This window comes from Sinohyriopsis cumingii, chromosome 7 (assembly GCF_028554795.1).
Source record: "Sinohyriopsis cumingii isolate HCF-2022 chromosome 7, ASM2855479v2, whole genome shotgun sequence".
NCBI classification, from domain to species: Eukaryota; Metazoa; Mollusca; class Bivalvia; order Unionida; family Unionidae; genus Sinohyriopsis; species Sinohyriopsis cumingii.
The window spans coordinates 66,627,108-66,771,286 of NC_142967.1; the positions used below are offsets into that span (position 1 = coordinate 66,627,108).

Sequence of the window (144,179 nt, forward strand, 5' to 3'; positions counted from 1 at the left end):
GGTCCCGACACTATAGGGACAAAAGGTATTTTAACATGGGAGAGACTGTACATGGACAAGGGAAATTTAGCATAGCAACAATGGATTGGGTCTGTCTAGGGACAAGAGGAATTTAATGTGGGTGACGTCACTGTACGGGACACTGGGGAAACAATGGTAAAAATGTTGCAAGGGGCTGACCTCAATCGGGAAAAATAGAGATATAGACATAGAGACGTGGTTAGAGACAGGGTTAGAAATATTGACATACATAGATTGATCGACATAAATCTATTACAGAAACAACTATACAGCCGACTTTAACAAATTAGGCAAAAGAACATATGCATCTTTTCTAGACGATGGAGGGGCTCTGTAAAGGGTTTATTTGGCTTTTCTTTGTTAACACCATTCAGTTAACATAGAGTGCATAGAACGTATCTTCTCTTCCTCAAGCTTTGTCTGACATCTGGACCGTAGATTAAGACTTGCTCCAGACAGCCTTGTCTCTCCACATAGATCTTTCGTTTCCAAAAGGCCGCCTATGTGATCTTGGTAATTGCCCATGATGATTTGACACATACGGGATAGCCCGGGTTAAACAGTATCGACGATAGGAGGTTAGACGATTCTACGTTAGTCCACATCTTGTGACGAGAATAGGTGAATGGAATGAGGCGAACCGTGGTTATTTATAGTGGAAGAGCGTATCGAAACGGATTGATGTACGTGTGTGAGTGCGTGAGTGTAGGTTCTTATTATGATTATGGAAATCAAAACCAATAGACAATTCCGTTTTTCTTTCTGGTATTTGCTCTGGTACAATTTACACCCCAATTTCACAACACAACACTTTAAAAAGTTCATAGATTTCTTCTTGTCGTTAGACTCTCTCCTTTTTTTTATAAATTTTTCACTGTCACAGGTATTTCCTCTTCTTCCTCGCTCTCTTCTCGTCTTCTTTTCATTTCTTTCTGAACATGCACCAGTTGTTCCTTTCCGGATGGTACCTCATCTTCCTGTTCGGAATCCCTTTCGTCATCCAGCCCTTGTTGTTTCTTAAGGCAGTCTGAAGACCAATGTTCTCGCTCTTGATAACAATGTTAGCTCGTATCTTGACCTTTGCCTCTTTTTACGCTTGTCTTGCTTTGACGTTGTGGACACTGTGGCCCAGTGTCCTTTCTTCTGACATATATAGCAAGTATCTTGACTTTTATCTCGAAAGGACAGGGAGTAGTAGTTCGTCGGCTTCTCTGAAGAAAACCTTCGTATTATGCCTGTGTTGGTTCTTCCATCTTTCTGGTCGGATTGAAAGTGAATGAATACTTTGAGGGAACACACGTACCCTTTATAAAGGGAAGACACTGACCATACATTGATACAAAGGGGACCATGACGTTTAAAATCTAGTAATTTGACCTTTCGCAATCAAGACGAAACGATCGCACCATTTCGTGAAGAACGGAGAAGAAAGTAAGAGGCAGAAACGTGACCTATCGCCTCACAAAGTAGCTAAAGTCTTGGCTCAAATCAATGCCAGCGATTTTGAAGATGACATGAGTGAACCAGAATCCAGGCCCAGAGAGTCAACGCCAAACCAATGCCCACCACCAGTAACACATGAAAACTACAACTACATTCGAGAAACGGTTAAACGCTCCTCTAGAAAATGTAAAACTACGGCCTACATGTACACGGTGAAATTGAAAGATTTTATGTCAGACGCAGCTCTGGAAAAAACAGAGGGGTTCATCACCGATTTGTGTGATTCTTTGTTAATCACACTGAAACGGCAATGTCGAGCCAACGAAGACGATCGCTTGACACTTTCCATTAATCACGACAGTCTGATGTCCCCCGTTTGGATCGAATTTGGCAGGCCATCAGAATTGACACCTTCTAAAGGCATCGACAAGATTCAAAATGTACAGCAGTCAAACGACAAGTTTCACATCACCGATGGTAAAGCGACACTGTACAAAGGAACCGGACAAGGCAGAAAAGTGTTATGGGTGGACAATCGTCGCAGCACCGAACAAAGTCTCGTCTAAATTAACAACCCTCAAGACAAGATGTGTTTAGCCCACACCATCGTTGTAGGACTAGCGTATGCCGACAAGAACGAACGGCATAATGGAAAAGAACCTGGGCCAACTTTCGAAAATCGAACCAAGCCAAACAACGAGGAGAAGCAGAATTCCTGTTATATGAAGCGGGGCTATCTAAAGACACACCGTGTGGCATTCCTGAAATACAAAATCTGCAAAACGTCTTGGCTTCACGCTACACCTTGAAAGTGAACCCACAGGAAGTGCGCAGACCTCTGTTGTTTCGAGGCAACACTTTCAAAGACGGAACCTACATTCACGTCTATCACCACGATGAACATTTCGAAGCATTATAAGTATCACCTCATTCATGGGATACGGTTATTATTATGTGAAATATAACAAGGGGTATAACAATTGAGACCAACACAAGCATTGTGAATCGAACTGAGGGGGATCTTTGGCCTCTCAACCCTGTCCTGGCGATGAACAAAAGCGTGTGCATTGCACATCTTTTCAGTGACGTTTTGTCAGCCCTACCTGTTACTAACAACATCTGAAGACGCATGGTTCACAGCAGAAACGTGCTAGTCAACTACTGACTGTGCCTTACTTATGGAAATCGCATACGTACCAATAGTACCAAGGCGCACGTGTGTTCAGGAAAGAAACGATGTCATATTTGTCATCAAATCGTGGACTTGGAACAGGAGTGCTACATTAAAAAATACCAACTCCAACAGGAGGAAGAAGAAGATGATCACAAGAAGAAAGGCAATGTCATCTTTTTCGATTTCGAATGCATGCAAGAGACTGGGATCAACATTCCTAATTTCTGTGTAGATCATCTAGCGTGCGAGAAGTGCATCCAAGAACCTATTTATATTGCTCCCACTGTAGCAAGATTCCTGGAGGACGTGAAAAAATATATATGGTACAGAACACGCTGGCCGATTTTTCCGAATGGATCTTAGACCCTATCGACGAGATATGGAGTCAAGAAGATATCAAACGCTACGGAGATTGCCATCACTATGCCACGGTGATGACTCACTATTTCTCGGGATACGATGGACAATTTCTTCTCAGATACTATACGTAACAAAGTACTGAACGTCATAAAATGACTTTGAACAGAGCCAAAATCATTTTCCATGCAAGTGGGACAAGTGCAGTTTAAAGATTCGATGAGTTACTTGAACATTCCTTTGAAATGGTCGAAAGATATTCAGCACTTTTTCAATACTGAAGCCAACCAACACGCCGTTCTACCCCATTTACCCGATGACCACCAATACGAACCCGACAACATGTGCACCGAACAACAAGAAGCTTTTTACGCTTGGTACCAAACTCATGCTTCGGACTACTTCGACTCCCAGGAAGAAATGTAAAAGTATTGTCGATACTACGTGGACAATTTACGGCGATGCTGTGGAAGATTTCGAGAATTGTTCATGGAGTTCGGAGGGATTGATCCTTTGAAAAAAGCCTGCACCAATTGTCAAAGCATGTTCTTTAGTGTACCGTAAACAATGCATGCCCGAGAACACACTGGCTATCATATGTCCTCAAACGACAAATTTTCTCAAACGTCACTGCTTGGTTAAATCTCTACGCTGGTTGCATTACTTGGGCGACAAGGAAGACAAATGGAACCAACATGCGGAAAACGGAGGAGGCGAAAAGAGCATCGGAATGTATTCAGTGGATGGCCGAGACTTAGAAAACCCTAAGATCGCGTACGAGTTTAACAGTTGCTTATTTCACGGATGTCCCATCTGCAACCCTCAACGGTACGCTCAAAATCAGTTTGTAATACCTACCATGGAAGACTTGTACGAGGCCACATGTCAGCGACGCTTAAAGTTAGAACAATAAGGATATCAAATCGTGAAAATGTGGGAACATGAGTACGATCACCGTTTGAAAACCGATCCCGAATTTAAGCGTATCTCGGAAAGTTAAAAGTTACTGGACCTTCTGAACCCGCGAGACAGTTTGTATGGAAAACGGATGAATGCCACCTGATTTCTGTATCACGCTGACGAGGAGAAAAGAGAAGAAATCAGATACTTGGACGTGTGTTCACTGTATCCTTATGTGCACAAATATTGTCACTTTTCCGCATGACACCCACAATTACTGACAAAACACATCAACGTGCAAAACATTCGACAACATGCAGGAATGATCAAATATAAAGTATTGCCTCCCACCGACTTGTACCATCCCGTTTTACCTCACCATTGCCAAGGAAAATTGATGTTTCCCTTGTGCCATACTTGTGCCCAAACTTGCAACCAAGACTAACCTTGTCAGCACACCCAGGAAGAAAGCATCTTGACAGGAACATGGGTCAACGTAGAATTGTTCAAAGCTCTGGACCTGGGATACCAGTTGTTAGACATGTACGAAAGTTACAACTTTCCCAAGACAGAATACTACCACAAGTGCGACTAGATTCAGAAAGGCATTTTCGCAGACTAAGTGGGTGATTTTTTTAAACTGAAACGAGAAGCCAGCGGTTATCTTTCCTGGTGTCACACTCCCAAAGACCAAAAATATTCAAAGAGAAATACTTTGAGCTGGAAGCCAACACTTTAGATCACATCGAGAAAAACCCAGGAAGGCGATCGTTTGCAAAAGTGATATTAAATTGTTTGTTGGGCAAAATGGCACAACGTCCTGTTTACCCAAGACGGAGTATTTGACAGAACCTTTCCGCTACTACCAGATGATTCACGACAAAACCAAATGCATGAAACACTTGGACGTCGTTCATGAAGACCTGATCCTGGTCAATCACGAAGAACTAGACTTTGTACAGGCCGACGAATTTGGAAATGCCATTATTGCAGCCTACGTGACAGCCCATGCTCGCTTAAATTGTACGATACTTTAGAACTGTTAGGAGATCATGTGCTGTATTTTGACACGGACAGTTGCATCTATATCGATTACCTAGTTCACCGGAACCATGCCATCGAGGGAGACCGTTTAGGATCCTGGACGGACGAGCTGCCTGACGACAAGATTCTAAGTTTTGCTAGTGACAGTCCCAACAATTACGGCTACGAATACCGGGACCGACAAGGAGAAGTGCACACAGAGTGAAAGTGAAAGGATTGACTCTAAATTATCGCACCAGTCAAGCTGGTATTGAAAGAAGTCTTGCAGTCTGGAAATGCTCAATATTTTAATGTGACCACCTACGAGCCACACAATATTATACGTTTAGCCACACACCAAATCGTCAGTCGACCTTTGAAAAAACTGTATCAAATCGTGTACCAGAAGTGAGTGCGGCTTCCCAACCTCTTCACTTTACCGTACGGACACCTCGATATTGGGCAGCATATAACAAGTGAAAACGTTCAAGACCGATAGTTCATTGTGACTACAATTGCCAAGCAATAAAGATGAATACTTTGAAACAGACAAAATTCAAGCTCGGTGATTTTCAAGTGGAATGTGATGCTGTGCCTTGCGATTGCAGGGATGCCGTACGCTGTGACCTCATCGATTCAACAGGACATCATTTGAACTTTGTTATGACTACTACTACCACTACCACTACCATGGAACGTGATGCGAAAGCGATGCCACTCGTTATCGTGGACTCTTTACTGGCTTTTATCCTCAACGTTAAACCATGCAACTTCCACCCTACGGATGTCATCCATGCCTGAGCAATCTACTTCAGGTTTCACCGTACCCTCATAAAAGCGAGCCTGTGAAAAAAGTATATTCGTTCCCTGTGCGTTTGTCTGAATACTGCGACTTTGAAAAGTCGGTTCCAAACCTTCAAAGGAAAGTGGCTTATATATCTGGGAGGATCTATCCCCGAAGAATGAGCCAGGGCCGGATTTATCTACTCGCGGGAAGGTGATAAAGTCAAGTGCTTCAGCTGCAGTGTGTCACTTCACGAGTGGGAGCATAAAGATTCCTTAAATACCTAGAACATACTCGATGGTCTCCGCACTGTCACTACCTACAATTAGGGGGACAAACTCAGTAATCTCTTCATGGACACGTTACAAGGGTACATTCGTGGCTTGTCTGTAGAGTTGAGAGAATGCAATTACCAAGAGATTTTCAAAATACAAGTCAAACGCAAAGAACAATTGCCTCCTTTACATCACCGATGTTGGAACCACTTGTACCTGAATGGTATCAGATGATTAATTAACTTAAAAGTGTTCCAATGGTCAGACATTGATGAATAAAGTGAGATCGTAAAGTTTTGGATGCCACTTATTCTATATACAAGGTGGCCATAGTACACCGAATTCAAAAGGACGATTTAGCTGATTTCCGATATCTTTTACACGAACAAATCTTGGTTCAAGAGGAAATTTATGTGCGGAGTGCGGTATGTCAGTTAGCGACTAAACAATTTGTGTACGGTACAGAAATAAAACCGCTTCTATTCAAAAAGTACATTTATTACCTTCAGCAAAAGAGAGTATAAAACTTGCTACCATGCTACAACCTTTATCAGTCGTGATACGACAGATTCCGTGGAAGGAAGTCAATGGCACGTTTCAGACTGTGGAGGATTACCAACTTATTAGGAAAACTGTGTCCACTGAATTATGATCGTCATGTGGTGTGTTTTTTAATGACTTCCTTTCTGAGATTTCGTTTACCAGCCGATTCCTTATAAGACTCTTTACAAATAGTACCTACCACCAAAAACATGAGGGTGGTACCTTTAAATGTACGCGAGAGACTCTTTCTGTTAAAAGCCTTGTGCTTTCATCTCCATTCTTCTCTACCTCTACGGGAGAAACAGATTCGTAAACTTTTAGTCACTGAAGATGTTTACGAAGATGTGTGTGGAGCTTGTGATTTACATCCTCACTGGCAAGATGTACGTGACTGGAAGAGTCCTGGTTTCGAGGTTCCGACAAAAGAAGTGGCAAACTATGCCAAAGATCTATGATCATAACTTCCATCGTCCAGTGTAAAAGGAACCTTTTAACATGTGTTAACCGCACTAACTTTTATGTATTATTTTTGTTCAATTCTAAAAATAATTTAATAAACGAAGCCTGAAAAAGTATCAAACTCTTGTATTGTCTGTGTTCGTCGCAAAAGTGACATCCCCTTCAATATGGCTACCTCTGCTGTCTCTGTTCTCTCTTCCTCCACTTTCAAAGTCATCGACTAAATGTTAAATCGTGCTAGTTGGGAAGCCTTGTATCATCGCCATCCTTTTAACATGTTCATTGCTGGACTGAGCGTTTCAGACAGAACCGAATTTGTCAAACGTTTGAACGAACACAACAATCATTTCATCGATCGTCCACCTCAAGGTATCGTGTAGTGTTACAAAGAGTGGTGATCGGCGTACGTCTCCTGAGAGAATTTCAAAGAGAGTCCATCGTTTTTTGTGGAAGGCATTCCTGGCGAAGACATAGGGATCATGTCTGACCCCTGTCAGACTTATCTGGACTTCGTCGACGACATTTTAGGAGAAGACGAAGAAGAAACTAAACTGTGGTTTACGCTCAAACGGTGTCATCGTAATGCCAGTGTCATTTGCATCACCCAAGTATTTTTAAACAAAGTAAAGCCTATCGCACCATCAGTTTCAATGCTCACTTCGTGGTCTTTTCTAAAAGCCCTAGAGATAAATTGCAAGTGCAAGTGTTAGCCAAACAGTTAAGAACTCCTTGGCTGACTCATGCGTACGACGATGCCACTTAAAGCCCTTACGCCTATTTACTCGTGGGTTTAAAACCCACTACCCCCGATGATTTGCGATTTAGTACCCATTTGTTTCACCACTGGTGCCAAGACGGAGAGCTTGTCGTGTACACGTCCCCATCGACTTTGAAAATCTATAAAATCCTCGGACACTTTTGGTCTGTCTCACAAATTGTCAACATGACATCCCTTCAGTCTAATCTTCCCATCGAATTGATTCGTGTCTTTTTGAGCGACGCAAAGTAGCCTTGACGCAACTGGCAGATCTCCGCATAGACACTGAAACCAAAAGGCGCATACCTGGACGGAGTCCTTATATATTCTCAAATTCCAGAAAATCTCTGGGAGAATTTCGGTTGTAGGAAAATTATAATAACGCTGATTTCACTATATATTAACCTTTCCTTTTGAACAATAACATTAACCCCCTCTTGGCCCAAAACACCTTAAACAGGTATTAGGAATCATACTAGTGTAAAAACTGGACAGAATCGTAGCACATTCGCATGCTCTAAAAAACCTCTTCATAGATATTTTGTTATAGGAGAATAACACCAATATAATAACAATACTTAAATAAAGTAACATCCTGTCTTTTTAAACCATATCTAGTAACTGACTCAATTACTATAACTTAAAATAAAGAAAACACTTATGCATAAATTAACTAGATCAATCACAATAAACAGTTTTCTATTGGTGCAATATATCTATCTAAAATAAAAGTAATTTAGACAATTAAATAGCTTAAGACTAAAATGCCCATAGTAAAAAAAACCCAACAAAATGGCGCTTAAAGCTATAAAGCATAATGTCAGGAAATTCAACACCATCAAAAATGGCCTCCTAAAAGCAATCCATAAATTCCCAACCAAACTCTAGTAATTCACCATTGCGCTTTGGACAATTGGACACAAGCGCTAATCTAACAGTCAGACAAATAAACCAAACCAAACTATCCTTCACAGCCAGCTCACTATCAAGTTTGATAAAAGCAGAAACCAAAAATCTAAGCGCAGAATCACCAATTACTTTCAAAGATCCCAACAAGACCTATAAGTATGAAGAACTAGATGACGCCATTCCTAAACTCTATGCGGATAACATGCTAACAAGCTCCCCCCAGAGGGAAAAAAAACGTAAAACACAAAACCACCCACCTACCAACATTCCAATTACTAGAACTAACCCAAACAAAACGCTTGATTGGTCATTAAAAAAACGAACAAAAGGGATACTAACTCAACCCCAGCACAAATAGAACCAGATCAAGACCAAATTAATAACACAACAACCAAAGCCAAAGAAACATTGCAGCCAAACCAAATCCCTGCCATCCACCTACCATCTAATTTAACAAAGACCAATCAATCAGAAGCAAAGGAGAGCCCAATCAAACGACAAAAAGCAACATACCACAACAATCAAATTCCTGGCCTCTCGCGGAACACATCAGGGGCATCTTACAACATTCACAAAAAGATAAAACCATAAAACCACAATCTCCCACAAGTATTGATAGACACAAAGAAAGCACCACCTACATTGGTAAAGGAAAACTCCCAATGAAAACAAAATAAAAGTAAAATAAACAGCATAGGGAATAACAACCTTCAGAGTAAAAGCCATGCAAATAAACCAAATTACTACTCCCAAGATCACACCCTTTATATTAGCAGCACAAACAGCCAGCTGCTTAATCTAAGCCACAACAACATTGCAGGGGCCCTGTCCAGAGTACACCAAGAGCAATTCAAACTCATTAGGCCCAATACAAATTACAAAATCATTCAATGCAGCACGCTAAGTCAGGTATAAAAATTCCTACAAATGGAATCCATACGGGATATCAAAATAAAATAGAAAATATTACAAAGTCCTCATGAAAACAAAAATTCTTACCACTGAATAGTCCAGACACCCTAAACCACCAACTGCAACTAAAAGCGGTACCCTTAAAAAACGCACCCAACCCCCACTAACTACAAAATTCAAAGCAGTTTTAACGCTAAAGGGACATAACAAGGATATGGACAATCAAACTCTCACACAAAAAAAACTAATTGAAAATGGGACCAAGCAGAGAATGTTTACAGAACCAGATATTACAAAGGGCAACTAACAACAAAGGCTGTAATCGAAACAACAGAACCACTCTCATCCCAAATTAGGTTAGGCCCATATGGAGCATACGACAAATTAGAGAAGTTCATTAAAAACCTTAGTTCTGTACAAAATGTCAACATTGGGGGCACTATGCACTCAAATGTCGATTCAAACCAAGATGTGAACACTATGGAGGGAAACATAGGGGGCCTTTCAACAATCAAACTTGGAAATGGCCTAACTGCCGAGAACCAAACCACCCTATGGCAGCCGAATGCCCCTACATAATTAAAAAAATAATAATCGTAGAGCTCATGAACTCCAAAAAAACTGCCTACATAGAAACCAAAAACACAATAAACAAAACTAAACAAAAATCCAGCATTCCATAAATAGAAAACCTCAACAACTCAAACGCCACCAAGGAAGCTAAGGATACAAATAAACCTCCCCCAAAACCACAGCCACATTAATGAACTTAAAACCAAACTCAAGCCAACAACCGGCAAAACTCAAACTAAACAATCAGTACCTTGGTGGAAAGACCAATGTAAAAAAGCTCATAAGGATAAGAAAAAAGCCCTCAATAAGTTTAAACATACATGAAACTCTGAAGACATTAAAGATTATGAAGATAAGGAAAAGACACTAAACCAAACCATTAAAAAGCAAAATAACAATCCTGGCAATATTTCTGTACTAAATTAAACATAAAATTAAATTCCGAACAAGTATGGAATAAAATCAAATCAATCCGGCGAAAAACAATTAACCAAACCCCAAAACTAAGATGTGCAAAACATAACCTTGAAAAAGCCAATATGCTCACAAGTCACTTTTCTGACATGAGCAGCAATTTATATCACGCCAAGAACTTTCAGGAACACCGTAGAAAAGTAGAAATTACCCTTAATCATCTCTTTTAAGACCTAGGAACCAACGTATCAAATTTAAATAGTGAAATCTCCTTCTATGAATGGGAATTAACATTAGGATCGAAAAAAGAAACTTCCCCAAGTAAAGATCAAATTGGCTACATAATATATAAAAACCTCAAAAACAACTTTACAACAACAATTATTAAACTTCTCAAAAATATCTGGAATAGTGGAGACTGGAAACAAGCCATTGTTATTCAGATCCCTAAAGCAAACAAAGACCATAATAATATAAACTGGTACAATCCCATCTCCTTCACTAAAACCATCTGCAGACGTATGGAAACAATCTTGGTCAATAGATTAAAACACCATCTCGAAAGCTACTACCTAATGTCGGAAAATCAATGTTGCTTCCGAAACAAGCGATCCACTACCGACCAGCTATTACGATTAGAAGCGGATATAAAGCTAGCATTCAGCTCAAAAAGGAAATCAGATAGAAACCTTATAGTTGTTTTCCTCGACCTAGAAAAGGCATTTGACATTGTCTGGACTGAAGGATTGATTACCAAACTAAACCACTTTGGGATTACTGGACGCATGTTCAATTGGATTGATAACTTTCTCACAGGTTGAAAAATTATTACAAGAGTAGGGAACACACTGTCGGAAGAATACCCCCTTGAAAACGGTACCACAAGAGAGCGTACTCAGACCCACACTCTTCAATGTCATAATAAACGAACTGGGGAAAAACCTCACCTCCAAAAAGGTAAACATCTCACAATTCGCCGATGATAGCGGCATCTGGAGGTCAGGAAACCCGGCTAGCAATCAAGTAACCACATATATCCAGCATAACTTAGACAATATAGGGAGTTGGGCAGATAAATGGGGGTTAAGATCTCACCTGGAAAAAAAACAGTTGCAATCATCTTCACCCCATAACAGACAAATCTAGTTATCTACCCTGAACTAGACATACAAACTCAAATCATTAACTATTTAAAGGTGGTAAAGCCCCTAGGCATGTATTTTGACGCCCACGTTACCTGGAAACACCACATCGATCATCTAAGCCAAAATTGCAATAAAGATATAACCCTCTTAAGAAATCTCAAAGGAATCACATGGGGATCCAAGCAAGAAAAGATGCTAGTTATATATAGAGCACTTGTAAGATCGAAACTAGATTATGGTTGTCAAGTTTACAATTCATCAAAACAACTATTCCTGAAAAAAACTGGATGCTATCCAAAGAAACGTACTGTTTGTCTGCACTGGCACCCTACCCTCAATCTCGCTGGACGAACTCCAAGTCCTCACTGGAGAGCTACCATTGAGTCTGAGGCAACAAGAAACGTTTCTCAGACATTCGGCTAAATAACCACCCCAATACGCATCCCACAAAATTCACCATTAACAAATCAACAAAATATTTAGTCGCAAACTAGTTTCAAACACACCAGGTGGTAAACAAATCTTAGAAGTAAGGAAAAATCAAACAAATCTTAGACCGACATGAGGAACACATAAAACCCCCTTATCAAGCCCCTTGGATAAACTCTAAACTAAGTATTAACACCAAAGCCATCGAATATGGAAAAGACACCTACTTTGGTTTCGTTAAAATATATACTGATGGATCCAAAACACCTGAACCACCCAGAAAAGCAGCTGCAGTAGTAATTCCAGAATATAACATACAAATGGGAACCAGATTACCAGGTCAGTGCTCTATATTCACAACAGTATTCTGGGCTATTATTGAGGTATTGAACTGGATTAAAGATAATAACATCCAAAAATCAGTACTTATCAGCGACTCTCCTAGTGCAATTACATCAATAAAGATCCATAACACTAAATCAAGAGAAAGTTTCCTTACTAAGACCTATGACATGCTAAAAGAATTATCCAACTAGGAACCGGATAATTGAAGCTATGTGGGTCCCATCGCACATAGGAATCATGGGTAACGAACTAGCTGATAAAGTTGCCAAAGGCAAACTGGGAGAGACAAACCATGCCACGCTTAAGCATGGCATCTCTGAAGCCCAACGTTTAGCTAGACAGTACATCAACCAAAAATGGCAGGGAAACTGGAATGCTACTCCTAAATGCAGGAAGCCATATTCCAACCTAAAGGAAGTTAACAGGTCCATACAATAACCTAAAGTAAACAGTGTGGACCGAAAAATCATTAATCGTATTATGACAGGCAAAACAAAATTAGCTGGCAGTTTTGGTAAAGATCTAGGACCTAAACCCACAAACATAAACTGCTACAATTGCCTTACCATAGAAGACCTCCATCATATATTCAATAGCTGCAGTAAATATCAGACGGAAAAAACCAAATACCAAAAGGCACAAAAAAGATTGGAAACCCTATCACATTCCCGGAAATCATCGGTAATAACAACCCCAATATAAACGTAACTTAGCAAAATATCTTAAATTTCCTACACGAAACCGGGCTCAAAGAAAAAATATAACATTCACCCACCCCCAGGCATTAGCCAAAAAAGCCAAAATAAATAATCTAGCTGAGGAACTGGTATCTTTGATGAGTCTTTAATGACCTGTTAACACAGCAAAGATACCCACCTCTTAAATAAGGAAACTGCCAAACATAATCAATGATAGGGCTTAAATAAACTGAATTCCCTCACCAAACAAGCCAAATAAGGAACCAAATAAGACTCGATGTCTTTGAATGTCCTATGATACTCGAAGAGTCGCAAAGACATATGTCATATCAAATATAATTAATGACAGGGACCTAAATAAACTGAATTCCGTGACCAAATAAACCAAATAGTACTCGATGTCTTTGATATGCCCCAGGGGACTCGAACACTCTAAAATACATCTGTCTTATCAAATAGCTGTGTTGAGAGGTACTTAAATAGATCAAATCTAAAAATATGAATACTAACCAACACAATTAGTAGAATTAAAATTATTATTCAGTTATTAAAAAATAAAATAATAAACAGAAACAATACCAATGGAGAGGGAGATGGGGGGAAGGCTTCGGTTTACAACCCAAGTACGGGTCTGTACCACCAGTACGCGGGCTGGAACTTCATCTCTTACTCCAGACAATAACCACTATCTGTCCTGTACAAAAACCAACCCAACACACATAAAAGGGGGGCCTACGTTAATCTCATTTGTTTTAAAATTAATTTTAAAAAATTCTACTTCTCCACTCATCACTATCTTATCCAAAATCTGTCAAGTAACCTACTAACTAATCCTCTTGAAAATACTCGATACTAACAGCCCTCACACCTGACGACTTGGTGACTGGATAAATGTGCATATTGGTCGAGATTGTTGGAAATGGTGTAAGTATATTTTAACTCTAACTGGTATGGTGCGGACCCCCAGGGTCCGTTTTTCCGGTGTGGCCGTACCGGCAATAAATGCCTTAAAGGCAATGCGTATCTGACCGTACCAGTTGACTTACACCATCGGTCGTAGGTTTGGGCGAAAAAGTCTTGATTGTGACCTGACTTTAATGCTTCTTTCAAAGTTCACATTTGAATAAAATGATAGTTTAGTGTCAGTCCTTTCACCTTTACCTTTGGTATGGAGATTACCTTCTTAATCTCATTACTGGTAGCCGTCACTTTAAGTCAGACACTAGCGAAATTCAAAATAGTATTTTCGGGGAATTCATCAGTTGTCGCTCTTACAAGTGCATCTACAATGTGAGGGTGATATCATCTAGATCGATCGGTGTCAAAGTAAACAACGTGGTCTCCTAACGTTTCCAACATCGAGTCTTAAAAGATCAATGGATCTATAAATCATTGCTCAAAGAAATAATGGTCGAATTGCAGCACCAACGTTATATAATATCGACATCGGATCAACAACAGTCATTTTTTCTTCTCAGACCGCTCCGGTGGCCGAAATGGTTAGAGCATCTGCATCGGATGCAGGACGTCGCGGGTTTGAACCCCAGCCGAGTAATACCAAAGACTTTTAAAAAATGGTACTAGCAGCTGCCTCGTTAGATGCTTGGCATGGAGAGGTTAGTGTTTGGTCTGGTGGGTCTGGTGTCAGGATAATGTTACTGGGTGGGACATGATGCTACATGTCAGCGTCATGATGCTCCAGTGCTAGACATCACCATAAACTGTCACACTGCAAACATCATAGCGAAATTACTACAAAATTGTTATGGCTACGTTAAAAATACAAATCACGCACACACAGACTTCTTCTTCTGAAAAACAACAACAACAACATCATCATCATCAACAACAACAACAACAACAACAATAATAATAATAATAATAATAATAATAATAATATAGATCTTCTGCTGTAGCAGAGATATATAAATACTTAAACCAAGTCAGCTGTTCATTTTGAAGCCCGAGTTACGCATTTGATCTCTTCCAATGCCAGTACGAATCTGACAGGCAGTCAACAAACAAGCCATCCCATTTTCATGACTAACCCAAAGTAAATGTAAACCAAATTACAGATTAATTTTATGTGTGAATTATAATCACAAGGTTTATGCTTGTTAGACTCATGTTATCTAATGTAAAATCAAGATGATTTAGGGATGACGAATTGAAAGCCAATACTAGTGACCTTTAATCATACATAAGGTCAATGCTGATTGTTTATTCCTCCTTGTCACAGGAAAATAGTGAAAATTGCTCTTTAAGAAGAGGGGATGTGGTGATGTTGGTTCAGTGTAAAATCCCTTAGTTGTACAATGAATTACCTTGAATATGTTACTTACAATTTGACAAGCATGCTTTTCCATTAGTTGTACAAGGAATTCACTTGAATATGTTAATTACAATTTGACAAGCATACTTTCCATTAGCTGTCCAAGGAATTAACCCAAACATCTTGATTATAATTCGACAAGCATGTTTTCCGAATAAATCATTGGTTAGTATATTTTTATCGTTATGTATAATTGTTTTCATTTTTCTGCCATCCGTCTTATCCGGAATAAAATTCACAAAAACTGTCTCCAAAAACAACTGTTTAAGGAGATCTGAACAGACAGTTCAGACAGTATGCTAACTTGTATCCGTGTTCAACATACGACTGTGCCTATTAAATGATAATGCTTCTCGTTAAACTTTACCACATAAAATAAACAGTGGAACCTTTGAGTAGAGTCTGGCAACTGGGGTCTGTATTCTGGGGTCAGGGTCTAGTGGGAGCACTTGTGGGTATGCTAGTTTTACACGTGTTTAACTGTTATGTATATTTTGATTAATTGATATTTGATTTAACTTAATTGTTTGTAAGTTTTAAAATCATTTATTGTTAATTTTAGTATATGTCTAAATAATGTAGTTTTGTTTACAAGAAACTTGATTTCTTTTCAGAAAATAGTTTGACCTTGACTCTTCAGTTATAAACATCTAAAGCTAACCTAGTTCTCGACCGTGATTTCAGAAATAACTGAGACAAATAAACAACTTCATTTTATATGTTATTCTTAGAGTAAAATGATTGGCTATTGTCAAGGTCATACTGGCACTACGTGGTTTTATATGTAAATACTTCTCGAAGGTTCTGGAAAGTTGACCCTCATCCTGCAATCTGTTTTGCATTTCAAGTTACTATATAATCTTTATTTATAGAGATATAGAGTCAGTCAGGCTTAAAAACAGTGGGACGTAAATGTATTCATTTGTTGTGTCAGTTTGGAGTAATTTTAATTTTTATTCAAATTATTTGGATTCAAAAGGATTAACTCTTTTTTCTTGGAAATATATGAGTATTCATACAGAATTCTTGGACAAAGAAGTTTCATTAAATTTTATTGGGAAATTCAAACATAGGATTGTAGTTTGCGAATAACACAAAACTGTAGATACAACAATACAATAATAGCTACGGTATACGTCATTGCATTCCATCTTGGATTATTCGTCGGGACTCGAACTTGAACTCATTAGAACATTTCATTATTAGGACATCTAAAATTTAAATCGTGGATTATTCTTGGATTATTTTTTGGATTTGTTTTTTGAAACCGTACATTTTTATTTTTTCATTTTAACAGTATGTTTAAAAGGAAATACATTATTTGTTAAATTTTTAAAAGCTTGTTATTTTCACTTTTTCTTTTGTTACTGTTTTTTCGAGCCTTAACACGTAGCATAAGATAACATACACACACACAAACACATACAGAGTTTAATTGATATTGATTGATGATTCACTATATACTCACCTGTACGTAAGTCCAAATGAGCTAGCGCTGTATTTGGCGTGCATCGACTGGCATCGATGGTGAATTGTCTGTCATTATTTGCAACTTTAAGCTTTGTTCTCAAATACAACTTTAAAAATTTCAATCATTTATCAGAAAGCACACTGGTATAGAGGCTCAACAGTCTTTGACTGTAAATGCCAGGAAGCACCCTGGGTAAGATTCCTCTCTTCTGCTTGGGACTTTGAATAAAGTTTGGTTTTTATAGAAAGAAAATAATTTCCAGGTTTTCATCACTGGTTATCCTGGTTGTTTAAAACAAAGCTTGTATATCTTAGGCATTGTTAAACTAATTTTTAATTTTCTTTATTTTGGTGTATGATTGATGAGTGTAATATTTTTGGTAGATAGTTTGGCCTTACCTTAGATGTGTATCTTTCAAATGACTGCTAGCTCCGCTTGGTCATTTTGAACTTCCTAGGCTTCAGGGGTAAATTGGAAAAAAATACAAACCGAGAACCATTTTCACTTTTAATATAGTTTATATATAATTCATTCATTGCACGTTTAGATGCCTGTATTTTCTAATATGGAAAAGCGTATTTGTACTTTTTTAATAACTGTTAATGTTGGTGTTGGTGTCGTTTGGATTAGATAAGGCTCGTTTTTCGAGCGCACGTGAGCAGTCATTGTATCAGTTGTCTTCTTCAGATAGTGCATAGTTTCCATGATTGCCACATGCAAAGAAATTTCAGTCACAGTACATGAAAATAGCATATAGGTATACCAACATTCTCTCTACTCTGCATGATGCCAACGCAAGCAATTTCACCTTATGCCGGTCCCTGTCTCCGAAGCACACAATAACTGTGGAGCGGTATCTAAATTAATTCAATTCATTGTCAGTGTCAAATATAAAATAAAATTTGTTCTGGCAGATAAGTACAGCTCGAAGAAAGAAGCCAGTTTAAAAATAAAACCGTAGCTAATAATACAGAAGAAATCAAATTTAATCCGAGTGCTTATGAGACGGGCAGTTATTTTCACTTTTAAGAAACGAAGTCAACATAAACTCTGAACCTGAATACGAAAATATAGATTGCCGGGCCAGTTACGGCATACATCTGAATGTGTACGGTGCAGGGCCAGTTACGGCATAAATCGGAATGTATACAGTGCAGGGCCAGTTACGGCATAAATTGGAATGTATACAGTGCAGGCCAGTTACGGCATAAATCTGAATGCATACAGTGCAGGGCCAGTTACGGCATAAATCGGAATGTATACAGTGCAGGGCCAGTTACGGCATATATCTGAACGTATACAGTGGTGCAGGGCCAGTTACGGCATAAATTTGAATGTGTACAGTGCAGTGCCAGGTACGGCATAAAACTGAATGTATACAGTGCAGGGCCAGGTACGGCATAAATCTGAATGTATACAGTGCAGGGCCAGTTATGGCATAAATCTGAATGTATACAGTCAGTGCCAGTTACGGCATGAATCTGAATGTATACAGTGCAGGGCCAGTTACGGCATAAATCTGAATGTGTACAGTGCAGGGCCAGTTACGGCATAAATCTGAATGTATACAGTGCAGGGCCAGTTACGGCATAAATCTGAATGTATACAGTGCAGGGCCAGTTACGGCATAACATTTCACCGGAAGAGAGAGCCGCTACAAGTTTGGTTGAATTATTCAAGAGCTGTCTTAAATCCCTCCACTGTTTGTGCGCACACAACACCGTCTCCAAGATGACTCCAGTCCACAATTAATTGTACGAAGAAATAATTTCTGATTATTCTGTTCTGCATTGCTCAAATGCTAAACATCTAATTTATTTGTTACTTGTTTTTCTACTTTGTTTATAGTTTAAAGATTAGGAAAAGGTTTGGCTTTAATTTGGCGTTTTTGTCTTAATGGTTTTAAAAATATATTTGGTGAGAGAGCCGACATTGGCCCCCCCTCAACTAGTCAAGAGGTAGGTAAGACAGATCTTGCTACGCCGTTCTTGGAGTGTTAGTAGACCCAGGTCAGATATTTTGACATTTCCATTTTATTTTATTTGTTTAGTTTTGTTTTGCAACATTGCAAATATATATGCCTATCTGACTGTGTTAAGATCGAGTTTAGAATCAATATTTATTTCTAGATGTTTCACTCATTCTTCAGAGAATGATTTTCATTTTAAAAACGTTATCTTACAATAATAGAAAAGTTCATAATAACTTTTCTCTTTTTGGCGTTTATTTATCACTGATGAAAGTTACTTACTTGAAAGGGTATCAAGTGCTCTAGAATGGTTCTCCGCTTTTGTTTTGGAACACCAGCATTCACAGTCAGGTACATATTTAATTTCTCTAATCGCATGCTCTCAACAATGGATGCAGTTTTGCAGTCGGTGACACGCCTAGCATTGGAAAAATTTCCCCGAAAATTAGACAAGTTCATTCAATATGGAACCACTGGATTCAGAACTAGGTGAGACATTTGATCTTCTATGTTTTCCTATACGTGTCAGTGTTTTGGTGAAATTGTAAGGGCTATGAAAATACAGGTCAATACATCCGTACTCTACGTTACAAGTTTTCGAGGAGGTACACAATGCATCGAAAACGTTTTCTATTCGAAATGTAACTAATATATACAAAAATTTGTTTTGTACATGACTGATATCAACATCGTTTCTGTGTGCATACCGTGTAACTCGCGATGCTGAGCTGAACAAACTATAGTTTTGACGAGCGATCACTCCCACCCCTTTGACATTCGTGTGTGCGACTGGCCTTCCACTCGAAGTTTCAATTTCTCTTAAGATATTAAACGTGTAGGTCAATCTGTATCGTGCCACTTTTGGTAATTATAAACCGAACAAAGGAAGAAGCATTTCTTCCATGTGCAGAACATTAAATTTTCAATCTTACACCCTCTATTTCAGTGAATATAGTCTCCATCAGGCATCAAAATTGTATATAGTACTAACATCAATTATATTAGTACCCCTACTTCGTGGACGGTGGTATTAAAAGTAAATGTTCCTGTATGTATCACTTGAACAGTCATGTGAGTTATATCATGCATTTTTCAGCATATTGTTAGAAAGCTTGAAGATACTCAATAAATACCCTTAAACAAATCATGTAGTTTTATTATTGTTGAATTTCACTGTAAAAACATGATTAAAATAACCTTTGTATTCATGATAAAAAAATTCTTTTGGGATTGCCCGGCCATATTTGTTTAATAACTGCTTTCATTTTCAGCCTTGATTTTTATGTGTGCCGTATACAGAAATTTTATCCTTTGGAAACATAACAGATAGTAGTAAAGATGGCTCACATTGAATAACTTATCTTATTATATGCTCATTTTTTTCCCCGTTAACTTTACATTGACAGAATCGTTCAGTATTCCCCGATACTGAACGCGCGCGATAATACACATATAGCATTCACGTGAATAAAAGAACTACTTTCTTTTGTAAATAAACAATGGACTCAGACGCCAGCACTTTTGATTTGTAAACAAACCATGTACACTCGCAAAAGAGGCTCTTTAAGTTGTGGTTGTTTATTTGTTTCTGAATGAACTTAAACATGTTTCGTGGACTGCAAAAAACCCAGCTGTCTTGACATTTTGCGTTGATACAATGTTACCGATTTTGGCTAGCTACCTTGTATAAATGACGGATTAGGTCCTTACAAATAACGATGCATATACTGTTTTCTTTAGCTGGTGATAAGAATGGCAAAATAAAATATACTTACAGTTTTACATCCTGAATTTCCTCAAATGTTTTTTCTTAATTCTGCAAATCCGAATTACATGAGCCATGTCATAGGTTTTCAATCTGGATTACACATTTCGAAAGTGTGCTGTAATTTCGATGATAAGTACAATTGCATCCTCCTTACTGCACTCAAAATGAAATACACATTAAATTCCATAGCGTCTTTTTGAAAATTGCAATTGAAAGACTTCATATTTTCCCCACGTTATGATTTCAAACATTCAGTGACAGAAACAGAAACACATTTGCAGACATAAACACGCTTCTCCCGCGCCACTTCAATCCGATGTGTTTCATGTATAATTTGCACAGATGAATCCAGTCCAAAATCACAAACTTTCGTCGAATCGAAACAAAACACCAAAATATATTCACTCCAGATCAAATGGAAAAGTCGTTGCAATGCCCAGTCATTCACAATATGACTGCAAATTTCAATTTTAACTAGACACGCCATTTTCTTTTCGAAAGTTATGTTGACCGCATGACTAAGTTCAAATTTATCTGGGCGGAGCTATGTGCGCATTAATAATGATGTCATTTTGTAATGTCAAATCTGCGCTTGTGTATTTAGTTTGGATTACAGCATTCATTCATTTACGTTGTTTCTCGTAGTGTATTTTGTTTATATAATTAAACCTTAGGTTGAATAAAAAAATGAGCATATAATAAAAAGGTTACTGCATTTGTATGGGAAAATAGGAACTCGTTTTGTCGGAAGGATATACTGCACTCACAAGTTCATGCAGTATTCATTCAGAAAACTCGTTCCTATTTTCCCATACAAATGCAGTAACCTATAAATACAGTATCCAAATATGGTAAAGCAAGCCTTATTTGGAAAGTGAATTACTCTGAGAATCACGATGTTCAAACTATGATTAGTGTAAACATACCAATATAATTACTTAACTAGGCATAATAAGTTTATCATAGGTATAAAAACTTTCAGACAAACATACTCTACTTAATAAATTTTAAATCATGTCATCTTTTTTTCTTGGCAATCTTTTATTTGCTCCATTTCAATGTGTAGGATCATTATGTAGCCTTTGCTGTGTCAAAGCTTTGACATTGAAGCTAAATTATATGTGTTATAGACAGCACCCCAACTTATCATAATTTGAAAGAATGCAAACAAGGTTTATATATTTTTGGTTGTCTGAAAGGTACATGTCATTAAGAGACCTTAAAAAAATAATTATAATTCTACACAATCATATTTTGTACATTATTTTTCTAATTGAAGATTACACCTGCACCCACTTTGTACCAGAAAAGGATAATCTTAAAGTGGAAAATGAAATCTAATGTTTGACAATACTTGATGTTATCTTAAAGAATGAATCATTTCTTTTATTTCAAAATAAATTTTAAAAATTTAGCTTTAAACTATCATTGTCCTGTATTTAAATGATACACCTGGGCAAAGTTAATTATATCTTTGATTCATATTAATTATATCTTTAATTTAGATTATTAATATTTTTGATTCAGATTAATAATATCAAGACCATCTGCAATCTAGGTTGAACAAAATAAGTTGGTTGATCATACTGTGTGCCAGCTTAATCATGTATCTACAATTTAGTGCTGATTGTCAAATGTATGCATTTGAAACTGTGGTCACAGGGAACATTATAAATCATTGTCTTAAGGGTTATCCTAACACTTTGATCATTACACAATATATTTTGGCCATATGATTTGGCTTGCATTTGGCAAAATCTATAGTCTAATGAATTTTAACTGCTGGCAAATAAAATAATTAATGAACTTCCATTTCAATAAAAACAGCTCACTCACTGTTTCGGTATTTTTCATTTGTTGCCTAATACATGTTTTAATTTTTGTAATTATTTGGTAGAAAGTATGGGCAATCAGGTACAGAGATAATTACATGGATAATCTTGTCAAATGCCCACACTTTGTGTTTCATGCCTTCCCCAACTCTGACCCTGTGGAACATAAATAAGGATTATAACCCAAAGTGTTTCATATACTATTTGCTTCTCCTACTGTTACTTGTACTGGTACAAAGTTTGGTGAAAAGCAGTGTCACTCTAATTGCAAGTATTTAAATATATATCCATTGCACCCTTCCTTATCCCCTCCCCCACCCCCCAATCAAGGCACCTATGGGCAGAAGCCCAGAAAAGTTCATATCTTTCAGATGAGCAGCTTGTATCTTGAACAACAGGTAGGACCCCAGTGGAAATAAGTCCCATAAATGCTGTATGGGTAATCCTAATCAACATATTTTATATATATTATTGTAATAATTATGTATTATATGTTGGTCTTATTGAATAATCCATGGGTCAATCACTCCATTGGCCTAAATGGTTAGAGCATCTGCCTCAGATGCAAGAGGTTGCAGGTTCAAATCCTGGCTAAGTAATATCAAAGACTTATAAAAAATGGTACTAGGAGATGCCTTGCTTGGCATATGGTACCTGGTTGGGATCAGAACTGCCACACTGCAGGCAATATAGCAATATGACTAAAATTGTTAAAAGTTATGTTAAAAGCCAGCAAATGCACAGAAATACACATGACATCCATGTGTCAGTTGTTTGATTTCGTGAGATGCCACTTTTTCATTGCAAAAGGGACTTAGCTTCCATTTTCTCATCATTTAGCCAACAGAGTGCTGAAAATGCCATTAAAACTTACCAACCAACCAGCAAAGAAACAAAATACTGTTACTGCTACAGATGGAGGGTATTGCAATGTTTCCTTGCTAAAGCATAGGGACAAACTTAATTTATTCAGAATTAACTGCCAGAAGATTCACATGGTTTTTATGTGAAGGGAACAAGAGAAGTCAGATTGAACCACTGAATTTGGATGGGTCATCATATACCACTGCACATGTGAGAACCTGGGATCAAACCTATGACTACAGAGGTGCAAAGCTGGCATGTTACTCTTGTGTTGTATATAGAAATGTTGAACTGCTTACATATTTCTCAAATTTATCATTTTTCAGTGGGACTACACAATGACCAAAACCAGATCTGGTCTAAAACAGAAAATTATGATGTGGGACCAAGTGGATATGACATAAGCTTTTTTACCCACCCACCCCCCTTTCAGGAAAACATACTTCAGCATGTTGATTTAGGGCAAAATTAAAGGGGACGGGGATGAATTAAATATTTTATAGCCAGGAGGGGGTGGGCGGACTAACTACCGCAGCCATTTTTGACCCATTAAACATATGTATTCAGGAAAAATGATGAGTCTGTTTTCAGGTTTTCTGGGTCAAGTGGAAAATGCAGATGAGAAATATGAGGTTGTTTCAGCAGGCTAGAAGTCACATTAAAGATATATAAGTATTCAGTGTATCTGATCTGCCTGAGAGGGACATTTCATCCCACCAAATGAAGAAATTACATCACAATCTTTTGGTGCACTAGCATTTAAAAAACAAAAAACATAAACAGTGTTTTCTCTCATTTCCCAGAATGAATCTTCTTTATTTTGATTGTAATAAACTCTAATTAACAATTTTACTAAGCCTTTATTCTAGGTATTTGACTGGTTCAGATCACATCTTGTGACAGAGACAACTAGAAGGGTGGGTATGTGACAAAGCTTGCCAGTAGCTTCTTGTGGGTCGGTGGTTCTTTCCAGGGTTTTCCCTGGTTCTTCCTCCACCATTAATACTGGCTGCCATGTATAGCCTATCGTGTGCTGAAAAATGGCGTTAAACCCAACAACAACAACAACTAGAAGGTATTAGTTCATAGCATCAGAAATGAACTACTTGTGTATTCATGTACCATTCTTGCATATTTAGATAATATTTATAAACAATGGTTGTGGGTATATGAGAAAGCTTGCCAGTAGATTCTCGTGGGTCGGTGGTTCTTCCGGGGTTTTCCCTGGTTCTTCCTCCACCATTAAAACTGGTTGCCATGCATAGCCTGTTATGTGCTGAAAAATGGCATTAAACCCCACAACAGCATAAACAATGGTTCAAATAAAATTTTGTTTTTATTTCTTGAGTTTGATTATTTTTATAATTTAACAACATAATTTACTGGATTTCTAAAGTCATGAAGCTTGAAAATCAACTACACGTTCTGCATGACTGTCCTTTGCCATTCAAGTCATAAGTATACTCTAAAATTTGAAGTTTGTTCTTGAATATATCTCGTTTTCTAAATTAGTTGATGACACTGCAGATACCCTTTTACAGATCTTGAAATTACATTCTTTATTATGAACGAAAGCTTCTAGAGAGTGGGCTGGTTTTCAATTCCCATCAAGAACTGACAAAAGAGAATATATTTAAAGGAGTAACAAATTTAACTTTTGAAAAAATCTTTCTCTGATTTATTGGGGGAAAAAACAATTATATCCATTATCTTAGCTGGAACAGAATTCTGGCAGGAAAAAAAATAATTTCTTGAATTATAAAAAAAGTATCTCAGGCCAGTTCTGAAAACCTCAGAAATTAAATGGTAACTCCCTAAGCACATACTGATCCAAGCTATCATCAAATTTAAAAGTTGTCTACATAAAAAATACAATGAAATTTATTATTGATAGCCAGCAGGCAAAATATTATGTCCACACAAACTGGAAACTGGCCATTTTGGATACATTTTAAGTATTAAAATGGACAAACTGATGTCTGCATGGAATGGAAGAACTTCTTGATATATGTACTCCTGACTTAATGCTGTCCTTGAGTAGTGTCATCCTTTTGCACACAATATTTTATTGCAAAATAATAACTGGTAATCAGTAATGTTTACATAGATTTCATTCAGTAATTTGATTGTAGACATATTAGCCATACAAAACAATCTGGCTATAGCATATTCTAAAATTTCCATTTTCTTTTCCTTTTCAAGGGGAGTTGATCTGCCTCATGTCATATACAGAATGGGAATTTTGGCTGTCCTCCGATCCAAGGTCAAGAAAGGTATTCATTTCTATGTTTTCTTTGGCTTAAATGCATATACTCATATCTAAGATCAAGCAAGGTATTCCTTTCTAGCCATGTTTTTTTTTTGCTTAAATGCATATACTCATATCTAAGATCAAGCAAGGTATTCATTTCTAATTATGTTTCATTTGGCTTAAATACATATACTCAGACCTAAGATCAAGCAACATATTCATTTCTGGCTATGGTTTCTTTGCCTTAAATGCATGCATTCATATCTTAGATCAATCAAGGTATTCATTCCTAGCTATGTTTTATTTGGCTTAAATACATATACTCATATCTAAGATCAAGCAAGGTATTCATTTCTAGCTATGTTTTCTTTGGCTTAAATGCATATTTTCATATCTAAGATAAAGCAAAGTATTCATTCCTATATTTTGTTTGGCTTAAATACATATATTTAGTTTTAAGATCAAGTAAAGTATTTATTCATACGTTTGGTTAGATGCATGCATTCATATCTAAGATCAAGTAAGGTATTAATTTCTGGCTATGTTTTCTTTGGCTTAAATACATATACTCGTATCTAAGATAAAGCAAAGTGTTTATTCCTATGTTTTCTTTTGCTTAAATGCATGCGTTCATATCTGAGATCAAGTAAGGTATTAATTCCTATGTTTTCTTTGGCTTAAATACATATAAGTAAGTGTAAGATCAAGCAAATTATTTATTCCTATGTTTTGTTTGGCTTAAATGCATATTTTCAGATATAAGATCAGACAAGGTATTCATTCCTAGCTATGTTTTCTTTGGCTTATTTGCTTATTTCCAGACTTAAGGTCATGCAAGTTATTCGTTCCTAGCTGTTTTGTTTGGCTTATTTGCTTTTATTCTGACCTAAGATCAGACAAAGTATTCATTCCCAGGTATGTTTCTTTGGCTTAAGTGCATATACAGTATTTTCTGGCTCACAAGTCAGTTTGGAGAATAGGATGAAGCCACACCTTGGCTTTATCTGTTTTGTTTGTAACTTCAGGGCCCTGAGTGGTCTAAAGCGCTCTCCGTTGCAGATCACTGCCATCTCACCTCTGTCTGTGTGGGTTCGAGTCTCAGATTCAGCCTATGTGGGTATGTGAGAAAGCTTGCCAGTAGCTTCTTGTGGGTCGGTGGTTCTTTCTGGGGTTTTCCTGGGTTCTTCCTCCACCATTAATACTGGCCACCATGTATAGCCTATCGTGTGCTGAAAAGTGGCATTAAACCCTACAACAACAACAAAAAAAGTTTGTTTGTAACTTGCAGTTTCATGAATATTAGTGGTATCACTATGTTATTCCAGATTAAATGGGAAACTGCAGTCACCAATGCTAATGTTTGTTTCTGTTTTGTTTTGGAGAGAGAGAGAGGAGGGAGTTTTTATTGCGATTGTTATCTGTATTGTTGAACTACTTGACAATTGTGATCTTCCTCATGTACAAGGTCACTAGTTTATTCTGGTATTGCATCAGAATATTGCAGATCAAAACACCGAGTATCATAATATTGACAGAAAATAATATTGTGTGTTAATATATTGCATAATTGTCGTAGAAGACCAAGGATAAGATGTAATATATATGATAATAACAGAAATCTCTGTTTATTTATAGAAAGACAAGCAACTAGTAGCCCGTAGTTACATGTAGGTAAATAGTAGTAAAATCTTTTAGTTCTGTAAAGATTAATTAATGAGTACTACAGTACTCCAAATGTAACCATAAAAAGTAAGTTATTATTTGAATCTGCTCATTTTTCATAATGAAATGTTTATTGCTAGTTCAGATGTAAACTTAAAATTATTATTCTAGAATGGAAATTTAATTTTGATATTAAATTAGAACTAGCCATCCTAAACTTAAAGGTTCAAATTATGTTCCACCCAATGCAGACAATCTGTCAGAGGATGTTGACCATAATTGCTGACAGTCACCTTGATTGGTACAGCAGAATAGACTTTGTTCATTTTACAATCCCTTGATGAACTTCTAGATGGAAGGATGGTTTGCAGTCAGGAGTTGACTGAATGCATGATGCCGACGTTTGACTGAGTTGTTGGTTTTTGGTTGATCAAGTAGTGTGGCTTCATAACAATTTCACATGTCCACAGCATCTTTCAAACTTCGCAATATTTTGATGCATGATGTTATTTACTGTCAATGTTTTTTGATGCAAGATATTTTGACTAAAATTTTTTGACAGTAAACCCTATATTTTATGATGACAGTTGACACTGCTGAATAAACAGTTCATTCTTGTTTTAAGTACGATATCCATGTCACACGAACCACATGGCTATGCAGTGTTATTTACATGTTGATTTAATACACATAAACCACATGGCTACGCAGTGTTATTTACATGTTGATTTAATACACATGAACCACATGGCTTATGCAGTGTTATTTACATGTTGATTTAATACACATGAACCACATGGCTATGCAGTGTTATTTACATGTTGATTTAATACACATGAACCACATGGCTATGCAGTGTTATTTACATGTTAATTTAATACACATGGAGCTTTGGCCAGGTTATCCAGTTGACATCTGTTTGAAAACAAAACTGGACTGAGGAGAACAAATTACTGAGGCTATTAACAGAGAAAATTAGGTTACCATGTGTTAATGAGAAATGTAAGGATATGATCAGTGGACCTATGCCTAAAATGTGACCGGAAGAATGAGGTATGGTTAAAAAAAGAGATTCAAAAGCGAAATCTGTTCTTAATTTTTTTTGGGGGGGCGACTAATGATATGTTTTGCACAGGTACAGTACACTATTGGTTATTGACCGTATGTGTGCTACACAACTCATGAATTCAAACTCTACTTGTGTTCTTTTATTTCATGTTGAAGAAATCAGAAAATGCATGCACATGCAAATGCATACAAAATAATGATTAAAAAAAATCATGATATCAAACCATTTTAAAGGTTTATAATAAAATACTGACATGGTACTGTAATTTAAAAAAAAATGTGTACAGCTAAGTGACCCATTTTTGATTCTGTAAATTACATATTGTAATAACAGTATATTACTGGTGCTTAAAGCAATTTCGATGACACAATGTTTGTACAAGTTGATTTGGGCATAAGACAAAGCCTTGACTACCAGGTCAAGATGTATCGACTTATAGCCCAGAAAATAAGGTACTCAGATTTAAAGTCAAGGAAAGCATTAATCCCTTGCTATGTATTGTCTTTTTTGAATGCATAGCACCAGATCTAAAGTAAATGAAGGCATTAATCACTAGCTATGTTTTGTCTTGTTTAAATGCAATACCTCAGATCTCAAGTCGAGAAAGGCATTAGTCCCTAGCTATGTTTTGTCTTGTTTACATGCATAGCCTCAAATCCGAAGTCAAGAAAGGTATTGATCCCTATCTATCTTTTCTCTAGCGTAAACTGATATTGTTTTCTGTAAATGAATAAAAGACTAATGAACATTTTATGCATCTTATACAGTCTAACATATAATGGTTACCTCCCTGCTGCTGTTACCTCTCATACTGAGGCACATACTTTCAACTCTCCAATTACTTTCTCATAATATTTCACTTTTTTTACCAGCCATCTCTCTTACAGCAGAACACTCCGGTGGCCTAGTGGTTAGAGTGTCGGCCCCGGATGCGGGAGGTCGTGAGTTCAAACTCCGGCCAAGTCATACCAAAGTCTTCTAAAAATGGGACTAACAGTTTCCTCGCTAGGTGCTTAGCATTAAGAGGTTAGTGTTAGGACTGGTCGGCCTGGTGTCAGAATAATGTAACTCGGAGGGACATCATGCTACATGTCTGCAGCATGATGCCCCAATGCAAGACATCACTTTAAACTGCCACACTGCAGACATCGTAACGATATGGCTGGAAAGTTGTTACAGCTATGTTAAAAATCTAAATCACACATACTCACTCTTATAGCAAAAATTTTTATTTTGTACTGATAGCTAGGAAAGATTGCTGGTTACTATTATTGTCACCATTAAGGTGGTGGTACCGGGTGTGTCAGTTGTTCATGATGCCACATAAGAATACTGATGATCAGAATTTATTTATTACTTGATGCCATGTAATACTTGTGATTAAAATGTATTAATTGGTTTATGCAATATAAGAATAACCATGATCAAGGTTTATTAATTGATGCCATATAAAAATAGTCATCATGATTAATTGCTTGATGCCATATAAGAACACTCATGGTCAAGATTTTGTAATTGATGCCATATAAATATACTCATGATCATGGTTATTTGCTTGATGCCATATAAAAATACTCATGATCATGGTTATTTGCTTGATGCCACATAAATATACTCATGATCATGGTTATTTGCTTGTTGCCATATAAAAATAATCATCATGATTAATTGCTTGATGCCATATAAATATACTCATGATTATGGTTATTTGCTTGATGCTGTGTAAGAATAATCATCATGATTAATTGCTTGATGCCATATAAATATACTCATGATTATGGTTATTTGCTTGATGCTGTATAAGAATAATCATGATTAATTGCTTGATGCCATATAAATATACTCATGATTATGGTTATTTGCTTGATGCCATATAAATATACTCATGATTATGGTTATTTGCTTGATGCTATATAAAAATACTCATCATGATTAATTGCTTGATGCCATATAAAAATACTCATAATACACTGACAAAACTTTGTCTATGCAGTTTATTAGAAGTAATCAATAGAACAAACAACTTATTTAGTGACTGCAGTCATTTGGTGATTGCAGATCAGTGTTTGTCTTGTTTGCAGTTGGACTTGATTTATAAGCAAGTACAGATGGTACATGCAGACTCTGGAACAGAGGTGGGCAAACTTTCCAGTGCAAGTGCCGCATACACAAATTTACACCTTGTCGCGGGCCGCATAGTTCATTAAGTAAAATAATTAATATTTAAAATAGCAAAAACAAAAGGTTTTTCTAAATAACATGTAATTAATTTTCAGTTGTTAATATGTTGTTAATATTTGAAAACTTAAACTTAAACTTCAAAAGAAGCACATTTATTTGATAAACAGAGTCAGTGCAATTGATGACTTGTTCCTAGGCTGCATGAAAACCCTTGGCGGGCCGCAAGTGGCCTGTGGGCTGTAATTTGCCCACCCCTGCTCTAGAAAGTGAGCATAAGTTGATTATTGTTATTTATTGCATAGTTATTATATGGTAGATAGGCTGATATGATTATGATTGTCTATTAATTGGCTATAGGCCTTTAATACTTGAGTAATTACATGTATATGTCTGGTACTTTTGTCTTATTGTATTTGACATTGATACATGTTTTTGAGTCACATGGTGAAATAGGCCAAATTGTCTGGCTAATTTGCCTCTGTATGCATCAAGATAATTGCACAATACATGCAAGTACATGTACATATGTACGGCACTCAGTTTTAATTTAATTTGTTGTATAGAATTATTATCACTGTGTATTTTTTTGCAGCAACTATTGGTGTGATGATAACAGCATCACACAATCCTGAGGCTGACAATGGGGTCAAGTTGATTGATCCAATGGGAGAAATGCTAGAAGCATTGTGGGAAGATATAGCAACCAGATTAGCCAATGTTCCGTGAGTATTAAGTCCTGAACAGTTTTGATTATTGGTGAACTGGTTAGCGGCCAGTTATAGTGATTGTCTGCATATGAATTATTTTGCAGAGACAACCACTAGAAGATAGTCGGTAGTTGCACCTTTGCATTGGGTATCACTTATATCAGAGGTGAGCAAACTTTCCAGTGCAAGTGCCGCATGCGGCCCGTGGGCCGTAGTTAGCCCACCCCTGACTTATATGAATGCAGCTTTAATATGAAATCTCCAGACTCAACTTAAGAACTTAATTAGCACCAAGCCAGGCCGTGGGAGCTGACTTAACATCTTTGCATGGAATGTTGGTGTCTACTGCATGTGAAAATCTTAATCTGATGATAGATTTGATATGATCTCTAATTTCTAGTTGGAATTCCAAATCAAAGTAAACTAAATGCGAACAACAGAGTTCTGCCTTTAGAATTTTAGCCACAATTTGTCATCTTTACACAATATTTGTATTTAGTTCCCAGAAACCACACATCATTGCCTTTACCTTGATGGGTCGTCCGTGTACATCTCACAAGGAATATGTTGAATTGTTTTGGCAAAATTCATCTGCTATTGTCCATGTAATAGCTTTGCACCAACTTTATGTTCAAGAGACAGGTGCAGAGCGACAGCATATGTTCTGCTCTATTTGTCTCACATATTAGACCATGGACAAAGTGCAGAAACTCATGACTAAGGACAAAGAAACTAGAAGCCTAGTTGCTGACATTTCCTCAGTGCAGGATGTTTGGCAGTTAGGGGAGATAAATAAAAAAAGAGTTCTCCAGTTACAAAATGCAGGAAATCTACACAATTAGAGACAACCCTGGCACCTATGTCACCAACACCTTATTGCTGGTTATACATTTAAGCCTTGCTTCCTCAGGGTTACGCTCTACAGTTCTTGATGATAAACAATGTGCCAACAAATAAAATAGTACCCTTTTGCTCCACCGATATACATACCAGTCATGTGGATCAAAAATCCTGTAACCCATCCCAACATTATGACTTGGATGACATCCTTCCTACAAACTTGGCTTATTTCCATTTCAGCTGGCCTAGGCATAGCTGACAAATGTTCTGTTTTTTCCGTATTTGTCCTGTATTTTGAACCAGAATATGGATGTATGTTTTTCGTGCTAAGACTATGTTTTAAATTAAATAAATAAAAACTTCTTTGTGATTTTTTGTTAGAATGTGCACTCAGTTCCATTCTGATAGAAATGTATTGCATGTATATAGGAATAGAGTGCTAAAATATAATTGGTTAATTCAGAAACGAGGGTACCATGCCATTTTTAACTGCCATATTGGAAGATGTCATTATCACTGTATCTCATCATCAAAATTCACTTTATTAAATTTCTTTTAGAAATTAACCTTCCTCTTTTAGTTACAATAGTGTTGCTGGCGATTTATTTTGCATACGTTTTCCGGACAGTAAAATCGCAAAGGATTACTTGTGTGCTAGAACAAAAACAGTTAAGTAAGAAAATCACACAGAATTGAGGTCATCAGTGAAAGATGGTACATTGGAATTGATGATGACTGGAAAGAAAGGTGTAGAAAAGATTCCTATAAACAATCTTTGTCTGAGTGTGTTGCACTCTTGCACCTTCTAAATGGGCAGCCAAACAGAACAGGGTGCCAGTTTAAAAGGTGCAAGAGTGCAACACATGCATCTTTAACAATGAAAAAATGAAGTATGGTACTATATTACTTTACTGATGGTTGTAGATGTTGAAAATAGTTAAATGTGCATTAAAATTTTATAAATCAGTTTTTGTTGCTGAAAATCATTATTTTTTCATAAGCAGTCAGTATTTTTGTACTCAGGGGTTGGTAACTATGCCTAGGCCTAGTACAAGTGATCTTCAGCATCATAGCTCAGCACAATAAGTTCCCAGAAATCAATGTCATCTAGTCTGTTGAACCCAGTGTACACAGTCAGTTATGGAGATGAGTCTAACCCACAATGGCCTCCCTGCATTCTCCATTTATGATGCCAAGCTATTTACCTCAGCTTCTGACAGATGCCACCTCATTCTCTTAACCCTTGGTTAGTTGAAATAACTCTTTAAAACAAAAACAAAAATTGGTGACTGATTGGAAATCACCATTTCTACTTTATTGTGCTCCATGAATTTTTTCAGCAGCAGGCCTAACACTGTTCACCTGCTTCATCTCAGGCAACTCAAGAAACATCTGCCTCACCGCATGCAAACAGAGACAACAAAGCTTGCTCTCATGTTCCTTCTTCACTTCTTGATTTCACTATGTCATGGGAAGACTCAGCCTTCAGAGCTTCCATTGAAGAAGTGTTCTGCCTTTTACTGCCTGAGTTTTTCCCTGCTCCTTTGACCTTATCAACCACCTGAACTAGGGCTCCAGCATATGTTGATCTTCTCATGAAAACAGAGGAATCCAACTTCAACTTACTTCCACAGCCTGGCAGAATTACAGACATTTTGAAGTGTTTACCTCATCAATTACAAGACTCCTGCATCAATCTTATCTTTTTCTCCCAAAAATGCCTTCTATTAACTTGTCATCAGCATTTATACTCTTGCCATACACCAATTTTTCATTTGGGAACCCCAAGAGTTGACCAAGACATTGCAGCTTTGGGGATGACAAAACCATACTCTATTTGTTAGGATTGAACATCTTTTAGTGACACTTAACAATTGGTCCGCAATGTGGTGGCTGCGGGCCACATGTTGGACTAGGCATTGATGGCTATCTTCCAACAGGCAGAATGGAGTGCCAAATTCCATGGTACATGCATATGAGTTGGTCTCCAGAATATCCTGGATTTTGAACAGAGCTGCTCAACATACTTTAGCCAATGCTGTCACAGCAGCTGCAAATTTACAGTTGGCGGAATGAGATGCACTGCTGTCTATGTCCACCTTCCTTAAGGATCAGAATAAGACCAAGCTGCAGTCACAACCATTATTCTCTAATCTACTTTTTAACGGCCAGATCAACAAAGTACACAAACAAGCCACTAAGGAGACAGATTTTCCCACCCCTAACCACAACACCATTATGGGGATGTCTCAGGAAACCAACAAAAGGATTCAAGGGACACAACCCAAACACAAACCTCTTACAAGTTGTTCTATTGTAGTTCTCCAAATCGAAAACCATGTATATCATGAATCCAAGTGGACAAATAACTGAGAAGTAGCGATTTTTTACAACAAAATTTTCTCTACATGACCTCATCCACTTCTAAAAATATGACATCATCTCCACATTGCTCATCCCACGGATCCCGGTAGGAGGAAGGCTTCAGTTCTTTGCTGCCACGACAATCACTGGACCTCACAAGTGGTTTCCTTGGGACTTAGCATCACTTTCGAAACAACTCATCTGTCCAGAGTCCCATCAGCTACAAACATTCCAACAGACCCATTCAAAGCAACCACCTTGCAGCTAAGAGAACCTTCATAAGAAAAGGGCCGTATAAATTGTTTGAAATATAAATTCCCTGGGATTTTACTCCAGACTTTTCTAGGTCCCATAGGCAAACAGCTCTCCATGCTTTGTCATTGACCTAAGTACCCTCAATCAGTTCATTCACACTTCTTGCTTCTTGATGGAAACACCATGGTGCATTTGTAAAGCCATTCAAGAGGGCGACCTTGCAGTCAGTTTGGATTTGAAAGACACATATCTTCACATCCCAGTTCACAAGGCTTCCAAGAAGTTCCTCCATTTCACCTACAACAAAATCATTTATCAATTTCGAGTACTCCTATTTGGACCCAACATCAGCCTCTGGGTCTTCTCTCACTTGTCTAATGAAACATGTTATGGCTCATGTCCGGACCATCTGCAAGGCTGCGACATCAAGTTACCTCGATAACATCCTGCAAAAACATCAGGTGGCTTATGTGTTAAAACAGAATATGATAACTCTTGTTAAACTGCTTACATATCTGGGGTTCCTCATCAACAAGGACAAATATGACCTAGTGCCATCTCAACAATTTGTTCGTCTAGGTATGGAAATCAACACACAGGTGAATAGAGTACAACTCCCTCAGGAATGGGAATTGAAAATCAGGACCATGGTGGCTCCATTGCCCTTGAGGTGTTCTCTAACTGCATGGGAATTCCTACACCTTCTCATCTTGCTCAACACAGTAGTGGACCTCATCATCCAAGGTCACCTTTATATGTACCCATTACAAATGATTCTCTTATCCCAATGAAGGCCAAAAGTTTGCCCACTTGACCAACCTCCCCCTGTTTGCATAAATATGAGCTACCATCTTCAGACTTGAAGCAATCTAACTTGGCTCACAGTTGGTATACCTCTGCAAGTACAGATGCCAGAGATCACAGTCTGTATAAATGCAAGCACACATTGCTGGGGGGCACACCTACTTCCATCTTTTCAGGAAGCCAGTGGAGTGTGATCTCCCCAGGAATGGCATCTACATATCAATATTCTCAAGATGAAGGCATTTTGAAAGCCTTTAACTGGTGGCATGAATATCTAACTGGAAAGGGAGTCCTCATTTTTCCGACTGCTATGGTGATGACTTATCTCAAAAGGCAAGGCGGAACCAAGTCACCAGACCTTTGCTTATTCTAAAGTGATGTCCTCAGCAACAAATCCACATCTAGTTTGTCATTCCTGAATGTCTAAACATAATAGCAGATTCTTTGTCACAGAACAATCAGCTGACACAGATGCAATGGTCTCATCATCTGTTTTCACTCAGATATGCACCAAATAGGACCAACCATTGTTTAACCTGTTTGTGACAAGGTGGAGTACCAAGCTCCCAACCTTTGTCTCACCAGTTGAAGATCCCAAAAACTGTGAGGTCAGTGCACTATCCCTAGATGCATATCCTCCAACACCTCTAATTCTGAAGGTGATGTCAAGAACAAGATGGGAGAAATCGTGGATCAACAACCTTCTCAGTCTCACAATGAAATTCCACAGAAGATAGTGAATGTCCCTCATCTACTCAAACATGATGTCAATTGTTTCACCACAAGCCCAGAGCTATTGAACCTGCTCATCTGGATCATGTTAAACAAGCCCTCAGAAATAAATAATTCTTACAAACAGTCATGGAGAGAACAGCTGAAGCAAGAAGGCCCTTCACTCTGAATGCAAACGAAGGCAAATGGAAAATTTATACACAGTGGCGTACACAAGAACACATTCTACCTCTGCAGGCATCTATACTTGAAATAGCTAACTTCCTCCTCGAGAAAAAGTTAGGACCATGCACAAAAGGTATGACTCAAGGATCACTGAGAGGATTTAGGACAAAGCAAAGACTTATCCGACTTCCTCTTCAACTTTGATTATACATGGCCAAAATGTTGGCTCTGTGCCCAATATGGAACCTGTCGTGGGTACTAACCTGATTGAACAAACACCATTTGAACTGCTTTCAATGGCGTCCTTGACTCCCCTTTCATACTAGACCTGCTTTCCTATGACATTTACGATGGAGGCAGAATCAGCAAAATACATGCCCTATCAGGTGAGCCGAATTACATGCAGTCCCGACAAGTCGTGTCAGTTTCAGTTTTGAGGGTTTCTTTTTTTATTGCCAAGAACAGGCTTACCTCCATGGATAACCAGACCTTTGTACTGAAATCATTGTCAACTCTGGACACTTCCACTCAAGGCCACCTTCAGAATCTAATATGAGCCTTGAAGTGGTATTTTTAAAAGACAGAGCTGTTGCATTAATTGACCACTCAAACAGGGACAGGTTGATATAATAGCACAGATCCTTTTGTCCTGGATTAAGTGGGTTATTTGCTCTGGATATCAAGAACTCTAACTCAGATGAATTTGTTATGCATTTCGCTCATGAGGTTAGAGCAGTTGCCACAGGCATTGTCTTTGACCGGAATCGTTCTTTAACTGATATTGTCCATGCCAATGGTTGGAGATCCACATTCTCCAGCTTTTACCTCGGAGATCTTTCATCCCAAATGGCTCAACTCAATCTGGTAGGGCTTATAGCTGTGGTGCAACAGTTTACCTTTTCAGATTGTTTGACAGCTTTATAGGATGTGGCTTCATGATATCTGGATTTGCAGGAGGAAACATTTTCCCTTTCGAAGCAATTCCCTGACAGATGGAGTCTACTCAATTCGAGTTAACTAGAAGCTGTCTCACATACTTTAGGGGACTAGAGATCACATCTCCATGGTAAGGGGATATAACTCTCTCCACCTCTTGCCAATTCTCCAAAGGTATTATGATTGGGTAACATTTCTAGAGAAGAAATACTTTTTTCTAGTAAAATTTGTTTCTTTATGAATACTTATGCAATCATAATACAATACACTCTCCCCGCCTCCCCACAGTTACATCCATATAGAGAGCATGCCTTATGCTCCAGCAGTAACTGAGATAATCATAAGTTTTGCCACCAATCCCTATATCCCTCTGCCTGACTGACACCTAGGTGGGTAGATAACCTTTAGCTCTTTGTGCTAAACCTTTTATCTGGAAAGGCTGGATTGGTGAAGTAGTAATAGTTCTTCCTAGGTATTGTTTGAGCAAGTATTTGTGAAGAAACATAATTTACTAGAAAAAAATATTTTTTTACCTGGTGGACTCTGTATTATACTTATTGAGTAATTCATGATCTATCCTGTCAAAAATTCATGATAACTGGATGCCTGCCAGTATATATTCCATGCTGAATGCTGAATCATGGTAACTTCTTTTGTTTTACAGGGATACAAATCTTGCTTGCTTTTCACTGAAATGTCTATCATTATGAAAATAAAAAATGTGCATGAAACTTAAATATGTGCAGCTTGAATCAGTTTAACTGGCTAGAGATTTATCTTATCCTTTTCATTAAGTATGACACTGGATATAAAACTGAATATCAAAACTTTTCAGTAGTTTCAACTGTTTCTTTTATCCATTAGTTTCAACTGTTATCTACAGTCTTTTGTCTCACCTGCTTTAGCAAAGTGTGGTGTAGGTGTGTTATGTATATTTGATTTAATTATATCTGATCTAATATATATATATATTTATTTCAATTTAATTGTTTGTTTTTCAGTTTTTAAAAAAATTATTTTTCATTACATGCTATTGTAATGTAAATTTATTCACTAGAGATGATATTTTTTCAGAAAATAGTTTGACCATGACTGTTCATTTTGTAAGCACCCGGTTTTGATCTAGATCCTGACCTTGGTTTAAAATTAGTAGCAACCACGTAAATAAGTTCTTTTTTTTATATATGTTTTATTTCTTAGAGTAAAATGATTGGGTTTTGTCAGGACCACACTGGGTGTATGTAGTCTTTAACAAGTACATAATTTTGATGAGGTTCTGGAACATGATCATGTGACCCCCTTTTTACAGTTTAGAATACGATGAAACCTTTGTTTTGGAGAGATATTCTCAGTAGTTGCTGGGCTTTTTCTTTACACTGGAAGGTGTACATTGTGCTGTTTTTGGAGTTATTTCAAATTACCTGGATTCAAAAGGATTAATTCTTTTTTCCTGGAAAATATGTGTGCTCAGGTTACAGCATACATCATCATCTTCCATCTTAGATTCTTCGTTGGGAATCGAACTTGAAATCATTTGAACAATTTGTTATTAGGACTTCAAAACTTTTGTTCATCGATTATTCTTGGATTATTTTTGGATTTGATTCTTAAAACTGTTAGTTCATATTTTTCATTTTTACAGAATATTTCCAGAGAAATAAATTATTAAATTGTTCAAAGCTTGTTGTTTTCACTCTTTCTTGTGTTACTTTTTATTCGATCCTAAACACGTAACATGAGAGGTGTCACATTTATTCTGGCTGTGACAATACTGTCATTATCAACTTTGTTCACATTTTGTGTTAAAGTATTTCAAGATGTGCAAATTTGGGATATATCAGCATATGAACACAGGTGAGACTGGGGTCTGTGGAACACATGTTTTGCTTGTAATTTTTGTTTGTTTTGTTTTTTTGTAGAGATGCTCAGTTGGCAGAAACATTATCATCTTTGATTGAAGAAGAGAAGATTGATATGGGGCAAATTGCAAGTGTCAGTTTCGCACGAGATACAAGGTAGGTGTAAAATGAAGCAGTCACAATAGCATTTGTGACACACTGTGAAGTAATTTAAAGCAAGAAATACATTACAAATTGATTTTTTTGTCACCAATTTCTAAATATTATTCTATTTTTATCTTTAGTGAGCTAAAATGCCTTACATAAATGATAGTTTGCAGAGATGCAAATTTAGGCAGAAGTTGCCATACTTCCTTTATTATTAAATTTGTTTTACTGATATTAAATTAAATATATATTAGTGTCATCTCTTGCAGACTGCAAATGACATAAGCTCCAGTTTTAAGTTTTGTTGACTATTTTAGAATATTATGCCATTTTTTAAACATTCAATACTCTTGTTTTAAGACATCAAATTGTGTTCCATAGATTCCTGATTATTTATTTAAGGAGTATTTTCATTTAAGTGTATATCCAGAGTGGTCATTAGTCATCTTTCTTTTGCCATGTTTTTTTTTTCTTTATTAAATGCCAGAGGAGTTTGGGGTGCAGCCTATGGGTGAGTTTTTTAAGGTTAATGACAGACCAAAGAAAAAACTGGCAGCCAGATTGGGTAGTTGTTGTTGTTGTTGTGGGGTTTAATGCCATTTTTCAGCACACTATAGGCTATGCATGGCGGCCAGTATCAGTGGTGGAGGAAGAACCCGGGAAAACCCCGGAAAGAACCACCAACCCACGAGAAGCTACTGGCATGCTTTCTCACATACTCACATTGGCCGAATCCGAGACTCGAACCCATGCAGACAGAGGTGAGATGGCAGTGACCTGTAACGGAGATCGCTTTAGACCACTCGGCCACTCGGGGCCCGCCAGATTGGTAGAGAAATTCACTTGACAAAGAAAGACTTTTAGATGTAAATGCTGTTTGTTTTTCATGTGCGGGGTGCAGAAAGGAAACTCTTTCATTAATGGAAATACTGATTTGCAGTTTTCTGCATTTACATGACATGTGACAAATCTGGATCATTTACAGGGGTTGGGACTTGAAGGATTTTCATTGGGTCTGCCCATATGTCTTGTTTATTGGTCATTCCATTACCTTCAGTGTTTATGTTAGTGCTATATTTTATTTAAATCCTTTTTCCAGACAATCATAATACCAGATTTTGTTCTTAAGATATTGAATGCAAAGATGTTCACTTCAACAGGGACCCGCAACAGAACCATTTTTTAAGCTGTAAAGAGTAAGAATAAATAAACATAAAATTACTGTACGTTTCAGGCCTAGCAGTGTGCCTCTGGCCCAAGCATTACAGGCTGGCATTGAAGTCATGCAGGGAATGTTCCAAGACTATGGTAAGACATATTTACATGCAGTGACTCTTTCCAATGCTTATAGCACAAAGATTTCATTTTATCAAAAGTCCATTTAAACATTCATAACTTTTTCAGATCATGATGTTTAAAAACAAGACCCATTTTCTTGAGCCTAAATTCATGGAGAATTTGTATTTTCTTACCGTACTTATAGATTGATATAATCCATTGTATTTTCTTACCGTGCTTATACAAGATAGATTGATATAATCAATGATATGCATACTGTGAGATAGAGAAATACCACACAAGGGGTGGGAATTTGTGAGATAAAGAAATACTACACAAGCGGTGGGAATTTTTTGTGAGATAGAGAGATACTACCCAAGGAGTCTGAATTTGTGAGATAGAGTTAGGCTTTCTGAGTTCCAGCCCACAAATGTTTATGTCAGTGGTAGGATTTCTCTACTGCACACCAGACCATATAATGAATTATTTTTCTCTCATTTATATATTTAACTTGCAACAATTTGAGTAATATTTGGCTTTATGTTAATAAAACCAATAGGAAAATTGCAGGCATTATTTTGGCATAAGCTTATTGGTGTCATCTAGAGGGTCATTGAATGTTCTTGTGTGGGACAGGCACATCATGCATGGCTTGCTCACATGTGCAAACTGTATCAAACATATTTAGAAATGAGGGAAATAAGTATCACTTTTCCAGCAGCCATGCTGTTTTGTCAGAGTTGTGTGTAAAAGGTTTTTGCAAGTTAGGTAAATTGTGATAGTTCATAGTAAGCAAGACACTTCATTCTGTTGAACACGAAATTTTTGCTATGTAAATTACAGTAGCTGGATTACAACCTTGATTAAGGTGCAGAATAGGGTCATAAAACATAGCAGTTAGGTATTTTGATTTTGCTTATTCAAAATGTATTTAAAAAATTATTTTCTATGTCAGGTCTCCTTACCACCCCTCAGCTGCACTACATGGTGCGATGTAAAAACTCAGCAGGAGGATATGGAAAACCAACTGAAGAGGGGTACTATGAGAAACTCACATCTGCATTCCTAAAGCTGCATGCACAAGTAAGACTTAAAGCTTTCACATGGTAGACTGAGTAAAAGGAAGAACATATAACATACATTTGGTCCATGATAACTGAATGGAAGATAAAGATATTAGGAAATAGACACAGAGAAAAAACAAAAAGATAGATTGAATGATACGTGTCTGTATAAATTTCATTTCTCTTGCAGGTTACATACACAGGGAGATATGTTGGGTCTCTACACCTGGATGCTGCTAATGGTGTTGGAGCCATGAAGATCAGAGAGGTTGAGAAATACATAGAGGAAGCTCTCACCATATCACTCTACAATGATGGATCTCAGGGAAAACTTAATGACAGGGTATTCATGGAGATTTGACAGATTTAAAACCAGAAATTATAAATTAAATTACTAGCAAACAGAACTACAAACAAATCATCTTGCACATATGTTGAATATAAATGTTCCTGGCTGTGTTTTTTGGTTTTGTTTGAACTGTAACCCACTAATACACACATATATTTTGCAGTACATGTCTTACAGTTAATGAAAACTGTAAACAAAAGGGGCTGTTGTATAAAATGTATTCCAGCGTGTATCAGAGACTCTTGGTCCGATTTTAATGTGCTTTGCCGTTTGTTTTATGAATAATGGTTCTTAAGATTGGCAGGTTTAGTGTTCACAACCTGATCCTATTTATCTTCTATAATATTTGTGGTTGAATAGAGCAGTCATAATAATGAAAACATAAATATTTATGGAAGCTTACTTTGTACATACTATTTATTAGGTCCCTGTTAAACTAAGTTGGCAGACTCCTGCAGTTGCCTACCTTTTGCATGCTGTTTGTTAGGTCCCTGTTAAACTAAGTTGGCAGAGTCCTGTAGTTGCCTATTTTTTGCATGCTGTTTATTAGTGCGAAGGTAGACTAAGTTGGCAGAGTCCTGTAGTTGCCTATTTTTTGAATGCTGTTTATTAGTGTGATGGTAGACTAAGTTGGCAGAGTCCTGCAGTTGCCTACTTTTTGCATGCTGTTTATTAGTGCAATGGTAGACTAAGTTGGTGAATTCCTATAGTACTCATGTCCATCTTATTTGTCTTTCTCTGTCGCTTCATCTTTCCATTCATTAATAATTTGCTGGACTTTACCAAATTTGTTTTGCAGCTTTGCAGTGTCATCAGATAGTGGAGTTTATGGACCCAGATTGGTTATTCCTTGTAACTTTTGTTTCTGCAGCCTAACGTTCTGAAGAGTTGTCAAACCTTTATAAAATTTAGCATGCAGTTCTATATTGATGTGAATTGAGTTAACAGCATTGAAGAGGTTATGCCCCCCGATGGCCGATAGTGGGGTTGACAGCATATAAAGAGGTTATGTCCCCTGATTGTCTGTTGTGCTAAATTGTGTTCCCATAGCAGAACTGTTCCGAGGTGTGTTGAATTTGAATCAAATTTCTTTTACAGCTTCATGATGATGAGACCTTGAATGAATTCATTTTCTGGCATTCCACATCATTTACTGGATTTATGCCCCTCATTTCCTATTCTCCTGACTTTGGTTTTTATTGCATAATTTTCCAAGGGTTTACCAAACTTTAACCTGAATTTACTATGGAATGTTATATTGATGATACCTGAGAAAGAGTTTGATTTCCATGAAATCAACACAATAGTTAAGCCCCACCCCCACCCCACTTCCATTAGTATGTCTTTCTTTAGTTTTTACAGCTGATCTTTACCCAGGTTGATTGGATTTCCACCAAATTTGATATAGGACTTGATATTAATCCGCCCTTGAAAGATTCAGTTATTTATTAAAAATACATTTCCCAATCACATTAATATTAGAGATTATAAGCCTGCTTCCTCGTGAATCCAGCCCAACTAAAGATGAAAATGATCTTTTCCTGTCTATCTTATATAGACAAAGGTGTCATTAGTTTTTAAGCTTCACTACTGTACTGATAATGTAGATTAGTTTTAAAACTGGACCATCACACTTTAAATTTGGATCTATTGTATTGGACAATCATCTTTCTACAGGTTGTATAAATTATTTTTAAAATAATTTCCAAATGACTATGTCATTTTTATGGTCTTCTATTTATGTCCATGTTACAACACCCTATCATTTGAATTCATATTGTCATTTACATGTTAATGCAACACTATTTTGCCTACTCCATTAGCAACAGGTGTGGTATTGGCAAGTTACTAACATGCAGCATTACTAGCTTATGCTTTGTTTTTTCTCTTCTTGTGGGGGGGCCCCAAGTGGCCGAGTGGTCTAAAGCGCTATTTACGGATCACTGCCATCTCACCTCTGTCTGTGTAGGTTCTAGTCTCGGATTTGGCCAATGTGGGTATGTGAGAAAGCTTGTCAGTAGCTTCTTGTGGGTTGGTGGTTCTTTCCGGTGTTTTCCCGGGTTCTTCCTCCACCAGTAATACTAGCCGCCATGTATAGCATATCGTGTGCTAAACAAATGGCGTTAAACCCTACAACAACTCTTATTGTGTCATTTAAGCAGAATGTCACCCAATGCATGAAATGCAAAGTTTAGATCAAAGGGAGACAATCATGACTCTTGTATTTATGTACTAAGTGTACATTGTCTTTGTTGTGCAGCTTTTGTAATACATTGACAGAGGAAATCTGGGCTACTGTAGTCCAAATGGCAGCAAAAGCAAAGGTAAGATGGATTAAACTGAGGAGAAATAACATCAACGTCTTCAGTATACATCCATAATCAGCCTCCATTGCAAGTCTTGTGGGGTACGCTGGGTCCATCCCACCCCCACCCCCAGCAACCACCAGCCACAGTAACATCAGCAGCAGGGGAGGAGGATAATGTCAAGAGAGTAGAACCATCCACCTTCAAATAGATGCATCATCCGGTCCAGGAAATGATGATACAATTATTGACATCAGGCCATATATTACCTACTTTTCCTCGCTTGTTTCTGAGCCTTTTTCCAACTCATTGGAGGATTGGCCCCCACTCCAATTTTAGGCTGCCCAAAATGGTATAAGTTCCCCTGCATATCCAGGTATGGCCTTTGGGTTAAGTCCGGATGCATGGGCTTTGTACTGGATCCGTTGGATCCAGTTCCAGCCTTGCCATCACTGGCCATCCAACTGTCCCAGCATGTGAACCTTTTTGATAAAATGGTCTGGCCAACTAATATTTATTGGCATCTTAGTGACAGATCTGTCCACTTAGCCATACTGTTGGCAACATACTCTTACTCAGATGGAGATTTCAGGGAGAAAGCCATATGTCCAGCCAGGTCCTTGGAGTGGTCAGTATGAGTAATAGCAGAACTGTTTTCTATACTACCAGCATCCAGGCCAACAGTGCACCTGGTCGTTCTGTCAGTGCCAGACTATCATACATTCACTTTAATCCACATGGGAGAGTTAGTGACATTTTCAGAGAGGACAGAATCGATTCATTGATGCCACCTGGTATGACTTATCTAGAGCTGCAAGTGGAACCAGGTCAGGACTCAACACACAGTGTCTGATGAAGCTCCTTCGAAATCAACCATACTCAGATCCAACCATGAATGGACTAAATTTAGCTCCAAGGCCACAGTTGAGGAAATTTGTGGGGTGTTGGCAACTTCAGAATGCCCTCCACCTCCTACTGCTGTCCTTTTGGCTTCTTCCTCATTTGGCATTTATTAAAGAAATCAATGACTGGATTTCATGTAGAATTGGTGCCCTGGGGAATTATATGATTTTTTTTCAGAAAGCCCAGTTCCAGCAATATTCTCATCTTGCTGATACAAAACTCACTCACATGCTTTCAGTACCTATCTCCCAGTCCTTGACAAAAATCTAGCAGCAATTCATATGTCCACTCCACTGTTTTATTCAGTGGAGACAAATGTGTTCCATGCCTCATCAAAGCTAGCCCAGAGCACATAGTCACTACATCTTCAGTGTTAGATTTGGCCTCATTGACAGTTGTCTTACTCACAGGGAAATTCAACAATAACCACACTTAGGAGGTTATGCCCAGAATTGCAGTTGGATTTGCCAGTTTGTAGGTAAGAAGATTTCAATAATATATGTTCTTAACCATATGGAAAGGTCAGAGATCAAGTGACCCTAATCTGTGTTGCTTATGTAATTAGGAGAACATGTTATCATTTGCAAGGGGAATCCAGCCATCATTCCCTAGAAGGATACCCAAGGTAGAGGTCAGATGCTCAGCATTCCCTCCTGTTATCTATTCTCGTAATCTTAATGTGATTGGGGAATGTATTCGAAGGAGAAAGCAAATTTTTAAGTAAATTGTGTTTCTCCAAGAATGCTTACCATTTCACATTGCTTAAAATCCCTCTCAACCATGTGGCCATGCAAGCATCCTCATTAGTATATCACTAAAATTAAAAACTAGACACCTGGATTTGGCATGGGGAGATAATAGGTAAAAGTTATTGCCCTTTATATGAAATAGAAAATATGATTTTCATCTTTTAGTAGGGCGGGATTCATGAGGTAGCAGGCTTATGTCCCAAATGTTAATATGATTGGTTAAGTATTCTTGGAGAAGCACAACATACTTAAAAATTTGCTTTCTTATTTTTGTGGGTAAACATAATTTTGCTTTTAAAATTTGAAAATTTTAGTCCTTGTCTAAATTCCTGAATTAAGGAAGTGGCTAAATTTTCACTACATGAAGATCATTGTTCATGTGGTCTTATAATATTTTTGTAGCAGTCATGAAATTAGCAAAAATGAGTGTACCAACTAAAACATTATACAGTTGTTTACAGTAATCAAAACAAATTATAAAGAGATGTGTACATGTATCTTTATTTGGTTCCAGTGTGGTGCAGATTATGTGAAGACTAGTCAGTGCGCACCAAATGGTATGTAACTTTCCATCATCCTTATAACAGTATTCACTGAAGCCAGAATTGTTACTCATGTTATTAAGTGAGGTCTACACATGCCAAAATATGCTTCACCACAGCTGTGTGGAAATGGGGAACAGAAAAGGAATATTAGTTAATATAAAATTACATTATAGCTTGTTCTCACACAGTGCATAAACTAAAATAAACATGAAATTAATTAAATACACTGACAGAATAAAAATTCACATTGATGCTAAAGTCAAAATATGACAACAAAGAGGACATCTTTTAAAATATATTTAATATTCATTAATAGTGCAGACACATTTTAATTTATTTTCAGTACAGTATGTCTAATTTAATCTTTAGAAAGCACATTTGCACATGCAACAGAAAATCAGTTATTAATGTTGGTAATAAATGTAAATTTTAATTAATTTTTAATAAAATTGTATGAATTTTCTAGACAACTAGATGAGAAAAATTTCCAGAGTTGATAATACTTACTTTAAAGAAGAATGGCTAACAAGAATCAAGTTACATAAATCCAGCCCATCAGGTATGATCCTGAGATTTTGTTGAACTCTGAATTTTATTTAAATCCTTTAAATTTTTATCTTAAATGAAATTAAAAGTTTCTAAATGTCTAAAATTTTCTAAATGATCTAGCAAATTTGTTGCATCAGCTTCTCCATCCTTTTACTTCATAATTTCACAAATATGCCATTACTCTGTCTTTAAGAGATGATTAGAATATTTTAAAAAATTGGTTAATCTGTTGCATGATATAATCAGAACTTGTTATATACAAGCTATTTCCCCCCAGTTTCTTTAAACATAAAAACTTGGACTCTCTAATAGAACTTATTGGAATTTTCCCTGTCATATAAAAATGTTCTCTTTATTTTTAATTTTGTTTCTTGATGTAATTTATAACCTTTATTTCTCAATGTAAGGTCACATAAATCAATTAAGTCTATAACCATATATGTGTTGTAAGAAAGGTAGCAGTGTAGTTAGGGGTTTTATTGTGAGGTACCACTATATATCTGTACAGTCAGTATTGAGGGCTGTTCCAGTCAAATATATACCCCCACAAGGGGGAAGGCACTTTTAAATTCAATCATCCCACAACAGAAGCAAATTTAAAAAATTGTGATCCACTGTCAGATATGTTTTAATAGAAAAACACTGCCCCCTACAGAAGCATATGCACACTTCTACTCATTATTGTTTTTATTATACTTCTCCATTCCAGTCTGTTCTTCTGATCCTGTCCCCACCTACATACTGTTTGTCTTGTTTATGATATGTATCTAAATTTATCAATTATATTTCCTACTACTATACTAAATGTTAGTGAATATGCATATCACTGTGAAATGCAATGGGGAGACTAAATCCAAGATTGAAAACCTCTACATTTCTGTATGTATTCTGCTTGGATTCCATGTTTCTGTACAAAACTCAAGAATTTAGGACTTGCTATATTAATTCAGTTCCCACTGAAACCTGTGCAAACACCATGATATTAAAATTCAATAACTTAAAATTTTGAGTGCTTATGATCAAATTTGTATCAGGATAGACACATCTATGATGACAGCTTTTGTGAAAAGAAAACCATAACAGCTGCAACATTTTCTGGACCTACACAAATTTGAAATGTGTGCTTTCAATACTGCACCAAAGAGTCAGCTGCTGATTTCAGTAACGAGTCTTCCAAACTCAGGTCTGTAAAGGGACGGAAATTATGTTAATAAAACAATGTCCCTCACATTTTCAGTAGGACAAGCTCTCAAAAGATTTTTTTTACTAAAATCTTACTTTTATTTTCAACCAATCAGGGACAGTCAAAACCCATATTTACTCTATTTTATCTTCACTGATTTATAGTATGGTTCTCGTTCTTTCATATCTGTAGTAATGCGAGTCCTTCAACAACTCTCAATGGTTGTAAGCCTTTTTCAACCATGCTGACTGACACACTGTAAAGTAATGTTCAAGTAACAGAAATACCATGGGATAACGAGAGACCAATAAAAACAAATAAAAGTCAAGTTATCTCCCCTGCAGGGATGCTGCCAAGATTTCAGGAAGTTTTGTGTGTGTGTGTGTGTGATCTCCATTGAGGAACTGGTGGCAGGAGGAATAGCCAATGTTAAATATCTCCCTAACACTTAAATATCTGTCACTCTTTCTTACTGTTCCACTCTGTTAAGGCTCTACTGAAATCAAAATACTCAAAGAGATGTCATCCCGAGTTGTATAGCGAATATTACTGTGATGTAATTGGCATGGTCATGTGGTTGTGGTGGGATCTTGGTTGGGATGGCAGAAAGACCAGAGGCTTACTCCTTATTTGACAGCTAATTACAATGTTATCAAAAGAATTAAAACATTTCTAACAATTTAGTCGGACTCGGATTATATACTTGATTCATAGTCAATGAACAGGTTCTAAAATTGATGTGTTTATTTTGGAGCCATGTTCCTCCATCACATTCAAGATTTGAATATGCCAAAGGTGAAATTAGTACATTTGCATCCTAAATTACTATCATGGCTACTTCAAATGTTATTTAATGTGAGACTTTATTGCCAGAACTTGTAGCTTCAGTGATTTTTTAGTTTAAAAAATGAATTTCTTCTCAAACAACTCAATTTGGTGCAGATTAAATTGTTTTTTAATGATACTGTGAGAATTCTTGATGTGTAAAAATTGCACAAGAATGAACAACATCAGATCAGAAAATTAATACCACTGGGAAAATACTGATAGGAATGTGCAGAAATAATAATGATATTATTTAAATGGAAGATGTGGTGACAATATGAGTGCTGGTTCTACAACTTTGCAAAATACATCTTGTACAACTGTTCTCTTGTTACTTACACTGTAATATGGCAATAATGTCTGTACACATGAAGTTGGCCCACTTTTTACTTTAGTCCCTTGCTAATTAACAGTTTTAGATTTTACAACAAAACTATGTACATTTTACCATTTGATAATAATACATAATTACAAATATTTAGATTGCAAGAAAATAGAAGTTACAATTTTATTAAAAGTACTGGTACCAGTAAAACTAAAGGAGATAGTAAAAAAAGAATCAGGATGAACAGATTAGTAGTGTAGTAAAGAATCCATGTATCAGAATGACATCAAGTATTTTTTCGTCAATTTCATCATTAATGACACTGCTTCAAAATGTTGTGTACTGGAAAATAGTAATCCAATTTTAATACAAATACCAAATGATGGCTTGGAACTAAGTGCCAAAAGGTCTGCAGAAAATATCACCATCATCAAAATATACATAGGAAGAAGTTACAACCGAATACAAACAGGACAAATTGTATCCATCTTGCTTTGAGTTTACACAGATCAGTCAGTCTCTTATGTTTAATGTCATTTAATTTTTGCACATAGAGAGCATGTACTTCATTTGGCAATACATCTGCATGATATAAAAGTTTGTCATGTTATTCTTTTGTTGCCATAAGGGTTCTGCCAACTAGAGATCTACACATACGTAATTATGTTGTATAGGGTACCATACATGGGATTCTCTGATGTTCCCTATGAGCATTAATCTGTTCAATGTTTCTGAATTTAATACGATCCTCCTCCTTTGTGTATGAATATTATTCTGTGCTGAGAACTCCTTTCATTGCCTTTTGTCTGAAACACATATGCATAACTAGCTTGAACAAGCTACTGTTCTTTATGGTTGTGCAATTTTCAACATGGCCCCATGGGTATTCTCTCTTGGATATCTCTGTTCCAAAACGAAAAGTTTTCCAGAGATCTTGCTTGGATTTTAAAACTAGGAGTCTAGGACTCCCATTTTGGTAAAAATGGGAGTCCTCCTTGCAAAAGTTGCAGTCCCCTCTCAGAAAACTATGCAAATTATAAGAACTATTGGTTGCCACAGAGTTCAATTTCTGCATTCTTTATAACATTGACATAGCTCTTATTTGTCCATCAGAGTGAGTCTGAATTTTGTCAATCCATGGAAGGTCTTATTCAAAGCACTTAGCTAGGCATCACACACTTTCTAACACTTGGCTACTGTCCCATCCAAAGTATTAGTTCTAGCAACTTTAGCACTCTCCTGAATCTCATTACAATCTTCGTCAGTTTGCTGTTGAACCCCAAAATACTGATTCAAGTCTAAGTCTCAACTTGTCATGATTCCGAGGTCATGTGCACTGCTTATTCCGCTACACTCAGAAATGAACACAGTAATTAAAGCTAAAGTTGTTTATTTAATGTACTGTTATAAATGACCACATGTACATCTCTGTGTCTTTCTGCCTCTGAATTCAAGCACTTTAAATATCAGTAGATTTTCCCACCCAGCTGCCAGTCAAAGCCTTTGATCTTGCCACCCAGCTATTGCAGCATGTTCATTTGATGTACTCATATTGGTGACGTACGGGGGTGGGGGGAGCCTTTCAGACACTAAATTCTGTCATTGTAAATATCAGCACAGCTAACTGATCTACACATTTTCCCACTAAGCAGGTTGCTGAAGCAGGACTGGCAAAGTTTGAATTTTGCCACCCACCTATTACATGTATATGGAGGACTCTTGCCTAAGTGATTTTCTGCGTCCCCAATAAAAAATTGGCATCCAAATACACATGATTGAGCATTTCTGAGGCCTCTGCAGTTTTTACTAACATGAACTCTGCCAAAGATACACTTTTTTGTATCAGTGCTTTGCTACCTCTTATGCCAGATTTTTTCTCTTCCATAATGCTGTATTAGGGTTTTAAGTCCAACATTCCCATAGTCTGCTTCTTCAGACATAGGTATCTTGAATAAATATGATCGGCATAATGTCCATCCAACACATACATTGGACTCGTACTCAACATCAATTTTTGGCTCAAAATCACACACTGGTATTTCCAGTGACATTTTCCCTATGTCCAACAGACTGAAAATGTCATCTGAAAACAAAGTTGTGATTCAGCCATTTTGGTTTCTTGTGTGGCCCTTATTCGAAACACATATTGATAAAACTTCTATGATGAAAATATGGTTAAAACTTCCATAAAATACTAGTTCCAGGGCCCAGTGAACTGATCAACATTAGTTTAACAGCCATTCATGTCGAACCATAAGTGCTGCAAGACCGCTACTGTCAGCACGAATTAAATCGCAAAATACACTTTTAAAGTTAAAAGTTTATAAAAAATTGCATACTGCGCAAAGCACAGGTTTTTGTATCTGCGAGGTTGACGTAATTTGCAGAATGCATATCACTGCTTTAAAAGTATGCAAATTCGTACAAATTACATGTACTGGCATTATTTTCTGACCCAATGTTTTATTCATGTTTGACCACTAGGAGAGAGTCAGTTGTGATTTTAAATATATATTTGTTGTTTCCTTCTGAAAACCCACCAGCGATTTCTCATTTTGTTAACACAACCCACAGAAGTGATTTTCATAACCAACCTTCCGCTGTCAGAATCAAAATAGTTTGAAACACAACCTCCTACAGATGTTTTTTTTAAGTGCCATCCTGGTCGGGGGATATATGTTTTATTGGAACAGTCCTGAGCAGATCCATGCCTGATATTGTACATGTAAATATTTTCACATTAATTTTTACAAATTCCTCATTTTGCAAGCGAGGGGGGGGGGGATTTGCAATTTTCCAGATATTTTGTTATATTTTAAAGAGATTGGTTTTTTCATAATTTGTGACCAAGTCCAATTCTACTATCATACATTTGCAAGTTATATTTAGATTTAAAATATTTGAATGGTCAGTTTTGAATTTTACTTAAATTTCAGCCAACCAGGTTGCAGAATTCTAGACTTAAGTTTAAGACCAGATTGATATATTTGGCAAAACCCATGCAAAGTCTTGAAAGTCATGTTAAAATGAATACACTCAAAGATTTCTTTTGTTAGATAAGTGTGATTCATATTGGATAGATTTTGCTTATTTCATTAATGACTATTCTTAGTAATGCCTCTTATTACACAGATTCCATTTAAACATAAAGTAAACATGTCTAAAAGTGATAAATGTCAAAAGAAGATGATCTGATATTGAACTCACAGATAATTCATAGAGTACGTTCATGGTACCTGCCTCTACTTTTGTCCTTCCAGTTTCGTGAGATATAATACTTAGATAATGCAATGTAGTCAGATTCAGAATTATTAAGTTGGGATTAATTGATGATTATAGTCAAAGAAAAAAGTCAAGGAGAAATTATGTTGTTTCTTTCAGGAATGTAAGTTTTATAGCAGTTCACATATAAATATGGAAATTTTATTTCACATTTCACAATCGACTTTCTTTATATTTTCAGCAGTTTAACACTAGCATTTTCGGAGGAATTAGCTGCATCTAAACCATACTGACACTGACAATATCTTGATGATGATGATGCCTTTTCTGAAACTATCCTAACTAGTACAGAAGTCCTTACCTTTCTGAATAAATTCTTGTCATCCACCTTTAAGGTGCTGTAATGTGTTTATTTGAGTGGTTTGGTTTACTGCAATGAATGTATTTCGTTTTACAACTTTATACATAATTGCATGGTGGTGGTATTCTTTTGAAAATGCACTGTTCATCTAGACAGTATCTCGCAACTCATTGTGGTCAGCTTGAAAAATTTATCATATCTGCTTCTCCTAAATGGATGGCTGTGGGAACATAGGATTATCATGAAAAGACTTCTTATCATATCTAGTTGGTCATAATTGAAAACGTTGGTGGTCTGACATTCAGTCCAGCTACAATAGTGTATGTCTTGAAAAACTTTTTTCTTCTTCTGAATGGATTGTCTTGTTGACATGGTGATTTTACAAAAAGACATTATGATATTTAGTCAGTTCTAAATTTTAAAAAAGGCATTCTGATGAAAGATTAAATTTATTTTCATATTTGGTGTGAGGTTGTATTTGTAATTTCTCTTTTTTGAAAGGGGGGTGGATTTTCCTTTCCGAGATATACAGTAATTGTGGTAATCACTTATAATCAAATGAATGATACATAGTTTCCATTTAGACTCTATTGTCTTGTAATATTTCAGGAATTCCTGTGAAGGCAGGTATGAAATGTGCATCTTTTGATGGTGATGCAGACAGAATAGTCTACTTTTATAAGGATGATGGTAAGAGTTTGTCTACCATTGTGGATGACAATTTTGAATACATTGAATCAGATTGTTTCACTTGAAAAAAAATTCTCTTGAAATGGTCTTTTTTAAAATGTAATTATTTTGAGAATTGAGAATTTATTTTCTTGCTTCCAAATTGACCCTTTATTTTATTTTAATATATGAACTTTGAAATTTACATGTAACTGCATCAGAAAACTGTACTCCACAAAATGTTATGTCTTTATCATTATTATTATTAGTAGTAGTAGTAGTAGTTTCACTTTAGCCCTAACACATATTCTACTAAATAAAATGTTTGTCTACATTGATTATTAAAGTTCAATAACTATGTCATTCTTGATAGCAGAGTGTCAAGGGTTATTGGTGTTGTTTCAAAATTAACTCTTCCTTTTATTGGAATTGAGAGTATGTTACTGTATGTACTCACTTATAAGTAGAGTCCAACTGCAAACAACATAGACCATGATCTGGTGTCACATAATATGCTGACAGATCAGGGTCGATGTTGTTTGTTGTATTGATTACTATTAACAAATCGCATAGACCCAGATATGCTGGCAAATTATGTAGTGCTGGATCTGGGTCTTGTAGTGTGCAGCTGGACTTTTAATCAGGTATATATTGTATTTTATATTAACATAGTCATGAATTTAATGCTAGAATTAAATTTTCTTTTCTTTACAGATGGCTCTTTTCATCTCTTAGATGGGGACAGAATGGCCACTTTGGTAGATAATTGTTTTTCCAGTTCATTCTTAAAAGACTTTGTTATACAAACCTTTTTTCTTACTTGGAATGAATATGGTTGCTAGTGCCATGATAAATTAAAAAATGTGTGTTTAACTTAACAAATATGTTTTGTTGGTATCATATATACTCCTTTATAAGTTGAGTCATAAATGCAGACTAGACAGACCCAGATTTGCCATTGCATAATGCACTGGCGGATATGAGTCTTTGTGGTTTGTTATGAGTAATCCATACATAGATCCTGATGTACAAGCACATTATCCCATAGCAGATCATAGCCTATGTTGTTTGCAGTTAGACTTGACTTAGGGGGCCCCGAGTGGCCGAGTGGTCTAAAGCGCTCTCCGTTACGGATCACTGCCATCTCACCTCTGTCTGCATGGGTTCGAGGCTCGGATTCGGCCAATGTGGATATGTGAGAAAGCTTGCCAGTAGCTTCTCGAGGGTCGGTGGTTCTTTCCGGGGATTTCCCGGGTTCTTCCTCCACCATTAATACTGGCCGCCATGTGCTGAAAAATGGCATTAAACCCTACAACAACAACAACAACAACAAGACTTGACTTAGAAGCAAGTGTTTATGGTTTAAATGCTAGAAAATCTTTAAGGCTACACAAATTTATGATGAATTTTGTTACGTGCTGATATTGTATCACAGCTGGCATTGCATGCTTACTGCATTATATTGCTGCAAATATTTTATATTGACCCATGCGGTGTGCTTAGTGCAATCTGTTGCTACAAATATTTCATTAGCCCTTGCAGATGTTCTGCATGTGACATTATACCACATGTCATAATATGGGCACACCTTTTTTTGGTGACAGCTTGTATAAACAAATCCATAAGTGCATGTGTTTTGATTTCAGCATGTCTTAGGGAAAAGGAAGTGGTTTTTTAAACTTGCCTACAACATAACTGTGTTTTATTGTGTTTCATTTACTGATACCATATTTGGATCAATCCCAGGCCGAGTCATACCAAAGACTTACAAAAATAGAACTCACAGCTGCCTTGCTTGGCTCTCAGCATTAGGAGGTTAGTGTTAGGACTGGTCGGCCTGGTGTCAGGATAATGTGACTGGGTGGGACATCATGATACATGTCTGCAGCATGATGCCTCAGTGCTAGACATCACTATACACTGTCACACTGCAGACATCGTAGCAATATGACTGAAAAATTGTTAAAGCTACGTTAAAAATCCAAATAAAAACACACACCATATATGCACTTCTAAATTTGAAGGCTTTTAGCAAAGACAAAGGGAGCTAACTCATAAGGGATGTACATACAGGGAATGAGGACATTGCTTATATATTCATTGGCCATGTACATTATTATGATGTGTTATTATGATGTGCTTTAATTTTAAAAAAATTACTGAAATATAATTTTTTTGTGCTCAGACCATATATTTTCTTGAATATTGTAATTTTGTCTACATGACAAATTTAAAACCATCTTGATAATTTTATTTTATCAATTCATGCAGATTATTGATTTTCGTTTCTTTTATTGTACAGTGTGCTTGAATCTTATTAATTTTGTCAGGTTTCTTTTTTCATCTGATTTAAATACCACAACATTTTATTTGTAAAAGGACAAAGATATGCTTCCTGATCAACATACAATATTGTGAACATTAATATATTTTTCTTCTTTTTAACATCATTTCATGTTACTTACAGGTTGCAGGGTTCTTACAAGGATTAATTCAGTCCACAGGTCTAGATTTAAAGATAGGTCTTGTGCAGACAGCATATGCCAATGGGAGTTCCACCAACTACATTACCCAGCAATTGGTAAACAGTCTTGTTTTGATTACTTCATATTTACATGATTTAAAATTACCTGTTTCCCCTCTGGACTTGTCAGCTGGATTTCTCTTTCCATGAGAGGTGTTTAGGAAATGAAGACTCAGTAATTTTTGTTAGCTCAAAGGTATTTTGCATAATTACTTTACATATTCATCAGTTACATGCTATATGAAGTCTACTCTCTTTGAGTAGAAAAGTTATCCTTTTCTTCAAAATAGCATAGTTACAGTATCGACTTAAAGATCGTTTGACTATCAACTAATGTTTTCTGAAGTTTACTTTAAGACATACATGAACACACTGCCAGGGGGAAAGCTTATGTTGGATATTTGACACACTTTGAGGCCTCTCTTCCCACCAGTCAAATATTCTAAGGAATTGATATTGGTGTATTATGTCTTAATCAAATTTTTGGCAACATATAATTTATTTGTTCAGCATGGTTTAGCATGGTTTACACAGCAGCTGAAGTTTCTAGGTCTAGTTTACTAATTTACACTCAATATTATATAGTATTTGAGAAATGACTTAAACAAGGATCCAGTGTATACAGCTTGTAATCTACAAAGGCTTATGAATTTGTTTAAATTAATCTTTGAGTTGAGGTTTCATTGTGCCAACTTAAGAATTTGTTATCAATCTTTTTGTTACAGAAAGTCCCTGTAGCCTGTGTACCAACAGGAGTCAAACACCTTCATCACAAGGCACAAGACTTTGATGTGGGGGTGTACTTTGAAGCTAATGGGCATGGAGCAGTAAGATATTTAGCTTTTGATGAAGTAGGAGTGTACTTTGAAGCTGATAGGCATGGCACAGTAAGATGTTAAGATTTTGATGAAGTAGGGGTGTACTTTGAAGCTAATGGGCAACACACAGTAAGATGTTAAGACTTTGATGAGGTAGGCGTATACTTTGAAGCTAATGGGCATGCCACAGTAAGATGTTAAGACTTTGATGAGGTAGGCATGTACTTTGAAGCTAATGGGCATGGAACAGTAAGATGTTAAGACTTTGATGAAGTAGGGGTGTACTTTGAAGCTAATGGGCATGCCACAGTAAGATGTTAAGATTTTGATGAGGTACACGTGTACTTTGAAGCTAATGGGCATGGAACAGTAAGATGTTAAGACTTTGGTGAAGTAGGGGTGTACTTTGAAGCTAATGGGCATGCCACAGTAAGATGTTAAGATTTTGATGAGGTACACGTGTACTTTGAAGCTAATGGGCATGGAACAGTAAGATATTAAGACTTTGATGAAGTAGGAGTGTACTTTGAAGCTAATGGGCATGGAACAGTAAGATGTTAAGACTTTGATGAAGTAGGGGTGTACTTTGAAGCTAATGGGCATGGCACAGTAAGATGTTAAGACTTTGATGAAGTAGGGGTGTACTTTGAAGCTAATGGGCATGGCACAGTAAGATGTTAAGACTTTGATGAGGTAGGGGTGTACTTTGAAGCTAATGGGCATGGCACAGTAAGATGTTAAGATTTTGATGAGGTAGGGGTGTACTTTGAAGCTAATGGGCATGGCATTATAAGATATTAAGACTTTGATGAAGTAGGGGTGTACTTTGAAGCTAATGGGCATGGCATTATAAGATATTAAGACTTTGATGAAGTAGGGGTGTACTTTGAGGTTAATGGGCATGGCATTATAAGATGTTAAGACTTTGATGACATAGGGGTTTACTTTGAAGCTAATGGGCATGGCATTATAAGATATTAAGACTTTGATGAAGTAGGGGTGTACTTTGAAGCTAATGGGCATGGCATTATAAGATATTAAGACTTTGATGAAGTAGGGGTGTACTTAGAAGCTAATGGGCATGGCACAGGAAGATGTTAAGACTTTGATGAAGTAGGAGTTTACTTTGAAGCTAGTGGGCATCGCATAATAAGATGTTGAGACATTAATGTGGGGTGTGTGTGAAAGATCCTAATTGATATTTCATCTTTGAAAATGTTTGGCAGAGCTTGCCTTGGCAGAATCTTTGCGTATATTCCACATTTAGATTAATCTCAGTTCTAGAGTTTATATTAACTTTAATGTTTACTTTATTAAGCAGAAGATGGGCATAACCAAAAGAGGGTGCCTTGTCAAAAAATGCTATCTTGATTGCCATTGATTTTCATTTTATGTCATTTAAAGTCTTAAAAGAGTATATACAGAATTAGTTACATTAATTAATTTACATTAATTTATTAGACCGCTCCAGTGGTCTAGTGGTTTGAGCATTTGCCAGGGATGCAGGAGGTCATAGGTTCAAAAACCCCAGTTGAGTCTTACCAAAGACTTATAAAAATGGTACTAACAGCTGCCTCGCCATTAAGATGTGAGTGTTAGGACTGGTCAGCCAGTGCCAGGATAATGTGACTGGGTGGGACATAATGCTACATGTCTGTGGCATGATGTTCCAGTGCTAGACATCACTGTAAACTGCCATACTCTAATTAGCTTAATAGTGTTATAGTTACCAATAAAGGAATAAGTTGTTGAATGAAGTGCAACATGTTCTGAACAGGGAAGAAAAAAATTCTTGAATAAGAAGAAAAAGTGAAAGTAACTGGAATTAACAAAGAGGGGAGAGTCATATGATCATTCCCAAGAAATTTGACATGGAAAACATTCAGATAAACATCATCAATAATGGAGAGAAAAAACATTCTGCAACAGTAGGAAAATGGAATGGATGAAGATAGTTGTAGCCAGATATTTTTGTATGCTGTTTTAATGACGAAGGTTTGGATTGTTTTTGCACTGCAGTTGATGATTTTTTATAATTATTTCAAATTACGCTTATGGAAATTTATAACATTATTTCCACAGCATTGACGCAGTATAAATATTTCAAAATTAGTACTCTTTTCCTGCTTTTATTATGTATTTATTACTGTGTCATCCCCTTCTAGAAAGACTATCCATCTTTAGGTCATTTTCCTGCTGCAGAAGGGTGGCCTTATAAAATGGAGACCATTGTATTATTTACTTCCAAAATGCAACATTTACTACATTTACAAAAGAATCAAAATATAGATTCAAAGTGAATCCCATCTATGGGACATTTTGTGGAATGACACTTTTTTATCAAGAAAAAAAGACCAGCAGAGAAGTGCAACAATTTTTTTTTCCTTTTATTTTAAATACTCTAAATCTGAATTTAAATTTTTTTATTTTAGAAAATTTGACTTTTGATATTTTTTTTATTTTCATTCAACAAAATCACAAAGTATTTACATTTTTAATATCACAAATTCAAATTTAAAACACATGAAAATAAATCAGAAGATGACTTTTCTTTATTTTCATATATTTGCAGGTTCTTTTTAGTGATAGAGCAATGGAAAAAGTAGACAGTGCAGTTGTAGACACTAGGTGAGTTGTTGTCATTACTCAGTTTCTTCAGATATGTTAACCAATGATAATACTTTAGGACAACTACTACCTCCTTACAAACCCAACCCTCACAGGCTAAAACGTTTGAGGTGGTGCTCTGCAGTTTCGTATTTTGTTTAGGGTTAGAATTCTAAAGAAAATGAATTTCCCTGGGTTTCCACATTGGTCATGCTGGCTATTTAAAAAAAAAAACATATCTTAGGTATTAAAGAACCTTTAATTCCCTTTATTCTGTTGTATGATTGATGGGTATAATATGGGTTATAGAGTACACAGCTTGGCCTTATTTCAGTTGTGCACCTCTTAAAAAAACTGCTAGCTCTGCTTGGTCATTTTTACTTCATGGACTTAAGAGTAACTTTTTACAAAAAAGAGCCAATAACTTTATTTTACATTTGATATATTTGGTAATTCATTCATTGCACTTTCAGAAGCTGGTATTGTCTAGTCAGGCAAAATTCATTTTCCCTGTTTTAATAGCTGCTATGGATATTGTACTTTAGACTAATTCAGGCTCATTTTTTTTAGCAGATAGGAGCATTCATTTTAGTTAGCAGTGTGTTTAAATCATGTACAGTTTCCAAAAGTACACTATCCAAAGAAATATCATCCACATTATATTAATGTAGCATAGAGGTATGCCACCATTCTCTCCATTGTGCATGTTTTAAATGCAAACAACTTCACCTTACATACATCACTCTCTCAAAAGTACATAATAACTGGTGAGTGCCCCCTCACAGGATTTGGCACCATTCCATGTATCGAGGGGAGATCACTCTAACTGCCTCATAGGTGGGCAGATAACCTTTCTGTGAATGCTGGATTTGCAAAGTAGTAGTGGTTCTTCTAAGGTATTATGATCAGCCATGTATTACTGAAGAATTGATATTTTACAAGAAAGAATGTTTTCCAACACTACACAATTTTTATCTAGTTTACTTTTGAAAACTGAATGTCATTGATGTTGTATTTATTTATTAGATATTTTGAAATAAAAGGGAGGTTTTTGGTAATAGGCAAAGCGAGTAAGTGCCCTTTCCATGCATATAGCACAAAAGGGGGGCATTGGGCACAGGCAAAGCCTGCAGGTGCCCTTTCCATGCACATGCCATAAAAGGTTGGGATTGGGTAACAGACAAGGTCTCAAAAAGTGATATTTCTTGTGTACATGACACACACAATTGTAATTACAACTTATTATTAATCAGTGCGTGTTGATATTATAGACAATTGTACTCAGAATTATGAATTTGTGAAACTAGCACTGACATTGTGATAAAAATATATTACCCTATATACTTGCTTCTAAAACAAGTCCATTTACAAACTGCATAGACGCAAATCTGCAATCACATATTGTGCCAGCAGATCTGGGTCTTTGCAGTTTATTAGAAATAATTAGTGTAACAAACAACATGGACTCAGGTCTGCCAGCACATTATGTGACATATGTATGGGTGTATGTTGCTTCCAGTTTGACTTGACTTGTAATTGAATATATGTTATTATTTTATGATACTAATGGATATAAATGCTGCTTGATAACTGAAGTTCAAAATGAGTGTACCTGAATGCAATTTTTTTTGCCTGCTATTTTTTGCCAATTTTTTGTATTTCTTTAAAGCCTTCCAAGTGAGAGGAGAGCTGCTGCAGATAAATTGAAGACTGTGATAGATCTAATAAATCAGGTAATATATTTCACACCTTCCTGTAGTCCATATTACTTTGCATCAGTATATTGCACAAGATGTTTGTTTTTTTTTCATGAAGTATACAAATGGGTTGAGTTCCATGTCATTATACATATATTGATAACATCGGCACACAGTGTATATTATATAGAGAAAAAGTTTGCATCACAGTATATTCCTGAACATATTGCATAATGCACCACAGTGTACTGCAGTTATATTAGGGAGCAACAATTTAATGTTCTAGGGCAGGGCCTGAAACTTTATATTAAAAAAATTTGTCAATCAAAGTGCTGGCACAAAAAATATCCTGCTCTAATTTATCAGTATAACAAACAATATGGACTCTGCCAGCACATTATAGCAAAGAAAACACGATATTTTATCCATCAAATAATTTATAGAATTTTTTTTAAATATCTTGAGATAAAAGAGAATATAGCCATTACAGATCAACATCCTAGCAATGAAGGCTATTATCAATGCCTTTTGTTTCTGAATAGATTGAGGCAGAAATGGTCATCATTAGGTCCAACAATTCTGTGGTGGTGACCCGTTTCCTCAGACAGGGAGGCACCAAATCACCCAGCATGTGTTCTAATTTGTCAGTTTCTATGTTGGTGTGACAATCTCCATATCAATGTAGAAATCAGACACATTCCCAACAGACTCAATGTCTTTGCCGACACATTTCAGAAGTGGTCAGGTCCTTCACTCAGAATGGTCTCGCCATTTGCATGGATTTGCACACTTTGGCAGGGTGTCCGATGATCAACATGTTTGCAACAAAGTGGAGTTAGAAGCTACCCACTTTCGTATCTCCAGTTCCAGACCCAAAAGCTTGAGCTTGTTGTTGTTGTTGTTGTTTAACGCCATTTTTCAGCACATGATAGACTATACATGGTGGCCAGTATTAACGGTGGAGGAAGATGCTGGGAAATCCCCAGAAAGAACCACCAACCCTCGAGAAGCTACTGGCAAGCTTTCTCACATACCCACATTGGCTGAATCCGAGACTCGAACCCACACAGACAGAGGTGAGATGGCAGTGATCCATAACAGAGAGCAAAAAGCTCGAGCTGTGGATGCAGTCAATCATTTTGGAGGGGTTGTGGGCATTTGCCTCCCCTCCCATGGTGCTGAGACCCAAAATAATCCAGAAGTTAACGGGGTCAGAATGGCAAGATGATTCTCATAACCACTCTCAGATGAGATAAGTCCTGGGTCACTGATCTACTCTTTCTAGCAATAGATATGCCCAGGAAGATTTTGGCCAACCCAAATCTTCTCCAGCACAGCAACCACCATGGTCCTCTACACACTTAGCTCTTATCGGACAGCCCTGTGAGACGAATAGTTCAAACCTTCGATGGTGGAGAAAATCTTGAGAGCAGAAGGCTTATGGGAGAAAGTGTTGGGGTTTGAGGAACTGGTGATATAAAAACATCATCATCCCTCTGAGTGCTTCAATCCCTCAACTGGCAGACTTTATTTTCCTCTGACTCTTTGAGGAGAGATAGTTGGTCCCAATCTATATCACATGCTACTGCTTCATGATATTGGACACATTCTGGCATCGTCGTAGACATGTTTCTGGGCAGGATATAGACCTATCAGATCTGTTAGACATTTTTGGTCTCAGTTGACCACAATCCCTCATTCTGTTTCCAAATGGAACCCATCCTGGGTTTTAAGATGGCTCAATTTCGAACTGATTCAAACCTGTAGCCTACACTTTGCTAAAGTCACTATCATCCATGTCATGTTTCCTGATAGCTTTAGCTTCCGCATACAGGGTAAGTGAGCTGCATGCCCATTATGTCGACCTGAACTATCTTCAGTTCAGATCAGAGGGTCCATTGGTTCTCTTGTCACAACCAGGCTTTGTAGCCCAAAATAGGTTATTGTCTTTTGGTAACCAAATAGTCATCACTCACTTGCTCTTTTCAATGGATACTACTTGCAACACACAGAGACAATGCCTCTTCTTTCCGGTATGAGCCTGAACACATGATATCACCCTCAAGCCCTTTCTTTCCATGGCTGAAGTGGGTTGTATGCTTGGTGTACTCTGTTGTCTCCCCACATCAGATTCACCTCACAAAGATTACTGCTCAGAAGCTTCAAGCCATCTTTGTGAGCCTTGTGTTTGAACACAAAGTTTCGATCCAAGATATAATAGGAACTGTTGGCTGGCGTGCAGAGTCAACCTTCTCAAGCTTTCATCTCAGAGATTTAGTGTCATGGAGGCAAACCTTGAATCTGGAAGGTCCAGTGGCAGCAGCACAGACAACCACCAAACCCAACTATATCAATCAACACAGCCTGTTAGCTTCACTGGATTTGGCAGTGAAATTTTGTAGGTAAGAAGATTTCAGTATTCATCTTCTTAACTGTTTGTTAGGGTCTCAGGTCAAGTGACCCCAGGCTGTGTTGCTTATGTAATTAGGAGAATGGGTTATCGTTCACATGGGGAATCCAGCTGTTGTTTGCTAGAAGCATACCCAAGGTAGAAGTCGGATGCTCAGCATTCCCTCTTCCTATTATTTATTCTCCTAACATAATGGAATTGGTGAATGTGTTTGAAGGAGAAAGCAAACTTTTAAGTAAATTATGTTTCTCCGAGAATACGTATCCAATAACATAACTTAAAAATCCTCCCAGCCACCCCACCTCATTAGTTTCTCGCTCAGCTAAAAACTAGCAACACCTGGTGGTGCCAAGGGGAGGTAAGGGGCAAGAGCTATTGCCCTTTGTCTATTGAAATATAAAAAAGACGATTTACATGTTTTAGTAGGGCTGAATTTGTGAAGTAGCAGACTGATATTCCTAATGTATTGTGATAGGATAATTATTATCGGAGAAACATAATTTATATTTAAATAAAAATTTGCTTTTCCATCTGAACATCAAACATGCATTCATAACAGGACACATCATATTTGTAACAGGTTTTGGGTTGTGACTACTGGGTAGTGTTATTTATTGGGATCGTCCAGTTGGAAATATGTATTAAAAAACATGCATGAGAAGCCTGCAGATTTGCCACACTAGAAATGGCTCTAGTTTAATCCATCAATTGAATAAGGTCCCGATTGGCATAGAAGGTTTGTGTTACACAATTTTTCTTGTTTTGATGGGCTGGCCTAATTGATGCATAGTGTTGTTATCATTTGAATTATCACTGGCATAAACAGTGTTGTACATGAGCATATAGGTCCATATCTTGTATACTTCAGTCCAGACTGTATTTTAATGAAATTAATTTGTGTATGCATCCAGGTAGACACTGCAGAATGAAACAAAAAGTAGGTCAATGTAGTTCACTTTTCCTTCTCTAATGATATTGTTTAGCCTTTGAGTTGAGCTAATACCTTTGACATTGATGCCTTGCTGTTGTAATTTTTCATGTGCATGCATCCTGAGGAATACTACACTGCTGTACCAAAGTAGTGACCTACTTCCATACTGTTTTTTCAGCATTTGTTGTTTGTTCACAGACTGTTGGTGATGCCATATCAGATATGTTGCTGGTGGAGACTGTTCTGAATTGTCAAGGTTGGGGTATAGAGGATTGGCAAAAGTGTTATACTGATCTTCCAAATAGACAGTCTAAAGTCACGGTAAAAAAATTTATTCTTGCATTTTATTTGAACACTTTGTTGTAATGTAATTTTAGAAGACACACAGACATCCATCTGCATACTAATAAATATCCAGGCAGTGTTGAAAGGTTTTAAGACTCAGAAAATATGGGGTTTTTTTCCCATGGGGGTGGGGCAGATGAGCTCATTGTGAATCAAAACTGTAGTTTGACATTTTTGCCTTCATAAATGAACCACACTTCCACATTACGTCTATCTTTACCAATTCTAGCGGGGGGCCCCGAGTGGCCGAGTGGTCTAAAGCGCTCTTCGTTACGGATCACTGCCATCTCACCTCTGTCTGCGGCGGTTCGAGTCTAAGATTCAGCCAATGTGGGCATGTGAGAAAGCCTGCCAGTAGCTTCTCGTGGGTCGGTGGTTCTTTCCGGGGTTTTCCGGGTTCTTCCTCCACCATTAATACTGGCCGCCATGTATAGCCTATCGTGCTGAAAAATGGCGTTAAACCCCACAACAACAACAACCAATTCTAGTGGTCAAAATATTCATGTTTTGCATTTTATAATAAAATCCAACTGTAATAAAATGTTGCCAAAGATCATGAAATAGCCAATAATCTTTAATAAAGATGACTTATGCAGTCTTATTCAAGGCACCCAAGTTTATTAACATTTGTTTCTGATTTACCAAACTACACAAGAATCGTTATGTTCAACTTCATGTACTTTACCTATACAAATCAACCTGATGGGCTCTCACAAGCATTTCTCAAAGGACTAGCAAGCAAAAAATCATCCTAGCTATTGCCAGTTAGTTATGTAATCTGTGGGATGGTGGTGATGGCCTTTATCTATTCATTGTCTCAGTAACAATTAACAGTATAAGCTGCCTATTGGTAATAGTTTTCCATGATTATTAATTGTAAAACTGAGTGACCCCAAGTGGTCTAAAGTGCTCACCATTCCAGATCACTGCCATCTAACCTCTGTGGATTCGAGTCTCAGATTTGCTTAACATGGGTACATGAGAAAGCTTGCCAGTAGCTACTCGTGGGTCAGTGGTTCTTCCCAGGGTTTTCCTGGGTTCTTCCTCCACCGTCTATACTGGCCACCATGTATAGCCTATCTTGTGCTGACAAATGGCGTTAAACTCGACTACAACAACAACAATAAAATTGTAAAACTGTGAGAGTTATGATTGTTTTAATGTTTAATCTAGGCAAGGCTCATGGGGATATATTGTATTGTTAAGGAAGGTCTCTCTTTCACTCCTTTGTGAGAGGGTTTGGGAGTAAAACAGTGTTTTTTTCTGACATACTGTGATACAGCATGTATGCATCTGGCCCTATTTCACCAACATATATTTGCAAATTAAATCTAGGCTTAAATTTCAGCCATTGTAGCAAGGGAAAGGAAAACACATATGCTCTCACTTGTCAGTGTCATTTGCTGACTTGACATTAGAGGCTAGGGAAATTTACCAAGGCTATGGCAGATTAGGTATGAGATTTTAACAATGTTTTTTTCCAGATTTATATATTAAGCTGGTTAAATGAAAACTATTTGCTCGGAAATTTACTGAAGTTGCTACAATTGTGGCAATGTCTGCTAGCCCATGTTCTGTTTTACCTTCAAATTTTTATATATAAGATTTTGATTTTGCTGAGCTTCTGTTGAAATGAGAATTTGGAAATATAGTTAACATTCCTTTACCAAACATTCATTGGATCATTCTTGTATAAAACCCTAAAGTGTACAGTCATTCTTGCGTAGTGGTCATATCATTCAAACCTGCTACTCTGTTAGTGTCAGTTAAAGGCAACTATTTTATAATTTCCATCCAATATTGCACCTTAGACAGATGTTTCTCCTGGAGAAGGAGTGTGTTCAAGATGTTGTCATAGGCTCTCATCACCCTTACTGAACTTACTTCAGACTTAAACCAGTGCAATTACCCATTAGACTTTACCAACATGTCATTAAACCTTTAATTACAGCTCGTTAATTCATTATTTATAACCAGCTAGTGGGATATAAATTAAATATTATATAATGTGGGACAACATGTAAATTGCAGTAGGAGTAAGTAGAAAAAACTATTTCTTTGATTTTTGCTCATGATTTTATATTTATTTGTCTTGTCATAATAATTATGTTAACTTACATACAAATTGACACATTAGAAAAGATTTTCTTATGTAAATGAGTGTGGGCCATGCTTTGAGCAAATATTGGATAGGTGAATAGTGTTCCTTTCTGGAATGGAAAAGGTGGCACAAACATCCATACTATTTCCATGTTTATTCAAGAAAATTCAAATGTATATCATTATCATCATGTATATCATTACCTGCTGAGAATCGTCCATACTGGGATTTGAATTACTTATGCTTGAGTAACATTTCCCTTCTAGAATTCATTCTGGATATTTGAGTGAACATTTTTCTCCATTGAATATATGTAAATCTGGACTTTGATCATCAATTTTGCCATCAATCAGTATACTCCCCAGGAATAAATACTGGCAAGACAAGCCATGTGGTTTGCCCAACTGATGATGCAACCGATGAGCCAATTATTTTATGGCATAACTGTGGGGGAGATACCAGGCGATATAAAGGGATGAGGCACTGACTCATCCTTTAGCTGGGAGTGTTCTTTGATGTAGATGCAATGCCTAACAAGGTCAAACCCCCTACATTTAGTGTGGGGATACCCTCAAATACATGCCATACTCCAGCCCAACAATTGAGTGGATGGAGTTTGGTTTTAAAGGCAGCCATGGAGGAAATCTATAGATTTTTGCTGATTTATGAGTGCTTATCCATGTCAGTTGCAAGCCAAAACTTTTACAGTGAGGGCCATTAGATAATAATGATTAGCTGTATTTCCATGTACTGGATCATTTGGTTAAGGTAAGCAAATATCTGACTGCTTGACGCAAAAATTAATGGATCCAGGCAACTCCATGGCTTTTCTGAAAGCCAGCTGTAAGCATCTTTCTTTTATTATGCTTGTATCATTTGCACTCTTTGATGTTTTGTGCTGAGTTATCATCAACGGATAAGAACATTACTGAGTTTAAAATGACCAACCCACTGTTTCATAAGGTGGATAAGAATGTTTTACATGCCACCTCCTAGTTAATGTGAAAAATTATCACGACTTTGTCTCTGCTAGACCTGGCATCTCATGCAATTTTTTCAACTGGCCAAAAAATTAGGTAGCAGCCTTACATGGATTGCAAAGGTTATTTACATTGTTGCATACCAAATATGGGGTTTGTTTTTGGACCTAGTAAGATGAGGTACCGGTCTGTGCTCATCTACACTAAAGCTGCACCATCACTTGACTCTCCAGTCTGCTTCCTTCGGCTCACCATCATTTTTTGGCAGTAATACTGTCTCTCCGTTTTGCTAAGTCCAGAGGCAAGTTAATAAACAGGATAGAAAACTAGGTTTTGCCTTCTCCAGCCGTCACTGACTTGCCACCCTGCCCATGGCTAGACATTCTCCTGGTTGGAACCTGACTCATTCATCTTCATTTTCACATGGATCAATGTTTTTGGAAAATGAATGGTAATCTTTAATGGGGGCTGCATATTTTGTTTATCCAACCCCCCTCTCCTTTCAACTTCCCTTTCCATGATCGACTTGCTGTCTGACTGGGAGAAGGCAGGAAATTTGCAGAAGGAGATCTGGTCATTACTTGACATGTGGATGGTGGAGATAGTTTGCAAGCCAGATTCTTTGGGCTTTTTACTCCAGGTTGTTTCTAGTCACAGGGTTAATGAAAATCTTATGCCAGCCATAGATCTTAGAAGGGTTATCAAGTACATAGCCACATCGAGGTTCAAAATGGAGATGTCAGGTCAGTCAGACTTTCTTTAAATAATGGATGTATTAGCAGTCAGTTTAGACCTAACTAACACTTACTTTCATATCATTTTACATAACATCCTCACTCAAGTTCCTTCAGCTTGCATTCCAAGGAACTATGTTTCAGTTTCATACACTCTTCTATTTGGTCTCAGCATCAGCCCATCAGGATTTACCAAGGTTATCTGCTCTTTTGTGTCTCTCTTCCGGTTGACTTTGTCAACATCTGCTTTGGTATATGACATTCACATCGAACACATTAAACCTTTGTCTTTGGTGAGAGGCCGAAACGATTTCCTGTCCCTTTTGACTTGGGGGTTTCTTGTTGATAGGGACAAGTCAGAGCCCAATACATCTCAACATTTTTTCCACCTGGACATGGAATTGTTATCAGTCTCAGCCTTCTTTGCATCCCTGAAGTATGTGTGACATGGATTGTTGAGTTTATGGAGTAAATTTCTGACAGGGAGTGGATTTCTGTTAGAGACTTTCTGCAACTCCCTGGTCTTTCTTGGCAGATATTATTCTTCTCAGCTTCCCGTTGATGTGCCATTTGCCAATATCCCTGCTGACCCAGTGTACTCCTTTACTGGTCACTCGATCAACAGATCATGATCTTGAATAGAATAATATGTTTGCTGCATTGGTGGCCTGCCAGATGACGACTCGCTGAAATTCCTCAGGAAAATCTCCAACGGAGCTTACAATCTACGTGGACACAAGTTCTTATGGTTGGAAAACCCACCAATTGCCTAGCTTCATTGGTGAATGGTTGCCAGAAGGTTTACCTCATCACATCAGTCTTCTAGAATTGAAGGTCATGAGAAACTTTTTTCATTTCTGGAAGAATCAGTTATACAGAAAGTTAGTCCTTGTTATGATGGACAACTTGGCGGTGTTGGTCTACCTCCTGAAACAAGTGGAGACAAAATCACTGGACCTATGCATTCTGGTTTGAGACTATTTGCATTGATGTAGACAAATGAATATAACTGTCCAGATAAAGACATATTCCCAGCAGGCACAATTTCTGGCTGATTCATTGTCAAGAAGTGACTAAACCTTTCACAGAGAATGTTCTGTACATCTATCAATCTTCAACAAATTTGTGTTCTTTTGGGGCATGCACTAATATATCTGTTCACAAAATGGTCAAACCACAAAACTGCCTATCCTTATCTGTCCAGTCCTGGACCCAGAAGCTTGGGCTGTGGATGCACTTTTAGTCAGTTGCAAAGAGTTTTGATTCTATGCCCCCCACCCAGTGAATTCTGGTACCAAATATGATTCAGAAAAAAAGTCATACTTGACAATAATGGCAACTTGATTCTAATAGCCCCTCAAAGGCAGTCCTGTGTGAATAATATGTTCAATCTAGCAATAGACATTACCAGGATAATTTTCCCAAGACCCAGTTTCCTGAAACAGTCATTATAGTTGTAACAGACTTGGATTTAATTACAACGTAATTGGTGTAATTAATTACAATTACACTGTATCTGTAATTGTAATTGAACATCACTGATATGGTGTAATTGTAATCGAAGGTCTAGATTTATGTAATTGCTCATAATTGCTCAATTACAAGTCAGTTACAAAAGCAAAGATAAACATGTTTTTGAATTCCAAACAAATTATAAAAATTGGGAAAGTATACATAGTTATCTTAACTGCCAGGTGTTAGGCTAGTAATACAGGAATTAACAAGATAACTGGGTGGGATTTTGGATTTACAACAGAACACTTTTGATGGTGATACAAATACAATGTATAATGATGAATGACTTGATTGAGAAAAGAATTATGATTAATACATGTATATAATATCCAAATTTTGGATCAGTTAACATAATTCGCATGAACTAAATAATGAAAATAAAAAATAAATGACTTTACACAGTACAAGAACAAGGAGTGAATGATTCACAGTGATTTCACAACAGAAGAATGATGTGTTTTACTCAGATAGTAAAACTGGTATTTTGCTCATATAGTAAAAATGTATTCACTCAAATAGTGAAAATGATAAAAACAAAGGGGACAGATGTACAAAATATCTTTACAGTCCCAAAAACACATTGGGTATTACAAATCCCTAAGATTAGCCCATGGCTAAAAGATTACATGTATGGAGTTACACACTCCATCACCAGCACACTTGGCTACCAGTCACACTGGTCAATCAAGCAGTCAGTATTCCAGTTTGGTCAATCAAGCAATCAGCACCCACCAGTCTCAGTCTGAAACACCGGATCACCTGCTACTCCACCAGCAATATTGTTCATTCAGCTCTATGGCTGCTGTAGTTCAGCTTCACAGCTGCTATGGTCAACTTCTGTGGTTAGCTCTGCAGCTGGTACCATGCCAACTCCGATCACCCTGATAACTCTGATCACTCCAGTCAGCTATACAGCTGCAACTTCGATCACTCTGGTCAGCTGAAAATACATCTAACACCATGTACTATGCATGACATGGGCATATATGATAAAACGTAATGACGTTATATAAGGTAAGCTACACAGATTACATTATCATCACAATAATTACAAAACAATACACAAGTTCAGAAGTGAAATAACTATGCCTGACAAGAATCCTATGGTACTAAACATTTCTTAAAATTGCAACTTTATATATTGCTAATAAAAATATCTTGCTAAGTCACAAGAATAGATAATATTTGCATGATACTATGTAAGTCAAAGCTACATAGAAAATATACAAAAATATACCTGGTAGTAAAATAGGTATAACTTATATACAAGAAATTAATAACTCACATACCTCTACAGCTGAAGATGAGCAAGTCCTTAATGTAGACCGCTCACTGACAAGACGTTCCTTAATGTAAAGATTTTGACCTACGGTACGGTGTTTATACACAGACGATGTCGCAATACATCGTCTGTGCACTGGAAGTATTTGGTTATTCCCATGGAAAGCACTTCGCACATGCGGCATAAGATGGACCAAACTCACTATTTCGAAATCTTTGCAGAATATACATAAATCACCCTGGGTATCATTGTCACATAAAGCGAAACCCGAGTACATGTATTTAATAAATAAAAAGATTTATACAATTCCATGACAATACCTCCCCCCCCCCCTTAAAAAAGCGGTAACACTTTTAGAAAAATCATGGAATGTTAACATAAACAATTGTTAAAACATTTAATTTTGAATACTGAACAAAAATGATCTGCTATTACACTCTACTTAAAAAATCTGCACCCACCTTTTCTGACCCTTGAATCGCCTCAGTTTGGAAACTATATGGTTGCAAAGACAATGCCCAATGCATCAGTCTTGTATTAAGTGCTCAGCAAGACTGCTCTGGTGGCCTAGTGGTTAGAGTGTCCACCTCAGATGTGGGAGGTCATGGGTTCGATCCCCAGCCGGTAATACCAAAGACTTACAAAAATAATACTAACAGCTGCCTATAGGGGCCATGAGTGGCCGAGTGGTCTAAAACACTCTCCGTTACAGATCACTGCCATTTCACCTCTGTCTGCGTGGGTTCGAGTCTCGGATTCAGCCTATGTGGGTATGTGAGAAAGCTTGCCAGTAGCTTCTCGTGGGTTGGTGGTTCTTTCCAGGGTTTTCCCGGGGTTTTCTCCGCCATGTATAGCCTATTGTGTGCTGAAAAATGGCGTTAAACCCTACAACAGCAACAACTAACAGCTGCCTCGTTTGGTGCTCAGCATTAAGAGGTTAGTCTTAGGACTGGTCGGCCTGGTGTCAGGATAATGTGATTGGGTGGGACATCACGCTACATGTCTGCAGCAAGATGCCCCAGTGCTAGACATCACTATAAAGCTACATTTAAAAAAATCCAAACCAAAATGAATCTTGTGTTGGCAACCTTTGCCTTGTTCAAGTATAAGAGCGGCTGATGGTCCGTTTGTAAGGTAAACTCCCTCCCGAAAGGTACATATGGAATTTTCCTATTCCCCCATACTAAGGCTAGGCACTCCTTCTTAATCACGGAGTAATTATTCTCCCTAGAGTACAATTTCCTACTTGCATAAAAAATGGGCAATTTCATCCCCTCTTGCTCCTGTAGCAAAACAGCCCCAAGACCCGTATGAGACGCATCAGTCCTCAGCACAGATGTTTTGTTCAATTCTGGCAACTTTAAGATTGGTGCACTAACCAGTTTTGGTTTTAAAGCGTTAAATGCTTTTCCTGGCACACACCACAGGGAACTTTATTTGGTCACCCTTTCCTAGTCAAATCTGTTAATGGGCTGGCAATAGCCACAAAATTGGGGACAAATTTCCTGTAAAACCCATCAAACCAAGGAAAGATCTTACTTGTTTCTTAGTTTCTGGCCTAGGTGCATCTCTGATTGCTCCAATTTTGTCTGTGTGAGGTTTCAACTGGCCTAGTCCCCATGCAAGATGTCCCAAACATTCTAGATTAAAATACCCTATACTTCATTTGGTGGGCCTAGCTGTAAGATTGGCAGTGTGAAGTCTATCAAACAGATCCCTTAATACTTAACATGTTCATCCGAGGTATATGTATAAACAAAGATGTCATCTGCAAAACTGTCTACATTTTCCATACCGTTTAAGAGTTTCTGCATGAGACGAACGCATGATGCACCGGCGTTGACTAAACTGAAAGGCATGACTTTAAATTGATAAAGACCTATGGAAGTTCTGAATATCTTTAACTCACGGACATTATCAGCGATTGGTACCTGTCAATATCCCTTGGTAAGGTTTAACTTGGAAATGTATCTCTGGCCTGCCAACTTTAAAAATAAATTTTCTGTGTCTGGCATTGGTTCTGCCTCGAACATGGTGATTTTGTTCAGTTGTTGAAAGTCAATGCAAAAACAGTTTGTCCCATCTTTCTTTCTGACTAACACAACAATCATTGATGAGGAGCAGGCAGGTTTCAGAGCAGGGCACAGCACAACAGAGCAGATCTTCACCCTCAGGATATTGTGTGGGAATTACCTCCAACAGCAGCAAGATCTGTACCACGTCTTTGTGGATTTCAAGAAGGCATTTGATAGGGCATGAAGCCTTGTGGGCGACCATGAGACTGTACAACATCAATGCCATTCTCATCACAGTAATAGAGCACCTCTATGACAAGGCCACCAGTGCAGTATAATTGAACGGCAGCATAGGTGACTGGTTCAGAACGAAAGTCGGAGTCAGACAAGGCTGTCTGCTCTCTCCCACACTATTCAGCATCTTTTTGGAGAGAATCATGGCAGATGTGCTTGATAAGCATACAGGGACAGTCAGCATCAGAGGCAGAACAATCACCAACTTACGTTTTGCTGATGACATTGATGGACTAGCAGGAAATGAGCAAGAATTAGCTAGCTTAGTAGAGAGCCTTGGCATGGAAATTGGTGCAGAGAAGACCAAAATGATGACCAACAACATCAAGGGCATCAGCACTGACATCAGGGTCCAAGGTACAAAGCTAGAAACAGTTCACAGCTTCAAGTATTTGGGGGCAACTGTAACAGATGAAGGATCGAAGCCTGAAATACTTTTCCAGGATTGCACAGACAACAGCAGCGCTGACAAAACCGAAGCCCATCTGGAAGGACAAGAACATCACACTCAGCTCAAAAGTCAGACTGATGCACTCACTGGTGATCTCCATATTTCTCTATGCCTGCGAATCATGGACCATAACAGCGGACTTGGAGGAAAGGATACAGGCTACATAGATGAGATGTTTCCGAAAGATCCTCAGCGTCACATACAGAGACCATATCACCAATGAAGAATTACGGCAAAGGATAAGACAAGCCATTGGACCTCACGATGACCTCCTGATCATAGTGAAAAATCGGAAACTGCAGTAGTATGGACATGTCTCACGATCATCAGGACTTGCAAAGACAATCCTACAAGGCACTGTATGAGGAAAAAGAAAGAGATGGGAAGATAACATTCGAGAGTGGACAGACTTGACACTAAGCGACTCACTGAGAAAGACGGAAAATCGAGAGGAATGGAGGAAGCTGGTTGTTAGGTCTTGTGCGGTGCCCCAACGGTCTCCCAGACTATGAGACTGATGATGACGATGAACACAACATGGGACGAGTACGGGGAACTTAAAGGTTCGATCACTTCCTGATCTAACATTTTCCCCATTAATTCATTGATTGTCTCCCGCGCATTAAAGGGTATTGGATATCCTTTAATCCTGATCAGCTCTGAGGTATTCAACTTGATCTCGTATTGAATCAATCCGGTATGGCCTGGTTTGTCCGTAAACATGCCTGGGTATTTGGACAAATCCTCCAAGATCTGTGTACGCTGACCCTCAGATAAATCCAGGCATACATTGATCTGGTCTATACCTTCTTACCCTACATCAATGGGGTATTCAAAGGACATTTCTGTACTGGAGACAAATTCCGATTTGTCACACAACCTATTCTCTATCACCGCTACACACACTACATTCAAGACCCCATTATCAATTGGTTGACTTGGTCTTTCTACATAGAGTTTCAGCATATTGGCATGAAATATCTTGGACTTACCTTCCACGTTGATGTAGTCCATTTCACCTTTCTCCTGTTTGACTTTGTATGGCCCTTTCCATTGGACTAGCAGCTTGTTTTTACTCATAGGGAGAAGCACCAACACTTGATCACCTACATCAAACTTCTTCCTAGGTTGTAGTACTTATGACTAGATTTTGCAAGTTCATCTTGTGCCATTCAACATGTACTCTCTAACCTTTCGTGCAAATCTACCACTTACTGGTAAGTGGTCTTAACTTCTTCGTTCGCAACCTCGTCTGACCACAGTTCGCATAGAATACGCATAGGATCACGAACTGTCCTACCATACAATAGTTCAACTGGGGAGAAGCCTAAGCTTTTGTGAGGAAAACACAATGCGCGAAAAGAATTGCATTCAGGTGCCCATCCCAATCCTTAGGTCTTTCCGCACACATCCAGCTATCATATTTCACATGTGATGCCTCTGACACATACTCAGAATCACCTGGAGCAATCAAGTAACAAACAGTGAGGTGCTTGAACATGCCAAGATTCCCAGCATGGTCACACTCCTCTGCCAATGTCGCATCAGATGGCTGGGACATGTACGTCAGATGGATGACGGACACATCTCCAAAGACATTCTTTATTCAAAACTTGCCTCTGACAAAAGGTTGATCAGATGGCCACATCTTCACAAGTGCAACATGAAAACACTTGACGTCGATGGCAACACTTGGGAAGAGCTTGCTCTAGACAGGTCCAGCTGGCGACATGCTCTGGTCACTGGTCTGAAAGCCGGCGAGGACAAGATACTCATGCTATCTGGTGAAAAGTGATCACAGAGGAAGAAAAAGCAGTTCCAACCCACACCAGACTCAACCTTCAAGTGCAGCAAGGACTGCCACTCCCGTATTGGGCTACATAGCCACAGCAGATGCTGCACAACCACCAGCCAGGACATATCTCATGAGCACACTTCCATCGTCTCTTGAGACTAACGGATGCCAACCAACCAACCAACCAACTAGCTATCGTATACATTGTATAATATAACTAGCTATTATATACATTGTATTCTATAACTAGCTATCATATACATTGCATAATATCACTAGCTATCATATACATTGTATAATATAACTAGCTATCATATACATTGCATAATTTGACTAGCTGTCATACACATTGTATAATATAACTAGCTATCATATACATTGTATAATATAACTAGCTATCATATACATTGTATAATATAACTAGCTATCATGTACATTGTATAATATAAATAGCTATCACATAGCTGGCATACACATTGTATAATATAACTAGCTATCATATACATTGTATAATATAACTAGCTCTCATATACATTTTATAATATAACTAGCTATCATATCCAAGGTGTAGAGAGGTGCATTTCTGATGTGAAATCACAAATGACATGTAACAAACTGTAGATGATGATGATAAAACTGAGGCCATTCTGATCACAACACAAAGACCTTCTCAGTCACATCCTTTACCTCAGACAATAAATATCAGTAACACCAACATTAAGTTCACAGTTAGTACGAAACCTAATGTCACTCTGGACAGTACTCTCACGTTGCTCCAACATGTCATGAACATATGCAAGGCTGCATATCTTGAGCTGAGACGCATCAGCTCCTTTCGCAAATATCTTTCAGCTGATGCCACTAAAACACTTGTATGTTCATTAGTACTTTCAAGACTGGACTATTGTAACTCAATTCTGTCTGGTTCATCTCAGTATCTACTTCAGAAACTTCAAAAAGTTCAAAACACAGCTGCTTGGATCATACGTAGAGTACCATGATCAGAGCACACCTCCCCGCTGCTCTGTACTCTACACTGGCTATCCATTTGATCCAGAATCAAACACAAAATTTGTTCTCTGTGCCACATTTCACTGATGGACTCCAGTCCAACATACCTATATGACCTCACCCATGTGTACACACCAGCAAGATACTTACACTCCTCTTCTGACAATTGTATACTCATTATTCCCACTACGAAAGCAAAGTCATATGGACAATGTTCTTTTGCATACCAGGGCCCAGCAATGTGGAATGAATTGCCCACTGAACTTAGACACAAAGACACAGTGATCTCATTAAGAGTACTCTTAGAACTCACTTATTTCGACTGCAGGAGCAAACTTAAAGACCTAATAATGTTCCCTACCTTATATTTTTTCAGCATGGTTTTTATGTTTTTTTTAATTTCATGGTGCTTGTTTTTTGTAATCATATTATTATGTGTTGTTCAATGTTGTAAAGCGCTTAGAGCTTCTAAAGATAATGTGCTATACAAAGTCCTCATTACTACTATTATTATTATTATTATCATCATATAGCTAGCATATTCATTGTATACTATAACTAGCTATCATATACATTGTATAATATAACTAGCTATGATATAGCTATCACATATATTGTATAATATAACTAGTTATTATATACATTGTATACTATAACTATGTATCATATACATTGTATAATATAAATAGCTATCATATAGCTATCATATACATTGTATAATATAAATAGCTATTATATACATTGTATAATATAACTAGCTATCAAATTCAGTCTGATAATTAAAATACCTATTTAGAGATGTAGATGAAATTTAAATCTTAAAATGTGAAAAGCTTTTCATTTCCAGATAGTCTTGAGAATAAATATATTTCACACTGTACAATTATTTAAGCCTAAAGTTGAAAATTGATATAGTTCTTTGGATCATAATGGTTTAGAAGCCATTTAATGGTATTACCAATTTCATTAGATCAACGTTCTAGAATGACATTCAAAATCTGCCCGATGACCTAAGGGAAATCATTACATAGAAAGTGGTAAGGTGCATTGATTCAGATATTTCAAATGATAGTGTATTAGTCTAGAGGTTGAGAGGTCCTGGGTTTGAGCCCTTGTCTGGCCTTTCTATTTTGTGTATATTCACCATGAAAGTGGTAGGGTCATAAAGTGTCACCCTAGACCATCCATCAATTTATCTGTCACAATTTAACTTTTGCATTTGTGTAATTTGAAGTTCTCTTCTTTCATAAGTAAACTTCTTGTTTCCCCTATGATATTTGGTACCATTCATTTAACCACCTTTTAATCGAGTAGTGAAGAGTGAGTAGGAGGTGAGGGAGTCAGTCAGACAATCTGTGACCTCCATTATGGTTGGTAACTAACCAAACTGATCTATTCCTTTTATTTTCAGAATGTGTATATGTGTAGTGTTGGTGTAACATGTTTGCTGTTCAAATTATTTTTGGTGTTTTTGATACTTCATCAAATTTTTAAAACTTGACTTAGAATACTGAGGTGTAAACAAACTTAAATTTCCTTTATCTCTTGGTGTGAGTTTATAAATTTCTCATAAATTTGCTTGATTTTGTTTTGTTGTAATCTGTGTTAGGTGAAGGACAGAACAGTGATTCAGACAACAGATGCAGAGAGAAAAACTACATCACCTCCTGGTCTGCAGGAAGCCATTGACAAACTGGTGGCAGTTTTTAATCAAGGGCGCTCCTTTGTAAGGTAAATAGTAATAGGCATTGAAAATACAGTGAACTTTTATAAACTAGTCCATCTGTAACCTGGCTTTCTTAGCATACCGGTCATATACTTTGGTATTAACAGGAGAAAATAGTGAGCTCATCCTTGGTTTTTGACAGGTGGCACTGCACTAGGGTTGCTTCTAAATGTGTGACTCAGGCAACATGTGCAGTATATTTATGCAAACTTAGAGTTCTCTTTCATGATAAATATTGCACTATGTCACTTGATGAACTGAGATCTGAATTGACATGAAGGAATGCAGAAATGTCACATTCCAAGATCTAAAATACATGAATAAAATATGAACATTTGAGACATTTAAAAGATTTTGAAGTTTGATGCATATATGACTTTTGTGTTATGTCCATTTTAATTTAGGCTTACATGGATGCCTATATTAATTCATTATTCAGTCATGAGAAGGGAGATGCGGTTATTTACATTTTGGCCGGAGAGACAACTTTACCAATGTGTAAGAAAAAGGTGAAAGTGACTTTGGACCAAAACTGAAATGTTTACTTTTGACATCAGATGATATTCTGTGAATAGGTACAAATATACATGTTTACATTACTTCTGCATGTGTTCATTGATCGTGAAAAGTGCATGCAGAGCAGAAATATGCTAGTCAGTAATATAAATTGTGGAATCTGTGCTAATAACGGAAGGATATGTACATCAGGGATTCTGCGAGTGTGTGGCAGGCATGAGGCCACATGCTCATTGCAAATGTATCTCTGCTGTTCTGTATGCATGTTTCGAAAAATGGAAACTTGCCCACAGATTTTGCACTATAGAAAAAAATGTACAAGTCCTTTTGATGATGAGAGATATTAATATACTTGGAAAAGATAAAATAACAAGCATTGAATTTTGTCCCAGACCAGAACATTAAAGGAACACAATATTATTATCGATTACACTGGTCAACAGTGAAATCATTACTGACTTGAAAAGGCCCTAATCTGTAGTATTTTGGTGTGCCGAACACGAATATAACCGTGAAAAATTTGTATTGGCTCTCGTTTTGAAGATATTCATATACCTCATTTTCTATGTTTCACTGTGTAAATTTCTCCAGTAGGACTGCAGCAACATCCGGAATAATGATGTAACATTGCATAATACCATCATGCTCACATCATCCACAGTTGATTGCATCATTTTCTGATGCAATGCAATACTAATGCCATGCGGCTGCTGAAGTAAGTTGACGTCAGCAGTGTACTATACATGTGTAGGCCTATTATACTAATGCCAGGCGGCTGCTGAAGCTGACGTAAGCAGTGTACTATATAAAGCCCAATCAGATAGGTTCAGCATTTAAAATATTTTAGACGTTGTGCGAGACAGTTCAAGCTACTGTTACATAAAACTTATTATTTTATCCATTTACGTACAATAAAGAACAGTAATGCCTCGAAAGTGTGTTAATACCGCGGACAATTTTTGCTATATTTGTGGGGAAGTGACATTTGCCAACCAGAAGAAAAGTATCAATTCTCAAGTGAAGAAGGCATATCATCTTTACTTCGGATGCAAGGTTGGTGACCAAGACAAGCCTTGGGCTCCGCATATATGCTGTGCTACATGTACAACACAGCTTTCACAGAGGTTGAATTGCAAAAGGTCATCAATGCCGTTTGCAGTCCCAATGGTGTGGAGAGAGCCAAGCAACCACCTAAATGACTGTTACTTCTGCTTGGTTCCTCCTCTTTCCGGCGGAATAACGAAGCGAAAGAAGTCGAGAATAGTCTACCCAAACATTCCGTCTGCATTGAGACCAGTTCCACATGGTGAGGGACTTCCTATTCCAGAACCTCCAGCAGAATATTCTCTTGATTCATCTGACGAAGACAAAGGTGAGTCGACCTGTTCTTCTCCTGGTCCATCAGCATGCAGTGATCCAGATTTTCACTGTGGTGCATCATCAACCCCACACAGAATAACACAGGAAGAACTAAATGACCTGATTCGTGATTTGGACTTATCAAAGAACAAGGCAGAATTGCTAGGATCAAGACTCCAACAATGGAATCTTCTAGAAGAAGATGTCACAATTACTGCATATCGAAAGCGCCACCAGCAATTGGAGCCTTTCTTCAGAAAGGAAAGTAATCTGATATTCTGTTCCGATATTGAGGGCCTCATGAATGCTTTAAAAATCACTCATGACCCACAAGAATGGAGACTATTTGTGGACTCTTCGAAACTGAGTCTCAAGGCTGTGCTTTTGCACAATGGAAACATTCTTCCATCTATTCCAGTAGCGTATGCTGTCCACATGAAAGAGACATACGATAACTTAAGGCAGCTACTGAATTCCATTGAGTATAACAAGTACAGCTGGCACCTCTGTGGTGATTTGAAGGTAGTTGCCCTTTTAATGGGACTGCAGCAAGGATATACAAAATACATGTGTTTCTTATGCGAGTGGGATAGCCGAGCAAGGGAAATGCACTACATGAGGAAGGAATGGACTCACAGGCAGAATGTAGCCATTGGAGAGAAGAATATCCAACACCCAGCTCTGGTTGAGGCTCAGAAAATCTTGCTACCACCCCTTCACATCAAACTAGGTTTGATGAAGAACTTCGTGAAAGCCATTGACCGGACTTTGCCAGCATTCTGATACCTGCATGAAAAATTCCCTCGACTCAGCGAAGCAAAGATTAAAGAGGGAGTTTTTGTGGGTCCTCAGATTCGAGAGCTTTTCAAAGATGACCGGTTCAACAACTTGCTGGAAGGTGACGCGAAACAAGCATGGAATGCTTTTCGCCTAGTTTCTACAAACTTCCTCGGAAATGTTAGGGCAGAAAACTATAAGGAACTAGTAGAAGACATGTTGATGAAGTATAAGAAACTTGGCTGCAATATGTCTCTAAAGATTCACTTCCTTCATTCCCATTTGGATTTCTTTCCTAGCAACTGTGGTATTGTTAGTGATGAACACGGCGAACGTTTTCATCAAGATATCGCAACAATGGAACAAAGATACCAGGGAAAATGGTCCACTACAATGCTGGCTGACTACTGCTGGACACTCCTCAGAGATGCTCCCGAACAGCTGTACAAGAGGCAGGCGAAGAAATCTAAGATGTAGTCAATGACTTGATTTTTTATAGGTAGGCTATTACAGTTGACCTTTTACTATTGGAATGCATTTCGTTATGTAAACATTAATTTCTTGCAGATTACAAAAAAACTAGAGCCAATTTTGCAATTTGACTGTCATATTTGTGTTCAGCACATAAAAATTGATAAGAATTGACTAATTTTATTTCAGTAACATGACTTTTGTAAAAATTTGTTGTCCAGTGTTATTTAGAAGTGTGTGTTTCAGTTAATGTAGAATGTAAACGATGGCAATTTTTCAGGTGTTTGAACCAGTGTATGTGCCATTGCTCATGATCATGACGATCTGCAAGTCACAATATAGGATATGTCTTTTTAAAGGAAATAGTAAAATAGAAAATAGTGAGAAGAAAGACATTGAAAGTAGTACACAAGGTCTATCCAAAATCCAAAAATAAAATATGGGAAGATGAACAGTTTTAGCATTTGCAAAGTTTTGTTTGTGAAGAACAAAAAGAGAAATGTCGGCAATATGGTTTGGTACAGGAACCAAGTTGAGTGCATTGCCGCTGTAGGAATACTCTGGGAAAAACAACATGCTGATATTCCCCCATTAAGTTTAGTTTGGATTGGTGGTTTATGGCAGACAAACACAAGTTGGTTATCAATTGCTGAGACAATTGGAGTAATGTACCTTTCTCAGGGACACATGGCAAGCGACCTGGGCGGATCTAAGAGTAGAATTTGAAACAGCATCCTTTTGTTTATGAATCTGGTATGCTAACCATGATTATGCCATTCTGATACAATTCAAACTCTCTGTTTAATGGCAGTTGGATAAAACAGCCAAAATGTTAGGTCCCATTAGTGACCTGGTTTGGTGAAGTGTTACTATAGTAACATGGAAGTTTTTCTATCAAGTACATTACCTGACCACATTAACATTAGAATTACTTTCTGCTACCTCTGAATCTAGACTTTCCGGAAAGACAAAAAATGTCTTTCAGTCTATATATATATTTACATGGGGAAGCATATCTGACAGGTCAGGGGGGCCCCCGAGTGGCCGAGTGGTCTAAAGCGCTCTTCGTTACGGATCACTGCCATCTCACCTCTGTCTGCGGCGGTTCGAGTCTAACATTCAGCCAATGTGGGCATGTGAGAAAGCTTGCCAGTAGCTTCTCGTGGGTCGGTGGTTCTTTCCGGGGTTTTCCGGGTTCTTCCTCCACCATTAATACTGGCCGCCATGTATAGCCTATCGTGCTGAAAAATGGCATTAAACCCCACAACAACAACAACAACTGACAGGTCAGCTTTCTTTTCTGTTCACTAAATACTGGTATGTAACCAGTTTTCAGCTTTTGCTAAATGCTGCAAATATGGACCTTCTGGAAACCAATTTAGTTGTTCATCCACTTTTTGTATTTCAGTGGTATAGTAAGTCAAAATGTTTTGTATGGTGCATACAATATTTTTTTGGTAAATTCTGGTGAATTTATTATTTTTGCTGTTATTGTACTATTTGTTATGCCAATTGTGATTTCGATCAGTAACATAATTTCACAAGTGAAATTTTTCAGGCACTATACTTTTCAGTTATTACACTAATAAGTTGTTTCAATCAAGCAGTTTACATTTATTTCAACAATTTTTTAAAAATATTTTCCTGTGCTCTTCAGTCTTGTTTATTTTTTTTGTATTCATTAGAAAGAAGTTAACCATGTGCAAGAAGTGTAAATAATTTAAGGTTGTTGAGGATGGACATGAGACATGCTTACATATACAACCACTTATCATCTCAGAGATGTAATGTGTGTGCATTTTGGTTGGAAATACTTGGTCCAACATTTTGAAGCAGCAGCTCAAGGGTGTCAAAATAAGCGCACTACAGTACATTGGAGCAAGAATTGTATTTTACACCCCATGCATGAATCATTCATTAGTCTCACAGAAGATGTCTAGATGGGCTTTCCATGCCATGCCATAATGCAGAAAAAGTGCCAGAACACACTGTAATTCAAAGATCATGAGATGAGTATTGCAAGGTATATATCTTTTTTAATATGACTTTCTGACTGCTGACCAGCTGGTCCAGTCCTTTGATTGAGCTATGTACAATTAGAGCGGAGTCTGTTATCTCTGATTGGGTAGTTGGACCGGCATTCTATAATGTGGTCACTACTGATGGCATATCCAATGGGAAATGATGATGCATGTTGATGATACTTCGACACCATATAGAAGACTGTAGCCCTATTGTCAGAATATACAGGAGGAGGAGGATCCCTTTGATTGATTTAATGGTTTGAAATGGAAATGCTGGATTGTGCTTTTCCAACAATGGAACAGATCAAATTTAGGTGAAGGCAGTGAAAGAGGAATTCTATAGGACTTGTCTCCATTGGAATGTCTAACTCCGCCTTCAGTTAATTCTAGCTAAAAGTCATGGCCTTTATAGATGTAGATGATAATGACAACAATTTGTCATTCAGAATATTGCCACAATTGTTATCTCTGGATTTTGGTATCACACCACCCTCCACTTTCATTGTCCTACCTTCTTAATGGAATTTCCAAGAAACCCCATGAAGGTGGATTTGTTTTCAGAACAAAATCTTGTTTTTGCATGTAAATTGGTGGTGGAGATGGTACAAAGACCATTTGCACAAGTCTTCTACTCCAAACTTTTCAGGAAACAAAGTAAATTGAGACCTTCATTCAGTTTAAGCAGGCACAAATAATTTATTCTACCAAAGTTCAGGATGGAAATGGCAAGTCCATTCATGTTTAAGTGTACTGTGACAAGTATTTGATTAGTCTTGATATATCCAATGTGTGGTCCCATATAGCAATTCATATGGCATCATGCAAATATGTTAGCTTCACATTCAAGGGATCATATAATATTTCCGTGCTCTTCCATTTGGCCCCAGCTAAGCCCTTGAGCTTTCTTTAAGAGTTCAAGACATCCTCTACAGAGACAACAATGTTACTTGACAACACACTACAAAAACATTTGGTAAGTTTGGTTTTGATTCATGATATGAACAACCTTATATCCCTCGTTATAAGGTGGATAATCAACCTTATTTTCCTCATTATATGGTGGATAATCAGTTTAGAGAAAATGGACCTTATCCCTTCTCAACATTTTGTGGAACCTTAACACAGATCAACTTGGTATTTTCCTTCCACATGCATCAAAAAGCTCATTCATGTATTGGAGAAGATATCAACCAAGACACTGATTTGAATCCTCAGTAATACACTGAACTACATCATTGGTGTAACAATCACCCAAGCAATCCTGCAACTGCAGCGTGGAGTGGGGATCAGGCACAGTGGGGGCCCAAAACTCCCATCATGGTGATGGTGATCTACCTCATCAAATGTGGGGGTAAGGTACAAATCTCTGGACCTTTTCTAATTGGTTGTTGGGCCTTCGAATTAAGGGGGTAAAACAAATCCAAAGAAACATTGTCCTGATTGGACAATTCAGTTGTGGTGTTGTATCTTGTCAGATGTCGGTGAAAATCACCAGACCTTTGCCACATATGGGAATACCTTCATTGTGCTCCCAATATCAGGTAATATCCAAGTCTGGCATATTCCTGGCTGACTCATTGTTAAGGAGAGAAGAACAGCTTCATACAGAGTTGCCCCTCTGTGAACTTTCAATCGGGTCTGTGTCCTTTTGGGCTGTCCGATGCATGAACTTTTTTTTCCAGATCTAAAAGCATGGATCATCATTAATCTTTCAGTCAGCTGTGAAGTAATGTGGGTTACAACTTCCCATCAGCAGTCGTGATTATGAATGTAATTCAGAAAGTGAGGGTCACAGACTGCATATAGTTCTGATTGCTGCACTCAGACAGTAAAAATCCTTTGTCAGCAACTTGTGTTCCAGATTTGACTTCTCCAGACCATGCTCACTCATTTCCAAATAGAATCTCTGTTAAGTTAGAACCATTGTCTCCTACTTCATTGAAGTAGCTATCACACAAGACTTGCAACTCATGATAATGGTAGCATGCAGAGTGAGTGAGCTCTATACAATACCCACACATCTGTACTACATGCAGTTCTTGTGATGATTCAGTCATTCAAGTGTGCTAGAAAGCAAGACATAACCCCACAACCCTAGCATGTGCTGACCTCTTACAGAATGAAATACTACTAATGAAGATTTTAGTACATGAAATATGGACCACTTTGAGTCGAGCCTCAAATGCAATGTCTTCTGGATATAGTGGAGTCAGCTTACTGCCGTGCCCAGTCCACATTCTGTGGCTTCTGTTGTGTGGCCTGGCCTTGCTAAGGATATAACTGAATCTCAGGTTAGAGATAGCTGCACAGACAGTGACCACTCACCACTCATGAAAGCACAGCCTTAGACCCAGGCATGAATTTGCCACTTTAGCTGGATTTATCTGGGAAGTGTTTGAAGGTGAGACGATAATCAAATGCATAATCTCACAGGGATCTCCCTTGCACATGTGTAAACAAATTGTCTCTTGATGTGCTACACTAGCTTTAGGAGAAGTTCATCCTTTTAGCAGAACAGTATTGCTCCTAGTGGTTGAAATGGGTAGTGATAGGATGCTAAGTATGTCCTCGACTTTCACCTATTTTCCTAATATTAATGTGACCAGGTACTGTTTTTGACAGAGAAAGCAAATTTTGTCGTAAATTATGTTCCTCCAGTAATACTTACCTGATGACATTACTAAAAATCCCTCTCACACTTCCCCGGAATGTGAGCATCCTATTATATATTTTGCTCAAGTGAAGACTGGTTACATCCGAGTATATTGGTAGTCACCTTGTGGGGTAGAAGGGGAGTTAACATATAAGAGTTGCTTCCCTTTGTATGAAGAAAGACATTTTCTTCTTTCAGAGATGGCAGGGTTCGGAGGTAGCAGATTGTAATCCTAATGTTCATGTGATCAGATAATGTACTTGATGGAGAGACATACTTTACAAAAAAAAATTCCTTTCTTCCTGCTGTAAATGTGAGCAATTAGTTTATGGTAGGATGGAAAGAGATATTTGTTCTCTTGTGCTGCAGAGAATGCTTACCTGCCAACCTCCAAGACATTGATGGGAGGTGTTTGAGAATAGTTTTTGAGGTCCCATGGGTGTTAGTGTGCATGACCCAAAAAAGCAATGCCATACAGTTGAAAGTAAGTTTTATCTACTCATATTAGCCTGTAGAAAATGAATGGAAAATAATATGTTTTATTTCAAGAATTTATTACACTTACAAACAGAAAATAGTTGGTCAACTTAGGGACTGACCCTTTAGCTTTCATGGAGCTGGGGAGGGGCTGGGGTTTTCTTTTCAGTGAGGAGATTTTTTCTTTTACCTGAAGATAATTTTTGTTTTAAAACTGATATTATGGATGTGTGTAGTATTTTGTTGAAATGAGAGCAAGAATATTTTTTTCTAACTTTTTGGGGGCCAGAAATTTGTTCAAGAAGGGGCTAGCTCTCCCCCTCCAATTAAATGGTCAGTCCCATAGCTTTGTTGGATATTATTACCACACAACTGTACATATGTACACACATGCACTCACATAGTCACAACCACACAAGTATTGAATAATAAAAATACACCATATTTTTTGTCTTTATGTTTCATAGGACAGTGGAATATAGTCTTGACTAGATGCAGTCTTGGCTGCTGTCAGTAGTTCAGTGGGCATTTTGCAGCCACCAGAGACTGGACACTACTGTTGATAAAACTTGCCAGAGGGGCTTATTGCTTTTTTCTTTGCATAGAAAATGAACGTTTGCATCTGCGTTGCTGTGAAGCAGTGTTCAACATGCATTGGACACACTAGTTAGAATGTTTAAACTTGTTAGTTACTTTTGTGACTGTGCTCGTCATTTGTGCATTGTCCCAATGCTGGTGGTGGTACAACTGCACACAATTGTTTCTCATTGTTCATGTGAACAACGTGGTGTGTGGTGTGACCTTCAAAAGTACTTGAAAATAAACCTCGGTCCTTGAAAAATATAAAATTGATAGACAAACGAATGTAGAAAAGTTTCTTTTCATAAGATTACATCATGTAATCGAAAATAAAACTGTTTGCTCTTGGGTGGTTTACAACATGTGACCAATCAGATATTTAGAATTGTGCGTGGACCTGATTATAGGGAGCATCAAAAAGTGCTTCTGATTTTCGGTGGATGATCTAAACTTCGGAGCCTGCTGGCAGTCAGTTATTGACTCTTTTGGCGTCGTGAACTAACTTTGCGCATAAATTACGGCCGTATACCTGTTAACAGAAAAGCTGCTCTCTACACAATATACTTACATCTGTGTGTAAATGTACCTGTAAAATTTCAATGAGCAATCATGTGACATCAGATGTAAAAATTAGACGCGACGATACATGGTATACTTTCTTGGCAAACGATTTTAAGATGCCGCATGAATGTATCATATAATGTGTTGGAGTCTTTCCAGAAATTGAGTTTGTCTGCCACAAACAACTTCAGGTATGCATAAATTATTCAAATCACTATATATGAGGTCAGCTGATGTGTTTTTGTGAAATGTGTCGGAGATTGAAGGTGGATTCGGCAATCTCCGTAAACTCCAATCGCTACCAAATATTCTGGAGTTTATTTGTTTTTCTTAGAAACAAAGCATTGTAATTCTCCTAAGATTTTTTGTTAAATTCTCTTTTATAAAGTCACAAGCCTATTGCACAAATATTAGGAAACCCCTAAAGTGCACTGGGCATTGGGGTCCTTGAAAAAATTGGGTAAAGCCCTTGAAAAGTCCTTGAATTTTGTCACACCAAAGGTGTATCAACCCTCATTATGTGTCAACATCAGAAGAACATCAGAAGAACTTTATTTTGCATTTTATATGCTTTTTAATTTTTTTCATGGCGTATGTTCTAAACTTCGAAGTCTGCTGGATGTCTATTATTGACTTTTTGGGCATTGCAAACAAACTTTGGGCATAAATTACAGCTGTATACCTGTTCACAGAAAGGCGGCACATGGTATACTTTTGCAGAAGACAATTTTAAGATGCCACTTGAATGCATCATATCATGTGTCAAAATTTTTCCAGAAATTGATTTTGTCTGCCACGGAAAACTTAAAGTACACATAAATTATGCAAATCACTATATGCAAGGTTGGCTGATGGGTTTTTCACGAAGTATGTTGGAGATAGATGGTGATATTCGGCAATCTCCGTAAACTCCGATAGCTACCAAATATTCAGGAGTTCATTTGTTTTTCTTAGAAATAAAGTGTTGTTATTCTTCTTAGATTTTTTTATAAAAATTCTCAATAATAAAGTCTCAAGCCTATTGCAAAAATATTAGGAAGCCCCTTGTTAGGAAATTACAACATTCTCACTTATCCTTTAAATGGCCATTGATAAATATACCTAAAGTGCACTGGGCATAGGGGTCCTTGAAAAAATTGGAAAAAGTCCTTGAAAAGTCCTTGAATTTTGTCACACCAAAGGTGTATGAACCCTCTTTATGTGTCAACAGAAGAAGAACTTTGTTTTGTATTTGTATATGGTTTTTAATATCTTTCTATGCTTTCTTTTAGACCATCAGGAACAGAGGACATTGTACGAGTGTACGCTGAAGCTGATACACAGGTAAGTGTAGCTTTAAAACAAGCTGATACACAGGTAAGTGTAGCTTTAAAACAAGCTGATACACAGGTAAGTGTAGCTTTAAAACAAGTTTTAAATGACAGAAGGTAGCATGTCCATAAAACTTCTCATATTCAGGAAAGCATAGCGTTAAATGGCTGATATGCAGATTAATACAGCTGTAAAACAAGTTTTAAATGGCAGAAGAGAGCACATCCATACTACTTCTGATATTCAGGAAAGCATAGCTTTAAATGGCTCATATGCAGATTAATACAGCTGTAAAACAAGTTTTAAATGGCAGAAGAAGGCACTTGTACACAAATTCTTTTATACTCTGGTCCTGCAAATATGAGTGACTGTGAACATGTGCAAATTAGGTCATGGTAGTTCTTTAGTACTTTTTGGGATGCTTTCATGTTCTATACTTCATAAATATGGAAGCAGCAGTGTGGGAGTTAAAGACCCAAAAGCAAAACCTAAAGGTAGTTAGAAAAGCATGTAAAGGTAGTTTATAACTACCAACCCTTGGTGCCAGGATGTTGAATCCCACAAAGATGGATTCACATATAAAGTTTTATGATGTTGCAGGCAGCCATGTTTGAGATACAGTGCTGTGCAAAAAGCTTCACATTTTTGGCAACAAGCTGACTTGTATTTCAATTTTTAGCAAAACTACTGCTTTAATTTTAACGTTGAATGCCACACTTTCCTAATTTCTATGCAGATGAACTAATATGATACGTCCTTTCGCAATTTACTTGCATGTCAAAACCAAATATAATTTGAGTTTTTTCAGATTAGAACACATTATTGTGAAGTGTGTTGATTTCCATCCTGTGAGACAGAAGTATTTTGACATGAATGAAGAAACTGTATGGTGATGAACTACCTGAAAAAAATCTTGGACTTTTTGAGGAAATGTGATTTATATATTGTTGTTGTAGGGTTTAACGCCATTTTTCAGCACACGATAGGCTATACATGGCGGCCAGTATTAATGGTGGAGGAAGAACCCGGAAAGAACCACCGACCCACAAGAAGCTACTGGCAAGCTTTCTCACATACCCACATTAGCCGAATCCGAGGCTTGAACCCATGCAGACAGAGGTGAGATGGCAGTGATCTGTAACAGAGAGCACTTTAGACCACTCGACCACTCGAGGCCCCAGTGATTTATTTAACAAATTTGGACTATATGTTTTAGTTTATAAACATTTTTCATTATTTTAACATCTTTACTTTTTGTATTTGATCTTCTTGTACTTCATTGTTTCATTTAATTTGAAAGGGTTTATGTTTTTAAATTTTTATGCAAAATGATTTTTACATTTTTTGAACTTTATCTTTAGTTGGCACCAAGTAGCAATTATTGTGATGAGGTGACGTATAACACAAGTACATATTAATACTTTTTTCCTTGTAGCAAGTTTTTTTTTCCTGCCTTGCAAGAATATGCACAACAAATGTAAACAAATGATTCTTAAAAGTTGTGAAACTCAGATTTACCTGTGACAGTTCTTTGTTTACATTGTAGGTATATGCAGATGCATTGACATTTATATGATGGTATTTACATGTGCTCCACAGATGTAAACAAAACATGGACTAGCCTAGAAATATGATAGTCAGCTAGACATATATGATAACCTTGAACTATTAGGCAGTTTTAAGTTGGACATATATACATCACTCAGATCATATAAGCTCATACAGACTGCATGGAAAGCTCATTGTGATACTGTACTGTTTGTGGACATCTTCATTTGTTTGCAGCCCTAATTCCTGGCTGGTAAATACTTAAACACATTGGTTGATAATTTGGTGTAGAAGTGTAATACAGATATAATATTTTGCTGACTCGTGCCAATTTAAAGCATATGCATAGCTCGATACTTCTTACATTGAAGATAGTTCTGCATTCTTTTTAATGTCCACTGCATTCTTTTTTATGTCTCTTTTCACAGCCGTACGAGTTTGATTATATAAATGTTTTTAACTTATTTATATCAGTACATTATGTTGGCACATACATGTATATGTCACACAGATGTACTGTAGAATAGACTATTATCAAAAGGGTTTTATTTTAACAACATTCATGATGAATCCATCTTCAGCATCCATGAAAATTTAATATAATGTAATTTATTTGAAAAATAATAATATCTGACAAACAGAAATGTCAAGTCAAAGACCACGAAAAATGTCATGACATCAACATTGCCAAATTGTGGCCACACAAAAAAACTTAAAATACATTTTGTTATTTTGTTGTACAGATCCATAATATAAATTGAAAGAAATATGGTATTTCTATCTCCCAGAAAATTACATTTATCTTGCACTGAAAAGTTATATCACTTCATTCCAGGCCAATGCAGACAAACTTGCCTATGAGGTGTCACTTCTTGTGTACCGACTAGCTGGGGGAATAGGAGAGGAACCCAAGCTTATCTCCTAATACTTGGAGAATGCCTACAGTCAGAATATGCATTACCTTTGTAACTACCCATACACTTGGTAAAGCAAGGTTTATAAACCTTTTTATTTAAACCTTTTGTGTATATTCATTGCATTTTTAGAAAATTCCAAATTCTCCTTTCTATGTATGAGTCATTGTCCTAAATGTTATTTTATAGTTAATAAACCTGTGATGTTAATGACTCACTTTTTGATTAATCCAGCAGACAAGTTTTAGAAACATTGCATCTTGAAAAAAATGAATGTTGTCCGTTTCTAAATGGGAAACTTCCCGAAGGTAGCCAAGTATGGGCTATGCATGTTATTGACATTAGCCTTTGATGTACCTTACTGAATACAAGACTGTTTGCTGCAAAGAGGCAGTCAGTCTAATTGAAGAAAGATGTGATTATTGTTAAGAACTTGATCATTTAATATGTAAATGAAATACATCGGAATATTTTTAAATCATATTGTATCTTTATTTGATTCTTTTAGGAGAAGCTTGAAATATTGTGTATCTATTTTCCAGCTTTCTAGCTTAGCTAAATCAGTCATTCCTACACATATATCAGGGGTCAAGCTTGACTTGAATTTTCAGTGTAAAGTGACATCTGCTTTTGGACAGAATAAAGAGTTATTTGAGAAATAAAGGTGTGCAAGAAATGCGATATATATAACTTTTGGTTCTCTTATTTTAAGTAAATCCTCTACTTCACATTATGCATATTTGCATTTAATATTGTTTCTAAGCAGTAGTTTATCTCAATCTGATTAAATTCAGATCTCCACTGTTATACATGAAGATCTGACAGCATCTGCTTAGGGGTCATGTTCTGGTAACCTATGTTATTACCATAATCACTACTTTTACCAATCAATTAGATGCAGGATTATAAGTACAAATAGGTAAATATATCTAATCAACTGCCACTTGGATTTAAATTTTTTATTTTCCACAACTTGACTAGTAAACCAGTCAGAAACATTTCCAAACTAGTTTGAAATGACCCCTATGACACATGAGCATGTATATGACAGCACATGTGCAGAAGGTCTTCACACCTTATTGTTCATCCATTAAGATCACAGAGGTCAGTGATGTTAAAGATGAGTAACATGAACTTCAACAACTACTTGTTTAAGGAGTTAATTCCAAATTAAATGTGAATCTTTTGGTGAAGTTTTGAAATGTAAAAAAATTAAATGGCTTGTTTTAGTGGCAGTTGAGTAACTATTTATACCTATTTATATCTATTTGTAATTACAATGATGTAATTTAGGCACTCCTATCAGTTGGAATTAATTACAATATATAGTTCCTGTGCTCATGTAAAGGCAAATGGGCAAAATAAAATGCTATAGAGATCATGAAGGGCACAGAAGCATTTAGTAACAGATTGACTATTTGATTTCAAACCAGGACACGTTTCTTTGTTTATCTGAAAAATTACTTTTTCTTCTATCTAATAAAATGGAATAGGGGTGTTTTTTGTTTTTGTGTTGGAAAATCAGAGCGGGTGTATTTTTTCAAGGTTTTTGGTTAGCCAGATTTGTTTCTTTCTCCAAACAATTTCATTCCTGCCCTTGAAAATGAAATGTCAAACCTTAATGGGGCCATGTTTGGAAGTGTACCCATGTATTTCCTGTTGATGACACTTGTACATTCCATTAACTAGCATTGTTTTAATTGTCAACCAACTATTAAAACACATGCATGTGTTAGAGTTTCTTTTGTTGATGAAATTGATATCAACACCTGCTAAGGCTGCAATACATATTGCCAGGGCTACAACAAAGTATCTGCTTGGCTGGGTTGAGGGAGAGTCTCAAAAGCCTTAAAAAATTGTCACTCAGTGTATATCTGTAGAATCACAAGGTGAAGTTGTTTTCACTTTCTTAATAGAAGGCAAAGTTGGCATTTTTTTTGCAACTTAGTCACCCACTAAACTTGGCAGTGTGACCCCTGATATATTTTTAGATATACATTCCGTTTTTGAATTATTTATTCAGAAGTACAATAATTTACCTATGAGTTGGTATATATTGGAGCTAAATTCATACTTTTTTATTATCTTGCTCTCTCTCTCTCTCTTATATCTTTGCTAGACAGTTATCATGTTCACCATTTGTTTTAATGCTGTTTACTACTGTGTAGATCTTTAGGGTTGGACAAATCCATTTGCCCAGTGTCTGGGACAAGCTCAGATTTGGCTTTGGAAAGATCAGTTTTGCAAAATGCTTGCTTATGGGCATGTCAAAAAACAATGTGAGAAAGAGGTTGTGTTTAATTGTGAATACTTTATGTCCTGCAAGTTTTATACCCTGCAAATATCAGCATATTTATTTGGTATTTATATGTTTATATCATGATACACTGTCCAAGTTTGTCACTTTCACATTGTTATCAATGTAAGGTAAGTATACATTTTCTTGTAGAGACATGATAATATTAATGCCTACTATTTTTAGCAAGTTTTGACAAAAGAGGAGTAAATATTTTTTTATTACCTTGTTATATGTTACATTTTAATCATAATATTTGTAAGGATATTGGATTTGCCAACCTTTATGTTGGTGAAGTTAGGCCTATCCCTAGTCATTGTGCTGACCATATAGACCTAGGCTGACTTTCTAGTTCACTGAAATGTACCAAGCTTGCTATTAAAAGTCCACTTTTCAGAGATTCTTTTCATGCATGTTGCTGATTTCATGGTGTCTAAGCAGTAATTTTATTTACTTAACTTGAGAGATTCATCTTATATGTGCGGTTTCGAAAAAAAAGACATACATCTATAATGATTAGTCATATGGATTCTCAAAAAGCTTACCAAAACATCCACCAGTCACAAGTGGTGTTTATTATGTTACTTATGTGTAATTACTGGATATATACTGTTTGGCAAATAATTACATGGATAAAAATAGATATTCTCAAATCATCCAGGTGTTTAAATAAATAACTAAATTACAAAGCCATTCTATTAAAAGTCAAGTTATGTTATTGTTGATGTAGTCAAACAATGAGTTTTTTATTAGCTTAACATAAGAACAAAAAAAAAAAGAACACTTGAGTAACTTTACACAAATGAATCTGATAAATGTGTTGCAAAGATAAATAGCCAGTGTTATTTTACAAGACATGCAGGAAAGTTCCAGCTGTCATGGAGTTATGGATACCCCTGGCTAGAGTATCACAAAGAAAGTGATCTTGTGTGCAGAAAATCTATATTTTTGTATCTGTCTTTGCTTTTGTAACTCTATTTACATTCACTTCTCCATTTATCTTTTTATTCTCAACTGCCTATCTAAATGTACTTCGATGCATCTTTTTTTAATAAATTTAATAATTGACGTAGTTACTTTAACATGCAAAAAAAGATAAATACTTAACAAAATAAGCTGTTGATTTGTAAGCAAAAGATAACTTAAAACACACATATTAAGTTTTACCTTATTTTTAAACTCTTGTTGCGATATTATGTTGTCATATATTTTTTAGAACTCCAATCTCCAAAGTGCAAGTTCAGTTTTCCAGTCAGCTAAGTCTGGGCAAAATGACTTAAATCAAATTTGTTCATCCCTGATCTTGTAGAAAGAGGATGGTTGTGGCAACTTTTGTACATTATTGCTGCCACTAATTTGACCAGAGAATAATGTCAGACTAACCATGGTCATTTTTGTATTCTGATTTAATGGTTAATATGGCATGGGAATCTTGTTTGAGTGATTACCTTGCATGCACATGCATGCAAACACACACACTTCTTTAATGAAAACTTGTTTTTATAGAAAACAATTGCCAGTTGTAATTTTAGTCATAGTGTGGAAAGTAATCAGAAATTAGGTACCTGGTGTTTTTTTTTTTTAATGTACCTATTGTATAGCCATATTATTTACTTTTAGTATAGTTCAGGTGTATGTAAATGGTATTGATTGATGCTGCTTTTTTATTAATAAGTGTAAAAGAGGGAGCTTAGTTTAGCACGTGGAATGACATTAGTGTATCATTCCAATGGGGATACATTAGGACCTATAGTGAAGCCAATGGGGATACATTAGGACCTATAGTGAAGCCAGTGGGGATATATTAGGACCTTTAGTCAAGCCAGTGGGGGATACATAAGGACCTATAGTCAAGTTGGTGGGGGATACATTAAAGATCTTCATGACTAGTCATGGTATTTTTCCTGATGCTTGTATCTCATGTTTGATCATGACTATGCAATAAAGCAAATTAAAAAAGCGGAAGGAATTTATTGTTTTCCTTTTCCTTCCTCTTTGTGAGAATGAAATATTGAAGAGCTTTCCATCTGTATGAACTGAAGGTAGACCCACCCCCTTTGTTTCAATTAGCCTTCAAGAGACATTTAATCTGATTCTTTTTTTAATTAATAAAAGAGAGACAATACCAGTCTATTCTACTTTTCATTACCTATCTTTACCAGGTTCTAACAATGGCATTAGCTGTAAAATTCAGTTGTATATGAGATGGCCACATGCAGAATGCACAATTCATTTGGTTTCTCCACATCTTGTGTAATCTGTGAATTAAATGGATAAAATAAGTATCAGAATGGTTGGTGGTACTTGGTCCCTTGGCCATTGATCGAAGAGATTTAGAGATGGGTGGCCATTGGTTCCCATCAGCAACTGTGTTTTAAGTTATCAGAGTTGTGATTAACTTTGATTAGATTGTTCTTTATGGTAGCATAGAGATGGACTGAGAAATGAAAATTAGGCCAAAGACCTAAAATACTGGATGGCAAAAGTATCCTTATTAATTGCTATGCTCAAAATGTCAGTTAGCCATCATCTCCAAAATGTTTCATGTTTATATGTGATCTCATGAGTTATCTATAATCAGATTTATTATGCACTCATGCACACAGAATGTATAATACAGTGGACACAGCTGTCACTATGTCCATGCAGCAGTCAAAAACCTATAAGCATTTTCATTTCTGGAGCACAACTCTCAAACCATTCAATGTATCTCAGTGAAACTTTATATATATATATATATATATATATATATATATATATATATATATATATATATATATATATATATATATTGGACTAGTGGGTAGTTCCAATGTGCCTTTTGCTATTCACAATTCTTCAAATTAAATATATTTTATCTTGTTATTTGGTCTTTTCTTCAATTCATTCCTTCATTTCGAAGGCAAAACATCACAACCATTTAGGATATATGTATCTCTTTGAAACTTGGTACACATATTAGAATAGTAGTCTCAGTGTTCCTTTTGCTGTTCACAATTATCTTGTTTCAGTATTTTTTACATATTCATCCACTTTCCATGTTCACTCTTCCATTTATCATTCACACTTTTATTTTTGGAGCATAACTCCCAAACCATTCAAGATACCTTTGTGAATCTAAGTATGTTTACTTGAATAGAAGTCCTGATGTTCCTTTTGTTATTCACAATTTGTCAGTTTCAATACTTTAATGTTTTTGTCCATGTGTCCATCCATCCATCCATTATCCACATTTTTGTTTCCAGGGCAAAACTTCAAAACCATTAAAGATATCGCAGTGAAAAATTAGTTTAAATTATAATACTAATAAAAATAATAATAATAATGATATTTTATTGGCAAAGGCAAACATGTACAGAGACAAAATGTGAAAATAGGTTAGCATAATGCTCGCACAGATGATTAGACCACATGCTGTATGCCACATCAATACCCTCTCAAATGTGGCATGAATTGCAAAGAAGTTCTAAGAATTACTAGTAGATTATGACAGATTAGTTGATAATCAAATCCATGGTAAATGTTATATTAACGAGTATTTATTTATGTAGATCACTTATCTCAGTACACACACACACACATATATATATATATATATATATATATATATATATATATATATATATATATATATATATCTATATGTATGTATGTATGTATGAGTGTGGATGTGTAGTCAAAATTTGTAATGAAATGTTGAGTAATATGAACAATATGATGGAGGAAACATCTGGTGGAAAGTGTTAAAAGCAAAATAATTGAGTAATATCAAAACAAATTAAAGACCATTGATCCACTGAGCAATAATCTACAATTATCTAACATATTAGCGGTTAAGAGATTCAGCATGAATCAGAAATAAATGTTCAAAAAACAGCCTTCATGTTAAGAGAATTGGTCACATCATGATGACCAGGTAGTGAATCCATGAACTGAAATCCCTGTAAAGCCATTTCTTGAAATGTTCAAGATAATATCATGTCTGGTCTGCACTGTATCATTTGTAGAAATAATAATGAAATGCATTTTCTCTAGTAGTACACCATGAACAATTCAACAAGTTACTCAAATGATCATTAAAAAGGGCAAATGAAAATTATTTCTTCATTTCTCAATTTTCAAAAAACTATTGAATGTCTTTGATTTTCATAAAGCAATATACATGTATTTGGGTTAATTAAATATTTCTGGAGTACTTTTTCTAAAGCTGTTTAAACAACTGCACAGTATTATAAGTCATCATTCAATTTATTTCAAACATTGATAGAGGAAAGGAAAAACAAAACTCTTCCTATGAAACTTTTGGGTACTGTATGGTCTAATGATAACTTTTATTAGCAGAAATCATCATACAAGGTATGTACAAAATCAGAACAAGTTATAGAAGAGTGACAGGCATTTTAAGTTTATTTTGGTGTTGTATGGCACAGTAACACAAGTTATAGAGGAGTGACTTTTAAGTTCATTTTGGTGTTGTATGGCACAGTAACGCAAGTTATATAGGAGTAACAGCTGGCTTTTAAGTTTGTCTGGCACAGTGGCACAAGTTATAGATGAGTGACAGGCATTTAAGTTTATTTTGGTGTTGTATGGCACAGTAGCACAAGTTATAAAGGAGTGACAGGCATTTAAGTTTATGTTGGTGCTGTATGGCACAGTAGCACAAGTTATAGGAGTGACAGCTTTTAAGTTTATTTTGGTGTTGTATGGCACAGTAGAACAAATTATTGAGGAGGGACAGGCTTTTAAGTTTATTTTGGTGTTGTATGGCACAGTAGCACAATCATAGAGGAGGGACAGACTTTTAAGTTTATTTTGGTGTTGTATGGCACAGTAGCACAAATTATTGAGGAGTGACAGGCTTTTAAGTTTATTTTGGTGTTGTATGGCACAGTAGCACAATCATAGAGGAGTGACAGGCTTTTAAGTTTATTTTGGTGTTGTATGTCACAGTAGCACATCTTATAGAGGAATGACAGGCTTTTAAGTTTTTTTTGGTGTTGTATGGCACAGTAGCACAAATTATTGAGGAGTGACAGGCTTTTAAGTTTATTTTGGTGTTGTATGGCACAGGTTACCAATGCCAGGGCAACTGAAATAAAGTGCCTGCCCAAGGACATATAAAAGTAGCTGACCCAGGCTGCACTGTAATTAAGATTTGTACCATCACTCCTTCACTTGCAAGTAGGGTGTGCTAACCACAGCAACCAGAACTCCTGCCTCCATTAATTAGTCACCTCTTATGACATGTAAGAGGATGCTTTCTACATCATTGAGCACTATTATAATAGTTTCTTAAGATTATCAAGATTCAATGGTTTTACAAGCTTAATATATAACCAATTGTCACATTTCCATTTTTACTTTTTCTTCTGTATTAAATGACAAACATACATTATTTTCCTGGTTCTATAAGTTTTTTAGTTTTAATGTATGCACCTGGTATTCTAAAGGTAACTTTTAAAATGTGTTTTTCATTTGTCTGAAAGTGAAAGAAATGATGCGTAACCTAAATTGATTTTCGATTTTCAAGATCATAAGTTACTTCCCTTGCTTTCCTTTGGGAGAGAAGTTCTACAAAACAGAAAACAAATTGATTACCGTACATAGAATTGAGAACCATTTCTATCTGAGCTACTTTCATTAAGAAAGGCTCAATGGATGAGACAGTGTATGTTTCTTTACTTAGTTTGATAAAAACCTGATCAGACATAGTAAAGTATGGACAAGCTCTGTCCAACAGATGCAAGATTATCTCTTCACTATCCACTGATCTTGCTCACAGTTCTACCCATTTTAGATCTTGAGGATTTAAATCTGTATCAAGTTTACTCATAATCAGATCTGAAATATAATCTCTAGAGTGGCAACAAGTTCTGCCAATCAAATGTAAGATCACCTCATTAATAAGTGTGGATCTCACTAATTATTATTCTCATGCGAGATTTTGACCATAAAAATCTATATTCCAAGTCTTATAAAAAATCTCATGAGGAAAATGTCATCCAGAATACTAACAGGCTCAACTAATTAACTGCAAGATCACGTGTGTAAATCGCTCGTTACATCAAACGTGTCAAAGATCTTGATGATATAAGCAAACATTCCAACTTTGATCAAAGTTGGATCAGAAATTTGACCTCCAGATAACAAGCTCAATATATATAACCTCCATCTGAGACCTACCTATACTCAAAGTCTGATCATATCTGCACCAAAAATATGGCCTCCAAAGCAGTAACAAGCAAATGTTGACAGACTGACAACTGAAAATGGATGCAGGAACACCACTTGGCTTTACAGCCAGGTGAGCTGACAACAATTAAAAAGGAACTACTAATTAATGGGAAATTATATGCAAAAGTGTTAATCAATAAAAACACTAAATAAAAATGCGTATAAACCAAAGCATAATGGAGCTGAATCTAAGGACAAACAAGCACACCACTCCTTTGAAAAACCATTTTTTTTTAATAATATGTTTCTCTGATAATACCTACCAAATCATAATACCTTAGATTATTGAGTTCGTCAACACAGCTTGGTCTATGATGGTCCTTAAAAAAGGTGAAGGTAGAGAATATTGCATCTCATTCCATCTGTTAAAGTTCATAGCTGCTGGCACAGCCATGGCCATAATAGGTTCTGCCTCTATCTTTATGAAGTGGGCCATTCTATAAACAGGCCCCCTCACAGGTCCAGTGAGATTTGAGAGTGGGAGAAGGTAAGCTGTGTTCCCACCTTTTGAAAGATTGCCATAGATATTACATGCAACGTTGATCCAAATGGTCACAACATTATGAATCAACTAATGGGTATCCAAATGAAAAACTGGTGTGTTGAGCTTATAGAACCATATCTACAACAATATGAGGAAAGGCATCTGTGAGAAAACACTGTCCATACATGCTTGAGACTTGTCATTAATAATGCAAGCTGCCCAAAATGTCAGTAACTTTTGAAGCAACTGAAAATAGATTCTTCCATAGTCAATGATCACCTGATGTCAGAACTGTAGACCAGGCAGGTGATGCGGAGGAATTTGGAGGACATAACTCCAATGGGAATGGATGGAAAATGTCTTCAGTCCAAGCATGTAGGGTTGAGTTTCATTCATCATAGTATGATCTAATAAGGACAAGAGAACATCAGCCAGTTTTCATCATTTTTGGATTAAAGTAGTCAAGTGAAGTCTTTGTGTCATCTGCAGAGTAGTTGGAGAAGAATGTTGAGGATTGCAGCACATTATGAATTAGATCAGCTGCTTTCAAGGTATTGCTAAGTAGAGGCTTCCTTTGGGTGGCAAAGGTTTGAGGACAAGTGAAGAGACATCTCTAAGAAACTGAGGCACCAAGATGGATACTGTATATTCAAAGTACTATAGGTACTATGCAGGTTAGACTGATCCATGAGATGCCTATATAAACTGGATGTCATCCATTGTAAGTGCCTGGCAGGACTATATGGATTATACTGCTGTATAATGGATTCATGAACTGGGTTCATGGGTATTGAGGCACTGAGCTGGGCATCATACACAAGTGCTCATCAGCACTATGCGAGTTGTGATACTGAACACAAGTTCATTTTTCTAGTGCAGTCAGAGTTATATGGCTGAGCCCTGTCATTAAGGAACATTATCAACCTGGTTGGCATGACGCTGTCCTGTTCTTGACATTGGGACGAGATCCACAAAGCTGGTCCATAATTTGAGACTGATACTGAAGATGTTTTTGCTTTCCATCTCCCTCCGCAGTAAATGACATGGTTTCGAACCCATACATGCAAGCTGATATTTTCATCCTTCAAAGGTATGCTTCAGCACCTGACCCATAGAACTGCCACCCATTGACTTCTATCCATAATATGCAAGTCTGACATGTAGTCAAAGAATGACAGAGAAAACTACACCTGTAGAGTGGTTGTTATACTGGTCTCATCCACTTTCTGAAGACGAAAGACAAAATAGAACAGACAATATATACACAATATATACAGCATGCATGTGTGCTGCTTTATGAACCTAGGAGTGTCTGTACAGAGTTACACTCTATGATAAATAAAGTACCTAAAAAATGGTGCATGTGACCTGTACAGGTAGAGAATTAAGAGTGTTAATATTAATACTTAATAATCAATTCTAGTAGCAAAATATCTGCAGGAAGGCTATATTTTTTATACTTATGAAATTGAAACTAATATATTCATTGTGAGATAATGCCACCTGTAGAAAAGGCCCATTGATGTTCAATACTGGTAAATTTCGGTAAAGAGTTACATATATAACTTTGAAGTACATGCTATATCATGATGTGCACTTATTAATATGGTTATAGTAATGTGAAGGGATGCCACTGTGACCCATGCAGTTATGTACCAAAGGTGCCTATGTGTATGAAGACAGCAAAGTGGTAACAATAAAAAGTTAGAAACTTTATCTGCAACAAAACAAAAACAAGTTATAAAGTTATAGATGAAATATACTTCCCTTTGAAGATGAAACTGCTCCAACTTGTTTCAAGGGAGAAAACTTCCAAGCTGCTTGTATGGCTTTTTTGAGGCCTCTGTCTGATGAGAGTGTACTACTTGGCACAAGTGGAAGCAGTAACTCACAAAAGGATTGGCACTAATCCTGTCATCATGGGGAGATCACTCTAACTGCCAAGTGGGTGGGCAGATAATGTTTAGCTTCTTAGCTAAAGTTTTAGTCTGGTATGGCTGGATTTGCGATTTGTAGTAGTAGTTCTCCTAAGGTATTACGATTGGGTAATGTATTTGAAGAAGAAAGACTGTCAGACACTTCATGAAATTACATGACAAACGATTTAATAACAACAAAAATTTATGGAGCAATGTAATTTGTTGATATGTACACCTTCACATAATGGCCACAATATTTACCAAGTTTAATTGCGATCAGCCAAACCTGTAGGATTAATTGTGCAAAAAAGATTGCATCATACAATGCTGCAAAACAATAGGGGCAATAAGTCCTTGAAAAAAATTGCAGGAGCATTGTAATTTGTTGATATGTACACATTCAGGCAGTGAACATAGTATTTACAAAGTTTCATGGTAATCCATCATCCACTGCAGGATGCCGTGCACTAATTAGATTGTGTGGTGAATAAAATAATTTACACGTGGAAGACTGAATGAATGGGTAGACATGTTACTATATATACTGACCTCAATGGTACATTCCAATAATGGTAGATGCTATTGTTCATTGTCTATATGATATATAGATAAATACTGCATTTTTTGTCTCCCAACAGTGCTGATTTTGATAAATTTTTTGGACTTTAATACTTTGTGTTAATGACTTCGTGTTAATGGGAATGAGTAATGTATTCAGTGGAGAAATCAAGTGCATTAGTTCTAAGTGCAAATACCTGAGGATCTAATAATGAATGTTAATCTATGGGATCTAAGGGAAAAATTTGGATTCAGAAATGATCTGCAATGTCATTGAAAGCATTTACCTAAAAATTACAAAGCATGTCAGTACTCTTCTAAACAAAGGGTATTTTAACAAACCTAATCCAAATTACAAAGTTTCAATAAAACTTGACTTTCAAGTTGTGTTTTCATCTTTGCACTTGTTCCAATGGAATGCTGGTGCTTTAAATTGTCCTACACAAGACTGAAATCTTGCTTTTATTTGTTATCGAGATAAGCAGCTGTACTGTTTGCTACTGATATTTAACCCATTTCCAAGAATTTGTTACTGACATTTAACATAGAACAGATCTGTATAAGGTAGCAGTGATAGTGTCATTTGACACAGAACAAATATGTATAAGGTAGCAGTGACATAGAACAGATCTGTATAAGGTAGCAGTGATAGTGTCATTTGACACAGAACAAATATGTATAAGGTAGCAGTGACATAGAACAGATCTGTATAAGGTAGCAGTGATAGTGTCATTTGACACAGAACAAATATGTATAAGGTAGCAGTGACATAGAACAGATCTGTATAAGGTAGCAGTGATAGTGTCATTTGACACAGAACAAATATGTATAAGGTAGCAGTGACATAGAACAGATCTGTATAAGGTAGCAGTGATAGTGTCATTTGACACAGAACAAATATGTATAAGGTAGCAGTGACATAGAACAGATCTGTATAAGGTAGCAGTGATAGTGTCATTTGACACAGAACAAATATGTATAAGGTAGCAGTGACATAGAACAGATCTGTATAAGGTAGCGGTGATAGTGTCATTTGACACAGAACAAATATGTATAAGGTAGCAGTGACATAGAACAGATATGTATAAGGTAGCAGTGATAGTGTCATTTGACACAGAACAAATATGTATAAGGTAGCAGTGACATAGAACAGATATGTATAAGGTAGCAGTGATAGTGTCATTTGACACAGAACAGATATAAGGTAGCAGTGATAGTGATAGTGTCTTCTGACATAGAACAGATATAAGGTAGCAGTGATAGTGATAGTGTCTTCTGACATAGAACAGATATAAGGTAGCAGTGATAGTGTCATTTAACACTGAACAGATGCATGTAAGTAGTGACAGTGACATTTAACTTAGCTTCATGGAAATAAGGGAGCAGAGTTCATGCATGAAACTTATCTGGATTTGTCAATATTTTCATAACAAATCCAGTTATATTTTATCCTTTTGTCATTGCGACCACTGATCATAGATCATATTTTTCAGATGATTGATGAACCTAAACATCTCTGAAGGTTATAAACTTTAGTCCGACTGTTCAGTGCACCTTGCTATACCCTGCCCCGAAAATGGAGTAAAAATTTAAAGCACAGAATCATTTTTAATTTTGATAAAGTCATGCATTTCTAATACTAAATTAAAATTTTGTTTGGAAAAAAAACTGCGGAAGAAAATAAATTATGCCATGAATATGTTACACTCTCCAACTTTAACGCCAAAACATAACAATATACAAGTTTTGAAAAAGAAATAACATGAACGTATATGTCTAAGTTTATTTTAAAATAAATCTCTATCATTACAATCTGACCATTTCGTGATGATATACTCTGACCGTTTCCTGAAAAGGAAATGATATTTTCAGCAACAACAACACAGAATCAATATACATATAATTTACTCTACAGTTTTGCAAAGCAAATAATAAAGTGTATTAACATGTCAACATTTATTGTTAAACAAATCTCTATTTTTACAAATTGATCATTTCCTGAAAAGGAAATGATATTTTCAGCAACAACAATAAACAAAGAGTTATTATTTTTGCATTGTACAGGAACTAAACTAAGGATCACTACTTGTATATCTATATCATATAATCACTCATTACAACTTTATAAAAATGCTACAAGAAAAATTACCATACACAACACAATGTTTTGAGGAATACATTACCTCTTTCACCCTCCACCCCCTCAATAACATCAACACACTTAAGTATTAAACCACTTGTATATTTTTTTGTTAACTCTTCTATTTATGCATTCTGTATGGTATACCCTGCTTCATGCCTGATGCGGATGAGCCAATTCGATAAAAATCAAATACAAAATATATGGATGAAAAATATTTTCTTGTTAATCATAAGAACTTTAACAGGTTTAATTGTCAGGACTTCTAACAATAAGCTATTACACACCCACCCACTGTTTAACAACATTATAATCTGTATGTATACATGAACAGGGAATACTCAGAGTTCTCTGTAGGATTTTCAAATCAAGCCCAAGTCACATTTCTTCAATATATGGGAGCCCAATCTATCAAAACACTGTTTAGCCATTTTTAAAATTCTGAGTGCATGACCAAAACCTCAAGGTTTGAAGCAGGGATTCTCTTTACCAAGATCTATCATTGACCTTTTAAATATACTGACCTTGACCTTTTTGACACCCATGAACATTAAAATCTAACCTGGACTAAAGGAAAGTTTGCTAAAATGCTGATCAAGAAGAACAAGAGTTATAATGTGGAAACCATATTTCCTTATCTGAATCACTGAGGCATTGATCTCTCACCTTTTAACCCAATTGATTCATTTCTTGCCATCACAGAAAGTCATCCACAACAGTGAATGCAGGTGTGTGGCTTGTAATTCATGCTACTTTTTAAAGAATTCTACTCTATTTGTCTTGGTTACCTTGACCTTTGATATTTGGCACCCAAATCATATTTTCCCTGCCCATGTACAATCCATCCATCAGTGTTTTCATTTAATTTTTACAATAAAGGGACCAACTGGTGCACTTCATTTGCTAACAAGAATCAATGGTATAGTCATGACAGGCCAACCTCATAACAAATGAGGTATCGTTTACATAATCTATTTTAGCATTTTATTTACCTGAAATACCAAATAAACAACCATCTTAACTTCTGGATTCTGAACTTTGATGCCTAAAACTAGTCTAACAGTGCATGTGAAGTCGAAGTCTACAATTTTACACCCCTCCAACATTACAGTCATGAGTCATTGTCAAGTTTCAGCTTTCCAGTGATTTCTTGAGAGTGTGATAATGTTTTAAATCTTTATTTTTTACCACTGTGGAATCTAATTTGTTAGCAGTTCAATTTTCTATTCAACTTTTTGTCTCCATTTTTGCGCGTTTACCAGCTTCTTCACTAGGGTCATCATATTTTCATACACTTTTCTTGATTTCGATATCTCAGCATGATACTGTTGTAAACAAATTATCCCTCTCTCCATATCTACCACTAAGCAAAACTTTGCAGAGTTTAAAAATGAGAAAGGACATTAAATATCATGTGACTGGAAACATGTGCTTACAAGACTTGCCAAGGCTAAACATTTTCTTTCAAAAAATGCTAACAAAACAGAAGCAGTTACCTCAATGTGTTGCCTGAATTTGTTTCATAATTTGAATCAAGACCATTTCATTTTTGTTGCAAATATTATGGGATATAATGAGTATATGACTGTTCTAGGATGATCCACAGACTGCTCATACATATAATTATCTGGAGTCTGTCCACATAATTATGGCATTTGGAAAATGAGTGAAAATAGACAGGCTGACCAGTGCAAGATCGCTTGATTTTATTGAATTTTCTACAAACAATAATTGAGCAATGTGGACATTTAATGATTGGTTGACATCTATTATCAGATTTATGGTGAGAAATGGACCTTGTTGATTTCTTTTTTTTTGTGTACTCAATTTCTTTTTTTGGTGGGACTTTGTTCTGTTTTGTGAAAAGCCCACACTGGCACATAGTGGATGAAACAATGATCCAAGAAATATAGTCAGCATATATAGACTGGAACAAACATTCTCAAGTAAAAATCATTTTTTTCCCCCTTTGAGCCATGTGATCCTGACTTAAGACTTTTTTAATCCTAATATCAAAAGTTTTCATTTTCATCTACTGTATAAACCATTCAGAGTTTAGTCAATTACAAAGACTAGAAACTACTCTGATTTTGTGAAAACCAAAATGGAGAGATAGACAAACAATGGTTGGCCAGCCAACTGGACAGAGGAGCAAACAACACTAGTTGATTTGTTCCATTTTTGGGTGGGCATATAAATGTTCTCCACTATGACACTAGTACTACCATCATCTTTAAGCGTCAGGTTAAAGTTCCAGAACCCTGATCTCATTATTTAAAGTTCATATAACGAATGTGAGAATGAAGTCTATTAAAGTTAAACATACCTGAGAGATCTTGTATATCTGGCAAATACCTGTATTAAACGGTTAACTCTTCAAATTAGTTTGATAAAGTCATAATTGAAAGGAACTGATGTTAAGGAGCCATCTGTCTTAAACCTTCTCTATCATTTAAAAATGGATGCTTCAATCAGGTTTGACAATTTATGTTTATATATGACTAGAAACACAACTTATTTCTCTTTCCCTTTCCATCTCTCAAGTATCCCCATTATGATTATCATCAGTGAAGTCTTCTGATGTAGATGAATTTCCATCTTCACTCTCTTCATCCCCCTCCTCGCTGGCAACATGTCTCTCTTCATTTTCCTCCTCTACCTGACTGGCAATTTTATTAATAGGTTGGTGACACATTGGGCAAGCATCTTTGATGTACAGCCATTTTTTCAAACATGAGTTATGATAGAAATGTTTACAGTTTGTTATTCGTGCTGAATGCATCTCCTGAAAACAGATTGCACAAACATCTTTAATAGTTGCCAGTTCTTCTTCTGTTGCCAATGGCAAAGATTCAAGTTTCTTTACAGCATCTCGTCTTAGAAGAAAGCTTTTCCATCCACTCTGAAGTCTCTGCCACACATTAAAATAGCAATGCACCATTAAAATGGAAGAGTTTACCCAGCTCCATTCTCCCAAAAAGGATTCCTTGATTCCATAACAGACTACAAATAAGGCAACAAAAAATTCCAAGACTCTTACTGATGCTCTTGTGTAGTAGACTATATCATCCAGGCTTTCCCATGGGGTCATTCTAATGGAATCGTACATGAAAAGTGTGTAGATAACTAACGATCCAATTACTTGAACTGATGTCAGCACACAACTGGAGATGATGATCATCAACCAGAAGTCAAGACTAAAATACTGACAGATACAATAGGTCATATAGAGGGGAAACATCCATAAAAAGGTACATAATATTAGTGCGCGAACATGCTTGAAAATTCTCTTGTTATGGGATGCACTCAGTGCCAGCAGTATTGGATCTGTTACTTCATACATTGATTGAATCAACGAAGATGCCACAATGAATAATAGAATACTCATGAGAAAGGCTCTCTGGAGAGGTTTTAGGTCCAGTAATCCTGTCTGAATTGCTATTAAGAGCATTGTTATTCCCTCAGTCCATCCCCTTAAGACTTCATTATCTTGCATAAGGCCATCAAAACCTTGCAGGTAAATTTTAGTTAGGGTAAGGATATAGTAGGATGTATAAGAGATAGTAATACAAAGGGCAAATAGGCTGATAGGTGTCGCACAACACTCCCCGATGGCAGCAAGAAAAACCACTATTGTTCCTTCCTGTACAATTGGGTGATTGTCAGAATAAAAATACACATACAGTTGTACTGAGAAAAGTGAAATCCAAAATATAAGCAACTGCACAGGTAACATGACTGTTTGCCAGAAAATCATAAGAACTGGAATCCAGCCAAATATACGTGCAGCTTCCACTGCCTGATTAACTCCATCTTTCAAAATATCCATTGCATGGCCTAAATTGTTGAAAATGTAAAACATGACTATGAGAATTACATATATTGTGGCAAAGTTATGAACCATGGAGAGGTCTTTCACTGACAGACCAGCTATTCTTGCAATTACAGGAGCTGTAAACACTAGAAATGTATATTTTGTCCAGTCTGTGATGTCGAGGAGATATGCCACCAAGGCTGCTATCACACACTGCAAGCCAAGGATGAAACCAAGACGAATCATGGAATCCATATTTTCAATAAAAGCGAATAAGGCTTCGATATCACCTTTTGAAAGCCAATGAGCTTTCTTCTCAGCTTCAACATAGATTTCTGACAAATAGTATGCTATGCCAAAGAGGCAAATGCTAACAATATACATGTAGAAAGATACCAGCTTTTCAATCGGAAGTGCTGCAAGGGCCACAGCAAGCAATAGAGCTGAAATGATGAAAAAGAAATGGTTGTGATCCAAATTAACAAACTCAAAAATATTCTGGCTAAAGTAATCATTATAGGCTGAAACATTAAATCCATACACAATTGGATGGTTTAAGAGGGAAAAACAAATATAAGTTTCCTTCTACTCTCTTTATTTAATAAACTATTTTGGTATCAATAATAACATTAAGGGGTAGCAAATTTCATTCCTGGACAATTTAAAATTAATTCTGAGTAACCAATGGACTCAAAGCCCAGCCAGACAACCAGCTTTTGCTGGCTATGGTTTAAAATAAGCATGTTTTTCCATAATATAAATTTCATCAACTGGCCTCTCTACATGAAATTACAAATGAGAAATGTCTATTCTGGCATTAATTCTGCAAGCACTCCAATGCTAAATCTTGAATAATTGAATTGCACTTCCCTCAAAGAGTGGTAGCCAGAAAGCAAGATGTTTTTTGCTGGAGAACCATAATTTGAATATGGCTGTCCATTGGGCATTCATGATTTCTGAACAAATTTCTACCCCTGCCAAAGTATGCAAGTAATAGTTTCAAAACAGTCCTTTTATGCTATGATTTCAGCCCACAATACTTTTAAACTAGCTAATATGCTATACACCAGTTCCAATACACCTGTATGTTTCACACTATGCTTTAAAAATTAATAAGTTAAATAAACATCACATCATCTAATTCAAAGCCTTATCAATCAATGATACCTGTTCTAACCTTGTTTTTGGTATGTAATTAAAATAATCCAAGAAAAATTACTCAGTTAGCCATTATCTTCTGTACCTGCTGTGGCCTGACTGCTGGGTCCACAAAGTTTGATGTTGGTTTTGTCTTTGCACTGAAATAATCATGTGATTTGCCAGTGAAGATGGTGTCTACTGGTAGTGTGTGTTATATATATCTTAGTCAGACCCTCCTCTGCCTCAAAATATTACACATATAACATTTTAAGTTCTTAATGCTTATTCTGAAAAAAAATGGGCATACAAATTTCCCAGTGCTTGGATGGCCCCATGTTGGTCTAGATATGAAGACCAGAGGATGATGTCACCAATGATGATTCTGATTGAGATTGTGGGATCATAATAAATAAAGACATTTTCAACACAAACTGGAAGACTTCATATCCTTGGGTGGAAATCACTGGATTGGGTAGCAAGTATTCCATACTGATAAATTTTGGTTCAGTTCTATTTAGTTATTAATTGGTCTAGTAGCGTGAGGACGGCATACAATTCTTAGGACACTATTACAGTCTATTATTTTTGTTTTTATAGCAATAGCAGTTTTGCTAATAGATGAAGTTGTGATTGTTGTTATTCATGTTTCTTTCTGGAACACGTGACAAACAATTTGTTGCTCTGTGTGGTCTAAGGCACTTGCCTTACAGATAACAGACATCTCACAGTCTGCATGGGTTTGAGTCTTGGGTTCAGCCAACATGGGTATGTTAGAAAGCTTGCCAGTAACTTCCCATGGGTCAATGGTTCTTCCCAGAGATTTCTACGGGTTCTTCCTCCATGAAATATCCTGACTGCCATATAAGGCCTAATATTTGAGGAAAAATGGATTAACCCATAACAACATTTACAATAACAACAAACATTCTGTGAATAAAAATTATATTTAACAAAGCTGCATGTGTATTTACATTGTATCAGGAAAATAAAATTAGTTCTATCAGTAAATCTTAATTTAAATATGTTGACTTGAGGATTTCACTTTTCTGTCATTTCAAATAGGAAAAGAAGCAATTGTTATCTTTCAGTATATCTTTTATTTCAATTCAAAGACAAATTACTTTTGACACTAAATTATGGCATAACCAAAGGAAATAAAGACTACTGTGTAAACATGGTAAATATATGTATGTGTGTGTGATTTGGATTTTTAACATAACTTTAACAATGTTTCAGTCATGTCGCTACAATGTCTGCAGTGTGGCAGTTTATAGCGATGTCTAACACTGGGGCAACATGCCGCAGACATATAGCGTAATGTCTCACCCAGTCACATTATCCTGATACCAGGCTACCAGTCCTAACACTAACCTCTTTACGCCGAGTGCCTAGCGAGGCAGCATAGTACCATTTTTAGAAGTCTTTGGTATGACTCAGCCGCGTTTTGAACCCTCATCCTCCCCCATCCAAGGCAGATGCTCTAACCACTAGGCCACTGGAGCGGTACAGGTAAATATATGTACTTCTATTATATTTCATTGATTTGTTTTTATTCTAATCAAGACAAGGCACAATTCTGAAAACATTTTATAATGGCCCTTACCAAAATGCTCTCAAAAATTTCTGGGGAGATTAAGATAAAGTTATACAAAAATGTTAAAATATAAGAAGTGCTGTCCATTTAGCAAAATTTGTAATTTAAAAGATGAATTGCATTGAATATTTATTAAAAAATTTATTTTCAACATTTTCAATTCGGTTTTATTACATCTGCTTGATATCAAGATGGGTTTGGCACACAATTCTTTTCACATGAACATTATTTCCAGTTACTGTATTTTTACTATGTAGTGTTTTAAATTGTTTAAAAATTACAAAGACATATGAAGAAACAAGGACCTAGAGTGCAAAAACAAGACTTATTCTACAGTGGATATGGGTTATGAAGTTTTCATTTATTAGTTTTCACTAAATTTCACTGTCTGACATGTCTGCTTAAGGTTCAATCTTTGATATGAAAACTGACAAAATGGGGACTTTTGTCTCTATCACATTCAAAATAAAATTCTCTGTCAGTGTTGTTGCTGGTGATTTTACTGTATTTTTCTCAGACTTATTCATTTAAAATCAGCTTGTGAACATACAAATACACTCTAAAGAAATGCCTTTATTCAAATGAAATTTCCAGAATATCTGACTGGCAAACATTTTTAATTTTACTTTTAAATATTTTGTACATATTTGTGCTTCCTAGAAAGGGGCATTCACTCTGAACACCTAGTGTTATATTCAAACCCTCTGGAAATTATATTAGGCTAGATATCTTCAACTTATGTGCATGATAAAAATGGATTTAAACCAATATACCATATGTACTCATTTATAAGTTGAGTCAAACTGCAAAGATTCCAATCTGCTTTAGCATAATGTACCTGCAGATAAGACTATGTTATTTGTTCCCACTGATTACTCAAAGCAAACTGCACAGACCCAGAAATACTGGTGCATTATGCGTTGGCAGATGTGGGTGTGCGCAGAGCCAGTTGGACTCATCTTACAAGTGAGTATACATGAAAGCATTTCGGGTGGAGCAATAAATTAAATCCTGGGTTTTAAGAAGGATTTTCAAATCAATTCAGATGACAGTGACCAATCTGGGCATCACATATACAGACTTACTTGAATAATAAATGCCCGTGACAATAAGCTCCTGATCTTCACTTGGCTTGTCAAGAACACTGGAACTATCCCATCTGTACCACACTTCTAGTAGGAAGAGGGAGGGCACCCTCAGGATAATGCTAACCCCAGTCACAATATACTCTCGAGGAATCTTCAATCCTATCATCATGCCGTGTCTTGGTTGCAATCCAATCTAGAAGAAAAATGGGTTCAAAACATATGCATTACATTGTCAATATTAAGAACAAATGTGTTCACAAAACACCAATGTCCCACCACAGTGCCGGAAATGAACTAATACAGTACAAATCTTATTTAAGGTGCAACTGGTAAACAAGGGCAAACTATGTGCCTCTGCCACTGGCACGAGAAGCTACTGGCAAGCTTTCTCACATACTCACATTAGGAGCACTTTTCTATTTCCAGGGAAGCCCCAAACTGGACACAACATAAAACAACTTGACATCTCAAGTGTTAAGGCATGACTGATAGAATTCTTATCTTAACATCAGTCATAAGACTAACTAAAACGCAAAACAGATTCCTGGATGGGGTCAAGAGTTCATCCTTCTGGAAAAAATAGAAGTTTGTTTATCAACTGACATGTGCTTTACATCATGTAGGCCAGGTATGACCTTGACTCAAGTTACTGCTTCTTACTCTGTGAAAGATAATTAAAAAAAATTAATAAAAGTTGTTTACCAAAATTGTCACTGTTTCTGGACAATGTCAAATCCAGTACACAATGTTATATTACAATAGCATGCAATGAAATTTTTTTAAAAAACTGAACAAACAAACAAATTAAATATACATAACAAATAGTAGCAGGTAAGTATTACATAATTAAAATTTAATCCCCCCAAAAAACCAACCAACCAACGAGCTACATTTTGATAGCATACATTACCTGCTACTATTGCCTTGCCGTATTTACCATTTTGGAAGGAGGCTGATGACCCCAAACAAAAAGCAAAAACAGGTATAAGAAAACAAATGCACACTCTTATGGTAGGAGTGTTCACTACTCTTAGCTAATAGATTACTTGACCACATGTTGTACTGTCTGGTGAACCAAAGATCAAACTTAAGGATGAAAAGGTAGTGTGAAACAGAACTGCCAGACAGCTGCTCTCATAATGCCATCATGGACTTGAATTCTTATGACAAAAAGGCCCCTTTCAATGAGGGACTGATAAGCTCTCTTCACAGTGAAGAAAATCCACCTGGAAAATGGTGGCCACCAAAACATTTGAGGAACTCTTGGGAGGTAGAAAAGAGAAATGATTCCAACCCTTCCTGCTCCCTTTTGAGAACTAATGTAAAACTATAAGGTCTTAAATGAGAAAAGTGCCTAACTTGATCATTCCCAGTAGAGATATGACTGAGATGAGGAATCTCGTAGGAACTGTGGTTACTGAAGGTGGCTGATTCTTAAAAGAAATGCAGAATGGCAAAAAAGAGAAACCAAATCATAGTTACCACGGAACCATAAACAGCCCTTTTCCACTGACAAGGCATAAAGCTCACTCCATCTCACTGAAATTAAGGAAAGGAGGAAGACTGTCTTAAGGGTAAGGTTTTTAAAAGAAGTTTCACTCAAAGGTTCATCATGGGATTTTGATAATGTCCAGAGATCACCTGAAAGGTTCCATCAAGGAATGAATGAGAGGAAGACCACTCTTTGGATCAAAATACCTTATGAGATCAGAAACATGAGGTTTAGGTTTGGCCAAAAGGCCAAACCAGTAGTTGGCCAAAAAGCCAAACCAGTAGTTAGCCAAAAAGCCAAACCAGTAGTTGGCCAAAAAGCCAAACCAGTAGTTGGCCAAAAGGCCAAACCAGTAGAGTACTTGTGAGTAATAAAACGGGCTGCCCTTTTATCCATAACCCTTAATACCATATGTACTCACTTATAAGTAAAGACAAACTGCAAACAACAAAGGTCCTGATTTGACGCAGCATAATGTACCTTCAGATCAGGGTATATGTTTGTTTGTTCTATTGATTACTCCTCATAAACTGCACAGACCCATATCTGCTGGTGCATTATGCGATGACAGATCTGGGTCTGTGCAGTTTGCAGTTGCAAACAAGTAATATACAGTAGTAGGTAAAGAACGTTCTCTAACTTCGAAATGGAAGAAAAGAAAGTCAGCAACTGCACTTAAAGAAGGCCAGCTAGAATCAACGTGTTTCTTAATGTACCAATTACAGAAGATTCTCCCCTTTGCATTATAAATTTTAAAAGAGTAAATGTGATGCAATTGGCAATCTTGACTGAAAACTGGTCTTGGCAGATAGATCTGAGATGAGCAAAGCATGAAGGTAGAATTTTTTTTAGTTGATGTGTATGAGAGACCTCTGTGTTGTACAACAGAAGATTTCTCCTCTGTGGTAACCTCATATACCAACAAGTGTGATAGGTCAGCGAACCAAGATTAATGGGGCTACAGGGAGGCTATCATGATAAGTCATGACAGGCAGATCTTGTCTTGGTGGAAAAATTGTAGCATTAGTCTGCAAGGTGGTAAGTCATAAACAAATGAACAATCCCACTTCAGACTGAAAGTGTCCACCACCATGACCCTCTGATCTGTCACTAGAGACATAAAATGGGAGCTTGTTGTTCCGTCTTGTAGTGAACAAGTCCACTAATGGTCTCCACTACAGCTGAAAAAGCATCTCTGCTACTAACTGGTCCTGAGACCTTTGTGAAGACCACATGGCACCATCTGGACATAGTATCTACCTGGATATTCCTTTTGACTGGAATATGGTGGACTCTGAGAGTGATTTTTTCTGAGTCTGTCCATCAGAGGAGGTTCCAGACTTTCAGGCAAAGATAAAGAGCACATGTTGTTCCATGACACTTAAGATACGCTACTACTGAGTTTTCTGAGACAACCATAACACCACAAAATCTTATTAGGCTGACTGATTTTAGGTTAATTCTTTTAACACAGAAGTGACACAAATGTTACCTGTCATGCAGAATACTATAGCATATAATACGGGGGGTGGAGGGGGTGGTGGTCATAGGCACTGTCAACTCAAAGCAATGCAAAATCATCATTGAATGTTCAGCTAACTGGAATGAAATTAAAACACTTAGGGTTACTATTTCACTTAAATCACTCCCCAGCATGAACTCTCAAATTTAAATGAATTGTTCATTAGGTTACAGATCCATTTATTTTCTACACTTTGATTCATACTACATACTACTGGGTATGATAACTACATAATCCTGGTACAATAACTACATACTACTGGTACAATAACTGCATACTACTGGTACACTAAATTGATCTGTTCACCAACTAAGACACGTGCAATGAGCAGTTACTTTTAGGTCAGTAGGCAGGTCGCAAACTGACCACTTAGATTATTATTATTATTTAAGACTGCAACATTTATAAACATAATTGGCAAAGTTAATTTTACAGCTTATAAAAGTTTACAATAATGCATGTGTCTGCCAATGACACAAAAACCACCTGTTCCAATTAAATTATACAATTCCTCACCTCTATTTATGAGGATTGCTTAGTAGGATTTGTTTTGTCAATTCTTTTCTTACAGTATGTATCTATGATTGTTCATATTGAATATGGCACTGGAAGTAAAGAGCAGAGGTTGACAAAAACTAGCTAATGTACATATTACACATCAAAAATTGATTTACTGCCATTTTTGATAACAAGTTCTCTATGTTACAGTATTTACCTTTATACAACATGTTTGTGAACAGAACCTTTGATTAGTAACATTTTATTATAAAGAAACACCATGCAATTGTCCAAGCAGTACCTCGGGTTTAATTATGGATTATTTTTCATCATGTACATATATAATATAGGAAATAATATCACAACAATCATAGCGATGTTTTACTGAAACTGACATATTTTCAACAAAGACATGTCTTACAAAATGAACTGTCTTAACAAGACATGTCTTACAAACTGGACTCTGTCTTAGCTAGACATAAAAACATTGAGCAAATGAAACAAGCACAAGCTGAGTAGGGTTATATGCAGATTATTATAGCTGTCACATGTTCCGTAAGCCTAACAGGTAGACAGGAAGAAAGGTTCAGTTTCAAACTGTCTCAGTTAAATAGCAACTTATTGGTTATTGTAAATCTTGTAAAGGCTTGCACATTTTCATACACATCACAGCCTTATTATTATCTTATCTACTGGTCTTATTTCCTGATTGTATATCAATAAATTTACTATTATTATTATTATTATCTTTTAAATTAAGAAAAAATGAAAGCTACCATACCAGCAAGGGACTCAGTATCTAAATAGACAGAACTTGACAGATGAAGATACTGCTCTCACATATTTGGCATCATTCTTATAAAGAAGTTCAATACTGCGTAATGTTCATTAAGTTGCTAGATGTAGCCATTGGAAACATTTTAATGAAAATAAATTAAAGGAACAATTTAAACAGAAAATGTGACCACAGTAAGCATAATAATTTACTCTAGGAAAATCAAAATGTATAAATACCCACATTACAAATACACTTTCCAAACTCCAAGGGCAAGCTCAAATTCAGCTCAGGCAAGCTCATGTTTGCCGTAGATGAATTTGCAGTCAATTCCAAAAACAATGAGGAGAAGAAGTGAGAATGTTGTGTTCACTTTATAATGCTTTATGTTTTGGAAGTGTTATGCTCTGTGATCTTGCCAGTTCATATAACAGTACTTTTATTTTGTGCTTATATATGTACCTCATTCTTCAAATAAATGCCACAGTTTCTTTCATCTATCAATCCTTTATTTCACACAACTCACATACACTATTATTTCCTTGTAGTCAATGGCAGAGCCAATCTTGCAATTTGTTTGCTCAAGCCATGATAATGTGACAAATAGGAAATAAATGTTTATATTTTAACATACCAGTTATATTTTATTCATAATTGTACATATTAAGGATCTTCTGACTTTTAAGTCATAACCTAACCTGACCAAGGGCAATTTATGAGCTTGAACACACAATGGTTGCTGAATCTTGATGCATGTCACCAGCTTCAAACTGATTAGGAAATTCATGACATTTCTTTCACAGGTGTCCTTGGAAATCAAAGACACTCATCCCTAACAATCAGCCACCTGAAAATCAGGCACCTACAAGAAGTTTTTTTTTGTCATCTTTTGTTTCAGTGATTAATACATGAGCCTCACACATACTATTTAAGAAAATAATTTTTGGATTCAAAATAAGTGGTTTTAAATCATTCTAAAACGTTGGCTGACCAAAGATAGTTTAGATGCATGTTGCCAATTTTCAAGGTGAAAACTGGATGACATGGAAGCAGTGGCTGACATGCGAATGGACACAACTTTCCACATAAAAAGCAAGGAGTGAATTCATTGACATTTAAATGTTTCAGTTAGGGACTTGGATTTTACATACTTTTCTTACTGGATCTGATACTAAAATCTACATGATACCAAATAAAATTAGGGTAGGTTTATAGGTATAACAATATTTTTTTGTTTGTGTGTTTCTGTCCAGATGGATTTAAATAAAGTATCAGCCAGAAAAGCAGTATCATTTGCATCCTGAATTTAGTCTTATTCATAGTTACATACCATTGTTAATTTGTTCTGTCATTTTTTTTCTTTATTCCAAATTTTATTATTTTTAAATAATAAAATGCAGGGTTAGCTGGAAAAAATTGGGTCAGCCAGGAAACCAGACACATACATACTTTTTTATTTGGCCTGATCAAATGAACTTCACGTGGAAATGTAGATAAAGAAAAATAAAATTTCAGGACACAATTAAAATCAAGTTCATGGATAAGGTCTTTTGCTTACACATTTTCAAAACAAGCCATATCTATCTATCCATTTATCTATTTTTATACATGTATATGTCTCTTTGCTCTGTCAAAAATATCTGCATTATAATCCTACTTGTCTTTCCTCATCAAGATATCTAACTACATATACTATCCATATGTACTATCTACATTGATATTTACATCTTTTTTGATAACTTTAATTACTGACATATTGTTTAAAGTGCAACAAAACAATAAGAAGATTCTATATTTGTACAATAAATAAAAAAATAAATGTGATTTCCATCAATATCCTTTACTTTGTTTAGCTTCTTGTGATTTTTTTGTTGTCATAATTTCGGGCAAGCTTAAATCTCCCATGGGCAAGTTCAATTTTCCAGTCAGCTTGCCCTAGTGGAGCTAACTTTTATCAAATTTGTAAAGCTCTGAAACATAGATTTTAAAAGTTAAAAGTAATACATAATTAAAAAAACAAATACCTGGTACATGTAAGTGCTAAGAAATTTATAGGCTTTCTCGATCACTGGACTAGCCTAACGAAAAACTGCAACAAAAGCATTTTTGTGGGGTCTGCGTTGAACCAGTCATGTTTTCAAATTTTCATTTTTTTAAAAATATTTATTTCTTCAGTTTCTGTATGACTTTTTTAGGTTTCTAAGATCAAATTGAAATCTTAGGGTTTTCTTGGTTTTTGAGGTCGGCTTCTAACTTGGCATATGATCCCTCTTTGTTGTCTATAAATACATGTGATAATATCAAGATATATCCAAATTTTGTAACAAAACTTAAATGCTTAATTTTTAAATGTGTGAATTAGTCAAAGGCAACTGATTTTTCTCACTCTGCACATCAAGAATAATGATAGTGGTGAGCAAAATATCTTTAATGTCTACAAGATGGCTTTCGAGATTTGAATACCAAAGAACAAGAAAGGGAGAACAACCAAGGATGTTCAATAAAATAAAAGATGAATTAAGCAACTTTAAAGGTGAATAAAACTGACTTTTACTGTTCGATGTGGTCCATTACAGTGATTACATCCATCTGTTAAACATAAATACATACCTATTCAAAGACCAATAGTACAAAAAGCTTGAGGCTATTCACTTGGGCGCTGTGCACCTTAAATGGCTGCTGTGTACCTCATCAGGAAATACTATTCACATGACTGTCATGTGTACAATTTATGTAAAGTTATTCATACAGATGCCGCATACCTGATCTGTGAAATATACTCCGTCATTGCAACTGATTATCTTGAATTCCATATCTGCAAATCACTGTTGTTATTACAACTTGTACAAAGCTATACTCCTTCACCTCTGTTAGAGATAGAAATTTTCAAATAAATAGCAAGTGAATCTCATGGATGAAAAACTCCATTATTGTCAACCCAATCTATGAATGTTCTGTTATTCACTCAGGTGGCGCTCACCAGATAATATGTACTTTTGAGAGAGTGATGTATGTAAGGTGAAGTAGTTCGTATTTAAAACATGCACAGTGGAGAGAATGTTGGCATATCTCTATGCTACGTTAATGTAATGTGGATGATATTTCTTTTGGATATTGTACTTTTGGAAATTTTACATGATTTAAGTTCACTGCTAACTAAAATGACTGCTCCCTTGTGTTAAAAAATCAGTCTGAATTAGTCTAAAGTGCACTATACATAGCAGCTATTAAAACAGGGAAAATGAAATTTGCCAGACTAGACAATACAGTGAAACCTGTCTTGAGAGACCACTGCTATGAGAGACCACCTGTTTTGAGAGACCAGATTTTCCATGCACAGATTCATTGATTATTTAGTGTTATGACCTGTTATGAGAGACCACCTGTCTTGAGAGACCAGTATTTGTTGGCAGAAGGGGTGGTCTTTCAAGACAGGTTCTACTGTCCCAGCTTCTGAAAGTGCAATGAATGAATTACCAAATATACAAAATGTAAAAAAAGTTATCAGCTCTTTTTTATACAATTGACCTCTGAAGTTCAGGAAGTGAAAATGACCAAGTAGAGCTAGCACTTTTTTGAAAGGTGCACATTTGAAGTAAGGCCAAGCTGTATACTCTATAACCCAGAGTACACCCATCAATCATACACCAAAATAAAGGGAATTAAAGGTTCTTTGCATTATACCTAAGATATACAAGGTCTTTTTTAAATAGACAGTAAAACCAGTGAGGAGAGCCGGGGAAATTTTTTTTCTTTAAAATCCTAACCCTATGCAAAATGCGAAACTGTATAGCGCCACCTCAGGACAAACAAATTTCTTGGATAGCTAAAGTGTATCAAGTGTTTGAAAGGAGCAGATTTCTTAGATAATGTCAGCTGTTTATAATTTATATTCAGTAGTGTTTTGTGTGCATTTTCAAACAATAAATTTGAGTAACATAATTATTTCCATTTTCAAGATAAAGCATACACTTAAAATGTACATTTGCACAGAAAATCTGCGTAAAACATAATTCAATGTATACACTAAAAATAGGATAGCTGAGGAATCAATCCTGGATCATTTGAATGACAGGATTACATATCTTCACTCAACTACACTGACTGTTACATTTAAATATATTCCTTTGCTTATATTATGGCTGTCTATTGAAACAAATTCTGGAATGTTAAAACAGAACTGAATTATCACAGGTTTTTTTTCCTCTTTCCATAGTTCATACTGAAGCTATCACCCATCAACCAGTTCTGTTTATTGGATAGTTGCTTGCTAGTAATAAATTTGTTCTGATTGACATTTGATGCAGATGGTAAATAAAATCCCTCTTCTTTTTACCCATGGCATTAAATCATTTTGAGCACTAACTTTTTTACTATTAATCCCTGTTAGAACAGAACACCTGTGTATGTATCATTTACTAATCTTTTTTTAAATTACTGATGCATGTGTAGAAGGCAATATCACCCCAGGGCAAGAGTAAAGGCATGACAACCAAAGTTATGTTGCATGCATTAGTCAGTTCCTAGTAATATGTTCCTCACTAGAAAATTTCTAAGCGTTATTCTTGCCTTTGGGTGCTGCTGCTTTCCACCATCTGCATACAAAATGTGTCAAAATAAACTGAATAAATACTAGCATGGGTGAAAGCTCCAGAATGAAATATGGCCTGGCCTGACTGGTCTCTGCTATAAAAAAAGTGAAGATCTACTTGTTAGTCTAACAGTCACCATACCTGTAATGGCAGTTACAATAAACACTGAAATACACTGAAAAACCGAAATACACACCAAAATACACATGTATTTACATGTTCTTGGTGTATATACAGGAATTCTGATTTGTTTTTGTTTCAATAATAATATAAAGCAAAATAAAATATGCTTTATCTGATTTTGATATGAATTTACTCTTTTCCTATAATAGCTGAATCCATGTAATGGCACATTCAGTCGTACTTGATTCAACTTATATGATAACCAGAGAATCGTAGCAATACATACACAGAATGAAAGTGAAAATAATCAAAAGTATTCGCCGAAATTATATTATATATTTACTTTAACTTTTGAATAATAAGAATTAAACCAACTTACATCATCCATTCTGGAGATTATCTCAGTTCCCGAACGTTAAGTCTTTACCATACCACCTTCGTTCTGGAACAGAACGATCAGACATTTATGATTCCTGTCCAATAAAGTAGGACTGATTGATGAGAATTATAACTAGGAGAAAAGTACATAATTCTTATCAAAATCGCTCGAATCATATTTTATTTTGCTCTTTATTACTATTCAAGCAAAAACAAATCATAAGTCATGTGTGTACACCGATATATACACTGAGAACATGTAAATACATATGTATTTCGGTGTGTATTTAGGTTTTTCTGTGTATTTCTGTGTTTATTGTAACCCCTGTAATGGCATTGATGGACATGTTATGTTTAGATCAGTTTATACCATTCGGAATATTTTGCACTCAACTCTAATGCACTGACTTGTCGCCGAACGGATGGTCTTTTTATGTTCTGGACACAACGTCCGTGCGAATAATCATTTAAAAAGTCGAGTCACGAAGGCGGTGCGAATAGACACGAACAAAGAGAGGTCTAAATTACGAAAGCTGAAATCAAGAGGATGCATTAGGTCTTCTTCCGAATTGGTCATAATGAACTGTTTCTTCGTTGCATACCTGTGTGGCACTATGTCACAGTATCATAACTTCAGCTGCTACTGGGTTGCAGGTCCGATGCCAATGCGATTCGTGTATTTTATTTCAGGCCCAGTACATTTATCTACTGTGTGCTACCATAGTAATTCTGTATATTCCAAATTTGATTACTGAGACTGACTATATTTATATGCTGGCATTAGCTCTCGATACATATGTACAGAACTTATTTTTTATGTTTTATTTTTATATGTTCATTCAGTCTCTTGCCAAACTTGCGTTGCAGGAAGTCACTTATGACAAACAAAACGCTCGAATATTAATGTAAGATATTTCTTTCAAGCGTTTCTTAGCCCAATGTCCAATTACACGCAAAGAGAAACACCTGCAAATCCGTACCGGAGAAACGATTTATCAAAGTCCAAAAAGTCCAGGACAAATGGCGGAAATTTCTGTTAAACGTTATTTCAGTGCAAAGAAACAGAAACCTAAGACTCATTAACCAGAATACTGCACGATAATTGCAGGGGATTTCAAGATCAAAGACAAGTGCTACAATTGATATGAAATTCTTGAATACCAACTTGAAATGTATGGCCTTTTACGAGCTGTTGTAATGCATTATCGTAGTGGCATGTGCGCAACGATTTGGTCAGTTATCAGCTTAAAGAAATATTGATTTCAACACGAAAATCTATTCGACCCTAATCTGCAGAGGCTGCCACGTGGGGAAGAAATGCTTGCTCGCGAGAATCTACTGGGCTTTTAACATTGCTGTCATAGGAAGTCTGACGGCAACGGGACGCGATCGATGCAATGGTTTATGTCTTGAAAAACACGAACTTTGCGACACAAAATGCCATTATGAATATTCTAAATCCCACTTTCTCATGTCACGTGTTGGACCCGATTTTTTTACCATGGCTTAAATGCGGCATCGGAGTAAAGTCCATAAATCAGCTCTGCCGACAATGTGGATCTGTAGCCGGGTTTATATGCCACAAGCTTCAAAACCTCTTTTCTAAAACCCATCACTTCTATTTAGTTAATATTTGATTGCAAACTACAATGAAGATTTAGTTACCTCCGAAATTGAATAGATTTACAAAGTGCAAAACTAAGAACCTCCGAAAACGAAATTTGAAAACAGAACTTTTGTTGTCCAATCTTCGTTTTCGGAGGTGCGTAGTTTTGCGGTAAAATCGCCTATGCTGATTGGAACACTTCCGTCGGAAGTGTTCCAATAAGCATTGATGATTTTACTCTTTTCAAAAACACATATTAACACACCTTTTTTGGAAGAATTTGGCTAAATTGAAAATTACTTCCAAGAGATGTATTAGGCTGACTTAAGTAGGTCATGACAATTAACAAAGTAATGGGACCACGTGTTTAGAACGAATTTGTTGCTCTTAACATACCAACGTGACCTCAGAGTTAGTCGGCGTACGGATAATATCCAACATTGGATTGTAAAGAGTCAAATAGCATAGTCGCTTATTTAAAGACTATGGATGAGTGTGGATGCTGTCGAGAAAAAGGCCAACGATATTATTTAATAAAAAAATAGAGAACGAGGTTAACGAAACACTATCTTGTATTAAATAGGTTGCTGTTTTCGATCCTAATAAATAAAAGTTATGCTACAAAAATAAATGCTTAATGGCGATGAGATGATATGTTCTTATTATATAATATCATGCTTACTGTGAATAAACTTCAGCAAATTGCGTGAGACCATGGGATAATATTACCAATGAAGCACAATAAAGGAAGATATACTTGCATTATTAGGACTTTCTTCGGAGGAACTAAGGCGGACCTTGAGGGAACTTCGTCCAACGGCAGCGCCGTTGTATATCAGATTCCTTCACGAGATAACCGAGCCTCAATTTCACGCGAGCTCACTGATGAGGAAAACTTCCACCGTATTGCAGTTACTATTGCAGCTTAAGCTGCCGATCATGTGCCTGACTGAGTCCAGGTTCAAGAGTTCAAGATACACATGTGTTGTTGTGATTTTGCAGATTATCGGGCAATTATTCCAAGTACATGCACGCCAACCCGAAACTCTGTGAAGCTTATTTCAAAAGCGAAGTCCTGGGATCATATAAATATTTCAGCACATCTGCACCTCCAAATAAGCGTCGCTTCTCGGATCCAAGGTGAACATTATTGTTTTTGATGACTTTATCATGCCGATTTTTCCTGCAAGGGCGTTAAAGGAGCCACAATCTTACGCGTGTACTATGCAAACTTTACATGTTTAATACTGAGCCGCAGAGACAACAAGGTGAGCAATAATGAAATCGTTAAAGGTTTTGCAACGATCCTCATAAAGTCGAATGCTTACACTTGAGGATGTTCAAAATGGACTCTTTCCAGAAACGCTGCTGTTCCCGCATACAAACTTTTTCCGCGAGCCATAATATACTTCAACGGCAGGATGTATTCCGTGTTGAGTGGATATAAATGTGGAAAACAATAACAACAGGTGTTTCGAATAGGGTGTCTGCATTGCATCTGCGAGTGACAATAGAGATGTTACTCAAAAATACAAATGTTATCAGTGAAATAAAGTTTGGGAATATAGAATATCCTGTACAGGTTTCAACGACCTTACTAAAAGAATGTTAAGAACTCAACTCTGGTATTGCTGTTATTGTGTTCGCTTGGAACAGCTGCCTTTGTCCGAATGCACTGTCTTTACATGCACATTTATGTGGGCGGTTTAAAGTTGATTTGTTGTTGAGCAACATGGGTGGTTCAGAAGCGCGGCATCATTACGTGTTGATGAAAGATCTTTCCCGAATTACTTACCTGTACAGTAAGCACCATAGAAGAAAAGTTTCCACATCGACACTGCATGAAAGTATTAACACGCGACAATTGCTTGACGATCATATTTTTAGTGCTGAAGATGTAATTTCGCGGAATTTGAATTTCTGAACGTTACCCTGGTAGCTTCGCTTTCCAACTACCAGAGGTCGTCGGGGAGTTCCCTGCGGTTCATTCAAATACTACGCACGGTGTCGAACAAGTGTCATACAGACTTGCCACACTGTTATCAGATGAGACAGAGGGACTGAGCCGCCACTGTTGTACCACGACCAGGCCCCAACACAGTTGATGTGGTGTGTTTTGTTGTTGTTGTTTATTGTTGTTGTTTTGTTTTGTTTAGGGGTTTTGTTTTGTTTGGGTTGTTAATAGATCAATGTTAGTGCATAATGCATCCGCCAACAACCTTCGTAGTCCGCATACATGATTTTGAACCGCAATGTGTTTTCGGCGGCGATTCGTTGTTGGATCTGTGACGGAGTTTTCAGCGATACGTCTTTACAGTTCACATATGAAAAAATGCGAGATCATTGTCACATCAATGACGCATACAGACAGCCGCACACAGCACATGCCGTCTCTAGCTGAAAATTTATCCTAACAAACAAGAACTCAGGTTGTGTTTCAAAACCTGTGGCATTATGACGGTCCCTTAATCATGCATGGAACCGCAACATCATCTAGCATGGAAAAAGTGTCATTCCCAAACAACAATACAGGACGTTTTGACTGGTCAGGCTTCAGTTCGTTGACTCGTTGCAGTTTCTTAATTTCAGCCAGGACAACTTGTCAACATCCTTGTTTCGGAAACTCACAGCTCTACCGGTGACGATCGCTTTACGATTTCTCGTCAAAACGTTTTCCCTGAATTGAAAGCTCCATCAAACTGATTACACGCAAAGGAATCTATCTCTGTGCGTACACACGGACTGAGAGAAGTTTCCTGCAACTCAGGTGACACTGATCGCTGCCTTCGTTTCATAGCTGTTCCGAAAGGGCATTTCTACCATAGAATATGTGTACGCAAACAATATTTTGTCTGCGTTTGGTTGCCAAAATCTCGGTGATTTGCCGATGTCTTTGAGGCTTTCCATAACACAGTGATGCGGGTTAACAAGCACGACTTTGCGCACTACTTCTCATTGCCTGGAATGGCCTGAGATGCGTTGCTGTCGAAAACCATGATCTAGTTGAAACTGTTCCTTGATATTGATCAATATATGTTCATCAAACGTGGCAATCGCTGAGAGTTTTCCATGGGGAGTAATCTTTACGCTCACCCGAACAACCTGCGCGTGGACTGATACGATCCTGCCCTCCCGAATAGTTACATCAGGCACCTGGACGCAAATAACATGTAGGTTAAGCGATGACGGACCAAGGGTGCAAGATCTCCGAATGCAACAACTGGTTAAGAATCTGCGTCGGAAACTCAACCACATAAGGAAACTACATTTGTATCTGTGGTTAAGAATGCGTGTGTATCTAATCAATCGAGTGTCGCGCTTTCGTTAGCTCATGTTTATATCCCCTTACAGTCAGATGATAGTATTTTTCCAATCTGATGAACGGCTCCGTGTTTGTAAAAAATCTGAAGAATCTGAAAAAAACTAATTTGACTCGAACTTGTCCGGGATAGTGATCAACGAAAACTTCACGGGTTGATTGCCGACTGGGCATTCGAATCATTGACAATATTCGATAGCTGCTGCCGTACACAGCAAAAAGTATCAGCTAAAGTTGACAAACCCGTTTATGTTGGTCCATCCGTGCTGATTCTTTCAACGCTGCCCACGTACGAGTCTTTTTACGACAAGATCAAGCTGCTGTACAACGATAACATTAAGATGCTGAATACCGCTACGGACTCAGTGCTGTCCCACGTCACCAGTAATATCGTCTACGCTTGATCGAGTTTGACAACAGCGAGTAACAAAGGACCTTCAGTTGTTGACAATATCGTAAATGCATCGACGGACCATAACGAGTCAGGAGCACGATGTTGTCCGTCTTCAAGCTTCCCCCTTAGCATACAGATACCGAACCAGAATGTTTTTTTTTTATTACATCTAATGCGGGTGGCTGCGGCGGCAGCGCCGTTTTGTAGGCGGTGACGGTTTCTTGCCGAATAGCGTCAAAGGTCTCGGTACGAACGAACATGTAATTTCTTTGTTCACACAACAAATTTCAAACAAACCATCGCGCTGCTGATCAAGCCCTAGTGTCAAAAAATGACCAGAACAGAAACACAACCTGGTCCCGTTGTCAAGACAACCGAAAGCTTCAAGGACATCACGAAAGTTATGAGAGGAACCGTAGCAGCCATAGAACGACTGCCAACCGCTATGACAGGACGTCAAGAAGACGTAGATGCAACCAAAGGCTACATCAAGAACTTCGGAGAGGAAGTTTATGCGATCACAAGACCACCGACAGACTCGACGAAGACGTCAGAGAGGTAATTGCAAATATTCCATACCCATAATCACCCGTGAGTAGTAAGGTGGGCCACCTTAGCGACAATGGGAATTAGCATTACAGAGACCACTTGGCGACTTTAGCGACAATGGGAAATTTAACATTACGAAAACCCCTGGGCCACTTTAGCGACAAGGGGAATTAACATGGGAATAGATTTTGGGCTTGTTGAGCGACAAGGGAAATTTAACATGGGAGAAAAAAGCAATATTAGGGACAAGGGGAATTGAACATGGGATTTTTTTTGTTTGTTTTTTTTTTTAAAAATAAAAAAAATTTAAAAAAGGGGTAGGCAATGGAAAGTCATTCTCTTTTCGAAAAATATGGGTGGCCCTGAAAAGGGCCTTTGGCTTTCTTCTATTTCCTCCATTTACTCATCCAGCCCCTAATCTTTCCCCAAATTCCTTTTTTCTTCTTCTTTTCATTTTCCGGTATCCAGTCCGGGTGACCCATGGCTCGGAACTTCTGTTGGATTTTTATCCAGTTATTGTTCAGTCTCTCATATTCTTCTTTTTTCTTTCTATTCTCTTGTTCTTTTCTATCTTTTGCCCACCTGTCCTTAATTTTCTGCACTTCTTCCTCTATTATCTTTTTCATCTTTTCTTCCGCTTTCTTTAGTTGTTCAATGCCCCTTTTCACGAACTTCCACTCTGACCATTTCTCTAGCTCTTCTAAATAGCATCTCACTGCTTTTACCTTGTCCATAGACTCTTTTATAGTCCCCACTCTTACATACTCTGGTTGAATCAATCCTCTCAATCTCTTAACTTCTTCCTCTATCATCTCCTCTATCATCTTCCTCCCTAATTGTAGTTCATTGACATAGTCAAGACTTTTTCTCAACCTCCATTCTCTTTCTATCCTTTCAATAGTATACTCTCCATCCATCATCCAAAAGTAAACATTTCTTAAGTCATTAAACAACGCCGACACTTCCATCTTGTATCTGTTATTCCGTTGAATGGTTTGAACGACGAATACTGTGGGTTCTTATACGAAAAGCGCTGACGTGAAGGAAAACAACCCCCTAAAAACATAAAATTGATCTTAGCTAGATCATGACCAAACAACGCGCGGACGTGAAGGAAAACATCCCCCTACCTTCTCATTTCGTATAATAAAACCTAAACTATACTCTTCACATACGCTAATAAACAAACCCATAATCTACTATTCACACAAACTTACGTGAGCAGTTACAAACACAAACACAAACACACATACACTCTCACTATGAAAAAAGAGTCAGTGTTTATATTCACACTACTCTACCTACACACATTGGCAAATTGATGGTTATTTCTTTTCTAGAGTATTGGGTAGCCCTGAAAAGGGCTGTTGGTTTTTTTGAACTCCAGATGCACCTATCTAATGATGGCACCTTCCTGGCCTGGCGCCACACACGCATCTTCTTCCCCAGTCTCCTTTCACCTTTCTTCTTGGGAGTGCAGAGGCGGGATGATTGGCTTCAGCACCCCAATCCTCTGTCTCTGGTATCTTGTAAGTCATCCTCTCTCCTATTTTCTTTTCCTCCTCTTCCCTCTCTCTTCTCTCCTCCTCTTCCTTCTTTATTCTTGCCTCTTCTACTATGGCTTCCGCGAATAGTTCATTTACTATGCGCCTGGCATATTCCAGGTGCATCTGGAGTTCTAGCAGTTTCACAATTCTGGTGTTCATTCTTCTGGTGGTGTTGATCAATCAACAAGGGTAGCTAGACTGCCGAGCGAGTTTCAATTTATACTGAAAGCGCGGACGTGAAGGAAAACATCCCCCTAAAAACATAAAATTGATCTTACCTAGATCATGACCAAAAAACAACGCGCGGACCTAAAATAAACACTCACTTTTTTATGCTACCCATTCCTATTCTAAAAAAATTTTTCATTAACTACTTTAATAGACTATCAAAAGCAAAGCAATCCAACCCCAAATCTACTCTCCCCACACCTCAAACAGCCAAAAAACAAACATCATATTAATCTACTATCCACACCAACCTACTTGAGCTTTTACAAACACAAACACACAAACACATACCCTCACACTATTAAAAAAAGAGTTAGTGTTTATATTCACACTACTCTACCTACACACATTGGCAAATTGATGGTTATTTCTTTTCTAGAGTATTGGGTAGCCCTGAAAAGGGCTGTTTTTTTTTTTTGTTTGCTATGGCAATCTTTTAGTTTCTAAGAATGCGATATCCTCTGAGGATAGACTTTCTGGCGATAGGTCTGCTTCTTCGGAAAGAGAAGAAGAACTCTTTGGTGTCGATACGACAATCGACAAAGCCTCTGTCAGGTTCAGGTTGCTGCTGCTGCTGCTGTTGTTGTTGCTGTTGCTGCTGCTGTCTCTGTAGTCTGTACTTCTCTGTCCATTCTTCTTTCTCCCTGTTCACTTCTTCTCTGAAGAGCTCTTCTATCAGGTCTTCAGTGACTTTTAACATTCTCACGTTCTCTATCTCTTCTGGCTTCGGTATCAGACTGTGTCTGACCCTATGCAAATTCACGTAGGCTTCGTTGAGCTTAGCTAGTTTGGAGCACATCTTCGTAGGAGGATGAGTCGATAATGGATGGTTAGACTGGAAACCTCCCCGGTTTTTAAAGTCAAAGCGCGGACGTGAAGGAAAACATCCCTCCACGGTTTTCGAGCCGCAACGTTCAATGAGTGTCATGAGAGGGATAGTAAGAAATTAAAGAGCACCAATCAAACATTCTTATAGCTAAACAAAAGACAAAGGCATTTTTTTCAAAACACAACATTTTTTATTCAATAATCACTTAACACTAAACAACAACTCCAACATTTTTTAACAATAATCCAACACTATAACATCAAACATTTTTTCTTCAAATCACAAACATTTTTTTCAATTCACACTCTACTTTAAACAGGGCTGACAACGTTGTGAATGAAATTGTGATTTCCACTGTTGGAAGTCATTAGGCCATTGATGGACACTACGTTTCCTAGCTTGAGACAAAAGATAAGCATAATGGTCACAAAACCATCGATCTACTTTCACATCGTTTCCAGAAGAATGACTAGGATCAAAATGAGTCACTAAATGTTCTAAGGAATAGCCCAGGCTGCGATGATGCAGAAAATACACACAATATTGTCCACACACCAAGGAATCTGTGCCTTGTAATTTCACATTATTGAATCGGGTGGTCTGAGCATTTCTTCTCATAAAGTCAATAATATCGTCTTCCAAAGGTGGCAATCCATACGAATCGAAATATTCCACACATCCTTCTTGATGAAAGTAAACGGCTACCCAGTGGGTTCCTGGGATTTGACTGTCGTCCGTGTTGATCACGTAAGCTAGATGGTCTTGAGGTTTGCGATGAGGGAGTTCATCTTTAGCACAGACAACAGGATTCCAAGAAGCCGTATACGAACTGTGGTTCAAAAGGTAATAAAGTTCCCAGGTATCCATGTTTTGTGTGCTTTTCTCTTCTTCTTCTTCACAGGTAATAATAAGTCATCAATTCGATCCTGACTTTTTGCTTGAAAATGTCTGACAAATAACCGTTTCTTCGTTTCGTCTCCTCACTCTGATTCAGGAGAGCTTGGATACGATGGATCTCTTGAGTGGTTAATGGTGGACAAGAATGTTCACGCAAGTCTTTATACCACTGATGCAACACGACTTCGTCCGAGATGAGACTCCAAGCTTCGTCCAGATACTCGTCCAATTTTTCTTCTTGACTCAACATCAGGCATTTATCGTGTTGAATTTGACTGGGATGATCGTTTTGACATCCATAACAATTTTTCTTGATCAATTCCGTCATTTTTTCGACCAAGTGTTTGGCAAAACAGCAGACTAAATGGGCTTCTTGTTCTGGCCATCTTGACTTCATCATGATATCTTCTTCGTCTTTGTCTTGGGATTCTTCTTCCACAGTTTCCTCACATTCCATCTTTAAAGTTTCTCCACTAGGTAAAGAGGGATAATAGTCTTCCATGGCTTCTAGTAATCTAGAATGACTTCTCTTAAACTGTTGATTTCTATGGTATAATCGAATTCTGCATACAGGAAGTTCCACACGAATCTGGCCTGATTTTATAGGGTGGAAATGTCCCTCGTCGGTGCCTTGGTCTGGAGTGAAATCGAAAGCCCACAAAGCATAGCCTCCTGCGTAATCGTCGTACGTAATGCCGTGACTGGTGTTGGTTCCTAACTGGCCGGTAGCTTCGTACAAGGACAAGTACGATCTCAAGTAATTTTTGTTGGCAAAGTCAGGTTCGAAAGGTCGGGTACACAAGGTCTTGCCATCGCGACTGACTTCGATTTTCTTCACGTCGAAGTGTTGAAAGTGGAAAGGATTTTCAGCGAAGGCTCCGTTGAAGGCTGAATTCTCGACCATACCAAGGATTAAACGCTTGGGTAACTGTCCTTGGAACAGACGATCTTCGATCATGGATTGATGGTTAGCGGGAATGGTGAACGTTTTCACTTCCACGCGTCGTATGGGATACTTGGCGGTCGTTCTGCTCAACATTTGACTGATGTCGTTTCCCACTTTAGGTAACACTTCCACGCGTCGTACGTAGAGTTTGGCCTCCTAGATTTGGCTTTTAGGATTGCCACCAGTAGCAGCATCAGCATCAGCCAACAAATGGAAAGCAGCACTGCTGCGATTCAGTCTCAAGCGGACATTGACCCCGTTCAGCAAATATTTCTCTTGCAACCACATGTCCAAATGCAAACGATCCATCAGTTCTAAACTTTTGTCGACTCCCGTGATTCTGTTTCTTCGTTCTACAAATCCCTCATTGGTGGTTTTTTTATTATTTGGGGTCAGCTTCAAGACCTGTTTTATTAAATTCGTCCGCTTCGTCAGGTTCCCACAGCACGCAGGCATTGAGATGAGTGTTCTTGGCATCTATTCCGTACGTCAAGAGATTTTCCAGGTAGGCACGGTAAGGGTAAGTATCCATGCTGCTGCTGACCAGTTTGTTATTCAAGTACAAGTCCACTGAGCTGAACAAAGAATGCATGAAATTGTTGACGGGAGCTACTTTCTCGTCACCGTCTATACCACCACCTGTCTTATCTAGAACTTTGACTTTCAGGTACAAGTAACTGCTATTCAGATCGATGTAATCTTCGGGTTGTCCTTTGATGTCAAACTCGATGGGAGCGGAATCGGTCAATGAGGAGACGGGATGAAATTCCACCCACTGGAATTCTTGCATGGTCATCATGGTAGGGGGCATGGCAAACAGATCCAGTTCCGACTTGGAACAAGCACAAGACTCTCGGTGCATCATTTTTTTGTTGCTGTGTCTCAATAATCGAAAACGTCTAAGTCTCGAACGGTTCTTCTTTTCTTGATCTTTCTCGCTTGAAGTCTGGTGAAAGGGTGTTTTCTTCGTCGTCTCTTTCTGCCTTGTCCTTGCTGAATGCCTGACTCGGTAGCGTGCAGGGCATTTATAGGTGTGTCTCGTCGACCCAAAAGGTCTTTACCCGTTTGCAGCAAGACATTTTTGCCAGCCCTCATGAAGGCTTCTTTAGGGTTTTGTTTGTCGTCGATGACATTTTGGAGAAATTCTTTGCCTTGTGTCAGTGCCGCATCTTTCAAAGCGTGCAATCCGCGTGTCACCATCGGTTTCAACACCGGGGCCATCGAACGAAAGGCCGATTTTAACATATCTCCTAAACCGTGTCCTCGCTGTCGTGCAACCCCTCGGTACACTGGATACATGACTTACGAGTCGTAAGAAAACCGTTTTCAAAAATGGAGTTTCACCGTGACTTTTCCTTTGGTGAATGGAATATTTTGTCCCAGATCTCCTTTTATAGCAATGTTGACCGTGTCCAAATAAGACTTGCTGACCGGCAAATAGTGAGGATGGACAAATTCGCGGTGGACGTGATAAGTGTTTCCACCTTCCTCGTCAGTGGTCGTGGCAGAATTTACTTTGAAAGGAATGACACGCAGTAACGGCACGGACGTGTGTCCCACCACATTGTACTCCACCACATCGGAGTACACAAAAATCAAATTCAGTCCTTGGTTCAGTTCTACCGGGAAACGAAAATACTTTGCAAAATCAATGTCGTTGTCAATGTCTACCAATCTAATTTTTTTGGTCTGCTTATCCGTGACCAAATTGAGGTCTCCACCCAAAATGTCATACAATCCAGGGCAAAATTTAATACGTATACTTTTTTCATCACTATCAAATTTGATGAGTAGACGGTGAGACTGTTTGTGGTACTTAATGGTGACACGTTTATTTAGTGTGGTCAGAACTTTGTCAAAGGTTGCATATAATTTGTCAGCGATGGCCTCCACCAGATGTTGACCACTAAAATAATGGCCTGGGCTAATTTTAAAGTGATAAACGAAAAGAGGAGGAGAAGAAGAGTCACTGCTGCGGGGTAATAGGTCCTTTACAACATGTGAGTTATGTTGAGGAATGCCCGTCATGGTTTGCTGCAGTGCTTGGTCCAAAATTTCGACGTCAAAACTGTTTTGCTTTTCGGTGATGTTTTTGATTTGTGTTGGGTGAATCATTTCTACCAAAGCCACTTCCCAATGAGCTTCGTGATCTCAGAGGATGGCCTGAGGTAATTTGGCCGTGTAACAGCACAACGTGTTGTTGGGAAACACCTCCATGGAACTGTCACTGGGTAAGGTTAAGTAAAATTGGTTTTGGTGACTCATAATTCCAGAGTTCTGTGGCTGTCCGAGGGGTTATAACTGGACGTCAGAGGCGTGTCTCCGCCCAAAATGGGGTTGTTGTTGTTATTGGAGTGGTGACTGACACTGACACTGGACACAAGGTTCCCGTGGTTCCCGTTCGAAGAGAATTTCAGGGAGGGATTAGGAAGCAGGTAACCGATGCAACTGCTCAATAAAATGGTCCACAATTGTTTGTCTCCTTGTTGCAAACTCAGATTGGCAATGGCTGCCCCGATGACACAATACACCACGAACATTTGGCAGAAAAAGACGATTTGCGTTTTAGGCACACGTTCTCCGCACCACACCCACAAGGGTTGTTTTTGTAAATCTTGCACAGAAGAACTAGGTGAAGGAGGAGTGGTCGACGTAGCTGCGTCTGTGTGAAAGGGCATGATGGTCACTTCTTTTTATAGTCGATGACTTGCGAAGCGTCGATCCAAGAATCAAAACTGGGTGGATATCCTTTCCAACGTACTTTCACTTCTTTGACACGTCGTTTGCCCACTTTACGGGTTCTGCGTTCGAGAATGCTTTCGATGTCGTACACGTCGTCTTCTTTTTTGGTGACACGTTGTAACTCGGGCAAATAAAACGTTCCTTTGAGCACTTCTCCGTTCATGTCTTCCAATTTATAGACGGCAGGATGACGGCCATGCACTCGTCCAGTAACGCGAAACTATTCGATCGTCCAGTTAGGTAAGTAACTTTTGAAAAAAGTGCGTTTGGTTTTGCCAATGCGCACCCAATCTCCTACGGCCAACTCTCCACTTTTCTCGGGGACAGCCCTCGTCGGGGACGTACCAAACAGGCGCTCAAACACCAACACTTCGTTGTCGGGAGTCACGTCTTGCGGGGCACGTCCGATGCTTCGATGGTAAGATTGGTTGTACGCTTGCACCAGGTGCGGTAAGATGTCGATGTACTTCAGAGTGTGGTGATGCGTAAAATATTTCCACATGCGTTCTTTCAAAGTGCGTTGAAAACGTTCCAAGATGCTGGCTTTGGTTTCGGGATTCTCGGTGGTAAAAAAATGAATGTCACATTTCTTTAATTCTTTTTGGAAAGCTTGGTTCAGAAATTCGGTGCCTTTGTCCGTTTGCCATCGAAGAGGGTGACGACCACTTTGTTTCAACACCCGTTGCAGGGCTCGCACTAACTCGCTGATCGATTTGGAAGTCAAGGGCACGACCCAGGTAAATTTGGAAAAGACGTCGATAACACAAAACAAATATTTGTAGCCACGATTATAGCTGGCCAAATGAGAGACATCAGCTAAATCGGGTTGCCATTGATGATCGATGCCTTCCACTCGGGTGCGACTTCTGGCAAACTTGCGTCGAATGGGTTTGTGTAAAGTGTAGGTAGCTTGTTCTTGTAACCATCCTTGCACTTGAGATAAACGGAGACTTTTCAGTCGCGTTTTGGCAGCACGATACAATTTTTGAACTCCTGCGTAACCTGCAGGATGCTAGGGATCGTAGTAAATGCTGGCTAAGACTTTTTTCCATTTTTTATTTTTTTTTTGTGTTGATTGGTGTGTTAATAAGACACCCACTCTTGGAGGATGCTGCTCTTTTTCTCTTGGGGTATTTTCTTGGATTCCAATGCTTTGCGTGTGCGACCGGCAATAGGTGTTGAAGAGGAGGATGTTTGAGCGGAGGATATCGGTTCTTGTTTCACTTCTGTCTTCACTTCTGTCTTCACTTTCTTTTTCTCTTGTGATGAAGAAGGGGTGGCCATCATCTTTTTAATCCATCCAATTCTGGAGGTAGGTGGTGTTGTTAACTTGCGTACTTTTTCTGGTGGAGTTTGAAACCCTTCTTCTTCTTTTCCTTTTTCTGTCTTGGTCACTGGTAGTGGTGGTACTGGTACTGGTACTGGTGATGGTGCTGGACTTTTCATCAAGGTCTTAAAATCTTTCAGAGTGGGTAGAGCTGTTTCGTCTAAAGCTTTCTGGTGAAAGAGTTGCAGTCGTTGCAAAAGTTGACCGTACTTTTGCGATTTTTCTGTTTCGGACAAATCTTGGCGATCCATCAAGGACTGCAATTCGTGTTGTAACTGGGACATCTCGCTCAAATTGAGATTGGGAGGTAAATGCGGGGTACGTTGTTCTTGCCACCGATGGTATTCCATCCATCGTTTGTAAGGCACTAAAGCCAGTTTTCGTCCTTCCATGGGGTTGTCAGGGGTCGATTCTGAGATCTTGGGACTTCCGGGGGCCTTTTTATCTTGCTCCCACCAGTCCTCCCAACATGGTTCCCAAGACTCCTTTCAGTATGGGACCTAACAAGAGGTGTAAAATACCTCCACGTTGGACCAACATCTTCTTTTGACGAATGGGAATTTTCTTTTGAACCATTTGGCGAAGAACGTGACGATGTTTGCTTAAGCATTGTTTCTGGTGTTTGGACAAAGGGATAGTGCCTTTCAAGACGTTCAAACAACATTCGCACACGATATTGATGACCTCTTTGGAGGCCGATTGAATGAGTTTTTTTCGTAGAGGTGGAGAAGCTTTGGACAGGATATATAACATGTCCCCATGTTTGACTAAACGTGGTGGTAGTCCTTTCCTTTTCTTTCCTTGGGGTTTTCTGGAGGGTGACATCTTTGACTCTTCAGGAGCACCAAAAAAACACTGATACCCCGACTTGGTCACAGGCCTTTTTTATACTGGAACGCGTCGCCACTGATTGTCTTTACGTCGTATCAGTTTGAGGACAGGCATGACACGTCGTGCAGGGGTACGCAACGGACTAAATCGAGCCAGTTCTTGCTTGGACAAATCCAGTAAACTTTGTAACATGCCCGATCTTTCTTGAACTTTGATTTTGGGAGAAGGTACTTTGTGAGCAGCAGCCACTGCCGCTAAATGGGAGGGTCCTGCCACTGGGGAAGTTCTTTTTGGGGTCATCAACGGAGAAGTTCTTGGTGTGATCAACGTCTCCAAGTACTCTTCAGTTCTTGGTGTCATCAACGGAGAAGTGGATGAACGTGAGGATGCCGGAGACACAGTCACTGCCGTGGCAGGTCGTGGTTTGCGAGTGTAAAGTTGCGTCCTGGCCGAAGTGCCTCTCTTGCGACTAGTTTTCTTCTGTGGACTTTTCTTTTTCTGGGGACTTTTTCTCTGTTTCTTTTTCTCGGGGCTCTTTTCTTTTTCCGGGGTGGTGTCTGGTAAGAGGAGGGTCCCGCCACTGGAGAAGTTCTTCTTCTTGGGGACCTGGTCTTTTTCTTTTTCTTCTTGGGGCTTCGTTGGACTTTTTTCTTGGGCATAACTTTGGGGGCATTAGGATCCCATCTTAAGAGAGAGCGAATGATGACCCCTCCTAGAGTACACCAGGTTTCAAAATGATTTGTTTTTTGGTTTGAGTGTCGATGCGGGGATCGGCCAGTTGGACCAAAGCGACTTTGTTTCGATCGAAAAAGCGTTTGGTTTGATGAGGAATCTGAATGATTCCTTGTAGTATTTGACATGCCGTCACCGTGAACCATCGTAAGACTTCTTTGAGACTAGTTTCTAAGACACGAGCTCGTATTTGTGGATTTTTTTCTCGACTGATGCCATACAAGGCACGAATCAATTTGACGGGAAGATGCGACTGAAAGGACGTCATGTTGACGTTGTGTGAGACAGACGAAAAAGGGTGTGAGGTTTTTATAGATTTTTTTTATGTGGAGTGAAATTAAGTCGAGGACGGAGACGTGTACAGGACAGGCCCTCCGTCTTGGCACCAGTGGTGAAACAAGTGGGTACGAAATCGCAAATCCTCGGGGGTCGTAGGTTTCAAATCGACGAGTAAATAGGCGTGTGGAGTTTGAGTGGCATCGTCGTACGCCTGAGTCAGCCAAGGCGTTCCTAACTGTTTGGCTAAGACTTGCACTTGGGATTTATCTCGAGGGCTTTTAAACAAGACCACGTAATGCGCATTGAGACTGATGGTACGATGGGCTTTACTTTGTTGAAACAAATTTTGGGTGATGTGAACGACACTGGCATTACGGTGATGCCCTTTGCGCGTGAACCACAGTTTAATTTCTTCTTCGTCTTCTCCTAACATGTCGTCGAAAATGACCAAATGGGTTTGACGGGAGTCAGAGACGATGCCGTCGTCTTCTTTAGGAATGCCTTTCACAAACACGATGGAATCGCCTTGACTTTCTGGAAAGAGGCTGTACGCCGATTGCCACTCTTTGTAACACCACACGATCCGCTGAGGTGGCCGATCGATCAAATGATGTTTATGTTCGATCAAACGTGTGACGAATTCGGTTTTGCCTGAACCGCTAGGTCCAGCAATGAGCATCTTAAAGGGATGGCGAAGATACAAAGCCTCCCAACTGGCACGATCTAAGTGTTCGTCGATGACTTTGACAATAGAGGAAGAGGGAGCAGAGACAGTAGAGGTAGCCATAGTGTGAGAAATGTCACTTGTGATACGAAAACAAACAAGACAAAAGTTTATATACTTTTTTCAGAACACGTTTATTGAATGTTTTTTCAAACATGAATACGAAAGACAAAAATACATAAAAGCCAAAGGCTTAAGTACAAGGATAAAAGGCACATGATAACCATTAACGTGGAATAAACACAAGTGTCTGTACAACAACATGTTTTGGGTAATGTTCTAACCAGTTCTATAATAGGGGGTAAGGTCACACAAGTGTCCTCCCGAAAGGGTCTTTCAGGCCTGTACACGACAGTCCTGTCCTGGGTGACGGGTTCTTCTGGGACCGTCACTAACACGGGTTGAAAAGTAACTTTTTTCCTTGAACAACTCTCGTGCATAGTGGGCCACTTCTTGGGTCCAAGCCTCAAAACCCCATTCTTTCCAGGCACGGACATCTGTCCAATGGGGGTGTAAGTCTCAAGCTACACACACATCGTCATACACGTCTTGGGTAGCTAAAAGTTGACGAATCTTTTTTTTCCTGTTGAGGTCGAGAAGTATCCAGATGAAAACGCAAGGCTTTGAGCAAAAGGAGTTTTTCGTGACCATTTAAGGCCATTGAGGTGGTAAGTACTGATCGTAAAGAGTCCACAAGGAATCGGCTGGTAAACGAAATCCCAGAAAACAAGTCACTAAGACACACACCACTTGTCGTCCCAAATTGAATGGATACAGTTCTTGTAATAATCGGTGGTAATGATCCACGGTTTGAATATGGTCATTGAGTTCCTTCCACGGAATCTGTTCAATAATATGTGACATAATCCGTGGCATGGCAACTTGATTTTATAGTCTCTTTGTTTCGGAAGCAATAAAGGTAATTTCTAACTAAACATGTTCGTTCTCCAGTAGGGAATTTAAATGTTACATACTGTAACTGAAACGTCAGAGTTTGTCTAGATGTTTCGTCTTTCTCTAAGCAGATTCCATGTAACAAATGTTGGTAATCCTTTAACTCGTCTTCCTCAATACGTTGCAGTAAGTGAATCTCGAAGTATCCAAAATTACGAACGTCTAGTTCATCATCATTCACAAACTGAAAGTGTTCAACAAGGTCTGACCACTGAAAAAATTTCTGACGAATCAGTCCTCTTATACCATTCAGGTACCAGTGGTTAAAGATCTGGTGACGTAACGGATGCAATTGTTCTTTACGTTTCACTTGTATTTTGACCAGTTCTCGGTAAATCCTTTCTCTCAACTCCTCAGGCAAGCCCAAAATGTTCTCTTGTAAAGTATCCATAAGTATATATACTGTTTTTGGAATCCTTGGGTGGTGGCCAATAGCCTCGTTTACCTTTGTGCCTGATGTAATATCCACTCATAATCAGTCTTCTTATACTTTGGAACAGAGCATAATTTAAAAACGGTTGAATAACTTTGCGTTTGCGTTTCACTTGTATTTTGATCAGTTCTCGGTAAATGCGTTCTCTCAACTCCACAGGCAAAGCACGAATGTTCTCTAGCAAAGTATCCATGAATAGGTCATACTAAATCCTCTTTGGTCTGACACAAGAAATGTACTCTTTGCACAAACATGGTTTTACTTCAGTGTCGAATTTAAATCGTTTAGTCACTAATCTACACATTACAATTCGTTCAGAAGTTTCCTCTTTCACTAAGTTGACATTTTGTTCAAGATGTTGGTAATTCGTTAACTCTTCCTCTGGAATTCGATGCAGTACGTTTACAATGATGTAGTAGATAGAATCGTCGATAACAAACCAATCCTTTTTAAAACTAGGGGATCGTTGATCAATGTCTGTCCAATGGAACACTTTCAATTGAATCAATCCTTGTATAGCCTTCAGGTACCAGTGGTTCAAACACCGGTGACGTAACGGTTGCAATTGTTCTTTACGTTTCACTTGTATTTTGACCAGCTCTCGGTAAATGCGTTCTCTCAACGCCACAGGCAAAGCACCAATGTTCTCTTGTAAAGTATCCATAAACAGATTATGGTAAGTTACTTCAATGTCTCGGTCCCACTAAGGGTAAGTAATGACAATTCGGTGACCATCGAGCATGTTCTACGTAGGCCGAATCTTGCGGTTCCCAGTAATGAAGTGACACACCGCAACTGAAGCACTTGACTTTATCCCCTTTGCCCAAGTAGAAAAATCCGGCTCTGGCTAATTCTTCGGGGGTCGGTCCTCCCAGATACTTAGGCCGTTTTCCTTTGAACGAGTGAAGACGATTTTCAAAGTCACAGTATTCCGACAAACGCACAGGGAACGAATATTCGTCTTTCACAGGTTCGTTTCGATGAGGGTTGAGTGACATGGGTAGGAGTTTGCTCAGGGCTGGATGACATCCGTAGGGGGGTAGACGTGAAGGTGAACATCCCCCTTTAAAACGAAACCCAGTAAAATGTCCAAGAGGACGAGTGGCATCGCTTTCGCATCCCTCAGGTTTGACACGCACAGCATCACTTTCCATGATAGGGGTAGTGAGAACAAAGTTCCCATGATGCTTTACGGCATCGCTAAGGTCACAGCGTACAGCATCGTTCCCATCGCAAGGCTCACAATAGCACTCGTCTGCAAACTCCGTTACGCAATTACAATGGTAACCACATGGATAATCGCAGTTTCCCTCCGGACATTTTCCGTCGCAATGCATGGGTCTCATCCATCCAATATTAGTCACACTAGAGGAAGATACAACTTTTTTACATTCCCCAAACTGGAACGATGTCTCTTTCAAAGTATTCATCTTGTTCGCTTGGTCTTGGTAGTCACAATGAACTATCGATCTTACCTAGGGTTCCTTTTTATATACAGACCAATACCGACGTGTCCATACGGTAAGGTGAAATGATTGGGAAGTCGAACTCGCTTCTGGTACACGATTTGATAGACTTTTTCCAAGGGCCGACTGACGATGTGATGAGTGGGTAAACGTACAATCTTGTTGGGTTGATAGGTGGTCACTTTAAAGTTTCCATCCTCTCCGGATTGCAAGGCTTCTTTCAATACCCCAAAGTTGACCACTCGACTGGTACGATAATTCAGAGTCAGTCCTTTCACTTTGCACGTCGTGTGCACTTCTCCTTGTGGGTCCCGGTATTCGTAGCCGTAATTTTTGGGACCGCCACTGACGAAACTTAGAATCTTGTCGTCGGGATGCTCGTCTGTCCAGGCTCCTAAACGGTCTCCTTCGATGTCAGGGTGCTGTTGCAACTGTCCGTGTCAAAGTACAGGACGCGTTCTCCTAACAGTTCTAAAGCTTCGTACAATTTTAAGCGAGCATGGGCTGTCACGTAAGCCGCAATGATGACATTTCCAAAAGGGTCATCTTGTACAAAGTCCAGATCTTCTTCGTAATTGACCAAGATCAAATCCTCTCGAACGACGTCCACGAGTTTCATGTATTTGGTTTTGTCGTGAATCATCTGGAAGTAGCGGGAAGGTTCTGTCAAATATTCCGTCTTGGGTAAACATGGTCGTTGTGCCATTTTACCCCACAAGCAATTTAACATCACTTTGGCAAACGATCGCCTGCCTTCGTTTTTCTCGATGTGGTCTAAAGTGATGCCTTCTTGTTCATAGTATTTCTCTTTGAATTGTATTTGGTCTTCGGGAGTGTGACACCAGGAAGGATAGCCGCTGGCTTCTTGTTTCAGTTTCAAAAAGGCATCCACGTAGTCGGCGAAAATGCCTTTCTGACTGGGATCACCCTTGTGGTATTGTTGTGTCTTGGGAAAGTGGCAAATTTCGTACACTTCTAACAGTTGGTATCCCATGTCCAGAGCTTTGAACAATTCTACGCTGACCCAGGTTCCCGTCAAGGCACGTTCTTCCTGGGTGTGCTGACAAGCCTGATCTTGGTTGCACGTTTCGGCACAATTACGGCACAAAGGAAACATCAGTTTGCCTTGACAATGGTGAGGTAAGACGGGATGGTACAGGTTCGTGGGAGGCAAAACTTTACACTTGATCAAGCCTTCGTATTGTCGAATGTTTTTCAGGTCGATGTGTTTCGTCAGCAATTGTGGGTGCCCTACAGGAAAGCGACAATATTTGCACACGTAGGGATACAGCGAACACACATCCAAGGATCTGATTTCTTCTCCTTTCTCTTCCTCGGCTTGGTACAGCAAACAGGTGGCATTGGTCCTTCCTCCGTACAAACTATCCCTCGGGTTCAGCGGGTCCATGAACTGGTAACTTTCCACGAGGCGTTTAAACTCGGGATCGGTTTTCATGCGGTGATCGTACTCGTGTTCCCACATTTCCACCACTTGGTATCCTTCCTGTTCCAACTTTAGGCGCCGCTGACAAGTGTCCTGGTACAAGTCTTCCATGGTTCGTTGTAAAAACTGATTTTTAGTGCTACGATCAGGGTAACAGAC

At 37.5% G+C, this 144,179-nt stretch overlaps 2 protein-coding genes across 3 annotated transcripts; one reads left to right on the top strand and one right to left on the bottom strand.

Annotated features, from left to right (window-relative positions):
- The first annotated feature begins 19,307 nt into the window (after window positions 1-19,307).
- LOC149795443 (phosphoacetylglucosamine mutase-like) lies at window positions 19,308-95,200 on the top strand. Its single transcript, XM_089965227.1, has 18 exons — window positions 19,308-19,422; window positions 25,600-25,670; window positions 31,153-31,282; window positions 39,283-39,378; window positions 40,604-40,677; window positions 41,603-41,730; window positions 41,902-42,054; window positions 46,533-46,575; window positions 53,638-53,718; window positions 54,412-54,455; window positions 56,165-56,278; window positions 56,947-57,048; window positions 59,612-59,667; window positions 61,316-61,379; window positions 64,883-65,005; window positions 78,817-78,938; window positions 89,622-89,673; window positions 92,045-95,200. Exons 1-18 carry the CDS (start codon window positions 19,310-19,312, stop codon window positions 92,132-92,134), a joined length of 1,656 nt encoding a protein of 551 aa, XP_089821353.1. The 5' UTR covers window positions 19,308-19,309; the 3' UTR covers window positions 92,135-95,200.
- Window positions 95,201-97,735: 2,535 nt separating this feature from the next.
- Window positions 97,736-123,634, bottom strand: LOC149795444 (RING finger protein 145-like). 2 transcript variants are annotated; one of them, XM_089965228.1, is made up of 4 exons: window positions 123,376-123,634; window positions 122,775-122,837; window positions 113,391-113,586; window positions 97,736-110,014 (listed from the first exon to the last, which is right to left on the bottom strand). In XM_089965228.1, exons 2-4 carry the CDS (start codon window positions 122,781-122,783, stop codon window positions 108,297-108,299), a joined length of 1,923 nt encoding a protein of 640 aa, XP_089821354.1. In that variant the 5' UTR covers window positions 122,784-122,837; window positions 123,376-123,634; the 3' UTR covers window positions 97,736-108,296. The 2 variants fall into 2 exon arrangements, with proteins under 2 accessions (XP_089821354.1, XP_089821355.1); XM_089965229.1 differs by lacking the exon at window positions 122,775-122,837.
- Window positions 123,635-144,179: the final 20,545 nt, after the last annotated feature.

Coding starts and splice junctions, on each gene's coding strand:
- LOC149795443 (XM_089965227.1), top strand. CDS start 19,310: ATGCTCTCAACAATGGATGCAGTTTTGCAGTCGGTGACACGCCTAGCA. Junction 56,279..56,946: donor ACTACATTACCCAGCAATTG/GTAAACAGTCTT, acceptor TTTTTGTTACAG/AAAGTCCCTGTAGCCTGTGT. Junction 78,939..89,621: donor CAAGGGCGCTCCTTTGTAAG/GTAAATAGTAAT, acceptor GCTTTCTTTTAG/ACCATCAGGAACAGAGGACA.
- LOC149795444 (XM_089965228.1), bottom strand. Junction 110,015..113,390: donor CACGGGCATTTATTATTCAA/GTAAGTCTGTAT, acceptor TCATCATTTCAG/CTCTATTGCTTGCTGTGGCC.